This window comes from Pyrus communis, chromosome 5 (assembly GCF_963583255.1).
Source record: "Pyrus communis chromosome 5, drPyrComm1.1, whole genome shotgun sequence".
Lineage (NCBI taxonomy): Eukaryota > Viridiplantae > Streptophyta > Magnoliopsida > Rosales > Rosaceae > Pyrus > Pyrus communis.
Window position 1 is genome coordinate 5,813,576 of NC_084807.1, and position 141,064 is coordinate 5,954,639.

At 36.4% G+C, this 141,064-nt stretch overlaps 15 protein-coding genes and 1 pseudogene across 18 annotated transcripts; 7 read left to right on the plus strand and 9 right to left on the minus strand.

The window, feature by feature from the left end:
- Nucleotides 1-18,554: 18,554 nt before the first annotated feature.
- Nucleotides 18,555-20,341, minus strand: LOC137733296 (glycine-rich protein A3-like). The gene is made up of 3 exons (XM_068472447.1): nt 20,306-20,341; nt 19,658-19,933; nt 18,555-19,025 (listed from the first exon to the last, which is right to left on the minus strand). The coding sequence occupies exons 2-3, from the start codon at nt 19,902-19,904 to the stop codon at nt 18,826-18,828; spliced, it is 447 nt and encodes a 148-aa protein (XP_068328548.1). The 5' UTR covers nt 19,905-19,933; nt 20,306-20,341; the 3' UTR covers nt 18,555-18,825.
- A 6,545-nt stretch (nt 20,342-26,886) lies between these two features.
- Nucleotides 26,887-27,258, plus strand: LOC137734185 (uncharacterized). The gene has a single exon (XM_068473493.1). The coding sequence runs from the start codon at nt 26,887-26,889 to the stop codon at nt 27,256-27,258; it is 372 nt and encodes a 123-aa protein (XP_068329594.1).
- Nucleotides 27,259-29,921: 2,663 nt separating this feature from the next.
- Nucleotides 29,922-31,113, minus strand: LOC137734186 (pentatricopeptide repeat-containing protein At5g16420, mitochondrial-like; annotated as a pseudogene).
- Nucleotides 31,114-32,616: 1,503 nt separating this feature from the next.
- On the plus strand, nt 32,617-35,583 carry LOC137735114 (uncharacterized). 2 transcript variants are annotated; one of them, XM_068474490.1, is made up of 7 exons: nt 32,617-32,790; nt 33,075-33,247; nt 33,391-33,488; nt 33,920-34,034; nt 34,193-34,315; nt 34,546-34,729; nt 34,940-35,583. In XM_068474490.1, the coding sequence occupies exons 1-7, from the start codon at nt 32,662-32,664 to the stop codon at nt 35,123-35,125; spliced, it is 1,008 nt and encodes a 335-aa protein (XP_068330591.1). In that variant the 5' UTR covers nt 32,617-32,661; the 3' UTR covers nt 35,126-35,583. The 2 variants fall into 2 exon arrangements, with proteins under 2 accessions (XP_068330591.1, XP_068330592.1); XM_068474491.1 differs by having other exon boundaries at nt 32,619-32,790; nt 33,391-33,443.
- A 1,951-nt stretch (nt 35,584-37,534) lies between these two features.
- On the minus strand, nt 37,535-40,048 carry LOC137734990 (upstream activation factor subunit spp27-like). The gene is made up of 2 exons (XM_068474336.1): nt 39,617-40,048; nt 37,535-37,880 (listed from the first exon to the last, which is right to left on the minus strand). Exons 1-2 carry the CDS (start codon nt 39,914-39,916, stop codon nt 37,755-37,757), a joined length of 426 nt encoding a protein of 141 aa, XP_068330437.1. The 5' UTR covers nt 39,917-40,048; the 3' UTR covers nt 37,535-37,754.
- A 3,250-nt stretch (nt 40,049-43,298) lies between these two features.
- On the plus strand, nt 43,299-48,706 carry LOC137735471 (chromo domain-containing protein LHP1-like). Its single transcript, XM_068474897.1, has 6 exons — nt 43,299-43,756; nt 43,978-44,003; nt 44,329-44,415; nt 44,703-45,482; nt 48,066-48,126; nt 48,260-48,706. Exons 1-6 carry the CDS (start codon nt 43,397-43,399, stop codon nt 48,305-48,307), a joined length of 1,362 nt encoding a protein of 453 aa, XP_068330998.1. The 5' UTR covers nt 43,299-43,396; the 3' UTR covers nt 48,308-48,706.
- Nucleotides 48,707-56,130: 7,424 nt separating this feature from the next.
- On the minus strand, nt 56,131-59,980 carry LOC137735433 (APO protein 3, mitochondrial). The gene is made up of 3 exons (XM_068474856.1): nt 59,813-59,980; nt 58,164-58,562; nt 56,131-57,562 (listed from the first exon to the last, which is right to left on the minus strand). The coding sequence occupies exons 2-3, from the start codon at nt 58,544-58,546 to the stop codon at nt 56,665-56,667; spliced, it is 1,281 nt and encodes a 426-aa protein (XP_068330957.1). The 5' UTR covers nt 58,547-58,562; nt 59,813-59,980; the 3' UTR covers nt 56,131-56,664.
- A 2,393-nt stretch (nt 59,981-62,373) lies between these two features.
- Nucleotides 62,374-64,046, minus strand: LOC137734187 (uncharacterized). Its single transcript, XM_068473494.1, has 5 exons — nt 63,921-64,046; nt 63,459-63,593; nt 63,246-63,344; nt 63,080-63,160; nt 62,374-62,978 (listed from the first exon to the last, which is right to left on the minus strand). The coding sequence occupies exons 1-5, from the start codon at nt 64,044-64,046 to the stop codon at nt 62,478-62,480; spliced, it is 942 nt and encodes a 313-aa protein (XP_068329595.1). The 3' UTR covers nt 62,374-62,477.
- Nucleotides 64,047-67,923: 3,877 nt separating this feature from the next.
- Nucleotides 67,924-72,733, plus strand: LOC137735328 (MLO-like protein 1). The gene is made up of 12 exons (XM_068474746.1): nt 67,924-68,420; nt 69,172-69,288; nt 69,400-69,460; nt 69,712-69,803; nt 70,138-70,212; nt 70,317-70,405; nt 70,555-70,604; nt 70,738-70,778; nt 71,016-71,225; nt 71,325-71,392; nt 71,509-71,569; nt 72,382-72,733. The coding sequence occupies exons 1-12, from the start codon at nt 67,995-67,997 to the stop codon at nt 72,559-72,561; spliced, it is 1,470 nt and encodes a 489-aa protein (XP_068330847.1). The 5' UTR covers nt 67,924-67,994; the 3' UTR covers nt 72,562-72,733.
- Nucleotides 72,734-75,222: 2,489 nt separating this feature from the next.
- Nucleotides 75,223-81,704, plus strand: LOC137733992 (UTP--glucose-1-phosphate uridylyltransferase-like). Of its 2 annotated transcripts, XM_068473218.1 has the most exons (21): nt 75,223-75,936; nt 76,021-76,109; nt 76,205-76,295; nt 76,466-76,526; nt 76,637-76,714; nt 76,796-76,846; nt 76,972-77,027; nt 77,369-77,441; nt 77,613-77,670; nt 77,795-77,841; nt 77,928-77,990; nt 79,565-79,597; nt 79,785-79,822; nt 79,905-79,980; nt 80,056-80,112; nt 80,205-80,288; nt 80,408-80,506; nt 80,594-80,698; nt 81,099-81,170; nt 81,261-81,324; nt 81,433-81,704. In XM_068473218.1, the coding sequence occupies exons 1-20, from the start codon at nt 75,308-75,310 to the stop codon at nt 81,285-81,287; spliced, it is 1,887 nt and encodes a 628-aa protein (XP_068329319.1). In that variant the 5' UTR covers nt 75,223-75,307; the 3' UTR covers nt 81,288-81,324; nt 81,433-81,704. The 2 variants fall into 2 exon arrangements, with proteins under 2 accessions (XP_068329319.1, XP_068329318.1); XM_068473217.1 differs by having other exon boundaries at nt 81,261-81,704.
- A 1,060-nt stretch (nt 81,705-82,764) lies between these two features.
- LOC137735098 (large ribosomal subunit protein uL3c-like) lies at nt 82,765-83,745 on the plus strand. The gene has a single exon (XM_068474475.1). The coding sequence runs from the start codon at nt 82,833-82,835 to the stop codon at nt 83,646-83,648; it is 816 nt and encodes a 271-aa protein (XP_068330576.1). The 5' UTR covers nt 82,765-82,832; the 3' UTR covers nt 83,649-83,745.
- Nucleotides 83,746-88,143: 4,398 nt separating this feature from the next.
- Nucleotides 88,144-97,744, plus strand: LOC137735090 (protein transport protein SEC23 C-like). The gene is made up of 11 exons (XM_068474463.1): nt 88,144-89,150; nt 90,528-90,689; nt 91,706-91,848; nt 93,089-93,164; nt 93,244-93,419; nt 93,518-93,599; nt 94,153-94,230; nt 95,798-95,959; nt 96,069-96,332; nt 97,176-97,280; nt 97,399-97,744. Exons 1-11 carry the CDS (start codon nt 88,254-88,256, stop codon nt 97,537-97,539), a joined length of 2,286 nt encoding a protein of 761 aa, XP_068330564.1. The 5' UTR covers nt 88,144-88,253; the 3' UTR covers nt 97,540-97,744.
- A 1,689-nt stretch (nt 97,745-99,433) lies between these two features.
- LOC137734188 (replication factor C subunit 2-like) lies at nt 99,434-104,286 on the minus strand. Its single transcript, XM_068473495.1, has 11 exons — nt 103,387-104,286; nt 103,186-103,296; nt 103,061-103,093; nt 101,116-101,287; nt 100,827-101,005; nt 100,642-100,709; nt 100,387-100,482; nt 100,024-100,093; nt 99,862-99,939; nt 99,634-99,760; nt 99,434-99,459 (listed from the first exon to the last, which is right to left on the minus strand). Exons 1-11 carry the CDS (start codon nt 104,284-104,286, stop codon nt 99,434-99,436), a joined length of 1,860 nt encoding a protein of 619 aa, XP_068329596.1.
- A 4,613-nt stretch (nt 104,287-108,899) lies between these two features.
- Nucleotides 108,900-111,133, minus strand: LOC137735622 (uncharacterized). 2 transcript variants are annotated; one of them, XM_068475067.1, is made up of 5 exons: nt 110,994-111,133; nt 109,924-110,286; nt 109,722-109,796; nt 109,570-109,641; nt 108,900-109,448 (listed from the first exon to the last, which is right to left on the minus strand). In XM_068475067.1, the coding sequence occupies exons 1-5, from the start codon at nt 111,018-111,020 to the stop codon at nt 109,200-109,202; spliced, it is 786 nt and encodes a 261-aa protein (XP_068331168.1). In that variant the 5' UTR covers nt 111,021-111,133; the 3' UTR covers nt 108,900-109,199. The 2 variants fall into 2 exon arrangements, with proteins under 2 accessions (XP_068331168.1, XP_068331169.1); XM_068475068.1 differs by having other exon boundaries at nt 109,924-110,317; nt 110,994-111,045.
- Nucleotides 111,134-112,815: 1,682 nt separating this feature from the next.
- Nucleotides 112,816-116,540, minus strand: LOC137734926 (uncharacterized). Its single transcript, XM_068474256.1, has 5 exons — nt 116,030-116,540; nt 115,836-115,952; nt 115,513-115,547; nt 113,897-113,997; nt 112,816-113,176 (listed from the first exon to the last, which is right to left on the minus strand). Exons 1-5 carry the CDS (start codon nt 116,206-116,208, stop codon nt 113,090-113,092), a joined length of 519 nt encoding a protein of 172 aa, XP_068330357.1. The 5' UTR covers nt 116,209-116,540; the 3' UTR covers nt 112,816-113,089.
- A 4,621-nt stretch (nt 116,541-121,161) lies between these two features.
- LOC137733156 (protein NRT1/ PTR FAMILY 7.3-like) lies at nt 121,162-128,066 on the minus strand. Its single transcript, XM_068472318.1, has 5 exons — nt 127,836-128,066; nt 127,043-127,169; nt 123,956-124,173; nt 122,733-123,298; nt 121,162-122,366 (listed from the first exon to the last, which is right to left on the minus strand). Exons 1-5 carry the CDS (start codon nt 127,863-127,865, stop codon nt 121,493-121,495), a joined length of 1,815 nt encoding a protein of 604 aa, XP_068328419.1. The 5' UTR covers nt 127,866-128,066; the 3' UTR covers nt 121,162-121,492.
- Nucleotides 128,067-141,064: the final 12,998 nt, after the last annotated feature.

The following is a 141,064-nucleotide window of genomic DNA, read 5'->3' on the forward strand; positions in this document are numbered from 1 at the left end:
ATCGGACCGTCCTGACAGCAGCCTACTATCTTTTGGAGTGAGGAGGTTCCTAGCTACTATTGTAGCTGTTGTGGCGTCCTGCATCACGGAGTCTTCACCTGTAAGAAGACCGTTAGAAGATAAGAAAGAAGGGCGCCATACGTTACCTTGACGCGGCGCGCCCGTATCACTGCTAAGGCTCAATTCCAAGCTAAGGTTCGATGAGTTTGCCATTTTTCAAAAGTGTTCAAAGAAAAGGGATGGAGTTAAATTTCAAAGGGCCGGAGTCGATCTTCAAGAATGGGAAATCTTCAGAGTGTGTTTGTTGTGGTGATCGATAGCTCAATAAAAAAGCCAAGGCGACGCGTCCACCGATTCAAAAAGCCGGAATTTCCGGCGTAATTTTGGCGACGCTTTCTCGGCTTTTCAGAAGACGCGTTCAACTTTGTCAAAAGATTTCTTCTTTTCAGACAACACGTGGAGGCCATCACCGCAACTACATATCTTTAGCCGACAAGCGCAAAGTTCGGCGACGCTTTCTCTGCTTTTCAGAAGACGCGTGCAGCTTTGTCAAAAGGAGCCGCATCTGCACTACCACGTGTCGTTCAGAAAGCGAAGGGGCGTCGTTCAGAAATCGAAGGGGCGCCTGCTCAGAAATCGAAGAGGCGTATTCAGAGATCGAAGAGGCGCCACTATTTCAAAAAGCCGGAATTGCGGGATCAAAACGTTTGTCAACAAGGGTAAAAAGTACCACCACTTGATATTATCTCTATATATGTCGACCTTCGTCTTTTATGGCAGGGCAAACCTGAAGAAAATGCCCAACTCTCCCTCACCTCTGAGGGCGCACTCCCAGCAAAGCCTTTCGAAATACTCAATTTTTTCTTCTTCCCCAAAGATGATACCAGATGCCTGGAGTAAAGATGACCCAGGAGGAAATACATGTGCTGATTCATGCACCGCTTCTTCAAAAGCAAAGGTATCTCATATCATCAAGGTCAAAAGCAAAAGTATCTCATATCATGCTCTTTCCCTGTCTTTTTCTTTGTCCTTGTTCTTACTCGCATGGCAAAGTAAAAGAAGCAATCAGCCGGCACTTGGAGTCAATCTTCCGATCTGGAGCCAACTGCCTGGAACCTATTCCTGATTGCTTACCTAGCGTTGCTCTCGAGTAGTCATCTTCAACGGTTGATACACTTCCGGAGAAGGGACCACTTCTGCAAAGGGGAGCGAGTAAGGCAAGTGAAAATGATACATTGAAGCATGTGGAGACAAACATAGGCTGAGTTATCCTCCAACCCTTTTCAATACGAATTGGAAAGATTGAACAAAGAAACAGATAAAAGGGATAAGCTCAGACCTTCGGGGGAGACCAAATGAACCATCATGCTGCCTAGTTCAAGAAGTAGCACAAAGGAAAATCAACGATGGGCAGAAACCAGTTCAAGAGTAAGCCTGTGGAATCACAAAGATCAAAAGCCTCAATGCAATTACCAAGGAGAAGATGGAATTTACACTCTATAACCAGATTTGCGTCTCTAAACTCTTCTCTTTGTTAATTACATTCTGCCATGTTTAGTATGTTTAAGTGCTTTTTGTGTATTTACTTATGCTTTGTGTGAATCTATGCTTAAAACATTGAGGACAATGTTTGATTTAAGTGTGGGGGGGGGGGGGGGTAACTAAGTATGTTGATGCAAATTCGTTGAATTTTATCACCCATAACTTCAAGTGTTGTTCCTTGCTGTTTTAAATGTTTTTAAGGTGTTTTTAAACTGTTTTAGCGTGTTTTGTTTTATAACTCCGAAAATCACATAAAAATTTGAAAAACATTTTTTTGAAAAGCCTAAAAAGAGTGTTTTGAGTTGTTTTTGTGTCTTAGGGAACCTTCCAACGTTATGATGAGGATTTGGTTTGTAATTGCATGACTGTTAAAAAGAGTTATAAACATGGATGAAAGTTTGATTTACTCTTGGTATATGTTTAGTTATGGTTATAATGTATGACTTCACATGCAATCATAAAAGAAAAATTCGTTTTTGTAACATGCTTGAAGGAAGGAACTCATAATAACGCTACATCCCTGTGAGACTCGAGCCATTACCTTCTTTGGAGAGTTATATTCTGTGATTCTTTGTTTTCTAAAGTTGTTGCATGATCTCATTATTCCTTGCTTGGTTGCTACTTAGAAGGCGTTTCATCATATAGTTCCAAATGCTAGAACTCATGCCCATTTCATTCAAAGCATGTTATTGATTTGCATAACACATATTCAAGAAGAAGTTGTGTAGTGACCACCACCATAGCCAAATAGCCTTACTTCCCATACTTCGTATATGTTGTAAGTTTTAACCCCGTTGAGCCTTGTTTAGCCTTTATTCTTTGTTTACCCACATTTTCCTCACCTAGCCTAGTTTAGGACAATCCCCACCCTTGTTCTTAAAAGATAGTGAGCATGACTTAATTGAATTCCTTTTGAGTTACATTATGAAAGAAAATAAGTGTGGGGGAGAGAATGTTTAAGTGTTGATGTTTTGAGATTCAAAAGAAAAGAAAAAAAAAAAAAAAAAAAAAAAAAAAAGAGAAAAGAAAAAAATGAAAGAATAAGTGATTGAAGAAAGGTTCCAAAACACCAATTCTGGGTGTAAATTGTCTAAACTCTCCCTTTTTGTTCAAAAGTTGAGTTTTCATTCAAAAGTGAATTCTAAGTTGATTCAAATGCTTTGCTCACTATTTCTTTAAAAACCTTTGTTTTCCATATCCCTTCTTTGTTATCCACATACCCCAAGCCCCGTTACAACCCTTGACTTCTATCTTGAGTGTTGTGTATTTCAATTTGTGGAGTTTGAACTTGGTATGGGCTTATGGTGTCACTGGTTCTCGCGTCTAAGTAGTAGCATTCCATTCATGAGATCATATCTAAACATGCTTATTAACTCCAGAAAATGCTTTCCTTATTATAACATATGTGAGTGTTCGTCTACATGTTTACATCAATCTTCTCACATATACCTAGTGTAGGGTGTGTAGTCAGAAAATCTGTGTGAAAAACGAGAGTACATCTAGTAAGAAATTGAGGGAATTCTCTAAAGCATGTTACTACATTCAAAACATGGTTTTAAATGCTTAATTGTGAACTAGTATGTGGTGACTATGAGTAAGAACGTACTTAAGTGTAAAGATGGCTCAAATCTGTGAGAATAATGATTTTTAATTTGTCATGTGGATTGGAAGTCCCTGATACGATTGTTGGAAGGTGTAGGTTGTGTTTTGTTCTTTTTGTTTTGTTTTTCTGTTTTGCTCGAGGACTAGCAAAAGCTAAGTGTGGGGGTATTTGATAGGAGCATATTTATGCGACTTAAATGGCTTGTTCTCGTACATTTACGTTATGTTTCTTTAGTTATTTTAGTTCTTTATGCTTCTTTTGTGTGTTTTCAGGTTCTAAGGGCAAAGTATGCAAAAGGATGCCTTTTGGAGCCTTTTGGAGCAAATTAGAGATTGGAATGGATATCATATGCTTGGAGCCAAAAGGATGGACGAAATTGAAGACTTGAAGTAGGAAAGTTAAATCCTAAAAAGACCTCATGTTTGAGCATCATTGAAAACTCCTACGCATTTTAGAACACAAAAACAACATTCCTAGCAACCTTAGGACATTGTCGTGTGTTTCCTTGTGTCTCCCTTCCTTGCCATGCAAGGAAGGGCTTTGTTCCCTATTTTAAATACTTAAACACTACCACATATCATTCACCACTTATCATATCATACATTCATTTATCACTTATCATAATCATTCACTTATCACTTAACATATCATACACTTATCACTTATCACTCATAATCATCTACACATTTCAACCATTTAAACACATGTACTTCACCTACAACATCCACCTACTTCACCTACAACCTACACCTACTTCACCTACAACATCCACCTACTTCACCTACAACATCCACCTACACCTACTTCACCTACAACATCCACCTACTTCACCTACAACATCCACCTACTTCACCTACAAATGACATAGCCATATGTTCCCTCCACTACTCCTATAAATACCCTTGCATTCATTCATTCAAAAACATCTCATTTCATACACAACACATTACAAACACATTCTCCCTTCCCTAGCCGTGAGCTTCCCATCCATTCCCTTATAATCCAAACACCACTCCTCATCCATTTCCATAATCCCCCAAACCTCACCTTAGACCTTGTGCTACAACAACGAGGAAGATAAGAGGGCCTAAACGTTCATACAATTCAAGTGTGAGTTGTTGGAATATTTAGGTGTTTCTTTGATTTCAAAGTTTAAATTTAATTCTCTTTGTTTTGTACGTATGAGGAATGGAAGAGAAGAGTGCCTAAACGTTCATACAATTCAAGTTTGAGTTGTTGGAATGTTTAGGTGTTTCTTTGATTTCAAAGTTATGAGGAACTAAACCCCCTTTAGCTAGGGGGTGATTCGAAACTATGTTTATATTTGCAATATGAATTGATTAACTTTCGTTGGAATTTCATAAGTTGTGGATTCAATTTGTTTAACCGTTTGTTTGATAACTTATTTATGAATGTTTATTAAGAATGCGCGCTTAATTTTCATGCATAAATATGACGTTAGAATATAAGTGAATTTCACCTAATCGTTATGAACTTATATTCACAAGTAGTGGAGGTTGCTTATAAACAATCGCGTTAAATGAATTCTTGGCACGAGTTTCATGCTCATCATAGTAACGAATGCCTCGTCAACACTTATAGTTTTCATAATGCTTAATGATCTTTGATTGTATCTTTATTGTGCTGTTCACGTAAAGGACTTTTGGAGAATGTGGTGAATTGCGTTGCGATAACCCATCCAATTCATTAACTTAAGGAAAACTTGACGGTTAATTTAAGCGGACCTAATTAACCCGGGGCGTTGAGTTTCATAATTTATTGAAAGACCAACTGAGAATCAATCTTGTATGCAAGTGTAACATGTGTGGAGAAGAACCCCTTGGCTATTCCATCATCCATATTTTATTCACATTCATATTTACATTCTGTTTTAATTGCAATTTGTTCATTTAGTTTAATTTTGTCAAAACCTAAATCCCCCTTTACTTTAATGTCAAATTAGTTAGAAATCAATTTACTTTGTGTTTTTAAGAGTTTTGAGTCTTTTGAACTTGTTAGAATCTGTTTAGTTTATGTTTTAAAGTATTTTTGAATTCCTTGAGTCTAGTTTAGTGTTTTATATTGTTTTTACGTTTTTAAGTCAGTTTCCAAGAGATTAACAATCCCTCATAATCCCCGGTCCAGAACGATCCCTACTTGCACCTATACTACAATTTGACAAAAAGAGGGTTTAATTTGTGCGCGTATAAAACTCGCATCAATAAGCTAACAATGATGTGGGCTTAGCCTCACAATGGACTAGTAATAATGTGGTTCAAATTCACATTTGGCAAGAAACATAAGACCTCTCACTTATAAGTGAAGAGGAATACCACTAGAGCGTAGTACTAAAACCCGTTTATGTTATTTCATTTATGTATTACTTTGTAATAGCTGCAGTGAAGAACTATTTCTCATACTTTGTTTGCATAAGTGTGTCGTTTTCTTTCTGTATGCTAATCTTTTCTAAGATTATATAAGTTAATTCTTGTCCTTTTGGACTTTGTTTAATGCATGTTCTCTACGATTGAAGAAAAAAAATGTGTATATTCTACCAAGGAATGTCTTTATTTTATGTTTATATATACATAAAGTATAGATTCTCGATTATCCTTTCATCCCCATGAGATACAAATATGTCACCATATAATAAAATACATAAAGATAGGATACCTGATAAGAAGTAAGAGGTATTTATCGATCCCCCTCTTTGAACTTGCAAGGAGTTACTAATTTCTCTCTTAAATTTTAATTTTGTTGATTATCTTTCTGAACTTTTATAATTAGTCAATTCTCCCTTGGCGTTAGATTTGGAAAATTTCCATCCAACTTTTGTGTATGTGGTGATACTTCACCGCCCAACATTCCATGCCATAAAGCAAGGATGGCCTTATTGCCGTCCTATAAAATTTTCTCTTGAGCTTTAATGGCATACGATGGTCGCACAACACACCCGATGCATTCTTCCACTTCATCCATCCAGCTTGTATTCTATGGTTGAGAACTCCATCCAACTCTCCGTTCTTTTGCAAGATAGATCTCCATTGGTTGATTTCGTACACCTTCTATTTGAAATAGCCTTAAAAACTTTATACAAGTTCAAAAAATAAATCAAATATAGGCCAAGAAGTAATATTGCTTTGCTTTACACCAACGCTTGTACTCTATATGTCATCCACAAAAACTTTCTAATGGTGTAAATTAGTAAAATATCTGAACAATTACTGTTTGTATAAAAAAGAAATTTTTCAGAACTAATTGAATCTACAACAACTGTTATAAGTTTGGAGTAGTGCTATATATACCTCATTTTTAACTTCTACACACTCCTTGTTAATTATATCATTTGATGTTCTTTAATTCATTCGATCCGACGATCGAAATTTGAGAGGAGTTGCGTGGGAGCTAAAATGAGTGTGTGGATAATATCACTCTAAATTTATGGTTGGCCTAAATAGAAACTTTGGTTGTCTTATCCTAAAGTGCCCAGTCATACCAATTGTACGCCCCAGTCTGATTTAGGGAACTATAGGAATAAAAAATTCATATGATACCTAATTATACAAGTGACGTTGTACACTAAAACGAAAATGGAGAGCTTAAACTCGAGACATGGTGGGTTAAAAACGAAGGCATTAACCAGCATCAAGATGAAAAGCATTTCCAGTAGAATGGAAGAGACAAAAATGATTTCAGTTTTTGGTTCTCAATTTTCATTTTAAGATTTCAGTTTTTGGTTTTCAATTTTCATTTTCTTTAACTAAAAATAAAGTAGTTATCAATAAAATTTCAGTTTTCAGTTTAAAAATAAAAAGTGAAAACGAAATGTTTAGCAATCAACCCCTAATGTATGGAAACAAAATTTACACTTAACTCCTTGAAATCTTTTAGGACAGTTCTAAGCCTCCAAAGACAATCCAAACAAATTGAGTGAAAGGGCAAATGTTAAATAACTGATCCGCTATTTCAAGGGAAGAATGACACATAGGGAGACCGTGTGTGATCAAATCAACATAATTACTATGTGAAGAAAGTTTCTAGCTCGAGATTTTAGCCCGTCCCTAAAACAAAAAGTCAAGCAAAAGTTCTAACCTCTGACGGGTGGTCAAAGCCGGTAAGCTTGGTTATTGCTGATTTACAGATATCCTTGTCTGAGTGTAATCGACTCTTGAGGGGGAGAAAAATTTGTGTGGGGCTTTGCTTGCCACTGAACATTACTAAGTGGCACTACAATTCAATCAAAACTTGCCACATGGCAAATCTTAAATATAATCTTTTATATTTAAAACTCTTATAATTATTTTTCCTACTAATTAATATATATCATAAAATTTAATTAGTGGTTCATTTTTTTTCCCTCTTCTCTCTCTTCTTTTAATTTCTTCACAAACTTTCTCTACCGTCTTCTTTCCTACTTTGTGTTTTTTCTTTCTTCATTTCTCTATCGTCTTCTTTCCTACTTTGTGTTTTTTCTTTCTTCATAAAAATATGGTCACAAGGGCAACAAAATGGAGGCAGATGTTTATGCTTGAATCATAGCACAACGGATGTGGGATTTCATTTCCTGCTATAAATGTAATAATTCGGTTTACTACGAAAGCATTTATACTTGAATAACAATATTTGAATCAAGTATTATGACAATAGCTAATTTAAGGAACATAACAAAGACGAGCTATCAATTTCCAAATGTCTCGTTGAAATGCACTTTGGTCAAAATGATTGATGCTACAAAAAAAAAAAAAAAAAAAAAAAAAAAAAAGATTACATATCCATATTTTACACAAAATATTGTTTCACAATTATTTTGTTTTTTATCATTGTAAAGCAGACATCTAATTTAACTCCAGAATCGTGGAAACAGTATTTGGCCTCTTCTTGATGTTGTGGGAGACTGCCTAACTATGGTGCTTCTTCATAATTGATTGCTCCAAAAGATACTTGAATTATTACAAAAAACTCAGTTACTTAGTAGAGCGTTAAAAGGGATTCCAATTTAAACACTCAAATGCATATATAAGAGGAAAAAAAAAATTTAACTATTAGATTAATCTTATAGTGTATAATAATTAGTAAAAAAATAATTATGGGAGCTTTAAATATAATATATATACATATACATATATATATATATATACATATACATATACATATATATATATATAAGATTGGTCATATACATATATATATATATACATATACATATATACATATATATATATATATATATAAGATTGGTCATGTGGTGAGTTTTGAGTGGGTTGTAATGCCTAACTATGGTGCTTCTTCATAATTGATTAAGCTTATTCACACATAAGGTGCATAATTGAGTGGGAGACTGCCTAAACCTTATTGCCCATCCCTACTGGAGTAAGCTTATTCACACATAAGGTGCATATATCTTTCGGTTTGATGTAGTACTACCACTGTTCTTATCAATCCCAACGTTATGATGCTTGATGTATTTATTAATATTATAATTAAAATACAAATTTGTTGCTCATTCTTTTTTACACATGGATAAAGAGCATCTCCAATAGCTTCCCCAAATGAGCTCCTAGAATATAGGGAGAGGTGGAAAATTTCATCTCCAATCACATTCATCAGTACGTGGATAATAAATTATGAGTATTGCTGTTAGCACTCCAAACTTTTTATATTTAAATGGAAAAAAAAAAAAATACTTACCAGGAGTGCACAGTTTTTCGAAATGTCAATAGCAAAAAGCTATGCTGCCAACCAATACAAGTAGCATCAAGATGAAGAGCATTTTCAATAGACTGTAACCAATAGAATGGAAGAGACGTGAATCCAAGTACAATCAGAGCTTTGCCGTGTCCAAATTTAGTTTTTAGTTTTTGGTTCTCAGATTTCATTTAAAAATAAAAAATAAAAACTAAAATAGTTATCATATTTCAATTTTCAATTTTAAAAAAAGTAAAAAGTAAAAACAAAATATTTATCAAACATCCCCTAATTAAAACAAAATTAACACTTAAATCTTTGATATTTTTATGACAATTTTTAAGCCTCCACAGACGATCCAAATAAATTGAGTGAAGGGGCATGTGCTAAATGATTGATCCACTATTTCAGGGGAACAATGATACACAGAATACGTGTGGGATAATATTAGGGGTGGACACTTGGAATTGAAAACCAAAATTGAAGCACGAACCAAATCGAACCGAATAGTTTGATTTTACGGTTTTGAAATAGGTTCGGTTTGAAACTTAAACGGAGTGTGGAGAAATAGTTTGATTTTACTTTTGACTTTTGAAAATCGAACCACACCACTAATATTAAGAAAACATTTAATTAAATATCCATATTAAATATTATTTTAATTGGTTATTTGTTAGAATCCATACATTTATTTAGTATGGACTCATTGCATCACTTTCCTGCGTGTGCTCAGTGCTGCTTTCGCCTATTTGATTTGGTTAGGCGTTTTCTAATACTTGCAGACTTTTTCTATTTGATTTGGCTAGGGTGTGTATTCAAGGGCATGAGGAATGCCATTGGTGTCGGTAAATTAGGAATGCCATGGTTGAAAAGAAAATTTTCTTGAAAGTACTAATGTTGTTGAGACACATGCAGACAAAGGGAATTTTTTTTCATTTTGTATGTAAATGGTTTGAAATCAAATTGAAACCATTTAAAACCGCACCAAACCAACCAAACCAAATAATGTGGTTTCATTTCTATTTTGGCTTCAAAACAGCACCGAACCACACTATAAAAAAGTTTCAATTTCGGTGTCACTAAAAACTATACTGAACTGAACTATATCCATCCCTGGTTAATATGTGAAGCGAGTCTAGCTCAAGATTTTAGCCCATCCCTTGAAAAAAAGTCAAGCAAAAGTTTTAACTTTTGAAAGGAGGTTAAACTGGTTACCTTAGTCACTGTTGATTTACAAATATCATTGTTTGAGTTTAATTTGATTCATGTTGTAGTCATATTTAGAATAGAAATATGATTGTGTAAATCCTAGTAGATATGGGAATGTATCTTACATTCCTATTAGGAGTAGATTACCTATTAAGATTTGTAATCCTAGAGGGAAAGGTTTTTACCTATCCTACTACTATAAATAAAGGCACAATGGGTGGAATAGAATACACCCTCAATTACACATCTCTCTCTCTCTCTCTATCTATGCCGCACCCCTCTCTCTTCAGTAAATTATGCCTACAACACGTTATCAACACGCTCTTGACGCTGCGCTAAAGAGAGTTTATTCTTCAATTAAGGGAGTATTACGTTTTAATCATTTTTTTTTATGATTAATTTATTATTTTATTGAATTGATCTACATGCTATTGATTCAATTTCATTTTTCCATGTTAAATGTGATACAACTCATTGGAGATGCAATTCCGGCTTTCCGAGAATGATCTTCTACAAATTCAAAGGCTTTTGTTGTTTTCTGGTAATCAGGTACGCTTAAAATACAGTAAGATATTTGAAACAACTATGAAGCATGAAAACATTCCCCATGATGCATGAACCCCCTACATTTATATTTACCTTCCGATATATATATTGTATATGTTCATATATTTTTCAACATATATATTTGTTTCATGCATCGCACAATTAAATTGTTATGTGGAATTTGTGAGTCAAATTATATAAAATGAATTAGAAGCATATTCAGGGTTTCCTAAACCCTAAGGGATTTGGGGAAAAAAAAAAGAAGCATATTCAGGGTTTCTTAAACCCTAAGGGATTTGGAAAAAAAAAAGGGAAATTGGGCATGGTGCGGCACTCCCACTACACCATCACTATGCACACCACCATCAGGCTTCAGCCTGTGGTCAATCTAATGGGCCTGAAGCCCTAAGCTTGTCTGCAATTTGACTCGTAGCTTGTTGCTCCATCTCGGACTGCACTAAGCTTCGGCTTGGGCTCCACGCAGCCAAGGCCCGCAGTCTTCATCCATCAGCCCAGTCGGTTGTGACCTTCCCCTTTGCACGCATCGGCTATTACACATTGCTAGGCTTGGTCCAAGCGGCCTGCTCATGCAGCAAGCCATTGTTGGGCTCCCCGCGACAAACCCACAACCCATTTGAGGTTGGACCCCCATGCACCCCCTTCGGCCCAGATTTGAAGCCCAGCTGCGGCTGAGGGGTTTTTTTTTTTTTTCCCCACCTGTGGTCTACAACCATCATTCGAGAACCTTTTGGCCTTGCCTTATACTTAAGGCACCCAAAACCGTGCAACCTTAACCCACGACACCAAGCCCAAATTATTTTGGGGCTATATTTTCGATCCAATAATATTATTTTAATAATATTTAGCTTTTATAATCGATCCCGTATGGCCCGATTTATTGAATTTATTAAAAGTGACTTACAATCCATTAATCTGATAATGAATCCAAAATTATTGACCTGAAGATCATTTTTGGACATTAACGATTCAATAATTTATTTTTATACTTTGAACCGTCACATTCTTTAGTAGTAACGAAGCTCTCACACTTGAGTTCCCGAAGAAACTCAAAACCACTATACTTAAATCAGCATATTGCATTCTGTGTTTCTTACAGGAACCTCTCATTATGAACTAATTGTTCATAAAACTAAATTGAACCTATAGTTTCAAATTTAGTGCCTTTGAAACCCGAATTTTTCATAAAACAATACACCCATGAAAACCCGACATTTTTTTCATGAAAACCATGTCTTAGAACTCAAATGTTTTAACTTTGATGCTTATGGATGATTCATTCCCATAGCACCAATCACAATCTTGTTCCCTCCATTCAGTGGATTGTCGTACCATAACAAGTTCGATTTTCCTGATTTTGACGTTTCTAATAGAAACCACTTTATGTGGGGTACAAGACGTGAATCTCCACTTGACTATCAAAAAGCTGAGAAACCATTGAAGCCAACAATGGCATGGAAGAGCTGAATAAGCCTCCGCCATGATCTTTATTCGAAGACTTATGCTTAAAGCATTACAAATGGAAATACCTCCCGATCGAGGATTCCATGGCTCTTTGGCTCGATCCTACAGATTGTCTAATCATGAAAGACATTGCCTAAAGTAAACCATGAATGAGTACAATTCTGAAGTTTATAAATCCGATCGAATTTTGACAAGAGCATAAGTTTCTCGTCCTTCCATGTTTCTACCTTGCCGCTGAAGCAGCACTGTAGAAAGCAAAAGTTTACCAAATTCTTTGATTTGATTACTACCACAAAACATATGGTATAATCAGGGCCTACCAAGGTGTGGCATCATGCCCGAAGCATAATCCTTGGTATCTAAGACCTAAAACTTCAAGAATAAGGGATAATATTCCCGAACCTTAACCCTGCAGAATCTTTTTCCATCTTGATGGAATAGATCATTGGTTATGCACTTTTTCGTGCCCTTACCAATGTTGTTAAGGAGTACCATTCTAGTAGTCAATATGTGAGACTAATTTTTGCTCCACCAAACACTGTTGGAAAAGCCAAATTTTGACATGGATGGCCTTATTGGCCGAATCCCCTTAGTAAACCATTTACTTTGTGAACATTTTTCCATGTTCTTGGATTCAAGTTTGGTGTATGTTTTAATTATCGATAATCTTATTAATATTGTCCTCGAATATGAGTTAATTGAATCATGTTTCTTAATACATGTGACCGATTCAATTAAACACGTGATTAGGTTGGACTGTGGGAAAGTTAGTTGTCTGGATGAATGCGTACTACGCACACTAACTTTACACCTAAATCACATCTCTAACAACGACTTTAGGTCTATCCAACATGATTAAGAGCATTTGGCATGCTCCTCGTTGTATGGTACTAAATTACCATTTAAGGGACCTTAAATTCTCCCTGACATTGAGTTTTTAAGGATATTCGAGATGACAATGATCATAAATGAAATCACTGAAGAAAATAAAGTGAAATATCTTTGCATCACCTCCAAAAATAAGCCTGAGGCTTTGATTTGGGGCCAATGGGTTGTCTCCCAACTGGGAATACACCACATGTGGCCAACCTGAAGCCTGGTGATTGAGCAGTTTACTTGCTTTGGCACGACCTTTTGGGACACTTAGGTCGAACAATGATGCTACAATACATCTCCTTATCTGAAGTAAGGATATTGTGCCTACAAGCACACTTTGCCAAGCATGTCCATTAGGGAAATTGATTTTCTATATCATTCCTCGCAAAGATATGACACGACTCTCTTTTCACAGTGGATTCAAGAGAATATATGTGGACTAATCCAACCAAAATGCGGACCATATAAATACTTATGGTTTTGGTTGATGAATCGACAAACTGGTCATATGTTTGTCCACACACATTGCTGCTAAACCTCATGGCTAATTAAAGGCTCACCACCCTACTTATCCCTTAAGGTCCAGGAGACTGGATAATGCCAAAGAGTTTATATCGACGGTTTTCAATAAAGTATTACATGTGTTTTGGGTTTAAAATTTGAACATCGAATTCCCATGTTCACCCCAAATAGCCTCGCCTAGCAATCATAAAGCGCAATTTAAATGATCACCCGAATTTTGGTAAACGTATCAAGTTTTTTATTTTTGCCTAAGGCTATGCATTCTTGTACGCAACTATGTTGGTCCGCCTTAAGACCCATTGCCACCCAACCTATATGATGTTACAGTTGGTTACTGGGTACGAGCTTGACGATTTTTGTATTTACACATTTGGGTGTGCATTTCATGTGCCAAGTTGCTCCGCCGTAACGTACCACCATGGGTCCTCAAAAAAGGATGTGTATCTTTTGTTGATCATGATTCTCCTTCACACTAGCTCTCTTAAAGCCCTTGCACGCAATCTCTTTACAGCTCATTTGCGGGTTGTCACTTTAATGAGACAGTCTTCTCGCCGTTAGGGGGAGATAAAAACGCCAACGTTCCTAGAGAACAACGCGAATTTGCGTGGACATTGCCCACTATGTCTCATCTCGATCCCCGTACCGGACAAGTGTAATAAGCAAATGCGATGATTTCTAGCTTTCAGAATGTTGCCCCAAATGCATTCCTTTGATCTAGCTAAAGTGACGAGATCATATACCAGCTGCAAACATGCCTGCAAGGATAGACGTACTTAACGGACATCGAGTTAACATCCCTAGAGGGTGTGCCGCCCCTGTTGGACGGTTTGGACGCCCCTATTAAATGGTCTGGTACACCGGTGGATAGCGAATCAATATGTCTTGGCCTGGAGTACAACAGATCATTTGGTTCGTAGGATTCACTTCCCTAGAAGAGGAAGACATGGCACAACAATGAATCTAAATTCGATCGCTGTCTCAAATCATTTCCATCTCATAAGATTAATCTGGATTTCTCCCAATACTTAAAGTTCTTAGTCCAGTATACTAGTTTGGATGAGCAAAATGGAATTGAAATGAGATTATCATCGATGATGTTTTCACTTATATGGTAGCTACCGACATAAATGAAAATCGACTATATTGAATCGTGTTCCATTGATTAAGTGACAACGTACAACTAATTGGACAACTAAAGTTACAATCCAGGTCAAATTCCTTACCAAAGTGTGTATTAGACATGTTGTTCCTACACTGCCCAAGGTAACCCTGTTATGTTACAAGTGGGAAAGGAAGCGTTACGAGATGAATGAAATGGTGTGATATGATGCACGCCTTATGGCGCAAGGTTTATCTCAAAACGTCATGTGATTGATAGCAGCATGATGAAATGTGGTTAGTGTTTTCTCCATAGAGATATAGATACGGAGATTTACATGTAAGTTCCCAAAGAATTACATGGACTGGTTCAAATAGTTCCAAAACCACAGAACACCCTCGTAACTCGTTTTGAGGTGTTCACTTATGGATTGAAAAATCCGATGGATGTGGTATACTTGTCTACGTGATTATTTGATCAGTCAGGGATGAATTATGCCCTTGTTGTTAAACTATGAAGTCTTATTCCAAATTGCTAGAGTTACAATTTATGTTGTTGACACGAATCTCACTAAGACTCCGGAATAGCTTGAGAAAACTGCCTCGCACCTGAAGATGGAATTTGAGATGAAGGATCTTGGGAAAACTCGTCTATGCTTTGACTTGAAGTTCAAGCATTGTTCTGATGGTATGTTAGTCTACAGTCAAACTACACCCCGAATGTGTTACTTTTGAGTATACCTTTGATTGTCCATACGTTATATGCACATAAGACCTTGAAGAGGTTATGGAATCCGAAATTCCATGTCTAAAGTTCAACTTTGCGCTTCGTTGTACTTAGCTCATTGTATTTAGACAGGACATCTCATTCGCTGTTGATCCAGTAAAGATGCAGCAATGCACCTACACGCATCCACTGAATTGGTATTAAAGACGTACCGTGAAGGTACTACTTGGGCAAATCCCAACACATCTAAGCGGATCCAACCCCCTTATCAAGCCGCACAAGGCAAAATCCCCAAATGGTTATGTATTTACCGTTAGGGATATCGTAATATCTTGGAGGTCTACGATATGACCTTAGTTGCAAAATCTTCGAATCGTTCCAAGGCTCACCTCACTTCACTACGCCACAAATGATACATGGTTAGGAGTTCTTGTTGAGAATTTCGAAGTACTTGTTGTGTTTTCATCCATCGTTAAGTCCCGACGACGATCCATAAAGATTATGCCGCATGTATCAACCCGACCAAGCCATGATACATCAACGAAGTCAACACCAAGACATATTGCGCCTACATCTACATCAGCAAAGCATCAGGAGATTGAAGTCATACAATCTGTTCCCAAGTTATTGCCCAAGTCTACATTTCAGAAGCTCGTCCAAGGAATCGGTATGCGTAAATTTTTTGAGTTGAATCGCTTGTAGTTCTCTTATTTAGAAGTTATGTCTAACTTAGGGGGAGTATCTTGAAGCATACTCACATGATCTTAATGTACTTTTTTTTCCTACGATTAGGAGTATTTTTCCCACTAGGTTTTAATGAGGCACCTATCCTGGGATGATCATACTCCGTTGAGTTCACTACCTTCGTCCAGTTTGACGAGCGTTTTAGACATTATGCATATTTTTCTTACTTTTCTCCTTAGTCTATGGGTTTTCCCCATTCCTTGGGTTTTACCATAGCAAGGTTTTTGTGAGTTTTTACAAATGCATACTTCAAAGTAAATTTGAGACTCGCGATCACCCGTTGTGCCGATGACTTCATCAACTATTCTACCTTATATGTTGAAGAATCTGATGCGATGGTTTGTTAAGTATTTACACACTCAAAGGGGAGTGTTGCAGTCATATTTAGAATAGGAATGTGATTGTGTAAATCCTAGTAGATATGGGAGTGTATCTTACATTCCTATTAGGAGTAGATTACCTATTAAGAGTTGTAATCCTAAAGGGAACGGTTTTTACCTATCATACTACTATAAATAAAGGCACAATGGGTGGAATAGAAGACACCCTCAATTACACATCTCTCTCTTTCTCTCTATCTATGTCGCACCCCTCTCTCTCTGGCCTCCATAATTGTTCAGTAAATTATGCTTACAACAATTCAATATTTTTCAACAAAAAATAATGAATTTTTTTTCTTTTTATAAAAAAAACATTTGGATTGGTTTCGTGAGCTAAGATGGCTTTTGCCCCCCCCAAAAAAAAAGAAAAATAAATAAATAAAACTCCTCCAGCCCAATTCAGTCCCTTCAGTTGGTCACCCAAGCAGAAACCGACAAGCCCAATCACTATTAAAAAATTCATAAAAAATTAATAACACAAATAATAATTAAAATACTAAAAATATAAAAAAATATTAAGTTTTTTTAATTTTTTAATTTTAAATAAATACCTAACCATGAACTTTCACCAATATTTTCAAATACTTTCAATCAATCTTTTATTATTATCAGAAATTAAAGGTAAAATTATATTTTATTATTTTATAAAATAAAAAATATTAAGTTTTAATGAAAAGGGATTGGACTAAGTTTATTTTAACAAAAAATTATTTTATAACTTTATTTAATAAAAAAACATAAATTTTAATGAAAATAACTTAAATTTTAACGAAAATAACAAAAGTTTAATATAGTAAAAAATAAAACGTAAAAAGTAATAAAAAACTGACACGAACGCGCATATCCATTACACACACTATTTCTGAAACTAAACGGCACTACACTATTTTTGAAATTGAATAGTACTACACTATTTCTGAAACTGAATCGTATTACACTCTTTCTGAAACTGAACACTATTTTTGAAAAATAAACACTAATTATTCTTGAAACTAAACACAAGTACTACACTATTTTTGCAACTGAACACGGATACTACACTATTTCTAAAACTGACTACATACACTATTTTTTTAAACTGAATACAAGTTGATGTGCACTAACTATTTCTTAAACTGAATATGTTATCTCTCTAGGAAGTTTAACGATCATTCTTCTCCCTCTATTCTTGCAATTTCTCGGTATTTTCTCACATTCCAAACACCTTTTATTCTTTTAATTATCTTCGATTCTCATTAAATTTTCTCTGGATCTCTTCAATTTCTTAGCCTTCTACACCAATTACTTAATTCTCTTCTATTATTCGCACATTGGTGGCTTCCTCTTCTCCTCCACCCACAATCTCACTTTCTTCCTCTGCAAAATTGAAAAATAACTCAAATCAAATCAATAAAATCAAATACAAAAATATTCATCAAACTACAAACTTGTTGAACGTTAAAGCCAAGAAAAGTAAAGATACTGGTGCTTAATTTGGGAAAAGGATTCTCTTCGAATCCACTTTGTAAGATCTCTATATTCTTGTCATTCACAGTACATCGTGCAACCAGTTTTTATCAGATACTATTTGTATTTAATTTTAAATGAAAACAATTAAATAATTTCTGACCACACGATACACGATGAATGATTAAAATGTGGGATCCCTAAGATCCCTACAAAAAGATCCGGATGGGATCCAATTTCCTTAATTTCAAGCTGCTTCTTTGCCTGCAGATCTCACGCCAGACATAGGCATAATCTCACGCCAACCAGCAGACCTACACTTCAGCTACCAACACCTAGGTTTGTGGAAACCTAGAGATTTTGTTGGCTGGATGAATTAATTTCTAGTTTCTACCTAATATATCATCAACCAATGCTCGGTCCTTATTAATAAATAATAATAATAATAATAATAATAATAATAATAAAGCATTGCACGTGCTTTTTATAGATTTATTTTTTATTTTTACTATTTTAACCTTATCATTAAATAAAGTTGTAAGATGACTTTTGATTAAAATTTAAAGTTTTGAAGTCATTTTTATTAGTTTTTCTTAATTTAATACGAATTGCCTTAATTATTCAGTTTAGAAATAAAAATGCACTTTGACAGTTATTATTGGTTAAGGATGTTGAGTTGCTTATAGGCTGGGGGAGGCTGTCAATGATGGAACTGCTCTAATTTTCATAGGAAAAACCAGAATTAAAGTCCCAAACATTAATACATGAGCTCTTGGAAAGAGAAAAAAAACAAAATACAAATACGTCTATTTATGTTTTGTGTATTTATACAGTACAAAATACAAACACGTGTTTATTTATAAAGTAACTATTAGAAGGGCGTAACTCGTAAGTAGATTATTTTAGACTGGATTTGGATCTGAAGCGACCATGATATTTGCCTTAGATCCACCATATTATATGTTTTAATACCGTTTGTTGAACTTGCCCTCAAATGGTTTGCCAAACTTCCCATGCCGAAATTTGCCATGACCATAGCCGGCGGTACCCCCATAGCCATGGGAACCACCATCGCCATGGTAAGCGCCACAGCCATACGCAGGAACACCTGCGACAGCACCTCCAGCTAACATCCCTCCCATTTCAATGCCAGCAGCTCCATACCCTGTAAGTAATAATCTTTCATCAGTCACTAAGACAAAAATAATATTCTACTTTGATGTATCATTCTAATTGGTTCTTCATATATGGTGATCAGTAGTTAAAAGAAAATTAAGAACATCACTTGATAAATGTCAATGTGAATGAGAAAATATGTTTTCAAAAGGGAACTGTTATAGGCCGACACTCTAAAATTCTTATTATGCATTCCAAACTTAATGATATTTAGAAAGAAAAACATACTTTTGAGAAGTGTAAAATGTGACTTTTGGAGTACCAATAACAATTATATAGCTTCTTCTGTTTCATCATTTCGTGTCTAATTGATTGTCATGCTAACTTACAAAAATATGGTCTCCTTAGTATTTTCCTTTATATAGTTCTCTTCTCTATCTCTTCCATTGAAAAGAAGGGTAAAAAAAAATAAATAAAAAAATCAGATTGTCATCGTTCAATAAAATTTTGAATTTAGTATTGATTAATATACCCACGAATATTATTGCCCTATAATTTTGTAGAACCCAAGTATATAAATCAGAATAATTATAAACCAGAAAACTGGTAATGTTATAAAATAGATTAGGGACGATCGGGTTGTGATTCGATCGCACGCAGAATGATAAGATGCTGCTGTACCTGGTCCTGGATAACCAGTTGGTGGATATCCCCAATAAGAAGGATAGGCAGCAGGAGGATACCCGCCAGAAGAAGGGTATGCATGATGTGCTTGCGGGGGATATCCATATACTTGTGGAGGGTATGATCCGTACCCTTGTGGAGGGTATGATCCGTACCCTTGTGGAGGGTATGATCCATACCCACTACCATATGAAAATAGTGCTTTCTCAGTTGTCTCATGTTTCTCGTGCTTTCCACCTCCCATCTTATCAAGTAGGTAAGATTGATACCAAGCTACATATCATTATCCAAATGGGAGGCACCACAGTTCATGGTTCAAAGAACATAACATGTTAGAGACTTTTGTCGTAACGTATCATACATAATTACAAACAATTGTTATGCTGATCAGATTTAAATAATAAAAGATATATATCAACCTTCAGAACCCTAGACAAAGATAATTCTTTCCAATTAAGCAGGACGTAAATCTCAAAACAGTTTATACATGTCACGAGCTTATTTGGCTACAAATAATAAGAAATCCATGTTCATACATAAAGCATGCATACATATTGTTGGACCAAAAAAATTAAAATAAAGCATATCTATTAATGCAGAAACAATAGACAAGAACTAGAGATTAGAGAGATAGAGATGGCTCACAAACAGCTGTGTGGGGACTCTTAAGTTTGCCCTCAACACTGGTCAAACAAACGTGTGTGTGAAACTTAAAGAAATGAAGTACGTAAATATAGGGATCATAAAGTAAACAAGTATATATTCTTGTAAATATGATCCCAATCCAATGAATATGATATAATGATAGCACTGCGTTACTTCAACGTGTGTTTTTTTTATTTATTCCATTCAGTAAAGGACCACTAATATTTGATGACATGTGATTTCTCCAGTATAAGTAGGGGCGATACAGTTCGGTTTGATTCGTTCTGACACTCAAAATATAGTTAAGCTAATTTTTGTGTAACATATTGGATTGATTTTAATTAAAATTACAGGTGAAGCCCACCCAAACAAACCATTGTTATGCTGTTTTGTTAAACCAGTTTAGGCTTTGGAGCCTAAGCAAAGCATTTTATTTTAGGAAAATTTAGTATTTGGTCTCTTGCTACTAATATTTTTTGGCTAAGACATTATTGGTTTTCAGATTTTGCAAGTCCCTAATATTAATGTGTTAATGATTTAGTATATCTCAGTTCGTAATTTTATAAAATGGTGATTTCTTTAAAAACAAGAAAAAGTTATAATGTTGAGCATATGTCAATAATATTTATCTCTACTAATTAATAAAACACTCATTTTTAACCAAAATTCTATGAAAATATCATTTTAAAATAGAACATGAATAAGAAATACGTCACACAACCAAATTTTGCTGTTTTTTTTTAAACCTCACCTACATGTAATCTTAACATATATCTAATTATAAAAAATAAAAAACACATTCTCTATATATCACTCTCTTCCTCTCTCCTTCTATTTCAAAAACAAAAATTTTAAATTTTCTCACATACTCTGTGTGTGCCCATATACTAGTGTTGATTATAAGCATGTCAATAAGACTTTAATGTATATTGTTGCACTTAAATCAAGCAAAATTACCAATTATACCATTACATCACAGCGGGCATTACAGTTGGCAGCCCTCTTCTTATATTTTTTATGTTTAGGAGTAGGTCAACCTGACATTAAACACTTCATTGCAGTTCTTGTTTTACAATTTTGTGAATTCAGACTCTGCGATACAATTTCTATTTTATTGAAGTCCAATTAGTCATATCGAGTATTGGGGCTTTAGTATGAGTGAGTTTGACTGCTTTATATAAGATTTAATTAAATCTAATATTAAATGTGAATAATTTGACTATAAAAAAACAGAAACTACAATGCAGAGTCTGAATTTACAACACTACAACAGAAACTGCAATGTAGTGTCTGATCTGGGGCATAGTTGCAGCATACTCTGATGCCGAGCTTCGCTCAAATCCGAACAAGTGTGACTGCTTCATGAAGAAATCTTCGTTTTCTGATCCAATAATCCTCCAGTAGTTGCAGCTCCTCATCCGCGGACCGCTCGAATCGGGGATGATCTCTCTTTTTGGTATGATGAAGAAACATTGTTATCTTCAATTTTACCATTTTGATTTTTGGCATTTTCTTTTCCCTAATTCTAAAATTAGCAAACATCTTCGTCAGCATTGGAGAACCATGTATCCAAATAGAGCGGAAGCCGAGAAGCGTCTACGCAATGTGACTTCACAATTCTTGCTCATGAGATCCGACAATCTCGATCTCATCAAGAATCTTGTTGATGGCTGGTGTTGCTCCTACTTAAAGAATGGGTAGATCATTGCATAACTTCAGAATTAAACCAAGGTGGAGAAATCCAAGATAGATTCCATGTCTTTGAAATAAAGCTTTAATTTTCAAGTGAAATAAAGTATCTATTTAAAGAATGGATGGATAATTGCCATCATGGAAGACGAGGGATGACATATGATGGAGAAGGAAGAAGATGGTGGGGAGTACTCGGACGGGTTTACTTTTTGTAATTACCCCAAACAATGAACAACGTTATTCCAAAATCCAGATAATTACTCAATACTTTTTATTTTACTTTAAGTTTGGGGAAGGAAATAATTTGTAGAAAAACATGGAGATCCTTGACTCTTAAGGGTTGAGGAGTAAATTGGTGAACTAATTATAAGGGCCTAACTACCATGTGCCTACCTCATTGACCGATACCTAATGAATTAAGTTTGGGGAGGCATATTTTCGTTATGCCTCCAAAGACAGTCTAATTAAATTGACTGCAAGGGTTAAAATAATTGATTCACTATTTCAAAGGAAGAGCGACACACAAAGAGGGCGTGTGGGATCAAATCAACATCGTTAATATGTGAAGCAAGTCTAGCTCGAAATTTTAACTTGTTGGGAGAGGTTAAAGTTAGTTAGCTATGTCACCGTTGATTTTCAAATATCCTTGTCTGAGTTAAATTCATTCAATATTTTTCGACACAACATAAAGATTTTTTTTTTTTTTTTTGGCAAAAGAATGCACTAGTTCGAACTGACCAGACCGGTTAATTTGGCTTCATTAGCTAAAATGGCTAGCCCTAATCATAGGAAAACGAGATTTAAAGTCGCAAATATTAAGATAGGGGCTCTTGGAAGAGAGAAAAATACAATATACAAATACGTCTTCATTTATTTTTATGTATAGAAATACAATATAAAATACAAATGAGTCTGTATTTACTTTTAGAGTAATTATTAGAAAGGGCGTAAGTAGATTATCTTACACTAGTTTTGGATCTTGATGCAGGGACCATGATATTTTCCTTAGATCGGCAGATCCACCATATCATATTTTTTACTTCCATTTGTTGAACTAGCTCCCCAAGGGCTTGCCAATATAGCCGGGGACACCCCCATAGCCACGGCAACCACCATATCCATGGTAAGCGCCATAGTCATGGTTGCCCCCACCTTCATACACAAGATGGTCGGCCCCATACGCAGGAACAGCTGCGACAGCACCCCCAGCTAACATCCCTCCCATTCCCATGCCAGCACTCCATCCACTGTACGTAATAATCATTCATCAGCCATCAAGAAAACAAAAATAATAATCTACTTTAATGTCATTTTAATTGGTTCTTCATATGTGATGATCAGTAGCTGGAATAAAATTAAGAACATCACTTGATAAATGTCAATGCGAAATGAGAAAATATATTTTCAAAAGGAAATTGTTATTGGCTTACACTTCAAAATTTTTATTGTGCACTCCATGTTTAATGATATTTCGAGAAAAAAAATATTTTTGTGAAGTGTACAATGAGATTTTTGGAATGTCAATAACAGTTTCATTTTTAAAATTTTATATATATATATCTATGTATTTTCTTCTGTTTCATCATTTGGTGACTAATTATTATCATGCTAACTTACAAATTTATTCTCCTTAACATTTCTTTTATTGCTCTTCTTTGTCTCTTCCATTGAAAAGAAGGGAAAAAGAATGGGATTGCCATCCTTCAATAAAATTATAATTTAGTCTTTCGATTAATTACCCATGAATATTATTGGCCTATAATTTCGTAGTACCTAAGCATACAATTCAGAATAATTATAAACCAGAAACTGGTAAAGTTACAAAATAGATTAGGGACGATTGTGATGTGATTCGATTGCAAGCAGAATGATAAGACGCTGATTTACCTGGATAACCAGTTGGTGGATAGGAGGTTGGTGGATGTCCCACGTAAGAAGGATAGGCAGGTGGAGGATACCCGCCAGAAGAAGGGTATGCATGATGTGCTTGCGGGGGATATCCATATCCATACACACCACCATATGAAAATAGTGCTTTCTCAGTTGTCTAATGTTTCTCGTCCTTTCCACCTCCCATCTTATCAAGTACGAAAGATTGATACCTAGCTGCATATCATTATTCAAAATGACCATCTACTTAAGTCATGATTTTACTTAATTCATCATACATGATTGCAATATACATGCTCAGCTTTAAATAATAAAAGATATTACCGAGCTGGGGGACCAATCTTCAAAACCCTAGACAAAGAAAATTCTTTCCAATTAAGCAGGACGTAAATCTCTAAACATTTGTGTGCATTTATTACAAGCTTATATATCTCACGAGCTTATGTAACTAACCAGCTATTAAGCTACAAAAAAAATATGAAATCCATGTTCATATATAAAGCATATATATTGTTGGACCAAAAAATAAAATTAAAATAAAGCATATATGTTAATGCAGAAACAGAAGACAATAACTAGAGATTACAGAGATAGAGATGGCTCACAAACAGTAGCGTTGGGACACTTTAGTTTGCCCTCAACAGTACGCAAGCTAACGCCTGTGTGAAACTTGAAGAAATGAAGTACGTATATTATGGATGATAAAGTAAACAAGCATATATTCTTTTGAATTTGATCCCAGTGAATATAATACAATGATAGATTCCTTAAAGTTGACGCACCGCATTACTTCAAGCTTTATTTTATGCCCTATACAGTAAAAATACCACTAATAATGACATGTGATTTCTCTAGTATAAGTAGGGGGACAGAATGTGATTTCTCTTAGTATAAGTAGGGGCGATACAGTCCGGTTGAATCGCTTTGATTTTAACTAGAATACAGGTGAAGACAACCCAAACAAACCATTGTTATGCGGTTTGGTTAAAACCGTTTAGGCTTTCGAGCCCAAGCTTAATGCTTTGTATTTTATTTTAGGAAAAATTATTATTCGGTCTCTAACTACTCTGTTCATTTTTTTACAAGACCTTATTGGTTTTCAGGTTTTGCAAGTTCCTAATATTGAGGTGTTAATGAATTTAGTACTTCTCAATTACATAATTTAAAAAAAAATAAAAATGAAAATTAGTATTTGATTTAGAATTTTAATCCTCACACCTTCATCAATCTGCTAATTAATTTTCAACTTAAAACATTTCCAAAATACAAAAAAACAAACCAAAAAAAAAAAAGTTTGTGTTGCAGTCATATTTAGAATAGGAATGTAATTGTGCAAATCCTAGTAGATATAGGAATGTATCTTATATTCCTATTAGAAGTTGATTACCTATTAAGAGTTGTAATCCTAAAAAGGTAAGGTTTTTGCATATCCTACTACTATAAATAAAGGTACGATTGGGGTGATACACACACACTTCACAATTAAATCACTATCTCTTCTCTCTCAATACTGTTGGCCCATTCTCTCTCTCTCTAATCCCTTAGATTAGTTTAATTAAATAGGTCTACAACACGTTATCAGCACGCTCTTGCCAGAAGCTGAGGAATTAACGGATCGTAGTATGAGTCTATCTTCCACAAAATTCAAAGGTTCTTCTTTGTTTTCTGCCAATTAGGTATGCTTGAAATAAAGGAAGATATTTGAAACGTTGAAGCATGAAAACATTCCCCATGATACATGAACCACTATATGTTTATATTTTCCTTACGATATATAAATTGTATCTGTTTCATATATTTGTCAATATATATATATATATATATATATATATATATATATATTTGTTTCATGCATTACGCAACTAAATTGCTTTGTGGAATTTGTGAGTCAAAGCATATAAATTAATTAAAAGCAATTTAGAGTTTTTCAAACCCTAGGGATTTCAAAAAAAAAAAAAAAAAAAAAAGGGAAAGAAAATTTGGCATGCTGCGACACCACCACCGTCGGCAACATCATGCACTGTCGCTGGCCTGAAGCCCAGCTGCATGGACCACCGCAGCAACCCTTTGGTCTTCTTGCTCTTGCACGCGACAACCAGGCTTCGGCCTAGGATCAGTTTCGACGGGCCTGAAGCCCCAAGCCCACCAGCAGCTTTGCCTGACTTGCTAGCAAGCCTTTGTGCTTGCTGGGCTTTAATCTTGCCTCGACTGGCAACCAAACAGCCAGCCCAATAGACTGGGTTTCTTCCCCCTGACCAAAAGACCAGGCTCCAACTTTGGCTGGGCCTTATGTGTGATAACCCACAAGCCAGCTTCGGCTGGGCTTGTCTCTGTGCGCCCCTTTGGCCCAATACCAGCAGCGTTGGCTACTGGGCTTGCCTAATTCCCTTGGCTCGTGGCCTGCAGCCACCTGTGGACTCTTTTTTGCAACCAACCCGAGCCCAAACCTTTTTTGGGCTATATATTTTTTCGACCCAATGCTATTATTTAGCATTTTAAATAATTTTAACCCAAGTGTTTTTATTATTTTTGTTTCCACAATTGACCTTGTTTGGTCGTGATCTAGCGCAGTCCATTAATCTGATAATGAATCCAAAATTATTGACTTAAAAATCACTTTTGGACATTAACGATTCAATAATTTATTTTTATACTTTAACCGTTGACATACTTTCGTAGTAACAAAACTCTCACACTTGAGTTCCCGAAGAAACTCAAATCCATGACACTTAAATTAGCATATTGCATTATGTGTTTCTTGCAGTAACCTTTCCTTTATGAACTAATCGTTCATAAAACTAAATTGAACTTGTAGTTTCATATTTAGTGCCTGTGAAACCCGAAGTTTTCATTCAAAACATACCACATGAAACCTGTTGTTTTCATGCATAAACTAAACCAATGCATGTCTATAGAACCCCAAATATTCTACGATATATGTCTATAGATTACCATATGACTAATCATGTTTTTTTTTTTGTACCCTCTGTTTTAGGGACATGTCGAACTTGAACAAGCTCGATTTCACCGATTTGGAAGTATTTGGAAGAAACTACCTGAAGTGGGTTCAAGACGTGAAGCTCCATCTTACTACAAAGGGTATTAGAGCCACCATCAAGGCATCTACCTACGACAAACTTGTCGACGAAGCTAAGAAAGCTAATGCAATGATCTTCATTCAAAGATACATCCATGATGCACTACAGACCGATTACCTCGTTGAGGAGGACCCACGCACCCTCTGGCTTGCTCTGGTCGACCGTTTTGATCACCAGAAAGACATCTACTTGCCTGAAGCAAGACACAACTGGCAACATCTTCGCTTTCAAGACTTTAAATCTGTGAATGAATACAATTCTGAAGTTTGTTAAATCTGATCGCTGCTGAAATTCTGCAAAGTTGAACTAACCGAATCAAATCTCATGGAGAATACTTATTCCACCTTCCATGCCACCAATATTGTCCTTCTAGCAGCCATAAACCCACCTAAGGGAGGAAATATAACCCAGCATCGTCCACCCCTTGCCTCTAAGGCCCCATGCTTCAAGAACAAAGGAAAAGCTCCCGTGCAATCAACTTCCACTGAAATGGACACGTGATATCGATGTGGATCAAAGGATCATTGGTCACGCGTATGTCGAGCTACCTCTAAGGCTATTGCCAAGTATCATTCTCATCGTGAGTCTAAGTTACATGTGGAACATCCAGAAGATGCTACTACATCAATGGAGATATCGAATTTTCAAGAGGCATCAGCTCCTATGGATGAATAAATTAGACATGTTTTTAGGGTGTTTACCCCTAGTATGGAGATATCGGATTTTCAAGAGGCATCAGCTCCTATGGATGAATAAATTATACATGTTTTTAGAGTGTTTACCCCTAGTGGCCGAACCCACTAGGAGTGGTCGGCCCCTCTCCCCTATTTTTTTAGGTTTATGGTTTAATTTTGAACAATTTTTCTAAGTCTTTGAAATAATTTGTTTGGTTTTGTTTTGTTTTGAATTATGGATTGTTATTTGATGGATATTATTTCTCGAATTGCTTAATTGAATGAATGGAATTATATTTATGCATGTGACCAATTCAATCAATTTATTTATAGGTAAGTCTAGTAGGGAAGTTAGTGTATAGCTGATAGTGCTACCACGCACACCATCTTGCGTGACCGACACTATTTTACTAACTTAATACCCAAGAAAGCTCATATGACAACTCTCTCAGGCCCATCCAACTTGATTGAAGGATACAGAAAGGCTCGTATCATGTTGTCCAATGGTACAATCTTAACTAATAAGGAAGCACTATGTTCTCCACGTTCCGGAAGAACGTTGCTGAGTTTTAGAGATATTCGAGATAATCAATATCATATTGAAACCATTGAAGACAATGGTTCTAAGTTTCTTTGTATCACTTCTTACGAATATAGCCAGAAGCGTATTCACGAGAAGTTGGAATGTTTCCCAAGTGAGTTGTACGTCACAACCATTCGAGGCATAGAAGCCCATCATGTGGCTAACCCTATGCCTAAGTTCCAGAACACTTTGTTGATTTGGCATGATCGTTTGGGACATCCTCAATGTGACATGATACGCCGTATCCTCAAATCATCACATGGGCGTCAGTTACCTCCCTATGTTGGATTCCCGCCATGCAAAGCGTGTTTTTTAGGGAAGTTCAATACTCAACCGTCGATTACAAAGATCATTTACAACCCCCTTAAGTTTCTTTAGAGGATTCAAGGGGAAATTTGTGGACCTAGCCAACCAACATGCAGACCATTTAGATACTTTATAGTGTTGGTTTATGCATCGACACGATGGTTACATGTTTGCCTGTTGTCCACAAGCAACACTGCATTTGCTAAACTCTTAGCACAAATTATTAAGCTAAGGGTTCATCATCCTAATTATCCGATCAAGTCAATTCAATTGGATAACATTGGAGAGTTTACATCACATACTTTTGACAATTATTGCATGCCAGTAGGGATTGATGTGGAACATCTTGTACCCTATATTCACATCCAAAATGGCCTGCCAGAAGCTTTGATAAAAAGCCTTCAATTGATATCTCGGACTTTGGTTATAAGAACCAAACTGTCAGTATCTGCATGGGGCTATGTAATATTGCACATAGCTATGTTGATCCACCTGAGGCCCACCGTTACCCAACCACATTGACCGTTATAGTTGGTTACTAGATACGGGTGTTTAGGTGCACCGCTTATGTGCCAATAGCACCGCCATTACGTACCAAAATGGTTCCTCAAAGAAAAATGGGAATCTATGTCGATTATGATTCGCCATCAATTGTTCGATATTTAGAACCCTTGACAGGATATCTCTTTACCGCGCGTTTTATGGATTGTCACTTTGATGAGACAGTCTTCCCGTCCTTAGGGGGAGATGAGCATGCTAACGTTCCTGGAGAACGCCGTGAATTACCTTGGTAGGCTCCCACTATGTCTTATTTAGATCCCTGCACTGCCCAGCCTGAAACTGAGGTGCGACGAATTATAGATCTTCAAAGCATTGCTCAGAGCATGCCAGATGCTTTTAATGATTTAGCTAAGGTGACAAGATCACATATACCTGTTGTAAACGCACATGTAAGGATAGATGTACCTCGCATACGTCAACAACCCGCTTGGGAAGGCTGGACCGTCCCCGAAGGTAGGGGCTGCACCTTCCACGCGGCCCGGTACATTGGCAGCTAGCCAATAATCATCGCTAACTTATCCGTTCCAACGCATGAGGTTATTCTAGATTACAACAATGTCTTAGATGAGACAACCTGGTTTCCTGAGAACCGTGAGATTTCGAGCCACTACGCAGTATTGGATAAGGTTAGGAATTGGAATGAGATGATCGTTAACGATGCATTTACGTAAACAGTAGTTACTGACATCATCTTAGCAATGACATTGAACCACATTCTGTTGATGAATGCCAACATAGAACAGATTGGTCAAACTAGAAACAAGCAATCCAGGTCGAACTTAATTCGCTTACGAAATGTAAAGTGTTTGGACCTATTTCCTATGCCACCACCAGAGAGTGCTTGAGATTGCATTATCCTGGCTGCAATTCTTCTTTAAAAGCTCCTTCCACAATTCAGAACCATCCTCCACCTTCCCTTCGCGACACAAACCATCAATCACCGTACAGAAAAGCGTCGAGCTTGGTATATACCCTTTCTCATATCATTAAGCAAATTAACCGCTTCGCCCAAATTTTGCCCTTACAATAAGCTTTAACCATAACCCCATAAGTGACCTCATTTGCTCCAACCTTATTTTCCTCCATATCATCCATGACCTTAACGGCATCAACCAACTTCCCTTGCTTAACAAACCCATCCATCAAAACTGTATAAGTAGTCGCATCCGGATACCATCCTCCATCCAAAATCTGCCCAAAAACCCTCTTGGCGCCAACCATATCACCCCGCAAAACATACCCGCCGATAATCGTGGTATAAGTCACCACATTCCGGACAAACCCCATTGCAGGCATTTCGTCGAGCACCTTGAGTGCAGTCTCCACATCATTCTTTTTACGGAGCGCTTTGATCAGTATATTACAAGTGGACAAATTGAGCCTAACCCCAAATCTCTGCCCACAATTTTTTAACACAAAGTGAACCAAAGCGTACTCATTATTCTGAACCAGAGCGTTCAACAATGCGTTCAGGGCCTTCGTAGAACGCTGAACTCCGAATTTGGCACCTCGAAAAAGGCTTTGAAGGCGAGTTTAAGGAGACCCAAGACGCCGAAATTGCGAATGAGGGTGATGAAAATGTCTTCGGAGCATTGGATTTGGGAGTTTTTGAGGTCGGAGAGGAGGGGGTCGATCATGGGGTGGAAAGCGCGGGAACGGGAGAGGCGGTTGAGGATGGCGTGGTAAGTGTGGTAGTTGTGTGAGAATCCGAGGTGGAATTTGGAGGCGTGGTGGAAGATTTGGAGGGCGAGGTCGAGGTTGGGTTGGTGCACGATAAGGGGGATGAAGCGCTTTGGGTAGAGGCGTCGGGGCCAGGGTTGGATTGGAGGGTTCACGGTGTAGGAGTGGAGGAAATCGACGATGGGGGTTGGGTGGAGATGGAGGCGGAGGAGGAGTAGGAGACGGTGGTAATAGAGTGCAGGAGAGGCGAGGGTTTGGTTGAGATTTTCAGACGCAGCATGTTGAAGAGTTGAAGACAGTGGCATCGGCAAACGGCCTCCACATTTGAACATTATATGACCGTTGCGTCAAATTTTAGGAATGGGGATTCACGTTCATTGATCATACATCATGCAGTTAATTTTCGTCAAAGTATTGTTTATATTTAGTTTTAAATAAAAAAATTATAATATTTCTGATCGTACGATGAATGGACGTGATTGGAGAATCCTCATTCAAATTTTACGACCCAAGTTTTAGGTCATGACCAGGAGAGATGTTTACAAGCCGGTACTTCAAGTAATCAGTGAACGTTCATAGAAATTTTTTTTAAACTGGGGCATATCCATGTCCTCCACTTAAAGCAAGTCTAGTTGAAAGGGCAAGGCTAGGATAAAAGCTTTATTCCTCTCAAAATGTCATTTTTTATGAAATATAGGCCTCTCAAAATTTTGTTTCTTGAGACGCTTAAGGTTAAAAAGTGTTTAATGACTGGTTTTTATCGGTTATCAGTTTCTTTCTAAGTTGACCTTTTACGACTTAGGGCTAAAATGGCCCCTTGAAGAAGCAAGGCTAAACTGGCCCTTTGAAAAGCCATGGCTATTTTAGCCTAGGCTAGATATATTTCGTTAGAAATTAAATTTTGTCATCTCAAGCGAAAAAATAATTTTCCCTAAACTAATTTGCGTGCATTGGATGTACTCTTATTGTAACTCACGGCTCGGCTACTACAAAAACACGGATTAAAAAAGACACGCCACCCTTTTCTTTTAGAAAATTGGCCCTTGAAAGATAAGTTACGAATCCTTTTTGCTGAAATAGAAAAAACAACGTGACCACGCAGAATTTAATATGTGAAATGTCTTAAATGTATTTGTATATATCACATAAAATAACATATCGCATAAAACAATAGGATTGATAATAAGAATTTTTCATCTTAAAAATAAACTTGAAAGGAAAGTTGTTGATCATGTACTTTTGTTACTACCTACGACCGCCTCCCACCACCATCAACCCCGCCACCATGACCACCACCTATTGCAACCATCATCATTATAACTATTACTGTTGTCATCTTAAAATTTAGATTACAAAAACACTATTACGAAACCCGAATGTTTTATTCAATTATAGATATTGATAACATGCACGTTTTCAATGTTCTCTCTTAAAAATCATTCTCGAATTAGATTACTAAACTCATTCTCTGAAATAATATTTATCGTCTCGCTTTGCAAAATAATTCTTCAAAAGTTGGATTGTTAAACGTTACCGTAAGAGCCCTAAATTCCTACAAAGTCTTTAAGAGGAGAAATGGTTTCTCCTTGGGTACACCTCTTTATTATTGTTGAGATTACAATATGAGACATTTAATATTCGACTTTCCTAAATGACAAGTTTAAAAATAAATTATCGTTGATGTCCAACCAGATATCATACTAGCAAAAGAGTAAAAGAAGCCTATTGGAGCTAGAGGATTGCAGTAGGCCACGTGTCCTTGAACCTAACCTCAACCGTCGAACTTGCAAAGAATGCCAGTGGAGTGTGCCTTTGCTACAAACTACAAAATGCCAACCCCAACATCACCTTTCCCTTTGTTCTGGTCTGGGTATGGGAATGGCTATGCTTTTATCCCCTTTAAAGCCACTGGCCTTCTCCACCTCTGCATTCTCTCAGGACACATCATCGTCTTCGTCTTCGTCTTCGTCTTCGTCATACCGACCTGCTGTTCTTCTTCCAGTTAAGTTCATAATTTCTCTCTTTTCCTCATCTGGAGTTTTCACTTACTATAAAAATATGCAATAACATTTCCTTTTTGACAAGGCAGCGATATTTTAAACTATTTTAATTTACGGGGAGCGATATTTTAAACTATAAAAATCCGAACTCCATGGCAGCCGCACTGCCATAACTAACTGATCTAACCAATATCTCCAAATTTGCACCAACATTTTACGCACACACTTTGGATGATGGCATTTTGTACAAAGCTTAATTCGTGTTGTGTGGTTGTCTGGTTTCAGGGTTTGGGGAACAATTCAGCTGACTACCAGAAGTTGGAGCTGACTCTGAGAGGGTATGGAGTGAGCACAGTGGTTGCTAAGGTGTCAAGAATTGATTGGCTGAGGAATGCCGCCGGCTTGGTTGACCCCAATTACTGGCGAGGAACTCTCAGTCCCCGGCCTGTACTCGACTGGTATGTCGACTCACTCTCCAGTAATTGTTAACGTCTGTTTCCTTATGTGTAAACCTTTGGAAGTTGACTCACATTATAAATATATAATAGGTTAGATTACTGGATTGAATTCGAACTAACAACGAATGAGGTTGCGTTGGCAGGTATTTAAAGAGGGTGGACGAGGCGGTACAAGAGGCCAAGGAGCTGTCACAAGGTCTTGCTCAACTCTGTCTTACTGCTATGCAATACATGTTATTATGTACGTCTTCCTGTTTACTTCTTCTGAATCCAGAAGACTTATATTCACCGTGAATCTCGATAAAGCTAAAACTAACGCTTCCTTGAGGGTTGTTGAGATGAATTTGAGATAAAGGTCTGTATCGAATCATTTGTTACATGCTGCCTTGTCCTATCTTAGATGGTACTAAAAGATAAATTGATTTCATCTCTGTCAACCTCTTAGCGTGCTGCTAGATCTTAAATCGCGTTGTTTGATTTTAGAATTCTCATGCTTTAGGAGCTTTTGAATTAAATGGAAATTTATATCAAGCTTTTCTACGCCAGAAGGCATCCAGTACCGCCCCATGAAGCAACCATTAAGCTATGCCAGAAGAACTTTACTTAATTTGACTGGATACTCGAGTTCTCCAGCAAGTACACTAGTATAATTGTTTGTTTCATTTGTTGTAGGTGGGACTTTATCCCTCGTTGGACACTCAGCAGGAGGATGGCTTGCGCGTCTTTACATGGAAGAATTCGGGTTTTCAGAGATTTCGTTATTATTGACCCTTGGAACCCCCCACCAGTATGTTATCAAACTCTTATCTTAATAATTTCTTGCTGATGACTGCATATGTAAAGTTAAGGTTTATTTGGCGATGACATCCTTAGGCGCTTCTGTTATTCCATCTGTATAATCTTACTTCAAATTTCATCATAACCACGACCTATCTGTTGTTTCAGGCCACCACCAAAAGGCGTGTCGGGGGTCATTGATCAAACGAGGGGTCTCCTGGATTATGTTAATAATCATTGCTCGAAAGCTGTTTACACTCCCGAACTGAAATATGTATGTATCGCAGGGAGGTAAAATCATAATTTGATTCTGATTTTGGTCCTAGTTCAGATTGCTTCTCTTATTATCTGAATGAATTTACTTTACGTAACCTTTTTTTGTTGGGGGACAAATTAAAAGGTGTGAAATGACGCGTACCTATTTGTGTCACTGTTATCGATTTTGACCTTCTATGCAATAGTAGTTGCTTGAATGAAAAATCCTCAAAATATATATGAGACATGTATATGTAAAACTGCAGGTATATTCAAGGTGTTCGTTTATTTGGCAACTCAAACGAAACCATTGATTCTGCCCTCCCGATAGAGGGTGTAGAACCCTCATCAGATGTTGCTCTCATAAATGATGCGACTGTGAGCACTCCAACATCAACCACAACCACCACCACCTTGCGTGCGCGCTTTGTCGGGCAAGGGTACAAGCAGGTAAAACTCCCCATTGTCTCAGCAGTTTAAACGGTCACTTCCAATCAAATTAAAATTATGAATATCAACCGAAGTACAGAATACAGTTTGCATTGATATTTTATGATAGTTATGTTTCTTGGTGTTATGTCCTCTGACATTTCTTGTAAGCCGATCGAGCATCAAAGTTGCAGGCTGAATGCCGATAATGAGACTACCGTTTGGTTTCAGGTATGTGGGCAGGCAGATGTTTGGGGAGACGGGGTTGTACCAGAAGCATCAGCCCATCTGGAGGGTGCCCTCAACATTAGCTTCGACGGTGTTTACCACTCACCAGTTGGTTCAGATGATATGTTGAGACCATGGTACGGGTCTCCTGCCATCGTAGAGCAATGGATAACTCATCTCCTTAACTAACGATTTCTGAGGTACATTCATGAAAAAACAATTTATAACTGGAAACTTTTTAAGAATATATTGAGCAGTCTCCTTGCTATCTGTTTACTGTAATTCCTGTTTACTTGCCACTCCTTGGCGTTGCTCTGGTAATGATTCATGTAAAAACGGAGAGAGAGTAGAGGGAGGTTGAGAGAGCGGCGTCGACGGTGGCAAACATCCTTCTTCCTTGTTGTTGGCTTCCTCATCAGTCATCACTCTCCATTCATTTTTGAGAAGGAAACAACACCAACAAGGGAATGAGATATCAGAATTTTCGCTTTAGTAATTTAGTAAATTCGATGGTATGAAATGAAATTTCAAGTGATTACAAATCTGTAATATTTTACGAAATATTTTAGAGGTCGTATGAATTATAATGGATTTTAAAAGAAATAACGATGTCAAACATGTGGAATAAAAGTATTAGTTGGGTAATACATTATTGTTTATTAATTAAAATACTAAGTGGCACAACCTGATTGGACAACAAAAAAAGCGAGTCTGTCACATGGGAAATGGAGAAAGAAAGTCATTTTCTCTTTCTTCTTAGTTGGAACAAGGTCCAAAAAACAGCATAGTTTTGCTCCTATTAGCTAAAATTAGACCTTTCTTCGTTCAAAACTTCTCATAAAGAATACAAGCAAAGCCGTTGTAGTCTTCTCTCCTCCACCACCGCCCGACAATTGGGCGTCCATCACATGAAAAATGGAGAAAGAAAGTCATTTTCTCTTTCTTCTTTGTTGGAACAACCGAACAAGGTTCAAAAAACAGCAGAGCTTTGCTCCTATCAGCTAAAATGAGACTTTTCTTCTTTGTTCAAAACTTCTCTTGAAGAATATATGCACAGTCATTGTGGTCTTTTCTCCTCCACCATCGCTTGACCGTTGGGCGGTCCTCAAAGGTCCATGAATAGATCTTCTCCTGCCTCCATAACCACAGCCTCCACTCACCCCCTAGCCACCTCATATTCTCTCTCTCTCTCTCTCTCTCTCTCTCTCTCTCTCTCTCTCTCTCTCTCTCTCTCTCTCTCGCCATTATTTTTTTATTTATTGATATTTAGTTTGGATCGTCAGTCATTTAGTATTACGGTATAGTGATATCCTTCTTCACTTATAAGTGATAAGTCTTAGATTTGATTAATGCTAAAGAAGAATTTAAATCACATCATTGCTAACTCATTGTAAGGTGAAACTCTTCTTCTTCCCTGTAAATAATATCATATGTTAAAAAAATTTTAAAAAATTGGGCCATCACCAACTGACGAAATCGACGAAGGGTCTTTGCTGGTGAAGTTCGCAAGGCAGTAGGCCAAGAGCGGAGAAACGGATCTGGGGGAGGGAGCACTGAAGGTGGAAGGGATTATCGTAAACAAATTTAGCTTTATTTTGGAAAGAAATATTTGATTCCAAACAGAGCCGTCTTCTCAGAGTCCAAATACCATCTTTATCTAGGCAATTCAATTCCGAATGGTTTAGGAATTCGATTACTAATATTCGGGAGACCCACCCATTTTGAAAGACTTTTTATATTAGCACTTCACATAATGTTGAATGCATTCATATTAAAATTTAATATTAAATAACTTATTTACTCCATTATGCAATGATAATTTTGACCTTATTAGGTTTTAAAAAATATAAAAAATTTCTATCACTTTTAGCGTATTATTTCTCTTCTTCAACTATTAAAACCTCTCTCACCCTCCATTGTTAAACGAAACTCTAACCAATGAAACTACAGACATGTTGATTTAGAAAAATTATTTTTGACAAATAAAACACGAAGTCGATGTTCCGGAAGCTTCACATGAGATAAGACTTCATATTTTTCATTCTCTTAGTGATTTCGACAACATCAATAGCTATTTAATCTTGCTTTTGCTACATTATTTAAACTTCTATGTTTATATTCATCTTTTAGGGATTACAAGGATTACGTGAAAAATTAAACACCTAAATTACCACCAAATATTAAAAACATACGACATGGGTTTTAATGGCGGAATTCAAAACAAACCCATATATGATTTAAATCCCAGGCGGTATTGTTGTCAAATTCCAGTCTGCATTTTTGGAAAAGTTTAAATGAATCTAAACATTTTTCAAATCATTCATATTGAAATCATTTGGCAAAACTAAAAATTCAAATGTTTAGATTCAATCCCTGAAAATTACAAATGAGTGTTATAAGATTTGAGAAATGTGGGATGTATGTAGAAAATATAAGTTGTATATTGAGAAAGTGGGATGTGGAGTGTATTAAGATAATTTTTAAGTGAAAAAGCAAATATGAGATGCATTAAGTATGTAAGATTTATTCAATAATTTATAAGGTGTTAAAATAATAAGCCTTTTCTAATTCCCCAAATGTTAACAAGCGCTGGAATGCTTTGAGAGGCGTGCAATTCCGTTTCTTTCCTCTTATCCCGTTTGGAAAACACGCCATTAAATTTAAAACGGAACATGTTCTCCTACGTGCCTTCTATACATCCAAAAGGCAGACCAGCTAATTTCAATTACGAAAGCCCTTCCCTTCCTACATAATAAGGTCACAAACGAAAGTTGGTGAACATAAAACCACATCAAATCAAAGCAACACGAATGGACATTCATTCAGCCTTCACAAAGTGGCGCGAAAGCAGCTTCCCAATTTCCAGAAAGCCCACTTTTTCTCTCCCTTCAAAAATCCCCTTTAGCTTGTCATCACAGTAAATCTCCCTCTTGTTGGCAGGATTCTGCAGGCACAAAAGCAGACGTATTTGAGTACTATTACTCAACTCAACTTCACATCTCAATTGTACAAAATTCATATGAAAACAAGCATTCCATAAACATATTAGGATCCACACCCCCGTTGCACTTTCCTAAACTACCGTAGAATTAAGTAGCAGTCACAAATTTGGTGTACAAAAGCATAAGGTTTCAATATGTGACAATTTCCCAGACCATCTAGTTTGATACACAAACCCAACCCACAGAGAAATTCCAAGTACTAAGGCCACAAGGCCACACAGTCTTGTGCCATCTGCATCTAGGTGCTCACGTCAAAAGAAACAAGCAACAATGTAAGTCGAAAACATAACACTTAAAAAGTCTTCCAACCCCTTCGGTAATTGCCAAGGCTTACATTGTTGCATGTTTCTTCGTATTGGCTATACTAATTGACATGTAGCATTGTCTCAATACACAGACTAGAGATTAGGTCTTCAATCATTACTTATATAAAAACATTTCAAGACCAATGGAAGCAAGTATGGCATTACTTATGACTGCAAACACTTGTTTAGACAAGACACAGAAGATCTTGGGGGCCAGAAGTTTATATAGCATAACTTTCTTCATCTGCCCAAAGAAATACTTATGTCGATAAAAGAAGACCTTGCATAACATCTCTTAGCTGTAATAGCTACTCACTAGCCATCCTAGTTAGAAACTATAAATCATGATCCATAATTACATTACAAAGCTATATTATAGCATCCCTGCAACTTTTTGGGAAACTACGGAATTACAATCAGCAGAGACATCTCAAAGTATTAAAGTAAGCATGAATCTACATCTCAACACTGAAGCCAAATGCATTCTGAATAAGATTGTGATGCCAGGCCGATGAAAAATGCTAAACACAAAATGGAATCCAAGCAACAAATGAGAACCAAGAATTATCCCAATTGCACATCAAAATTAAGGATCATGGACCAATATTATGTCAACATATGCTTAAAATCGTGTAAATTTGACGCCTGAACATGATGACCATACACATAAGATGCATGCATCAGATGCCAAGGAAGGTGAGACCACACAAGTAGGACAGTTAATACAAAAATCACAAACTGGGGATATTTAGTACTTCATCTGACTCTTGGAACATTGGATACCCAATTCACACCAACCACATCCAAATGCAACCACTAGATATTACCACATGGCCATCAAATAGAAGTAAAAACAGAAATGCAGAGCAGCATCTCTTGGGGTTTAATTGACTTCGGGGGGGGGGGGTTGGGGGGTGAGGGAAAGAAGCTCATATTCGAATCTTCAAAACCTGACTAACGACGCGTTGTTTAAACTCCACATTCGGCCAAGTAAAATCTTAGGATACAACAAATATATTTCGTTCTTAGAAAAAACAACAAACCTAGAGAATGATCATCCAAAAGTGCCTAGATATCTCATTTTCTGCACCCCACTACAGCTAGTTCTTATTTTACTATTCTTTTTTTAATTTTTTTTGGGGATTTAGGGCTTAGGGTTTAGGGTTTTAGAGCTTTGAGACTTTTTTTCCCAGCTAAAATCTTCTAATTTACAAAGTAAATTTAAGCAAAACCCACATAAATAAAACAAAAAACAAAGCATCTTATTAGAACCCATCACAGAAAAATCCCCAAAACAAAAAAAGATCAAACAGTTAGAAGATATTTATAAATATATGGACAAAATACAGTGTGGAGCCGAGAGAGACGAGGACCTGCAGATTGTGGAGCTTGATGTGGGCCCAGATCTGCTTGACAGCTTCGGCGCGGGAGGACTCCTTGACGCCGAGGAAGCTACCCAGAGCTGGAGAGATCGGAGTCGGCTTCATAATCCCGAGGGTGGCTTTGGGCTTGGTCGAATCACCTGCTTCCTTGGGCTTAGCCTTCGCCTTTGGCTTCGGAACAGCACTGGTGGCGGCCTTCGAGGAAAAGAGAGCAGCTCCGCCGGTGGAACTGGAGGATCTGGTCGCCGCCATGATAGCCCTGGAAACCCTAATCAAACTCGAAGACGCCATTGCTCTCTCTCTCTCTCTCTCTCACACAAGTGACAGCGACACCCTTTGATCTCTGTGCCCTAATTACTCAGAAGACCCACTTTTTGCCTATTTTCAAACGCTTCTTCTCTCCCTCGCTTCCTCCATACCATAAAAGCCTTCTGTTTTATTTTATCAGAGTATAAGGGAAGGGATTTTATTTTTAACAAATAATATTATTTACGTTAAAAGAAAATGTAGGTTTAACTTTATAATGAATTAGTAATAATATGGTTCAAATTTGTTTTTGATAAAAATTGAGGCTAAGATTTTTTATTTACAAATGAAAAGGAATATCGATAAACCATAGCGCTAAGTGGCAACAAATATGGGGATAGGTTGTGGGATCTACACACATTAAACTTCTTTATTTCATAAATTATTTTTGCAAAATATTAGTCAAATTAAAAATATTTGAGGCATCTAATTGAGTTTAAAGAAATCGACAAGTACTATCTTCTAAGAAACATTAAAAACGATTTGTATTATTAAAGTTTGATATAGAATGAGTTGCAACCAATTTCTATTTTTTTGAAGAAAAAAAAAAACGAATGTCATGCTAGTTGGTATCTATGTTTAAAATTTATTCGATAAGGTCAATATTTTTATAAAAATATCCAAAAAAACCAAAGAAAAATATGAAAATGGGGAGTGAAGTCTAAACTTCACCACATATCAGAGAAACTAGGTTTGGTCTAAAATTGATAGATATTGTTGATATTTCTGGCACATCTGTTAAATATTAGATAAATTATTATATTTCGTTCAAACCAATATTTGACAATTCCTAAACTTTTATTTTAAATTTCCATCATTTTTATAGAAAGCAACTGATATCGATGTCGATATTTGATATATTTATTAATATTTTCACAAATTTGCATGTCGATATTTAAATTCGTACCAATATTTTAAACATTGATTGGAATCTGGCTTAGGCTCAGACACTTGGGCTTTCATATAAAGTCTTTTTGGTGACACATTTTTTGTCACTCTGCTTCGACTTGAAAACACATTTGGTTGCCGTGGTTCAGTTTTCCGACTTTGGTCTCTATGGACCTGACTGGTTGCTTCTTTTAAGCTTAAAATGTTTAGGTGAGGGATTGAGTCCAAATTAATAAGAAATAGACGAAAAAATAGTTGGAAGAGATTAGCGATGCTTTTCATAAACATTAAACGACATGTGAGAACATTATAACTCCGTGGATGTGGCCATTGTATGTTGAGAACCGTAAGTATCCAAGCGAGGTGCAAATTTTCTTAACAATTAAAAAAAATGTCTAACGCTTGCCTCGATCAGTTTTAGGTTTTTTCTTTCTTTTATCATGGTATATTATAATCAATTTTATACCTATTGAGTTTGGAGCATTAGAGGGAGTTAAGCAGCATAACTGTCGCTTAATACTAGGGTTTAATGATATTTTTCCTCACTTATAAATGAAAGGTCTTAGGTTTGATTCTCGTCAAAGACGAATTTGAATCACATTATTACTAACCCATTGTGAAGCTTAGCTCATTTTTTCACCCTTTATTGTAAATAATATTGTTTGTTAAAAAAAAAAAAAAAAAAAAAAAAAGCGTGGCTAACTGTCTGCTAGTTTGGAGCATTAGAGGGAGTTAGGTAACATTCTGCACATCTTTAGTATGTCATATAGCATTATCAATATGGTCTTTATTTTCAATAAATTAGTAATAAAGAAATCTTAAAGTGACAGAACCTTAAATCATTGGTCTCTGTCAGATAATGGCAAAGGCAACCTTCAATATTTTGAAGATTATCCAACTGACCCAAACACGCGAAACTAATGTCATGTGAATTAACAAACGTTTTATAAACAATATATAAGAATTAAAAAAAATAAAGTAAGTGTCTTTTCAGGTATAAAGATCGGAAAATGGTTTGATCGGGATCAACATGGAGCCCATGTTAAGCAAAACATAGGCCTGCTTATTTAGAAAAATAGCTGTTTTGTTTTTCCCGAGAGAAATGATAAGAGAACTATTTCAAAGTGAAATTTTTTATAGAGTCTTTGTTACTTTACAATTTAACGTCAATTTTCGTATTAATATTTTAAAACATTATGCCAAAAATATAAGATGGTAGAGAATTCACAAAGAGTCCCCTTAACGTTTCTCTTTTCTCAATGTTTAAGACATAGTGTCCCAAAAATTCCATTATAAAATTCTAGGTGTGGTAGTTTGTGACTTTGTGGAGTCGACTTCTTCTCTCACATTTGGGGAGATGAAATCAAACACAAGCCTTTTTCGGTTGTGGCCGGCTTCAAGCCTTTCTCTTTTCATCTATTTGAAGTTGGAAAAAAAAAAAAAAAAACTTAAGAGGTTGCTATAAATTAGAACAGATAAATAATGACAAAAAATCCAATCCTTAAGAATCCTTGTTTTTTTCCTTTGATCAAAATAAGCATAAATGAAAGCTTGAACGAATAAAATTATTTCTATTGGGATTTTTTGGGGATTATGATTGCTGCTAAGCTAACTATAATGCAAAGTCGTACCTCTTTTGTTCATAAGATCCAAAAAGTTGGGGACGGACTGTAAATTCATTGGTAGTATGTCTACGCTAGTTCAAAATCAACTTGGACCAATAATTTGCCTATCTGCCATGAAATGATGTAATATAACCCATTTGTTTATAGTGAAGCTTTCATCAACCAACCGGTCTTCGTGAGCAATTTATTTTCTCAAAACTAGTCCAACCCAATTTTCTCAAAAACTTTAATACAATTCAAACTCAGCTCTTGGAAGTTGTACTAAACAGGCCATAGTCAAACCTTGGCTTTATGGGTAACGGTATAATTGTCAACTACTAGAATTATACACGCCACCACTAAACCGATACTCTAAAATACTGAATGAGAAACACTTAATATTATAACTTTTTTCGCAACTCTTATGGCACATGATGTGCATGCATCAGAATACCAACTATAGTATGAAATCCAATGTGACAATGTAATTTATTCTAGAAAAGAAACTGAGAAGCTAAGATTATCTCTTTTGAGTTAAGCGACATCAAAATTTAAACAAGTTAAAAAATAATATTAAGTCACCAAATTTATTCGAGATATTTTTATCGAATCACATGTAACTCAATAATTCCCATATTGATTACTAATTAAATTGAAAAACAATTCAAATTTGAATATAAAAAATTGACACGTTATAGAATTAAATCGTAGAAGTTGAAATTGATAAGAAAATTAAAGGCGGGATAGAGGGGGGACAATGAAAGAAAAGGAAAACGAAGGGGAGAGAGAGAAACAGAGAAAGACGAGAGGAGAGAGAGAGAAATAAGGGTAGGAAAAACGCTTGAAAAGGAAGTGGCAGTCAGGTTTACATGTTTGGGGGGAATTGGGGCTCAACACTCTAGAGAGAGAAACGAGAGAGAGAGAGAGAGAGAGAATCCTTTGAAATTCCATCACTATATAGTAGCTAGCACAAATGAGAACCAAGGTAGGAAGAAGGGAGATTTGGGACAACAATTGGAAGGAGGCAATGCCTGCTGCCGGTGCGCTTCTTGTCCGAGACGCCGGCAACAACAACCCCGACGGCCCTTTTGCTCTTCTTCACCAACAGCAAGCTTCTGCCGCCGCTCATGAGCAAGAGCATCTGGAGGAACCTCAGGCTACCGAAGAAGCTGACGATGGTGACGGAGACGGCGAAGCTGAAGAGGACGGTGATGATGAGGGTGGTGGCGACGGTGACGGTGCGGCTGGTGGTGATGACGAAAATAGAGAGCGTAACAAGCTTGATGACGGCTTCTACGAAATCGAAGCGATTCGCCGGAAAAGGGTTCGGAAGGTACTCCTCTCTGCTCCCAATTTTTTTGTTTTTACAATTTTTTATTCTAATTTGTTGCCAATTGAACTTTTCCAGTGAGAAATGATTTGGGTACTTTTCATTCGGTTGTTTAATTTGAGTTGTGGTAAGAAATGATGGGTGTTTATGTTTGCTTACTTATTTAATCTGATTACTGAGTGCTTTGTGTTTTCATTTGTGTATGTTGCAAAACCATGATATAGGGTCAGCTCCAGTACCTCATCAAATGGTGCGTAAACCTCCTTCATATCCTCTTTTTTGGTTGTTGTTTAACTTAATTTACGCGCACACTGCTCCGTTTGGGTGAATCAAATCAAAGTTATGTTGATATCGAAGATGGAAAATAGTTTGGGCAAGAGGAGGAGGGGAGAAGATTAAGGCCTATCTGTGTATAGTAGACATTCTTATCCCAATAAACAACCCTATATAGTAATACATAATAAACCATGAAGCACTTGTGTATCTAAAATCTCAAACTTGGGAAACTTAATAAAAGCGTAATCTGCTTTGCCTGTTAATTGATTTGGGGTATTTATTGCTATTGACTTATACAGGCGCGGTTGGCCAGAGACGGCCAATACATGGGAACCGTTGGATAATCTCCAGTCAATTGCTGATGTTGTTGAAGCCTTTGAAGAAAGGTATTATTTTGTTTGGTTTTCTATTTTCCCTGAGCTATTCATGTGGTTTCAGAAAACTTCAGCAAAAGGACCATAACTTTTGACAGTGTTCAAGTTTACAAAGATTGTAGAAACTAAATCATTTAATATTGTGGTTGAGTTTATTGGGGTCTTTTTCTGCGAATAGTTTATTCGCAAAAATACAAAACTTCATACTTTTACGTAGTTATTCTTATTTCTGCTACAAAAGTTTACATTTTCGCAGAAACTAATCATTTAATATAAGTTTTTCTTATGTTGTTCATAAGCTTGCGTACTGGAAAGCATCGGAAGCGCAAGCGTAAGCAAGGGACTCCTCTTTCTCAACCCAAGAAGAGGCAGCAGCGTTCTACTGATCCTATTTACAATATGACAGATGTGGAAATCGGCATCGTCGATAAAGCTCTATCCTCCACTGCACTCAACTGCTCGAAACTTGTTGATCTTCTTCCCCCTCAACAGCCTGTGGGTTTACCTTGTGTCGGAGAGAATGGTGGGAATGTCAACAATATTGAAACAACCACAAAAGTTAATGCTGAGAATGGGTGTTTAAATATTTCCCAACAAAATGGTGAAAGGAGAGAGGAAAATGAGTATGATCCAAAGCTTAGTGAGCTCAAAGCAACAACATTTACAAATGTTGTCAATTTGGATAAACTTTCTGTACCTTTCCAAGAAGCAAGGGCTCCAGAAGTTAATGGCCCTACAGATGGTCTTTCCAAGGTTGATTGTACAGAAACAGTACAGAGCAATCGCGGAGCTAAGAGAAGGAAGTCTGGTTCTGTGAAGAGGTTTAAGCAGGAGACACAAGTGTCTGAACTGGGTGCTACAACAAATGCAACAACCAGAGTCAGTGTTAGATATGGCGGTAGAGTTAATCAATCAGGGGCAGAAAATCTTGATTATGCTGGGGGAAATTCAAGTCGTAGGAATAAGATTGATGAATCTAGAAATGCAGTGCGTATCACCAAGATAATAAAGCCTATAGGGTACTCAACTTCTGTATCAAATGACGTCCAGGATGTTTTAGTCACCTTTAAGGCAATGAGGTTTGTCTTGAAATTCAATTTACATTTCTATTCCATTGCTGAAAATAAATTTAAAATTATATCCTGACCAGATTTATGAATATTATTTTTTTGAATTGGTTAAATAAAATTATATAATAACCATTCGACTGGGTTATTCCTAACAAAGCTACGTTTTAGTTAGTTAGTTAGTTACTATTGGAATTTCAGTAAACTATTTTTTTTCCCTTCAGATATGATTCATCTAAAGATGCCATGCATTCGGCTAAAAGAATGATTCTTGTGTAGTCATACAATTTTGTGGCTATCATCTATAAATAGTTTTTTCTTCTCATATGTTTATATGACTTGTAACTGCATGCCCCTTGAATATAGTCTTCTCACATATTTTTATAGAGGAATGCTGTGCGTAAAATATTATTAAAACTACGAATTTGAAAAGATTTGATTTCTTTCGAAGTGCTTTTATCATTAATACCATCTTTTCCTAGCAAGAGCTGTAAATTTAAAATTGGTAGTTGATGATGTTATACACCTTGATGCTTTTAGATATTTGATAAGAATTGTAGCATGAGAAAATGCCCATGTGAACATCCATTTCCTGTCCTAATAGGAACTGAAAAGGTACTTTATGCCTCCTATGCAAACTACAGGGGTCTTTCCAACTCATATGTGGGGATTAGACATGATTTCAGTCATTTACCAGAATAATCACAATTATAGTCCTAAATAGAACATGTACGGACTTGGAAATTACTATTGAATTAGGTAAGGCTGTAGACTCATAGCTAGTTGTGAGGGTCTAAACTTAGGGCACTAAATTTATGTAAATGCCTAAAGTATGCGTGTAGCATGCTAGAAAATGCTAGCTGTGAGGGTTTAAACTTAGGTCGCGAAATTTATGTTGAAGCATAAAGCATGCGTATGGCATGCCAATTCAGGCTTATCACGAAATTGAAAGCGCCATAGTCCATAGAATATTTTGATTGTTTTTTGGAAACTTCTTATTTCTTTTACACTATGTTTGGATGAGGGAAATAAATTTGGAATTTGGATAAAAATCAGAATTTGTAAATTAACATGTACCAATTCCCTTGTTTGGACTCATAAACATAGGAATTTAGAATTTCCGCGTGGAAAAAAACTTGGAATTTGGGACCTCGAATTCCCAAGTTTAAATTTCATGTAAATAGGTGTTATTTCTCAATTTCTATGATTGAGAGCTTAAAAATAGCAAATTCCGTATTCAATTTTATTGTTCTTTTAGGTTAACCAAACAAGAAAATTCACAAATTGCAGAAAATAAAATCCTGTCAATTCAATTTCTGTCATTTTAAAAGTTCTTAGTAATTTTAAATTTATTCATCCAAACTTAGTGTTAGGGATTCGTCTTGTACATTTGTCCTTTCCTTGGCTATGTTTGGGGTGAGGGATTGAGGTCAAGCTAGTAAGGAATAGGTCACACAATGTTGATAGGAAGGATTAGAAAATCCCCATATGAAACATATGTGAGGGTTTGCAAGTCCCTAGTTCGAATGTGTCATTTGCAAATCCCTCTTACATACATTTGAAACAATCATTGGAGTATCTAATTCCCCCTTCGGACTTCGAATCCCTCGCCCAAACATTTAGGCTATGTTTGGGTAAGGAAGTTTCAAGGGATTGAAGCCAAACTAATGAATGTACCATGAAAAGTTGGATAGAGGGGATTCGGGAATGCTCTTTATGAGTATTAAAAAGGCACGTGAGAGGGATTTGTAAATAACTCCTTTCAAGTAGGGATTTGCAAATCCCTCTCAGGTTCTCACATGCCTTTGTAATGTTGATGAAGGGCATTTTTGATCCCCTCTATCTTACAATTTGTAGTCCTTGGGACTTGGAAATCCCTCACCCAAACCTAGCCTCAAGGATTTTCATAGTTGTAAGCTTGGTCTCAAAAAATTTTCTCATGCTTCAACATCATTCATTCTGGAATCCGGATCACCTGGGAAGCACAAAGCTTTTTAAGCGAATTAAGATTCTTCATTGGATATTAGACAAAGCTACACTGTGCTTGCAAGTATTACTCAATCCTCTTTTCTCTTTCCCGACCCTTCTGTGTGTGACATGTGTGCCAAGCATGATTCATTTGTTTTAGTTGGAATGTCACTGTGCCTAGACCTAGATTGGAACATTCCCGATGGTTGTTCATCAGTTCACTTCTGATTTTGTCAATAAGAGTTCTTTGACTGGCATCACGCTCTTTGTAGTTGAATTTAGAATATTTTTCTAGTTTGCTTGATAAAATTTCTTGAGTAATATATTTGCTTAGGAGCAGTATTACATGGCATCAGTGTAGCTCCATCTCTGATGGCTTCTGAGTCTGAGAAGTTCTATAGTCATTGCATAGGCAAAATATTTTGTGCCAGTTCGACCCAAGACCTGATAATGTTTAATTGTTAATTTTATATAAACGGAATGTGGAAAGTCTAGATTCTTCACGATGAATATAGGAATGTGTAACCAGTTCTGCTCATCAGTTGCTACAAAACCAACCTAAGTCTGGATCACATGGTTCTCTTCACATGCTTTATAACATTTTTATACGTGGTTGCCTTGTTATAGGTCTGACGGATCTGAAGTGATAGTGGACAACAAGTCTCTCAAGGTTAATCATCCGCTTCTGGTAAGTGATTATTGCTCAAAACGATAAACATTCTGTCTTGACAACATTTCAGCGGCTTTAGTAGCTAATGATTACTGACTCGTCTTTGCTATGGTCATTTGTACTACCGCTAATCTATTATCTCCTTTTCCAGTTGATCGATTTTTACGAGCAACATCTCCGATACAACCCTACATTTTAGTTCGAGGCGTAAATGGAGGATGCAACATTGATAGGTAGATCTGCATCATCCTTGTTGTCAGATTACAGTGTCGGAAATTCGGAATTATTGTAGTTTGCATGAGAGTGCAGGTTAACAAACGTAGTTCAAAAGTTTGGTGAACTCGGCCAATATACCAGTAGCTGATGGGCTTGTTTCTCTCTCGTCTATCCTTCATTGACCAGTGTTTACTGTATTAGGAAATATTATGAGATTTGTTGCATCTGGATCTTTTTATTTTAGTGGTCAATAGTATATGGATCTTCTTATACTCTGGAATTTTTAACCATTAAATTTTGAACGTTGTATTTTTGACTAAGATTTAATGGTTAAAATCTGTACTTCAGGGAGTATACTAAAAATCTGAGAAATATTTACGTATTTCTGCAACAAATTATCTATCCGTTTTCAGATTTCATCTTTGTATGAATCATGAACGTCTGGTTGGGGTTGTCATCGTCTATATCACGAAAGCAACCTCTCTTGAAGGCATCGGAGAACATGTCCTTTTTGTCACCATTATTTTACTCAATTAAAAATTGGACTAATCAGGAAAAACATATGTATATTAACAAGCTGTTCCTGATACTATATTCTTCACAGAAGATCAATATTTTATGTTCGTGCATAAAAAGGCTGTGGGTTGGCTGCCTAGAGACCTTGCTATATCCCTTTACACTACACTATAAAACGTTTTTGGGCTTCCCAGTCGCATCGTTGCATTGTGGTATTAATATATGTTTTATAATGTGGTTGATAAATTGGTTGATACTTTATAAACGTAGGGTAGGATATCATCATTCAATGTTACAACTGTTTTAGTCGTCAAATTTATTTTCACAATTGTTTATATCTTCATGGTTTTAATCGTTGAATTTAGTTTACATTGAAAATAGAACAGTTAAAACACATGTAACATTTTCAATCCGAAGCCATTCATTCCTTTATTATCAATACTACGTACTATTGAAAAAAATTTCATGGTATTAATAAGTAGATACATGTGTTATAAGGCGAGAAGATTAGCAAACATCAACTGACGCTACAATAATCAGACCAAAAACTCTCTCGTTGAGAAAATTACAGTAATAAAAGAACAAAGATTCCAGTAGAGACGTTGGCATCGCTCAACAAACCATCAAAAAAGAAAGAATGATTGTGCTTAGAAGTTATCTCCAACTACTAACAAACAAGCCTTTCCCCCTCTTATATATCACTCCCCTCCTTTGCTCTGATCAGTAACCTAGTTTTTGCTTTCTGCACCCACTGGAAAGTGCTTTCTGCACCCACACTAGAAGCTTAGAAACTGCCAACTGTGCTTTGCAATGGGGAGCAGAGGGCCGTCGCCACTTGTACCTTCTCTATTGGTGGGTGCCTTGGGTTTGATCGTCTGCAGACCTACCTTAATATCCCTGTTTGAAATCTCAGTGTCTTTTTTCCAAGTAGGCGCAGAGACAGAGCGAAGAACCAGCTTTGCCTTTGTGATGCTTCTTCTTCTCTTAGTTTTACTGGTTTTGCACTTTCTAGCTTCATTTTTTCCATCGTTTGGGATGTCATCCCCCGTCACGAGTGGCTCAGAACAAGGTGGTGACGGGTTCGGGTTTGAAATGGGATCGTTTCTTCTGCTTGTACTCTTCCTTGTTCTATATCATCTGGTGTGAGACCAGCAACAGCTTTGGAAGACTCTATCCCCCAAGACAATTCACCACTTACTCTCTCTCGAGTTATATTGGAATAGAGTAGATCGAATACTACTTTAATTCTAATCTATTTCCCCACCATTCCCAGCACTTGAGGGAACTTGGAAGTAATGTTTAGTACTTACTAAATTCTTTTGAGCTTTTTTTTTTTTTTTTTTTATCAATTGTTGGATCCAATGATTTAGAATGGAGTAATTATAAGTACCTTATTAAACACCAGTAGACAAGTATTTAACATTCAATTGAATAGATTAAACTCACTATTTTAGTTTTCATCAAAATAAAGGGATTAGGATATATAGGTGACATGATTGATCATTTCCGAAGTAAAACGAGACAAAAGCAACAAAATCTAATACCAAAATGTAATTAACCAATTACAAATACATAAAACTTTAGTTCATGTAAGATGCATATGATCCAAAGGTTAAACTATAAATAATAATTGTTAGATGACATAATTTATGCAATGCATGTAAAAGTTTCAATGAGAGAAAAAAGAGAAATTTGATTGAATGCTACTTCATGGAAGATTAATAGTCTCAATACATCAACTAAATCTATAAGTACTTACATGGTTTGTATTTTGGTTGGATTGGTCTACAACTAAATCTATAAGTATCTTTGCTAGAGATGATACAGATGGATTTTCTCTGTCACACCCTAGACCCGGGGTCAGCGGAAAATATATACCCCGCGTTTGGCGTGCGAGTAAAAATAAAAATAAAAAATAAAGAAAACGAACTTCTCTTATAAAACAACTCCAAAATTCTATACAGGGTGTACAAATTAAATCAAATTCTTAGATCTCTTATGTAACACCACCACATCTCATTTAATACCAATCTTGCCAAGTCACTCGTCTAAAAAATAATAGGGTGAGGGGTGAGTGGCAACTACCGTCCATTTCCATATCACATCCTCCCTTTACGTGTTCATTATATCCTTCATAAATTATAACTCAGCATGTGATCCCTAATGGCCATTCTGCCTAATGTCCCTATGTGCAGTTTACGTTTATTCCTCGGAGTAATGCAACACCAAAGTTCTCATGCTCCATGAACAATCTCAAGTAATTCCACATATATGTATATACACATAAAAACATTTCATTAAATCCAACATGCTTGACTTGAAATAAAGAGATGTTTGAAAATAGATAAATCACAGAATAACTCATGATTTTCAGTTATCAGAAAATAAAAACATTTTGAACACATTACATAAACCACTCACCTCAATTGATAGCTAAAATCTTGACAAGACAACCCATTTACCCATCCCCACATATCAAACCCTAGGTCCCCTTCTATTTCTTTCTCTTTCCTTTTCCCTCTCTAACCATTTGCATGCATTGCATGCGAACTTATCAGTGCAAATCCCGTTTGGAAAAATGATAAGCCACTACTCCTATTTATCGGAGGAAGAGTCGGCTCAACATTTAAGGACTAAGGAACACTTATTGTTTTGTCAAGGTCCTAGTCGCTAGTTATGCAAGGTGTCAATTGCACAACTGCAAAGGATGACACGTCCAAGTCAGCATGGTGCTTACAAGCATCTTAAAAATGATAGGAGATAAAGCCGCATGGTAAGCTTCACACGTCCACCTTACAAACTTATGACTAAGCATAAGTATGGTTATTTAGTATGAATTGGTATGAATACATGCTGGCAACTAAAAGGCCAAGTAAAAACCTAAAAGGGTGGTAGTAGGTTCTAGGGCTTAATGAAGAAAAAAATATTCCAAAACTTAACTTAAAGTTCTAATAAAATAAATAATAATAAGTATATGGGTTTCACATTCTCCAAAGAGCAGGCTTGGCAAAGCGTGCTTGTAGACATAAGATTCTTACGAAAGGTAAGTCGATGCATTGTGTAGTACAGGGCATCATATCTCGCTCTAAGTGTCACAAATGGTCGTGTCAAAGCAAGTAATTGCTCAAATCACCCGGCTTCTGGCGGACCATGCTACCTGATTTGCCCCATACAAATATATTCTACTCTATTTCCTCAGTGGTTTCAGGAATGATCATTATTCTATCAAATATCCTTAAAACTCAACGACTTTCTTTCGGAATGGAGAGAATATAAGGCATCTTTAATGATAGTTCAGTACCATTCATATATCAAGGAGCAATGCCGATACCCTTAATCAAGTTAGATAGACCTGAATTTGTTGTTAGGGGGTGATTTAGGTATGAAGTGTGTAGTAGCACATTCTTCCAGACAACTAACTTCCCCACATTTGTTCCTAAACACATGTTTACTTGAATTCGGTCACATGTATACAAGAAACATGATTCAATTAACTTATATTCGAGGACACCATCTGTAATTCAAAATGAAAAAAAAAAAAAAAAAAAAAAAAAAAAAAAACCAAACTTGAATCCGAGAACATAGGAAATTGTTCACAAAATAACCAAATTTAACTAAGGGGATTCAGTCAACATGGACATTTCATGTCAAAATTGTGCTCTTCCAAATATGTTAGGTGGAGCCAAATAGTCTCACATATCGACTACATGAATGATACTCCTTAACAACATTGATAGAGGCACAGTCAAATACATAACCAATGATCTCTTCCATCAAGACGGAAGTAGATTCTGCAAGTTGAGGTTCGAGAATACTGTCCCTTATTCTTGAAGTTTTTGGTTTTGGGTGCCAAGGAATCACGTTTATGACTGTGATGCCACCCCTTGGTAAGTGCTAATTCTACCACTATTAACGCGCTTGGATTTCATAACCATGTCACAGCCCATTTTGAATTCTAACAAGTTAGATTTTGGGAAACACTTAGCATTTTCTTCGGGCAAAGGGAGTGTCTCTAAGTGAGTATGGGCGCACCTGTTGAGCTATATCATCAGGGGAACTGTTGTGCTTTCCAATGAGCAACACGGTAGTAATCGGATCCAAGAATCTGGTAGTCTTTCGTTCTCTACACTACTACTTCAGGAGCATGTTATAGTCGTGGAAGGAAGAGAAAAATCTTCTCCAGTCAAAATTCGATCAGATTACATAAACTTCATAATTGTACCCATTCATGGACGTAAATTTTTCAATCATTTCTTGCTTCAGGCAATCTTTCATGATTGAAAGGTCCGTATAGCGAGCTAAAAACCATGGAATTCTCTTTAGCAAGGTACTTCTTTTTGTAATGCTTTAGGCATAAGTCTTCACATGAAGATTATGGCAGTTCTTATTCAGCTCTTTCATGCCACTGTTGACTTCAACGGATTCTTAGCTTTTTTTTGTAGTCAAGTGGAGCTCACATCTCGTACGAACGTAAAGTAGTTTCCCTCAGAAACTTCCAAATCAATGAAATCAAACTTGTTACGGTTTGACAATTCGCTGAATGGAGGGACCAACATTGTAGTTGGTTCTATGGGAAATAAAAACTCCATAAGCATCAAAGTTAGAACATTCAGGGTTCTAAGACATGGTTTGGTCTACTGGATCAATCATGGAGAACTTTGGGTCTCTATTGAATGGTGAGTTTTATGAAAATTTAGGTTTCTATGGCACTTTTCCAAAACTTTAGGTTAGGTATTAAAAGAATTAACTCCAGGTTCATAATACCTTCAACAAACACAATATATACAAGACTCTATATATATAAAGTAATTGAAAACAAATAGAGTGAAGGTGGGTAGCCTCGCGACCTTTTTCGTAAAAATATAGGGCACGACCCAAAAAATGTTTGGAGCTTCAAGCCCAAAAGAAAATAAATTATTATTTTAATTTGCTAGGCTACGGGCCAACTAGTAGAAAGAGGTGGATTGACAAAACCCAGGCCCAAATATTGGGCTAAATAAGGAAAAGTGAAAACTAAGTCCTGAGAAATAGTTTCAAGGTTTCATATGGGTCAAAGTAAATAGGTCTGTTTTGGACTGCAAATCCATTATAGAAAAAAAGAATTTGGGCTCAAGGCCTAAAAAGCCCAAAGAGAAACAAAAAACAGAAGCCTAAAAAAAAATTGGACTGGGCTTTCTGGTGTGCAGGCCCAAATGGGTTGCGGGTCTGAGTTAAGATCAAGGCCGAGTGAAAACTGGGTTAGTTTCGCCAGAAAACCATGGCGTGGAATCGCTGTAGGTGGTATGGTGCATGATGGCACATACATGGAAACGATGTCAGGAAAACGATCTCAGACGAGGCAAAGCCGATGGTTTGTCTAAAAACCACGTAATCACGACATAGAGGATTTCTCGACTTCGGAATCACGAAGCATGATGGCTACAGAGACAAGCCATGTTGGCAAATCCCACATCGGTGGGGAAGTCAACAATGAAGACTTTAAATAGGATTACCTTATTCTAACTAATACCAAGATTTTTTGTGGTAAAACCCCATACCTGACCGATTAGGCCGTCGATCAAAAATTCTAACAATGTATTAGAGCCCACAGTTACAGGCTCATGCAAGCCAAAGGCTTGTCATTAAGAAGTGTGGACTTGGAAACATGCTTGGACTCTTAACATAGAGCTGGTTTCTGAGTTCTTAAGATACACTTCCTAGAATGATTGAAAACAAGTCTAGACTCCATTGGAGCCAACCTCTAAGTTTCAATTGCCTGGATCTCCAAATGTGAATCACTAAAAGGGGTTCCATGTAAGGGGGCATGTTGGCAAATCCCACATCGGTGGGGGAAGTCAACAATGAAGACTTTAAATAGGATTACCCTACTCTAACTAAAACCGAGAATGATTGAAAACAAGTCTGGACTCCATTGGAGCCAACCTCTAAGTTTCAATTGCTTGGATCTTCACATGTGAACCACTAAAAGGGGTTCCATGTAAGGAGCGTGTTGGCAAATCCCACATCGGTGGGGGAAGTCAACAATGAAGACTTTAAATAGGATTACTAGTACCGAGATTTTTTTTGTGATAAAACCTCTCGCATGATAGGTAAGACGGGTGATAATTATCAAGTTAGAAACAATTTCGATGTCATTAGAGTGGGAGTCAACAATAAAGACTTTAAATAGGATTACTAGTACCGAGATTTTTTTTTGTGATTAAACCTCTCGCCTGATAGATAATACGGGTGATAATTATCAAGTTAGAAACAATTTCAATGTCATTAAAGTGGGATTCCTCGGGCTCAGTGATCATAAATTCCAACATGCCCGAGCATGGGTGTATGAATTGGAGGGGGAAATACAATGAAATCTGCATCGATTTTATCAAATTTGTCCAGTCGAACAACGCTGACCTAAAAAACGATGACGTTCAGGTCATCGGAAGTCCACACTATCGGCGTAGGTGTCTCGACTTCGGTCTCGGGTTTTACGTCAAAATCCCAGCAATTCTTCTAGAATCTGGTGTTTCTATGTATGGAAACAACTTTCGAAGTCCAAGATGACTTCCGGTCATCGGTGAAGTCACGAACATCACCGCAAAAAACAGTGAGGTCGCTACAAATCGAAGAGGAAGACGACACTTGGGAAACGGTGTCGTTTTGATTGAAGGGCTATAGGTTTGGCTCGGCTCAACAGCTCGCCGGCTCGGATCATACGCCTTCAGGCCCTGGCTAGGCGGCTCGACATGATATTAGGGTTTGAAAAAAAGATCGTTTTCTTCTTCCTTTTGCTTTGCTTGTTCACACATATGCAATTCATCACAATTATAACAAGAGTAATATAATATAATTGCAAACAATAATTTGAGTAGAATATATAATTCGGTAATCGAAGATTAAGCTCATGCTCAATGGTGAATGTTTCATGCAATTATGCTGAAAAAAAAAATCAATATTAAATTCTTGTGTTTAGAAGAATGTGGATTGCGATTACAAATTTTGTGTACGGATTTAGAGCAGAATATCCTTCAGTTCCTTAGCTCAGCATTAGTAACAATAGAGAGGGATGGAGAAAGGCTTGAGTAATTATGTTTTCTTCCTCATGCCTAGTGTCTTTATTTATTGTAAACTAGATTAGGTTCCTTTCCTTGCATGTAATACAATCATAAAAGGATCTTCTAGTATTCCGAATACAATCTATTAGTGGTTTACACAATCATGCACGTGTTATAATTAAATATTTTAACAATATGCATATTTACATGCGTATATATGTTTATTAGAGAAAGGATCCATGACACCTAATACTTTGCAACTGCAAGTTCATCTTTCTCGGTAATAACCATTGAATGCATTGCCGGATGAACTATAACACAATGACAAAATCAGAAGAACAGTAGAAAATTACTGTCAAGTCATCTATCGAACGCTAGAATAAAATAAAAATAAATAAATAAAAACTTAATAATTTCTATCTACATTCATCCAGTGCTAGTATAATGTCAAACCAAGGCAGGAAATCTGAATTTCTACTTCTATATGACGAATGTTCGACTGCGCTAAGTTGCAGGTCGACATTAAGAAAATTTGAATTTCTACTTCATCCTATAGCTCTCTTTCACTTGACAAATTCGAGCCACAGAATCCAGAGAAGTAAGACACTAACCCTGCAGACAAAACACTCGCATTCATAAGCCACAATAGGGAAGTAGATACTTCTTCGATCTAATACACCAGGAGTTCTAGCGAGAGACCTTCTCCCCTTGCTAGCAGTTGTGTCACAATATGGAGGTTTACATCTCTTTTACTACGTCCGATTCATCTACATAGAGGAACATTATCTCAAGCAACCAGATCAACCTCGTCGCGCTCTGGAGAAGCTACATCTAATCTCATCATACTCCTATATTCATTTGGCACAGGTGCGCCTGCCTGCACGCATAGCTCCACCACAGCTGGAGCCTTCCCGTAATACCTCTTCAGGTTGTTATCCAGAGCAGGACCATCTATGTCGCGGACATGCCAAACATAATTCAGACCCACAAGATCGTCTATTGTTGCTTCTTGCCAAGCATGCAAACCATTACGAGATTGATGCTTTGAAGCCTTGCACATCCTCACTTTGTGCCCCTTGGGACCTACCTGAACCTCTAAACAATATCCACAAGTCTTCACACTGTATTTCTCCATGATCTTCTTTGCTCCAGATATCATCTCAAACCATGAGTCCATTGTAATAATACTTAACTCGCTCAAAGACTTCCCCACTTTATCACTCGGTAATGTTTTATCCACAAGGTTAGTATCACTCTGCGAATCTGAATTCCTCAACTCCTCAACATCAGTTTTAATATCAGAATGTACTACGAGATCAACAATCCCAGAATATGAGTTCCTATTCACATCATCCATTTTGTTAACTGACTCAAAATCTACAATTCTTCCTTCGATACTATATACAGGTCTCGTTCTTCTCTTTGTTGGGTACTTGTCAATCTCTAAACCAGCCTGTATACAGAGCTCCAAAATGGCCGGGATTCGTGGGATTTCAAACCTCTCATCATGCCCAACTCTTGGTTTTCCAACACGGTCATAAAGATGGAAGCATTTAGGAAAGGAAACCACATGTTGAACTCCTCCCTTCCTCCAAACATGTGTCGCACTCCTAAAACCACTGTTTGGGCCCGTACAAGTTCGTATTTCATGACCGACATGTCCAATGTGAAGTTCAGAGCAAAACCTGAGAATAATTATTTAAATTAGACGATGAACTAACAAGCATAAGGATATTATATTTCTGATCAGCATGGCATTCGGTAAATCAACCAACTACAGGAAATAGATTACGAGCCTGCATATTTATGTTAGCCATTGACTTAATAGTTTTCAGTACAATGTTTCCATGTGTTTCCATAGACTCTAAATATCTTCCCCAAACTAGCTGCACACCAGCCCTGCCATCCATACAGGAAATTGCTTTGACAAGTTGAAAGCACCAAGCAATACACATACAACATTGAGATTACAAGCCAGAAAGAGAATCTAAATGTTAGGCAAAGATATCCCTCCTACATTATCAATACAAGTCAACCTCAATAACTAACTGTTCAACCCCTTAAAAGATATAAATCCAACTAATAGATAAAAGGAGATTCCAGTGTATATGAGTCTAAATTCACGATCCTAAGCAATTTGGACAAAAGAGGAACCTCAATGTATAGGGATGCACAACTTTGGTTCACTAAGGTGAAATTGGCAAATAAGAGTTGACACATAAACTTGTAAACAAACTCAAGGAATGAAAACAAGGAAACAAAAAACAAAAGGCAACCTCTGGATACCTGCACCGTTGGACAGGAACAACTTGGACAAGTTTTGACAGGCCAAACAGGAGGGACTTTCGAGCTTGGTAAACTTGATGAGCTACCTCAACCAATTCAGGGACCAACAATCCATTATCAGGTGGTTCTTCAAGCATCCTGCAAGGCTCAGCCTTCCGGGCTTCTTTCTCCTCCTTGGCCCTTCGAATCAAAACCTTCATGGGTATAGGGTAAGGCTTCCTTTCTGACATTTTTTTAGGAGGTCTTGGTACATCAGCATACAAAGGATCATCTGTTTCTCCTCCTACAGTAAGGGTTCTCTTGGATGTAAAACACGCCTTTTGATCAACAAGGCAACAAATTCTTGCAAAATGACAAGTCTTCCATATTATTCTTCTCTGCATACTGTGTGTAGAGTGTCTGCACCATTACACCCACCATTACACCCACCATTACACAATTTGAAATAGAAAGGAGAATTAAAGTCAATCTAATAACAGTGCATTGGGTTATCAGGACTCAACTAATTTCATCTTTCAAGAATGCAAGCATAGTTCAATCGATTGCAATACTTCCAATGTAACACATAATATTTTCAGATGCATGTTTTAAAATCAAAGGATTAAAATCTGATCATTAGGCTACATTGTTGAAAAAAAAACGATAAACTCAGACAGCATGTACTTGGAATAACTTAGGTACAATACATTTGATATCCTTATGTTTTTTTATCTATTTCTTCTTTCGTTCAAATATAGATATAGGGGATTAGCTATAAATATCCGCTAAATCTTGAAATTTGAAGTTGCTCCTCCAACAACAACAACAACAACAAAGTCTTATCTCACTAAGTGGGGTCGGCTGTAAGAATCCTAGAACGCCACAGCGCTCAATTTTGTACCAAGTGTTTTGTTAGATCCAAATACTCCAAGTCTTATCTTACAGTATCTTTCCAAGTATTCCTAGATCTTCCTTTACCTCTTTGGCCCTGAGCCTTTGTCTTGTATTGGACTTTTTCAGGAACTAAGCTAGCTGGCTTGATTTAAGCTGGACTAAGTATTATCCTGCCTGCGTTGGGCGCAAGGCCGGACTAAAACTACAAAAAAATTTATTTTCAAAACAGGATTATTTTGATTTTCAAATATCTATTTGGGCACACGATTATCAATTATTCTTTACCAGTGTTTTGAAATACATTCATGGCGTAAAATAGCAACCCCTCGTTGTCATTACTAATAAGAAAACGGTCACCTGATAAAAGTTTGAAACAAATCCACATAACTCACAATTAATTAAAGAAGAAAATAACACATCTCCAAGTATTTCCCTTTCCGAATTCCGCTGCCTCAAAGTTCAATTTGGTGGTGTTGGAGCTCAATCAACTAGTAAAAAATGTTGGCCTACTTGCTCCACATTGACTTCACTCCTCCTAGTTTTACAGTATCTAGTCATTCAGTTTAACTCAAAGTAGAGTATACAGTCACAACAATTCCTAAGCTTTGTTTTCATTGAGGCATTTCATCAAACACTTTAGGCGCATCCCAATGACAAAATCTCGTCAAAATCGAAACATAATTTATATGAACAAAAATTATACACATTCAACTTATAACCTACTGATAAGAACTAATGACAGATAAATTGAATCGAAAACACGATTATGGACTTACCTCTTCAAATGAACAATTACTGCTGATATTTGAACCTTTCAACGTCCGGAAAAGAAGAGGGAGGGCTGCGCAACCACTCTTCAGGTTCTTCTGGTGCGAGGAAATGGTGGTGGCTGGGTGCGTCGGGGACGAAGAGGCTGCCCTGCCCTGCCCTGCCCTGCAGGTTTATTTTTCGTTTTTTGCTTTCTTTGACATACTTATTCCAATTCTTTGACTTATTTATCCCCATTCCTTTGGTTTATCGTTGTAATTGGGAGTTTTTAGAGGGCTATAGTTGCCTTTTCAGCCTAGTTTTATTTTTCTTTTCAAAATTAGCTGAAATGAGAATTTTAATTATCAGAGTTCTAAGTAAGGTTATTCTAAATTGTTGGCAAATACGGTCGGAAAGAAATAATTTATTTTTTTTTTTTTTTGGTTTGGAGTACGTAGATATTTTATATTAAAATAAAAAAAAGTTTAGTTAAGCCACACAATAAACAATGTAAGGAAGGTTAATACAGGTACTGTTCCCCCGGATCAAATCGTTGAATGGCATCCCCTGGAAGAGAAGGACATGATCAAGCTGAATTTTGACGGATCAATTTCCAAGGATCGGGCAACGGCGGCTTTTGTTCTCAGAAATTGTGACGGTCAGGTTATGGGAGCGGGTGCCTTCAATCTGGATGGGGTCACCATTACATTCGCTAAAGCAATGAGATTGAAAGAAGGCCTTTAAGTTGGCTTGGTCCAAGGGCTTCCAAAAGGTAGTGATTGAGGGCGATTCGAACCTTGTTATTGAGGCGGTGCAAGGTAACTGGGAGGTCCCTGGAGGATTAAAACTATCGTTGAGGATACCCATAGTCTTGCTTGCTCTTTCAACCGGGTTGTGTGGAAGCACATGTAACAAGAGGCAAACTTTGTTGCGGATGCCTTTGCTCACCTTGGGCTGTTGATTGTGAATCCTCATATTTGAGATCATTGCTTGCCTTCTGCTGCGCTTAATGTCTTTAATTTCGATTGAATCAGTAACGGTTGTAATAGAAGTTTTTGTCTTTAATAAATTTCTTTCTTGATCAAAAGAAAAATTATCCATGATGTATTGACCACTTTATCCATCAAGCATTAACGATATATCGACAAAGTTCAAAGATTGTATCATTCATTGATTTGTATTTTCATCGTGTTAGCTGCTTTCGACTAATTTATCTTCTTTTTTTATTTATTGGTTGATCAAATACAATGCTTGGTTTCATGCGTAAGGAGTAATTTTGACATGACGGTTTTAGCGTACAAAGGTCATGATTTGTATTGTTTATTTTCTTTATTATCATTCAAATGTCATCTCTAAAAAAATTTCATTCAATATGAAAACTGCTAAGTTGACGGTTAATCATAAGATATTACTTATTATTATAAACATCGATTTGTTCAAAACATACAAATGACAAAAAATTAACGGATTGGGTTATAAAGTTTGTATGATGAAACAATGTCACATTATCATACCAAGACGAATGACTTCCTGTAAAGTATTAACCAAATTTGACATATTAGCTCACGCTTTCATAATTTATTTCAACTTGTTTTCACTTTCGAATTTTTGTTTCCATTCTTTTTTCTTATTTTTCCCCTTTCTCTCATCACCCTTCTTTTTTCACCAAGTCTTTCGTATATGTACATTCCTATTTCAAGCACAAAAAATTAAAAATTAAATTCTAAAAATGAAATGATTATAAATAAATTAAAAAAAATCTGGTCCTCTTACTCTTAGCCAAGAATATATAGAAATATTGAACTAACTAATGCATATTTAAATGGTTTTGGTTAACTCAAAGAAAATGATAGGGAGACTGTATTTTGATAGACCATATTATTCCATTTCTCTAACAATGTGAGACTTACTTGTATTGGTTGATCATACTTATAATAAACCAGTAATATAAGTGATCTACCAAAATATGATTTTCCTAGAATTATTCTAACCAAAAACCCTAGTTCATACAAAGTGAAAATGTCTTTTTTTTATTTCTCTAATAGTTTCTCTCCTTTTTGGTACCAAATTTGGCCTCTAGGACGTTCTACAGTCCATACTTTGGACTTATATTATTAGTGGGAAATTAAAGAAACAATTGCATCGGCTAGATTAGTCTACTCTATTTTTTTATTTTTTTTGTTGTCAACCTACACTAGTACAAAAAATACTTTGGGTGACGTAGGTCCTTCGTCGTGCAAAGTCAAAAAAACGTCGCGCAAAAATTTGCGTGACGAACCTTCGTCGCGCGACAAGCGTCGCGCCACGCCTGTGAAAGAAGGTTTTGCGCGACGAAGAAGTTACATGCGTCACGCAAAGTGGGTTGGCGTGACATAGGATGCGTCACGCAAAGTGGGTTGGCGTCACTCAAAGACACTTTGCGTGACACATACCTACGTCACGCAAACCCACTTTGCGTGACCTATGGAACTTTTTCGTCGCGCAAACTTTTTATGTTTTAATTTTTTTTTAATTTTTTTGACAAAAATATTTTGGATTTATTAATATTTTTGATTTAATTTTTAATAAATATTGTAATTATTCTAAACAATAAACCAAGAAAAAGTTTAATTATAAACCATATGAAAATGTGCATACAAGATGTCTAAACAAAAAAAGAAAAAACTACAACAAGTAGTCTTCTAGGTTTGAAAACTACTGGGTATCGGGTAGGTGAGGTGGCTGGTAGGTCGAAGGTGGAGTAAGATCAGGTGCTGGCAGCTGGATTTGGAGACCGGACACCGCTAAGGCCTGTACAATCATACTCATCTGGGCCCTCATCTGCTCGTTCTCAGCTCTCATCTGCTCGTTCTCAGCCTTTATATGCTCGCTCTGGGCCCTCATCTGCTCGCCCTGGGCCTTTATCTGCTCGTCCTGGGCTACAAGCTGACCTTTTAGGGTTGTCACTTCCTCCTTCAGGGTGTTGACCTCTCCTGTGGTCGATTTGGAAGAAGAGGCACCCGTCTCACGAACCCGCGCCTTCCCCATACCCCGAACAACCTTGTCATGACGACGACCGTACTTTTGATCCAGGACCTCAATCATGATCTGAAAACCTACATCCTCGGGTAAAGTGACGTCCTCCATCGGGGTTTCCGGGAGAAGTTGCGATGTTGCTTCTTGGAGAACAGCATCGCCCTTTTCCACCATAGTAGCCTGTAATAATAAAGAAAAAACATATAATGGTTAATAACAAAATATATATAATATTTGAACGATTCATAAATATAAGAATAATAACAATTACATCTACTTACATGAAGCTGCTCAACGATCTCATTGCCAGGTCGAACGTAAACGTCCTTGAACACGTCGATCTCAGGGAACTTAGAACCCTCCTAAAAAAAAAAAACATTAGGAAAATTTTATTAATCAATAATAAAAAATAAATTGTATAAAATTTCAAAATTAATATACTTTTACCTGACATCGTGTCTCAAGCCTATACGAAAAGGGCTTCGAACCGGAATGGTGGAGAAGTGTCTTAGAGTCCCGAGCTATCTTTCCAGCAACAGATTTCTTCTGTTAAACACACAATATACATGTTAGTGCGACTATTTGAAAGAAATTATTTTAAAAAGCTTAAAAAAATAACTAAAACTTTAATGAATTATTATTAAAATATTAAGTACATACCACAAATTTTGGGTCTGTAAAATGGTTGCAGAGCCATTCCCAATCCTCTGGCCGGTCCTCCAACTCGGATGGGCAACCCTCTAGGCGAGCAACCTCCCCTAATAGTATATCACTAGCAATGGTGCCCGCGCGATGCTGCGGGTTTTAAAACCATATTAAACATGCAGAGAGTTCTAAATACCTATGATATACAACACTATTTGCATTCATGTGGAAATCTATTTACAACGATATGTTCAACAACTAACATATATGTGCCTATATCGTAGTCATTGGTTTCTGGTGCGAAGTTCACGGATTTGCAGAACCATAAGGGAAGAATTGTTGTACAAAGTTGTATATACTACTACAACTATTAAAATTAAAACAAAATTCAAGTTTTTGTATTGAAATTTAATTGGGTTTATGCGATAATTAATCGCTCAAACAAAAAAAATTGATAAAATGAATTGATGATGTTACCTCAAATTGTCCAGAATTGCTAACGGAGGGGATGAGCTTTGCAATGTGAAGGGATACATCATTGTCATTGTTAATCAAGTATTTAGTAACTTCTGTAGAAACTTCAATTACATCTTCATGTTCCATGTTGAATGACTCCTTTTTGTGTTTAATCAGAAGCGTACAAACACATTGTTCTGAAATTACAAAACAACAATAAAATGAAGATATTACAGCTTTTGATAATATAATATAAAAAATTGTCTTAAAGAAGATATTAGATGCTAATCTCAAAAGAAATTATAGCTGCTTGAGAAATCTTCTTCAACCTGAGAGAAGCAGAAGAAGAGTGCCACCCGTCCCCTTCCTTTCTACGACGGCGGACACTCAGGCGACGAATCTAACGATATAAACAGAACACCCTAAATTAGATAAACAAAATTCATACGCAAATTCCATCTGAATATCGAAAGTTGTCAGCAAGATTCTATCACCTATGCAAATATCTCCATCATCATCACATTCAAATCAACTTTAGTTAATTGAATTAACTTTAATAATTGTAATAGGAAGTAATGATTATGTCCAACCTTCGGGACAACATTTGTAGGCTATATCTGCAAAAAAGTACTAAAAAAGTAGAAAAACTCACCAACGAACGCCAGGCATTAAAAAAAGGGACCTTGATAAAATCAAAAAACCAACAAAATTCGTATCAACAGGAGATAAGATAAGGTGTAATAATGAGGCTACATACCTATTTTTCGCTTGGAAAAATTGAAAAAAAGCGCCTATTTTTCGCTATGGACCGCCAAAATTATCAATTCGCGTGACGTATGTATACAATTCGACGTCACGCAAAGTGGTTTTGCGCGACGATTAAAGCGTCGCGCAAGGTTTTTTTATTTTTTTTTAAAGTATTAAAAAAATTACCAAAAATGTGACTTTACTCCTTTCAAGTTCAATTTTTATTTCACATAAACCCCACAATAATATATTATTCTAAAAAAAACCCATAATAATTTTTTTTACATATATATCATTCAATTTCTTAAGTGTTATAAGCACAAAATAAATAAATTAAAATCTACTTAGTAAATACATATACCATTGCACTTGATGGGAAACACATTGTACGAAACTAGTTTCAACGATCCAACCGTCAAACTTGTTTGTATATGCTTCGAGATCGCATACGCCAAAAATAGGAAAAATAACGATTTAACGGTAGTTTTAACGCCAATTTTGATGATTTTTTACAGCTACACTCCTTGACCCTATATGGAGTGTAAATTTCATCTTCTCCTTGGTGATTGCATTGAGGCTTGATCTTGGTGATTCCACAGGCTTACTCGTGAACTGGGCTGGAAGATTCTTTTGGTTTCCTCCAATCGTTGATTTTCCACAGGCTACTCTTGAACTGGGCTGGAAGATTCTTTTGGTCTCCCCCGAAGGTCTGAGCTTACTCTTTTTATCTGTTTCTTTGTTCAATCTCTCCAATTCGTATTGAAGAGGATTAGAGGATAACTCAGCATATGCAGTTGTTGCTTGTCTCCACATGCTTCAATGTATCATTTTCACTTGCTTTACTTGCTCCCATTTGCAGAAGTGGTCCCTTCTCTGGAAGTGTATCAACCGTTGAAGATGACTACTCGAGAGCAAAGCTAGGTAACCAACCAGGGAATAGATTACAAGCAGTCGGTTCCAGATCGGAAGACTGACTCCAAGTGCCGGCTGATTGCTTCTTTCACTTTGCCATGCGAGTAAGAACAAGGACAAAGAAAAAGACAGGGAAAGAGCATGATATGAGATACTTTTGCTTTTGACCTTGATGATATGAGATACTTATGAGTTGGTATACAAATGTCATGCAAATTAAGTACCTGGCATATACATGTCCATCCTCTTTTTTCTTTTTTGGACTATCATATACGTATATAAATGTACATATACGAATCGATACATACATACATACATATATATATTTATATTTTCTTGTCGAAAGAAAAGTACAAGATAAATTTTCTAAAAATAAAAAGAACAATACTACAATATGAGAAAAAAAGGGAATGTTATTGGTTTCTGGAGTATAAATAGAAGGAAAGCATTCATACCGGATCAAAATTATGTAAAGTAGGGTATTGTTTCTAAAGTCGTAGGCGGCCATTGTTCAATTCAGATAGAAGACGTCTGCGACTTTAGAACAACAACTATCAGGCCGTGCCTCGCTCGTGAACAACTTCGGTGCCTCTCTTGGTTTCACGAGGACCAGGTTTATCTAATCCCTTCCCTTGTTAATAACATTTTTCCATTTAATCATTCTATGTTTTATGCATGTCATATGTGTTTTACAGCTCAAATGGCTATAATTATGATGTATGGGAGGAAATTGAGTAAAATGATTAATAAAATCTAAAGATTCAATTGCTTTGCGTGCGTATTGTGTCTACGTATGAACATGTTGGATAATAATACCAAATGTTCAAGCTTTTTGGTATTATGGAGAATGAGGAAATAGGGTTTAAGATCATGGATTGGAATCCATCCAATATAACAAAATAGATAATAACAAAGTGCAGCTTAGTGGCTAAGGAAATATTATGTGACACCAAATTAATAGTTTTTTTGTGTCAAAATATATGTGCTCGTTTGAAACTACTTTTAAAATGATTGAAAACACTTTGTATGAAAATGTTTTCGAAACCAATCTTTAGTAAAAAAAAATACAAGTGAATCATGAAAAAATACTTGAAATGTTTCCTATAAGAAGCACTTTAAGTGCTTTTAGAGTCAAGAAATTTATTTTCTAAATGCTTTGAGTCATTTTAAAAATATTTTCAAACGAGTCATCATTTGCGCAAATAAGAGTTCCTTTTTCTTTGACCAGAAAAAAAAAAAAGATAGAGGGAGAGTTCTTTCTCCTATACTTCAATTCAGATCGAAGCTAAGAAAATATTAGGTGACGCCAAATTAACAGTTTTTTGTGCCAAGAATATACGTCACTTGTGCAAATAAGTGTTCCTGAAAAACTCTTTTTTCTGTACTTTAATTCAGATCGAGACTGGTGGTGTATTTGTTTTCTTTTCAACAACACGTACGTGTGATGACATGACAGTTTAGGTAGCTTAGGAATTTTATAACTAAGCAAGCTTTAGACTTTAATCAGATAATGTTAAGCCATGAAAAGCATTCACTTAGAGAGTTGATGTATTTTTGCTTTCCTATTTCAATTAAACAATACATGAAATCGTGACTTTCCTCCACTCGTTTTCAGTTTCAATTAAGCAATACACCAACATAAGCACTGCCTGGCTAGTGCCTACATCCAAATACAATTTTGACTTAAGTTCAAGACAACATGGGTATACATTACCCTTGTCTTGAATTTTTTTTTATTTAGTGGTTGGGTTAAGTAAGCAATAATGTTCCGCACACACCGTGTTAGTCAATCATTTATTCGATTTAAGCTTAGGCGGACCTCATTTAATGAACAAACTAGATGAAAAATGGTTGGTCTTCATGCCTTTCGCTACCAAAGTCGTAATTAGGACCCAATTTTTTGGGGAATAAGGATATATTAGCACTAAACGGTGAGAGGAATAAATTAGTTTTGATCTTGGCATTCATGAGGTTTGAAGTTAAGACTTCTTACTTACAGGTAAAGAGATTTACTGTCGTTTAAATGAGACATGTAAATTACTGGCATTTAATCTGATTAAATCCATGAGATTCGATATTGTATTCAATAAAAACTTTTTTCCTTTCTTTGCTATCAAGCAAAAAAGAAAACATCACAAATCAGATCCCGTTTGAATGCAACGCGGTTAGTTCAATTTGAGCACTGTAATTTTACTAATTTGTGCGTACATTTTGGAGGGTGACAAGGAAAAATCACATTTTTGGTGCAATATTACAGTGCCGATTTATTATCATAAAAATGTTTGTCTTTACACGTAAACTCACAGCAAGCACTGATTGTAAAAACGCAGGAGAGGATACTCTCAGAAAACCCAGAAAAAGAAGAAGAAGAAGAAGAAGAAGAAGAAGAAGAGAAAAGGTCCCAAAAAATAAATAAAAAATAAAAAAGGTAAAAAAATGGCTGGTGGTGGAGAAGGTCCAACGCTAGAGTTCACGCCAACATGGGTGGTGGCGGTGGTGTGCACGGTGATCGTGGCTATATCTCTCGCAGTAGAGCGTGCCCTACACTCCGGCGGCAAGTACTTGAAAAAGAAGAAGCAGAAGCCGCTGTACGAGGCGTTGCTCAAGGTGAAGGAGGAGCTGATGCTGCTGGGGTTTATCTCTCTCCTCCTCACTGTCTTTCAGAACAGGATCACCAAAATCTGCGTGAGCCCTAAGATTATGGACAAGTGGCTGCCATGCAAACTCCACCATGACGGTCATTTGGACGGCAAAGAAACTGCCCATTACTCCGCCACCTCCGTGTTTGGCGGCATTTTTGGACCTACCAGGAGGCTGCTGGCTGCCGGGGCGAAGGCTCAAGAGGGTTACTGTGGCAAAAAGGTATCTTCAACATAACCCAACTGCATATTTATTTATTCATTTTTTTAGTTTGTGCTCCTATATATGATGATCCTCTCAATGTTTTAGTGTCGGATGAATGGCTATACCGGGTATCAATCAGTTGACATACGTTGTTATTCATCAACATTTGAGCAAATATCAACACGATATTGATTAGAATATTGGTATCTGGTGTCCAAGGAAGTGTGTTCTTATTTCAATTCTTTCGCCGCAGTGCTTGGGATATTTTTCTACGTCTGCTTTAATTTTTGAAATTTTCTGTGTAACTTGTCTGATTTATTTTTGTGTTTTGATATTTCTCAAATGGAGACTAATTAATGAACTTGTAGTCTGGTTCAATAGCGTACCAAATTGGAACCCTTTGATTGAGTTCGAAGGGGTTTTGGGTGCGAAATCGAAGCCTCTTCAATTGAGATGAAAGTGGTTCGATAGTTCGCACCCAAAACTCATTTGTGAAATGGGATTAAGTGAACCATTTCCTATTTATCATGATTTAATGAACTGAGGAGTTGAGAACAAATTAACAAATAAATGGTCTACTTTTCTTGAAGCCATGCTGTCTATGCTAATTTTCCAGGGAGATAAGACCATATATAGGTAGATAGATAGACATACCATAAGGAGAAACAGCTAAAATGCAAACTGAACATAATTTTCGAAATTCATTTTCCGGGATAAGGTACCATAAAAATTATGTGCTCTGACTATTTTCATTTTGTTTCTCCCACAGAATAAGGTACCATTGCTATCTGTTGAGGCATTCCATCACCTGCACATCTTTATCTTTGTCCTAGCCATTGTCCATGTGACCTTCTGTGCTCTCACAATTGTCTTCGGAGGTTTAAAGGTGAGCTTAAGAACACCGATTATTTTGATAAACCTTTTACTTGACGTTTATTGTTGGTGTTTTAAATGCAGTACGTTCATAGCATCCTTGGTTTTTTTGGCCATGATTCAGATACGTCAATGGAAACAATGGGAGGAGGCAAATGCAAAAGAGATTAGTGAAGTAGATGAAGGTATGAATTCTTGCTGCGTTTTCTTTTGATATGTGTTATTGAATATGAGATTCATGTGATGTCCCAATTGCATGTTTATGCGTTCAACAACACAACTAGCAGGGTTTAATTCCATTAGAGAACGCACTGCGAGTCTTCAGATGAGCTGTTGACTGGCTTGCTGAACTACATTCTCATTTGGATAACACCATTGATCTTGTTGTTGCTTGTTGCTTGTATATTTCCCCAATTCGAGATTTGTGTTGGTGCAGCTCAAACAAAGATCACCCATGTTCAGGAGCATGACTTTGTCAAGGATCACTTTTGGGGTATCGGTAAAAATTATCGTGTGAAGGGATGGCTGGTAAGATACTTTTCCATTTATAATGCAATCTATCCACATATATAATTTTAAGTTTTTAACTAAGGCTAGAACTCACAGATGATAAAACAATAGTTGAGTTTAGTGCATTTCCGTTACTTTTAAGAAAAGGAAAGAATTGATGCTTATTATTGTTTTTCGAAGAGGCCATGAACGATTTTGGTGAGTCTTTCACAATCTTGGGATAGGAACTGTTAAGGAATCTAAGAAGTTAGACCTCAGATTCACTTGAAATCAGTACAGTTTTATTGTTTTTCCAAGTGGAAATACTATAATGCTAACGCCGTTTTTGGTTTGTTATTCTGCACGCGTCCAGCATTCTTTCCTCAACCAGTTTTATGGATCAGTGTGCAGATCAGACTACTTGACTTTGCGACTTGGTTTCATCTCGGTAAGGTACCTTTACAAAAGGTTGATGAGTTCTCAGTGTGTTTATTGCCTTACTTGGCTCCTAACCTGAGTTATATTTTTTGTGTTCATTATTTCTCGCTGCAGACCCATTGCAGGGGAAACCCCAAGTTTGATTTCTACACGTACATGGTACGCACCCTTGAAGATGATTTTAAAAGAGTCGTCGGTATCAGGCAAGTTTTATCTGATATAATTTTGCCATATTGTTGTTCCTTGTGAATTCATTGGGTAATTTTTGAGACGTTTAATGTCTCTGACCAATCTGCCCTGTAAAATGGTTTTGATTTGTTTTGATTCACCATATGGTTTTCGTTGGCTGCAGTTGGTATCTTTGGATATTTGTGGTCATCTTCATGCTTATGAATGTCGATGGTATGATTCATGTTTCAAACGAAACCACCTCCCTTTGATATTTTCATGCACTTGTGGCATAGATTGCATTGCCCGCCTTCAAGAAGAACACTATCGCCGTAAATAGTGACATTCTTTTCTTTTTCGCGTGCAGGATGGCATGCATACTTCTGGATTGCATTTATTCCTTTCTTTGTAAGTGGTCTTCGCATAACCTTGCTCGGGTTTTGTCACTCATTTCTCATGTGCATTATTTTCATTTAATCTGCTGTGCTTGCAAATTCAAGCATTTTATCCAACTCCCTCCATTACATTTCAGTCACTGCGTTGTTTGAGTTGTGCATAATATAGAACAGTAATTGTTCTCTTTCATCATTCATTTGATTTCAGTTCCTTGCAATGTAATCAATCGTCTGTATCCTCTTTCTCCAGCTTTTGCTTGCTGTCGGAACTAAGCTGCAGCACGTAATCACCCAGTTGGCTCATGAGGTTGCTGAGAAGCATATCGCCGTAGAAGGAGAACTAATAGTTCAACCATCAGACAAGCACTTTTGGTTTGGCAAGCCCAAATTTGTTCTCTTCTTGATTCATCTCATCCTCTTCCAAAATGCTTTCGAAATGGCATTCTTTTTCTGGATATGGGTAAATGCAGATTCTTCGATCCACTTCATACCGTGCGATTACAGTTAAATTGTCAAGTGAGACTGACTTGATCTTTGATCTGCTTATATTCTTTTGCAGGTTCAATATGGTTTTACATCTTGCATAATGGGAAAAGTAAGATACATTGTCCCCAGGCTTGTTATTGGGTAAAACTTCAAAGACCTTTCCCTTTTTCGTTCTTCGTTCGAAAACCACTCGAAGAACATTCAATTTAACATTTCTTGCTGCTAATCCCTCTCCTTTTAATTTTCTGTTTCATTAGGGTGTTCATTCAGGTGCTCTGCAGTTACAGTACTCTACCACTTTATGCCATTGTCACGCAGGTGCGTCGAGTTTAAAACTACAACTTACCTTCCCTTTTCCAGTGAGTGAGGGGTTTGGCAAATTTAGTAAAAGTTTGATGCTGATGGACAAAAAAATTCCCCTTACTCAAAGCTTACATGTAAGCCCCTTCGAGGAAGACTCGAAGACAGTTTGAGTACGATTAGAAGAGTCGATACTAGAAGGGGCTTCAAGTTAAAAAGGAGTGTTATTTGTCCACAATCATCAAATTTGGCAAATTTAGGGCTGGTTTGGTATTGTCGTGCTTTGAAAAAAAAGTTGCTTCTGCTGTGCTGTGAGAATAAGCAGCTGTGAAATAAAGCAACAGAGTGTTTGGTAAACTTTTTTGTAAAAGTGCTTTTGAAAAAAAAAACAGTATTATAGTGTTTGGTAAACTTTTATGTAAAACAGATGTGAAAAAAAACCAGTTTTTCAAAGCTGGGTTTTGCAGCTTCTTGTTTTTGGCTTTTTTTCACCCGAAACTGTGAAAAAAAGCTGAAGCTGAATGTTTACCAAACACAAAAACAGCTCCAAGCTTTTTTTGATACCAGTTTTTTTCATAATCACCTCAGTACCAAACCAGGCCTTAGTCAGCTTAAGAGAAAGAGTCATTAACAGATAACAAAATAGTGAGTTTAGTCAAGTTTTGATGCTATTTTCCGTAGTCATTAACTTTGGCCAACGTAAAGCTTTCTAAAAATGGCTAGTTTTCGTTACGATGACTAAATTTTGTCTAATTTTTTTCGGGGTGGTTGTCAAAGTTCCACATTCTTTAAAGTTCTCCATTCTTTTCTGTTTCTGCAATGCAATGTAGATGGGAACCAAATTCAAGAAAGCAATATTCGACGAGGGTATACGCTCGGGACTTATAGGTTGGGCTCAGAAGGCAAAGAAAAGGAAGGCGAGCAGCGTCGACGGATCTGGATCTACCTCTGGTTCCTCCGTGGGAGTTCAGCTAGGCAAAGTTAACCAAAAGACGACGACCAAGGGCTGAACATCTCTTCTTCACATGATATATATCTTTTTGTAGAGTCAAATATAGCCGTAGTTCTCACCACCCTCAAGATTATTATTCTGCATAGGGGGGCCTGAATTACTCAAATGTCAAATCATATCATTTACTATGAGTTTTTATGAAATAATTCCGATTCGGAATGTAGAAATTATATTCAGGAATCAAGGTATTATGAATTATGTATCCAGTTTTTCCTAATTTTCCATACATAATTCCTTTTGGCCCTGATATAGTCAGTGTATGTGCATTTTCTAGCACACCAATGGTGTTTTTGTTAAGAGTGGTTGTTGTCTACACTAATAGTAATTCTACGGAGACTACATTTATAGGCTAAATTTGCATATTAAATGATGTGTCAGTAAAAAAAATAAACACGTTAATCAACGCTTAAGTAATAATCTAATATCTCTAGCATTGATTTTGACCTAATAAGATGATTTACAAGGAAACAAAATTTGGACTTTTAATTTACTCTAATGAACAATGTAGGCCTATATTGTTTTTGACTAGTCAAAGATACCAAAATCTCAGCCTTCCCTCTCGATTGCAATGAACATTAAATGCAACGCACATTAGTGTTTCTGGAGGGAAGATGATCACGGGTTTAGACAAAATACCACTTACAACCAAGACCTTAGAACTTTAGGAACCTTCCTTTAAACTCTAAGATCAATTAGAATTTGCTCTGTTACCATCTCTTTCGCGTAGTATCGATTTACCAATCTTAAGACAGTTATTCTCTTTGATTGTAACTCTTTACAAGGAAGCATCTTTAACCAAATCTGATGGTCTAATATCCAATCCGATAAAAGTTGTATCAATTGTTCTTAGCTCAAATCTGAGAGTGGCAGCCCATATGAGACCAATTCATATGGCTGCTCATCTAGGAGGAGTGCCATTTGGAAGAGTATGGTTGAGGGAGAGGCATCTGTGAACGTTTTGCCTCTCAAAGTGTTAAGAAAATTGAGCCTATTACATGCTGATTTAATCTCTATATAGTTAACAACATCAAATTTTTCTGGGGGCATCACCAAAACCTATGGTGTTATGCCTTTAGGGGTTGACTTGGGATCAAAGAAACTTATGGTGGCTTTCTTTATTGGGGAAAACACATCCACTTGTAATGCATTGTTGGGCATAGATTGGATCCAACAACCGTTATGTTTACACTAGTTGGATCCAATGAAGATGCGTGTTCCATGCTTAGAGGATTTTACGAATTAGTACATGCCAACTCATGGCCAATTTTCCCCTCTGCCAACATTTCAAAGGCAAACTTCTACAATTCAGATGTGCAGTGACGGAGTCAGAATTTTATCCTAACGGAGGCATAATAATAATATTATCAATCAAGGTACCCATAGAGATGTATCATATCAAATTCAACTTCTTATGTAAACCGAGGCCAATGCATATTCTGAGAAAATGTTGTTAATGCTCATTCCACCATTCTCTAAGAAAAATACGCACCTCCTATGCATATTGGACTCTTGATACAAATCTATAATATGTAGTGCATTACCCTTAAGTATCTACAAAAGCATACTAAAAGAACGTGGCCTTCAATATCCTTCTCTTTTCTAGATTTCTTTAGGGTCAAGCATGATAACTAAAGGGAGACAATTGGTGTTAATGGAGTTCTTGTGATCCCAATGACCCCACATTTTCTCCGCTACTGCATATGTGGGAGTATTCCGATACACGTGAGCTGATAAGAACGGCCGCTCTACTTAGGTGATGATCCCAAAGCTTTTGAAGCATGGCGAGTCCGTGACTCAGGAGGGGCGGGACAGACCCTTCCTCATTCCAAGTCTCAAATCTCCATATTAGGTACATCTAACAAGAGAAAGATCATGTGGTAGCAATCTAATCACCGATCAAAAGACTGTTGGAACATGAGAATGGGAGAAGAGTATTGAAAGACATCTCAGCCAAAGAAATGGCAGAAGATGGTGCTACCACTTCAAGCACAAAATGATACTCAATTTAGCTCAATCGGTTTACAGTTACCACCGCTACAACCTTGATCGTCATTGCCACCAACTTCCCAAAAATCTCTTGGAGTAACCTAAGCTGGATTATAAAAATAGTAATGATAATTGTTGACTTCATTTATGCTATGTTTGGACGTGGGAAATAAACTTGGAATTTGAATAAAAGTTATAGGTTGACATGCACCAATTCCCTTGTTTGGATTCATAAACATAGAAATTTAGAATTTCCGCATGAAAAAAAAAACTTGGAATTTGGGACCTCCAATTTCTAAGTTTAAATTTCATGTAAATAGATGTCATTTCCCAATTTCTATGATTGAAAGTTTAAAAATAAAAAATTCCGTATTCAATTTTATTGTTCTTTTAAGTTAACCAAATAAGAAAATTCACAAATTCTAAAAAATAAAATCTAGTCATTTTGAAATTCTTAGTAATTTTAAATTTCTTTATCCAAAAATAAAGTTAAGGAATTGACAACAATACTTACACATATTTAATAGGATAACCATCCGACATTGGATATAAAAATACAGACTAACTAGATACTGACAAGGACTAAAGTGGAAAATTAACAAAGAATTTGGAGGCAAATATCGAAAAATAAACCCCACGGTCCATGGATCACGAGTCACCCGATCAACCCGATCCAATTTTCCCCCCCTCCAAATTTTCAATGCTTTTGTTTCACCATTTTTCCGACGGAAAAACCCAGGTAAACCCTAACAAACGCCATGACTCTCCACTCCATTGTCATACAGAAGCTTCTCAGCACCAACGCCCATTTGGGCCGCCGTGTCGCCGCCCACCACTTCAAGCAGTTCACCTACGGAACCCGCAATGGCATGGCCATCATCGACTCGGACCGCACCCTCATCTGCCTCCGCAGCGCCGCCGCGTTCATCGCTGCCCTCGCCCAGCAGAAGGCCCGCTTCATGTTCGTCAACACCAACTCCCTCTGGGACGAAATCATCGAGCAGATGACCAAGAAGATTGGGTGCTACAGCCCCTCCATGAACATGCTCTGGCGCACCGGCGGCTTCCTCACCAACAGCCACAGTCCCAAGAAGTTCCGGTCCCGCCATAAGAAGATATGCTTCGGCCCCACCCAGCCGCCCGATTGCCTTGTGGTTTTTGACACGGATCGTAAATCTTCGGTGATTCTGGAGGCCGATAGGTTGCAGATTCCAATTGTTTCGCTTGTTGATTCGGCAATGCCATTGGAGTACTATAAGAAGATCACGTATCCAATTCCGGCCAACGAGTCGGTTCAGTTCGTGTACTTGGTGTGCAATTTGATTACCAAGACTTTTCTGCTTCAGCAGAAGAGGAATGGTGCTGTTGCAGTAGAGGAGGAAACGAGGTGCGTCTCGCGTTGTTTGTGTTTATTGAGTTGCTCTCTACTGAAACTTTGTGGTGAAATTTGATTGTGTGTTTTATGTTGAAGGGAGCAAGTGGAGAGTACAGAGGAGAGTAAGAGTACCAACAAGGCTGAGTTGCTTGTGCTTCCTTACAACTTGTTACCTATTTCTCCTGGTAACATGGATATACATTTCGTTTTCTTTAATCAATTTCACCAAAAGTAATCAATTGTTAGAGGAATTTCTTTTCGTGCGCGTATGAGAGCGCAGGTGTTGAAGAAACTGAGGAGCTCTTAGACAAGCTTGTAGTGCTCAAGTTCAATGGAGCTTCGGGCGCAAGCTTGGGATTCCATGGCCCCAAGTATGCGCTCATACTCAATTACTTGGACTTTTTTCTTTTCTCACTTATTGGATTCTTGGGCTAACTTAGTGTACTTGGTTTGTGCCAGTATTTTTCTAATTTTTGTTCTTGGTTGGTTTTGTAGCAAATTTACTGTAATTATATTTATTTTTAATTTATTTTTAATGCAGGTCCGCTATTGAAATCCGTGATGGGTTGACATCTTTAGGCTTAATTGTTAAGCAAATTGAGGTCGGTTTGAACCACTTTCTATCTGTATTTGTGTTGCTTTCAAAATTGCATAATATATTCTGTGATCTGCACTTCAGATACCATAACATCACCGCTCCAATTTCTTTCAGTCTCTCCGTTCTAAGTACAGATGCAGTGTTCCCTTTCTCCTGATGAACACACCAACGACACACGAAGATACTGTCAAGGTGAATTTCCTTTGCATTTCCCTGTATGTTCATACTTTTGGATCCTATGGTTTTTTGCTCATATCAGCTTGTGTAATGTAGGTCGTGGAGAAATATTCCAATTCAAACATTGATATTCATTCTCTGAAGCAGGTTTTTAGCTCCAACTTGTATTATTTTTTAATAGTAGTTTATGTTCTTTTTTTCTTTCCCTTTTTGGGTTATTGGAAGCTTAGATTGGGAATTACTTGTGAATGTATATCTTCGAATTTATACAGACCCAACAACCACAGCTCAAGTCACATGGAGTAGAGCAGGGTGGTGAAGATGAACTGTATGTCATCTTTCTTAGGCCTTTTCGACATTATTAATTTTTTTAACTAATATATAGATTTACATTTTCAGAATAGATTTACATTTTCAGAATAGATTAAGTGTTATTGGCTCCTAGTAATTTGCTATGTCTTGTCCTGTGCGAGGATGGGAATTTTTTTGTTCGTCTACTTCTCTTTTCGTCTTCATTATGTGCACTGTCTAGGGATCTATCCTTATAGACAACTGTAATATCTAAGTATACCATCCAATGCATATCTCATGCCCATATAATCACCAATTGATTTCTTTTGACAGTTAATATATTTATATCAGTTATACTACTTTTGTGTATATGTGAAGATATCCTTCTGGTCATGGAGCATTGTTCCTTTCCCTTGTGAAAAGTGGAACTCTTGATGTCCTACTATCACAGGTTTGTATAGTAATGCAGCAGTGGTGATACTCTCCATTTTTTATTTATTTATTTACATTTTCATCTGAACTTCTGAGAAACATCAATTTGAATCAATCCATAAAGAAGTACCCGGCGAGAGGTGGTATCTGAAGGTAAACTTGACTAAACTTCTTCAGCTTTCCTTTTCAGGGTAAGGAGTATATCCTTCTGGTTAACTCAGGCAACGTGGCTGCTACAATTGACCCAAGTATCCTTGTCGTCGTTTTTTTCTTTTATTAGTGTAGTCCTCTTTGATACTTTCATTTATTTTGTGCTTTTGTTCTTTTTTGGGCCCAATCCTAGATCCTTGTGTCCCTTAAGTGGATGTGTAGAAATTTTAAACCATTTGATTGAAAACAAAATTGAATATTGTATGGAGGTAACAATTAACCCTTCCTTTTTCTTTGGTTTATTTTTCCATTTTCTGTGGTAAATATTGTAATTCCGATTTTACCCTTCCAACAGGTCACACCTACCTTTTATGATTCAGATTTTAACAACATTGGTTCACGCCTACAGAAGTTTGAGGTAAGTTGTTTAAATGGTTCTATATGACTTTCCTCTTATCTTCAATCCAGTAAAATTGTGATTGGACTGCTCAATGGTAGTATTTTCTAGGGTGGTTAGTTTTTCACTTCTTATAATCTTGTGATGCAATTTATAAATATTTGAACTTTTGAGTGATAGTTTAAACTTGAAATTCTTTAATGACTCCACATCTTGTATAGGTCCTATTTTCATTTTAAGTTGGTTGTAGGAGTCAGATTCAAGTTTAGGGGAAGCCTTGAAAAGGAAGAAACTGCTTAGATAGATTTGGAAACCTGTTCATAAAGCTGCACGTTGTGCCGTAATTGACCATAACCTGGGGTTCTAGATTAAACTACTGAAAAGTTATTTTCATGACGAAAACCTTCCATCCATTTGTGCTATGATCCATCCAGTGTGTAGGGAGTTAGGTTGGAGGATATACCTTTTTCTTCCTTTGCTCTGGATAGGAAATGATTTTGAAGTGTTATTTTTGACCAAAAGAACCGAGCTATACATTTGGATATGCTTATGGTGTAAATTCGCATACAACTGGCTGCTGATGGTTTTAACAACAACATATTGGTGATGAACATAATTATCTAACCCAAACTAACTTCAGGTAAGATGAGTTGTCATTTGTCAATGACTCAAAATCCAAATATGTTCATAATCCTAAAATACTATACGCTCTTTTGCGAGACAATAAATTTGGATAGCATTAACCTTGCTAATTGGAGCTGCAACATGGATTTGGGCTATTGTTATTTTGAGAACCCTCCTGAGTCCTAATTGGGTTGATCTGCTGTGTTATGGAGGATCTGTTAGGCTCATTTTATTGCTGAGAGAAATTGATTGTTGTTTTCTGGGGTGTTTTTATACCCGTGTTCACCGAGAGAATAATTTACTATATAATTTCTAGAAGTGAACTTTTAAATCTAGTTTTGTTCCTAATCCAAAATGCTCTGTTTTGCTGAAGTAAACTTGTTTTTGTTAACTTGGCTTTGTTTTTGTTAACTATTGATGGATAGATTTTATTTGGGGGAAGGATCCATGACACCACATTTCAGACACAAGTTTTCAGCCTTCAATTTCGTCATCATCAGTATATGGATTAGTTTTTGAACAGTCTATGATTGAACTCAGTCAATTGTATAAGTAACTCATATGGTCAATGTCAACAACAATCAGACACACTTCCATTACAATTTAGAATGGTAGCCCAAATCTGGGAGAAGGAGACCAACAGAAACCAATAGCTTAGGGTTTCTGCGTGAAGAGGAGGAGGAGGGTTAAATTTGATCTCTTCGATTTTCAAGGAACGAGAGAAAAATAAAATAAAATAAAATAAAATGTTTCAGATTTATTATTTCAAAGTTTATTTATTTAAAAAATATCAATTAAACTTGGCATGTCAAATTCAATCTCATCCGTTCATTATGGGCTAATCCAATGGCATAATAGTTTTGTCTAAACTTGTGTCTAAAATGTGGTGTCATGGATCTCTCCCCATTTTATTTTTTTCTTAATATGTTAAATAATAGGTAATTAATATTTCTTCCCATAATATAATGCAGCTTGCGGAAATAGCTCAGAATTTTGTCAAACATGTAAGTTGTGACTTATTCCTTTTCTTTTTGGTCTTCTCTTTTGGTTATGTTTTGTTTTATATCTCACTTTCTCGGTTTGAAATTCTATTTTGTGCTGATTATACTTGTGTTTTAATGATTAACTTGATTTTAGTATCATTTCTATTAAATGACTCTTTTGTGTTATGTGCTTGTTGATGCATCCAAGTCAATGGACAAATTCAAACTTGTTGATACTGGCAGCTTGTAAGTTGAAATAGTAAGTCTTTTACATTGCTTCTGCAACTGAATAATATGTTTAATTTCACATTTGTGCTATTTTGTACAGGTGGGTCAATTTGAAAGCCATTAAAAGGCTTTTGGATACAGATGCACTAAAGATAGAAGATATCCCTGTTTCGAAGGTACCGTACCCCATAATCTGTAGAACTTCCCTATATTAACTAGTAATTACTAAAAATACTGTTCCCTTTTAACAGGGAACGGATAGTGATGAAATTCCTTTGCAAGAAACAGCTGCTGGTTCAGCAATACGGGTATTTTTCGTCCGATGATCATTACTTGTCATTTCTTTCAATGGTTATTGTTTCAATGTTTTTATGTAATGTAACTTTTATGTCTCTACCAGTTCTTTGATCGTGCTATTGGTATCAATGTCCCCCATTCTCGATCTCTTTCAATCAATAAAACATCAGACCTACTTCTTTTAAAGGTGATGTTAGCACTTCTCTAACCCATACGTTCAATATTAACAAGTGAAATATTACTCTGTGTAGTACTAGAGCTTTAAATTTTTAGTTTTTGTTATATCTCATTTATGTACTTCTACAGTCAGATATCTACATCTGCGATGAAGGAGTTCTAGTTCGGAATATAGCTAGAACTAATCCCAAAGATCCTCTTATTGAATTAGGACCAGAATTTGAAAAGGTGGAGATCTGTTTCATCATGGCAATTTCCGTTCCTTTGTCTGTTGCTATTTGTCTTTAATAGCCTTATTTATTTTATCTCCTTCAGGTCAGTGACCTCCTAAGTCGATTTAAGTCCATACCCGATATTATTGACCTGGATAGCTTGAAGGTGACTGGTGATGTGTGGTTTGGAGCCGGTATAACTCTCAAGGTATTGTTAATGTTCTCCCGGAATTTGTTTCAAATTTGTATGAACTTTATGCCCAAGCATATTCTGAATTGTAACCTTTTAGCTTTATGGAGTTTATTTTATTTACTTTGTGATATCAGTGGTAAAAGACCTCAGAATCTTACTGGAAAACAAATTGCTAGTTCTGGCAGTATCTATGATTATACATGTGACTCAGGCATTGATATCAGAGCAGAACATATGTACCACGCAATGGACTCATATTCATTCAAGTTCATACTTCCATTTATCCGTTCATATAAAATTAATTTTCTTGAAGAGCATATTGCCATCAATCTTTCCACTGTTTCTCGCTGTTTATTTGTCGATTCAACACCAGCAATATCTCATTTCTTTTCTTATGGTTGATTTACTTCTCAAGGGGAAAGTAACTATTATTGCAAGACCCGGGGTGAAATTGGAAATTCCTGACCGACTGGTAATAGAGAACAAGGTAAGTCACTTTTATTTATCTATTCTTTGTTTATCGGTCCTCTAAGATTTTCCACTTTCATCTGCTAAAGTATTCTGTTACACTGCCCAGGACATCAATGACCCTTCAGACATTTGACAAGGAGATGCGTTGCTCAGAAAATGTTAGTGAAAATGTGAGTTAACCTGCCGAACATTTACCTCTGGAGTCCTTGTAGCTAGCAGCATGCTTTGACACTGCTACGGATTCCGTTAGATATTCCATTATTTGTTTTGAGAAACAGAGATACGGAGGAGCTCTTCACCGGTGCAGTATTTATTTTGGCCGAGAATTAGAGAGGTCTGCATGACCAAATAAGCTTCGTGTTAAATTGTTTATTGGAAGAGGTATTATCACAGCAAAAGGTTGTAGAATGGTTCCATTTGGTTAGTTTACTGATTGATTTTTTCAGCTGTAATCTGATTTTAGCTCTGAAGTGCGTCGTGAGGAGCTTAAATCTCTGTAACGGAATTGGTGCTCAGTCGAAGTTTCTTCTATGAAGGTAAATGCTAGTTACCTTCCAGTTTTAGGATAATTTTTTAGTATAATCGTCACACCATTATTTGTTCCTGACCATATGATATGACATGCGTGACGCAGTTTTCCTTTATTACCTTTTTCACTGTGTAGAATCCACCAACATTTTGCATGGTGACCCAAATTAACAAAAGAATCTTTTCTCTGTACCCTATCTGATTAGACCCAATGAATGCATCAAGAAAATAGTTAGGCTTAATTGGATTATTAGGTAATAGGGTAGTTGGAGGATTTAAATCCAAAATTGAATTTTTTTTGCCAATTCTCTGTTAATTTTTAGCACATAAAAGCTCATATACGAGATTAAAAAAATTAAGTTTGCCTTATGTAGCCTCATGTGTTAACAATTAATGGAGAGGTTCGTTTTAGCCTAATATGTGGTTCACGTGCTAATAATTAATGGAGAGTTCTGAAAATTTTCAACTTTGGGCTTAAATCCTAACAGATTTCATCATATGGGCTTAAATCCTAGTTTTTCGCCTGTATCTTTCATTACAATTGGATGTTTAAATGGTTTTGAATTTGTTTAATTTTTTGTAATGGCTATTCATTTTAAATTAAATTATAAACGGTTTGGATAGTTGGCAAAAGTTATAGAGCGAGCTACGCAAGTGACAACATTCAGGAAATGATTCATGGTCATCGTTACATCCAGGTCAAGTTATAATGTCATACATGAGTTTTTCTCTATGTAACATTGTATCGAACTCATCACATGACAATGAATCCGTTTTATGTTATTTTCCCCTCCATATTAACAAAATATGATTCAAGGTAAAAGTAAAAGTGATTTAAACCCATCCCCTTCTTTTCTTTTAATCCATCAAATCAAGGGATTCGTACTGTTAAAATTTCACCTAACGATTAAAATTATTATAACTTTTAAAATAATTCTCTATTTGTAGTTCTTTAATCAAATTTTAATTATACGAATTCTTTGATCTAGGAATCCGGAGAGGATTCCTTTCATTCCCTTCTACTCAATTTTTATTTTTCAGCCCCACTGTAGCTTGGGTGGTCCCACATATCAGTACAGTATAGTAGATAAGAAACAAGGCCACCCGCCTTGCAGTCCTCTTCCTCTCTCAACCCAAAAACCAGACAGCCATGTCAATCCTTTCCATTTCTTCACCTTCTTCTTCCTCCGCTCTCCTCTCCAATGTCTCCTTCTCCTCCAAATCCTCCCCATTCATCACCCCGCCACTCCAAATCGCCGTCGCAAAATCCCACAAAAAGCGACAGACGGGAGTCACCATGAGCATGGAGGCCGGCATTGGTGTCATGGCCACGAAGCTCGGCATGATGAGCTTCTTCGAGCCCACCGGCAAAGTCGTCCCGGTTACCGTCGTGGGTTTCAAGGAGGGCAACATCGTCACCCAGGTAAAAACCCAGGCCACCGACGGCTACGACGCCGTCCAAATCGGCTACCGGCGGGTCCGTGACCGGAAGCTGACGAAGCCCGAAATGGGCCACCTCCAGAAAGCCGGCTCGATCCCCCTCCGCCACCTCCAGGAGTTCCGGCTGCAAGACGTCGAAGGATTCGAGCCGAACCAGAAGCTCTCCTTCGACGAGCTTTTCAAAGAGGGTGACATCGTCGACGTCTCTGGAACCACAATCGGAAAGGGGTTTCAGGGAGGAATCAAGCGGCACAATTTCAAGCGGGGGCTGATGACCCACGGATCCAAGAGCCACAGAGCTCTGGGTTCAATCGGTGCCGGAACGACGCCTGGAAGGGTGTACAAGGGGAAGAAGATGCCGGGGAGAATGGGAGGGACCAAGACCAAGATCAGGAAGCTGAAGATTGTGAAGATCGATAAGGAGCTCAATGTTGTGATGATCAAAGGCGCCCTGCCCGGTAAGCCCGGAAACCTTCTCCGCATTGCTCCTGCTAAAATTGTAGGCAAGAACATTCCCAAGAGCTAGTTTGGTTCCTTTTTTTTTTTTTTTTTTTATGTTGTTTTTATTCTGTGAATTTTTGTATCGACATTGACTCGCATGAATGAATGTTAAGTGATGTTTTGTGAATTTGTGGGAATACGGAAAGAAATATATATCGATAATTAATTGTTTTGACGGAAATAATAGAAATTTTAAAATGAAATTTTAGGAATTTTTAAACATTAGTTTGAATGAAATATAAGAGTTTATATGATATTTAATAGATGTGTTAGAAATATTGATAAAATTTGTCGATTTTATCCTAACCTTAACAGTTTCTTCGATATAAGGTGAAGCTTAGACTTCATCCCCCGTTTTTATATCTTTCTTTAATTTTTTGGATATTTTCTTGGAAATATCGATCTTATCGAAACTTTTTTAACCACACATTCACTTGAATGTTAGATAGTCGAAATGTTACGATAATCTTTTGTGAAACTATCTTCGATTTCAATGGAAAAAATGTTTGCGGAATTTGTGATAGAAAGCAACAATTGTATGTCTCAGTGATTTGGCTGCGTAGGATCATGCATTTTGGCATGGTTGTTCAGAGCTTATAGCAAACTCAGAATGTTATATTACTCGACAAAATGATATAACAAAACGACAATGTTATAGCTATTTGAAAATCAATTAATGTCATTCCTTAAATTTGGTGTTGCACATGAATTTGGTCATTACGTTTAGACTCTGTGAAGTATTCTGTTTGTGTAATCTATCGAAAACCCAATTGATACAAATCTGTGATTTGGAAAATTCGCAAACCCTAACCCCCGAAAGTTCAAATCCCGCAAGTCGTATCTGAATTGCCATTTTTGCAGAAAGTCATCGAAGCGATCAGGGCTCCGAACAACAATGGGATGAAATAGAAAACACTACGAAATTGAAAGAGAGAAATGAAACCTCATCCGCTGCAGCTGCAGCTGCAGCTGCAGCATTGCCCCATTATTTTCTTCATAGGTCCAACGCACAGACCTGAGCAATAGCCAAATCATTATTTTTTAGGAAAACTAATGAAAATAACTTGAAAACTTTGAGTTTTAATGATAAGGACAAAATAAAAGGTAAAGTGAATAGTACCAGAATTGATTTTTTTAGTGTAAAATGTGGTTTTTCGTTAAAATGAACAGTACCGTAGACTTTCGTTAAAACTCCCTTGTTTTTTGTGTTTTCTTTATTTTTAAAATTATTTTGTTTGGTTTCTAATTGCATTTTAATTTTTTTTTATATTGATACGTGGTGTTTAATCATTGATTGTGTGGGCCTTTTACGTGTTATGTTAATAAATTACTAGAAAATTTGACGAATTTGGGACGACAAGGACCAAATTAATGTGCGGTAGTTAATTTTAGGGTCAACATTGATCAAATTTTAAATTAAGAGACCAAATAATGATTTGTGATAAAAACTTATCAAAATATTTGTCTCTTGATTATAAGTATTTAGGGTAAATTACACTTTCATACCTCAGGTTTAGAGTCTATTTCAATTCCTTACAACATCTTCAAAACATTTCACTTTCATACCTTAAGTACTATTTTATTTCAAAATAATACCTTCGTTACATTTTCCATCCATTGATCTGTTAAATGCTGACGTGGCTACCACATATATGTCACGTGGCTGCCAAATGTCGGTCACGTGGCAAATAAAATAATTTTTTAATTTTTATAAAAAACCTGAATTTTCTCAAAAAAAAAAAAAAAAAAATTGAAAAAAAAGAAAAGAAAGGGTAAATTACACTTTCATACCTCAGGTTTAGGGTCTATTTCAATTCCTTACAACATCTTCAAAACATTTCACTTTCATACCTTAAGTACTATTTTATTTCAAAATAATACCTCCATTACATTTTCCATCTATTAATCTGTAAAATGCTTACGTGCCTGCCACATATATGTCACGTGACTGTCAAATATCTACCACGTGGCAAATAAAATATTTTTTTAATTTTTTTTTTAAAAACCTGAATTTTCTCAAAAAAAAAAAAAAAATTGAAACCAGTGCTTTCCCCACCCCACCCCCCCCCCCCCCCCAAACGACCTTAACCTAGAATCCAAAAACCTGCAAGAAGAAGAAGAGGAGGGAGAAAATAAATAAATAAATAAATAAAGCCCCAGCTCGTCCCACCTGAGGCACCTCTTTCTCCCATCCCCCATAACCCCTTCCAAAAATCCCCCATCACCCACAAAAAGTCCACTCGAGATTAGGTGGATCTACCACAAAACCAGTTCAAAAATCATCTCAAACTCAAAGTATTTTCAAAACTCACCCATACTGAAAATCACGAGATCCTGACCTAGGGGGCGGGGAAGGGGGAAGGTCGCGCGGCGCTGGGTGGCGGAGGGAGGTTTTTATTTTTCTTCGTCTTCTTCCTCCCTCTTCTTCTTCTTCTTTTTGTTGCTGCTGCAGCAGGTTTTTGGGTTTTGGATTAGGGATGTGGGTCGCTTGGGGGGGGGGGGGGGAAGGGATAGTGGGTTTCATTTTTGTTTTTTTGAGAAAATTTAGGTTTTTTTTAAAAAAAATTATTTTATTTGCCACGTGGCAGACATTTGGCAACCACATGACATATATGTGGCAGCCAAGTTAGCATTTAACAGATCAATGGATGAAAAATGTAACAGAGATATTATTTTGAAATAAAACAGTACTTAAGGTATGAAAGTGAAATGTTTTGAAGATGTTGTATGGAACTGAAATAGACCCCAAACCTGAGTATGAAAGCGTAATTTACCCTCTCTTTTTTTTCAATTTTTTTGAGCAAATTCAGGTTTTTTTAAAAAAAATTAAAAAAATATTTTATTTGCCACGCGGCAGACATTTGGCAGCCACGTGGCAGACATTTGGCAGCCACGTGACATATATGTGGCAACCACGTCAACATTTAACAGAGCAATGGATGGAAAATGTAACGGATGTATTATTTTGAAATAAAATAGTACTTAAGGTATAAAAGTGAAATGTTTTGAAGATGTTGTAAGGAATTGAAATAGACCACAAATCTGAGGTATGAAAGTGTAATTTACCCAAGTATTTATTAAGGGGGTTTTAACTAAAAGCCCATAGTACTGTTTACTTTAATGAAAAACCATATTTTTACACTAAAAAGTCAATCCTGGTACTATTCACTTTACTCTTTATTTTGTTCTTATCATTAAAACTCAAAGTTTTCAAGTTATTTTCATTAGTTTTTCTATTTATTAATAATTTCATAGAAAATGGCGAAAGTACCCCTTTATGTTACCAAACATAACATAACTTAACTTGAATGAAGTTGGCCGACTCGTAGAAAAGTGAGACACAAATTTAAGCTTTGAAAAAAATGAGTAAATCGTACTAAAAAGGCTAAATAGCCAAAATGGTCTTTAAGATTTACATAACTCATCATCTTGGTTCATGAAATTGAAAATCAATAGAAATGGTGTATGAGATTGTCCACCAATCCATCATTTTAGTCATTCGGTTAAAAACTTTTTGGGTAATTTTCAAAACTTCGCAACTCAATCATTTCTTAACCAAATTTGACCCATAATATATCAAAATGAAGATAGGAAAGTGTTGGAACCCAATAGTTGCTGGAGATGGCCGGAAAATAAGCTCAAAGGTGATTGGTCTGCGAGAAAACGGGGAACTGGGTAAACTTTAAACATTCATAACTTCTTCAGTATTCAAGGAAATCGAGTGATTCAAAAACGAAAATCATACTTCTTGACGAGACGAAGATAATGGTACATTTTCATCGTGGTTTGATCGAAAAAGGGCTCGAAAGTGGCTAACCATTTTCGCGTTAGCCAATTTCGAGCCGTTTTCCAGCCAAACCATGGCGATTTAGCTGTCGAGAAAGATACCATTGTCTTTTTCTCGTTGAGATGTATGATTTTAGTTTTTGAATCACTCGATTTTGTTGAGTATTGAAGAAGTTATGAACGTTTAAAGTTTATCCAGTTTCTAGTTTTCTCCTAGACCAATCACCTTTGAGGTTATTTTCCGGCCATCTCCAGCAACTATTGGGTTCCAACACATTCCTATCTTCATTTTGATATATTATGGGTCGAATTTGGTTAAGAAACGATTGAGTTACAAATTTTTGAAAATTGCCCGAAGAGTTTTTAACCGAATGATCCAAATGATGAATGGTGGACATTCTCATAGACCATTTCTATTGAAAAAACATTCTCATGAACTATTTCTATTGATTTTCAATCCCAAGAACCAAAATGATGAGTTATGCAAATAGCTCATTTGGAAGTGAGGGATCATGTCATCATGACCAGACTACAATTTACTCTTGAAAAATTAATGGCTCATTCACAAGTATTTTTAAAAAATTGAAAGAATTTTTGAAATCAGTTCGTACAAAAAATGCAAATGAATTATTAAAAAAATACTTAAAAAGTATATTTAGAATCCAAAATATATTTCACCAACAACATTTTCAATCATTTTAATATTGAGTTATTATTTTTTGGGGAGAAAGTGAGAAAGTGAGACTCGAGTACTTCTTCTTCTTCTCTCTCCCTCTCCGTCAACACAGAGAAAAAGGAACCCAGAATTCCACTCTCCCCTGAAAATCCCGAAGTCCAGAAAACAATGAGTGAATTTATGGACCTGGAATCCCAAGACGGGGTTCGAATGCCATGGAACGTAATCCCAGGCACGAAGCAAGAGTCCACCAACAGCGTAGTCCCAGTCTCCGCCATCTACACTCCGATCAAGCCATTCCCCTCCATGCCCGTCCTCCCCTACGCCCCCCTTCGCTGCCGCACCTGCCGCTCCGTCCTCAACCCATTCTCCACCGTCGATTACGCCGCCAAGATCTGGATCTGCCCTTTCTGCTTCACCCGCAACCACTTCCCTCCCCACTACGCCTCCATCTCCGACGAGAACCTCCCCGCCGAGCTCTTCCCCCAGTACACCACCATCGAGTACGACTCGTCCATCGAAAAACCCACCTCGCCTCCGGTCTTTATTTTCGTCGTCGACACCTGCATGATCGAGGAGGAGCTCTCATTTCTCAAGTCCGCTCTCTCTCAGGCTCTCGGTCTCCTCCCGGACCACTCTCTCGTGGGGCTCATCACTTTCGGGACCTTCGTCCATGTCCACGAATTGGGTTTCCCCAGTGTCCCCAAAACTTACATTTTCAAAGGATCCAAGGACGTCAACAAGGAGCAATTGCTTGAACAGATGAGTTTCTTTCTCAAGAAGCCGAAGCCGGCTACTGGGGTTATTGCGGGCCCCCGTGACGGGTTGAGCACCGAGAGCATTGCCAGGTTTTTGTTGCCCGCATCAGATTGTGAGTTTGCGCTTAATTCAGTGTTGGAGGAGTTGCAGAAGGACCCTTGGCCGGTGCCCGCGGATCAGAGGGCCACCCGGTGCACCAGCACCGCGCTTAGCGTTGCTGCCAGCTTGTTGGGAGCTTGCGTGCCAGGTTCTGGAGCTCGGATCATGGCATTTATTGGTGGGCCGTCTACAGAAGGCCAGGGTGCTGTAAGGATTCTTAGCCATTTTTCTGTTGGCACTGAAACCTAAATATAGTCTCATTGATTGATAGTAATATGTTTTTGCTGCAAAGATCACTGTTAGCCAGAATTGATAGGTCTGCCGAAACACATAAGGTAGAGATTTATCCCCGGTTGGTAGTTGGAAGGTTGTGGTCTATTTTCTATGGTTGCCTCCTAAGGAACTTCGTAGGCAGCTTTCCTGCTACTTGGCATCACTAGAATTTATTAGAAGGGATTATTTTACACACGTTGTTTTCTTTTTCTTCTTTTCCCACTTTTGGGTGCTTTAGGGCTGGTTTGGTATTGCTGTGCTTTGAAAAAAAGCTGCTTCTGCTGTGCTGTGAGAATAAGCAGCTGTGAAATAAAGCAGCAGAGTGTTTGGTAAACTTTTTTGTAAAAGTGCTTTTGAAAAAAAAAAACAGTATTAGAGTGTTTGGTAAACTTTTATGTAAAACAGATATGAAAAAAAGCCAGTTTTTCAAAGCTAGGTTTTGCAGCTTCTTGTTTTTGGCTTTTTTTCATCCAAAACTGTGAAAAAAAGCTGAAGCTGAGTGTTTACCAAACACAAAAACAGCTCCCAGCTTTTTTTTATAGCAGCTTTTTTCAGAATCACCTCAGTACCAAACCAGGTCTTAGTGTTGTTACTTTTGTTACTGCATTCCTTAAAGGGGTCTTTGATGCAAAGTCATTAGAGAATGAAAGATAAACTAAAAGGGAAATGGCAAATGCTTAGTAGTTGAACATTGGCGGTTTGTAATGCCTTTTTGGCAATACGTGTGTTCTGACATTTTGGCTTTTGCAAATGGTTGTTTGGCTCAACGTACATTCAAATGCTTAGGATCGAATGGAAATTTGTAAAGCTTTATTTTTATTTTTTCAGTAATATGTGTGTTCTACGGCATTTTGACTTGTGTAATTGGCTGTTTTGCTCAACATACAAGACCAATGAAAGTGGTGCTAAAGGTGTCCTGATCGTTTTCGCAGTTAGCCCTGTGAATGTTCTGTGCTTGACTATAAGTGGAACTGCCTTGACCTCCGTTTCCCAACTGCTCACCTCTCTCCCTCACCTTTCTTTCGTGGATATGGTCTAATAGTACCATGTGATAGTTAGACTGTTGACAATATATTTATATTTGGGATGCCTCTTCTATATGCCTTGTTTTCGAAGTTTATTGATTTTTAATTATTTTCCTCCAAATTTGAATTTAACTGGTTGAGATTGTAATTATTATGTGGTTTAACCATGTAGTGCTTGGTGTTTCTTTTACGATAGCATGGTGGCAATTCTACTTTACCTTTTTAATTACTAATTTGTTATAGTAAATCACACTGTACTGACTTTTCTGCTTGCGATCTTTTGTAGATTGTGTCGAAAAACTTATCTGAGCCTATTCGTTCTCACAAGGACCTGGATAAGGATTCTGCTCCACACTTCCATAAAGCTGTGAAGTTCTATGAAGGACTATCAAAGCAGCTTGTTAACCAAGGACATGTTCTTGATCTTTTTGCTTGTGCCCTTGACCAGGTGATTTTTAAGTTGTCTCTACTGTTTTGTGGCAATGATTATCTAAGTACTTTGTTTCTTTCCCTTCATCTTGAATCTGTCCATACATTTCTGTATATATGTATTCATACCAATTCTAAAAGAAGAATTGCACAAAAAACCCCAATGGTTCAATTTCCAACATATTGGAAATGGTTTACCAACTTGTAATGAACTAATTTAATAGAAGAAGAGTAAAGATTAAAGCTCGCTAACCTCAAAGTTTTTCAAATTTCTACGAAAAGGAAATTTCCAACTTATTGGAAAAGAGAAGAAACATACATATTGCATTGACATGTTATGAGAGTTAGATAGGCCGTAAAGATGCGGATAGGATGCATACAAAGGAGGCTCCCCTACCAACAGTCTCACTAATCTTCTACACTCCCCATCATGGCACAGAGATAATGGAGAAGGGAAAGGTACCCTGTGAAATATGTTTCCAATGTCCTTGACTCAGCCCTTTAACCATAATATTAGAGTCCCACGAAGTCGTTATTTTCTTTTAAGAACACTATGCCAAAGAGAATCCTTTCCAATAGGGATCTCCATTACCACTTACGAATGATGGCGACATTCATTTGTCCAAGTTGTCTATCTGCTAACTACCCTTTCTCTGGAACAAGATAGAACCACCAGTGTTACTAGATGTTTTTTCTTTTTAGTCCTTGCTAACCATAGTCATCTTTGGGTTTCGGACATTTAATGTGCCTGTTACAAATCTATTTATGTTACTTTTTCTTTCCTTTTCTTTTCGGAGGGTGTAGGTATTATGTTATTGTTAATTGATATGAAGGGGAAGGATTCTATATGTTGGAGACTAGTCCTGATCCCAAAAGAATTGAAGTTAAATAATATATTAAGCTTCTTGAGCTTGTACACTGGGGTTCCACAGATTATGGGTTTCACAGATTAAATTCAAGGTGTCCTATTTGTTGGCAGTTTTTGTTCATTTAAAATTATTTCATGTTTCTTTTGCATGCTATTTTCCCTTTCAGGTGGGGATCGCAGAACTTAAAATTGCTGTTGAGAGAACTGGAGGACTAGTTGTGCTTGCTGAAAGTTTTGGCCATTCGGTGTTTAAGGACTCACTCAGACGCGTTTTTCAGTCGGGTGATTATGAGCTTGGTTTATCATCAAAGTACGGTTTCTTTGGTCAATCTCAGAGTGGGAAATTGCACCTGTTTATTTTCATATTTCATCATGAACCTTTCCCAGTAGATTTAGAAACTTTCGCTTGCTTGTAACTTTTGGAATGTCAATATTTTTGTTTATATTATACTTTGGCTTTCTTGACATGTATAGGAAGTAAGTAAATTTCATTTGTGGAAAAGAAAGAGTTTTAGTCGAAAGAACAAAAGGTTTAGTTTAAAGCAGTGTTTTAAAAAAGCATGCCTTAAAGATGCGTCTAGGTGGTTTTGGAGGCAGGGTGATGATGAAAACGCCTCAGCCCAGTGGGAATAGGCTTAAAAGTCGCCTAGATGTGGTTGAGGCGCACTTGAGGTGTTCGACTGGGCCTTTTATTTATTTTTTTAAATTTTAAATGTAGACTTGTCAGTGAAGAAGATGATATTACCTTTGATTTAGATGAAGCGGATTTGGATGAATGATTTCTTTTTTGTATGTTTGTGAGTTAAACTTGTTTGTGACTTGTGCACTTGCGAATAACAATGGAGATAATTATAATATTATACCTTAATAATTTTAGGTCCTGCCTCACACCTCAAGGCTTTCGTCTAGGTGGGGCTATCCATGAAACGCCGTGGCTTCGCCTTTGCCTTTTAAAACATTTGTTTAAAGGTCAGAATATGAGCAACACTATATCTGAGCTATGTGGAAAGAAGAGCTCATGGTGATACAAATGGACAGGGGCTGCATATTAGGACTGTTTACAACCTCAATTGGGGCCTTCATATTCCCAAAACATTTTTTGCAGTTGCCTTAAACTGGCAGTTTGTTTTACTATTAATAATTTGCACTGCTTATATATCAGTAGAGTGGTACAGATACTATTTTGTCTGGTACTTTCTGGTCTAGTGTGGTTGCTTTGTTGTTGAGCATAGTTTCAGATCAACAACCTAGGAATATAAGATTTACTTTTGCATTTTAGTTTTTTCTTTTATTTGTGGCAAGGTTTAATGTTTTAATTGCTCTGAAAAGCAAATGGATTAGTTTGAGTTAAAACAAAATGCTTGATAATGTTGCATTAACTCCAATAAGCTTTTATATATTGCTTCTTAAAATAGTGGCCTTATATTGTACACCAAACTACAGTGGACATAACACTGCATAATTTTCGTCATATCTGCGTCTGTTAAGCTGATGTTTAAACTTGTGACAAATCTTTACTGGCTTTCTGATTTATTTTTATTTTGATGCAGTGGTATATTTGAGATAAACTTCTCAAAAGATGTCAAAGTTCAGGGAATTATTGGTCCTTGTGCATCGCTTGAGAAGGTATAACTAACAGTATTTGAATGATCTCTCTTTTTCGCTGGTCATGTTCCTAAATCTTTATACTGGTGACCCTGTGCAGAAAGGTCCTCTGTGCTCGGACACGGTTGTTGGTCAGGGGAGCACTAGTGCATGGAAGATGTGTGGCCTTGACAAAGCGACATCTTTATGTCTAATATTTGAAATTGTTAAGAAGGAAATCCCAGATGCTACTGTTCAACCCACTAGCAATCAATTTTACTTCCAGTTTCTCACTTAGTATGAACTCCTTGCTCACAAACTCTTGAGTTGTTATATTAGTTTTTTGCCTAATATAGAAGGAAATATGTTTACTGATTATAGATATTTTGCTACAGTTATCAGCATAGTAGTGGTCAAATGAGACTTCGTGTTACGACCCTATCAAGAAGATGGGTTGCTGGACCTGGTAGCGTTCAGGCAAGTTTTTCTGCGCAGCATGTCCTCAATATATGGTGCATCATTTATTTTGGTTGCAAAGAAACTATTAATTTAATACATCTATCTCTAATAAATTAATAAGTATATGATATATGAAGGTATTTTTTTATAGTGACTATTGCAAGATATTGATTTCTTGCTATATATTTATACATGTAGAATTCCTTCCTGTATCTCATAGGTGATACCTGCTTTTGATTACATAGCATAAACTTTGCTTTCACTGAACCTCCACAACCACTTGCAATTTTTTTGTTTGAGCATATTCTATTTGGAAGAGACTATGGGGTTGAACTGATGGCCATTTTGCCCTCTCTCTCTCTCTCTCTCTCTCTCTCTCTCTCCATTTGCACATTTTAGCTTCTTAGTTTCATTGCATCAGTTGTTGACTTTTTAATGATTATGAGTGGAAGTATTATTTTGTATAGATTACATACTAGTTATTTCAGCTTCATGAATTTGGTTTTACTTCCCTCAAGTATCTTTTGTTTTCTTTTAAATTGCAATCTGAAGCTACTGTTGTATACTATAGGAGTTGATTGCTGGGTTTGACCAAGAAGCAGCTGCTGTAGTCATGGCACGCCTAGTTTCCTTCAAAATGGAAAGTGAGGTAATTGTTATTATTACATGGTTTTATACACTTCAGGCTCATTTATTGTCTAGGATTGGCTTGGATAATCTACTAGATTCAATGAATGTTGAATAAAAATATGGACGCCGACTTGCATATTTTGTCCAAGTGAAGGTAGAAGATGGAGAAGTTATGAAGAAACATTGTCCCTCTCAGTCCTACCATTTTTTTGCGAATTAGGAGGGATAAGTTTTCTTGATGATATCTCCATCTTTTACCTTCACTTGGACAAATATACAAGATGGTATCATATTTTTGTTCAACATTCATTGAATCTAGTGAATTGTCTAAGCCAGGCCAATCCTAGATGACAAATGAGGTTTTACAATCTCAGGTCTTGAATCCCAAATTTGTTTATTCCAATTCTTATTAGATTTTTATCTTTCGTAAATGGTGATTCTTCCTTTATCTGTTTCTCTCATATATGCTACTCACACACACGCCAGACAAACAAAACAAGGGTTAAACCGAATATCACAAGTACTAATATTAGAAAAAGAAGAAAATTTGAAAACATGGGACGTGGGTAAAGGAGCTTATTTGAATGTTGAAGAACACATTTCTTGTCGGGTTTCTCTCTGGACCTGAAAACCCAGCGAGACATATGTTCTTAGAACTCCTACAGGGCTGAAGAATTTTGATGAATGTTTTTGTAAGAACGTATTTCCTTTTTTAATAAAGTTCGTGTAGGTTGTTTTTCAAGTCTGCCATCAAATCCTGGGGAGGTTGAAACTACAGATGGAGTTCCAAGTCCTATAAAGAATACATCAATTTGTCACTCTATTCTTCTTTGAATGAGTTTCTTTAATTTTAAGATAATCCACAGGGCATTCAAAATGAAAATCTTTCATTTGTCTATTATTTATTAATTAATAGATGTTTAAGTTTCACAAAGCGTAATTTAATAGTTAAAGCTTATAGTATATTGTGCTGCATGTACGTGTGCATAAACATGTGAATGAAAAAAAGCAATGATCTCTCTAACAAGGTCTAGATTTGGAGAATTGGGGTGCTGATTCTGAGAAAAGACAGGAATGAACCATAGACATTTTCACTGTTAATTTCAGGATCATTTTTATTTTAAATTCAAGGGTCGTAGCTGAATGGTAAAGTGTTGTTTCAATATAAAGTCCAAAAACTTGCACTGGAAGATGTAAAAATTATGAAATTTTTAGTTAATCACTTTGTATTCCTAATTGTGGTGGATTATTGTGCTGATGGGTTATGGTGATGTCAATTTTCTGTGTGAAGTTTATATAACCAATTGCTCTATATGGATTATCTACACATCTCTCTATGAAGAATCATTCTCATATAAAGTATACTGTTAAGAAAATATAAAGAACGCATACATCAGATGATAATTTTCCTTATGTAATCTTTTCCATTGAGCTTTTGAATAGTTGTGCTCCAAACACTAGTGCGACAAGGTGACTGGCAAAAGGAATTAACAGAGACATGCATCAGTGCCCAAATACAACCTTGCTTTTTGTGAAGATATGACTGAACTCTTCACTAATCTTGTGTCATTTCATGAAATATCCAGGCAGAGTTTGACCCTATAAGATGGTTGGATAAATCACTGATACACATGTGTTCTCGGTTTGGAGATTACCAAAAGGACAGTCCCTCTTCTTTCAGCTTATCTCCACGGTTTTCAATCTTTCCTCAATTTATGTTTCATTTACGACGTTCTCAATTTGTCCAGGTATAAACTTCTGTCTTTCACATTACTTCTAGTTTCAGCACTGTTCTTATCATTGTTATGCTATTGTATATAGATCTTGTGATTAACGTCAGTTGAACTTGTGTTGCAGGTTTTTAACAACAGCCCAGATGAAACAGCGTACTTCAGAATGATCCTAAACCGAGAAAATGTTACCAATTCAGTTGTGATGATTCAGCCTTCGTTGATTTCATATTCATTTCATTCAGGCCCAGAACCAGCACTTCTTGACGTCGCTGCCATCGCAGCAGACAGGATTCTGCTTTTAGACGCCTACTTTACTGTTGTTATTTTTCATGGTTCAACTATTTCACAATGGCGGAAAGCAGGGTATCAGGACCTGCCAGAACATCAGGTAATCTTTTGCAGTCCTCAAGTTAAGGTGAAGTTGATCTGAACAGCTTGTCTTTGCCTTGGATCTATGTTTCAAGTCTGAAACAAGTGCCTTCACGACTAAATTCAGATATGAAATATAATGAGGGCTGCATCTAGACATCCAGCAGATCAAACATTAGATGCATTGGTTTCTTTGCATGATTCCTGATTAATTTAATATAATATATTATACTTGATGAAAAGAAAGTAAAACATTGCAACTTGTTACTAAAGCTACTCCCTTGTGTTAGAGTTGGTCCTGCCTTCAGATAGTAGACTGATCTGTATATGCGATAAGTATTAGCACTGATCTGTACTCAGGCTTATTTTGGTATATGCAGTTGTGGAATTTACCATATCTTTTGCTTTGGAACAATTTTTTTGAACTGCCTTTGATATATGACTACTTCATGTGTAAGTAAATACTATATTTTGTTGCGTCTTTTCTGCGTTAAAAGAAGTGAAAAATCCATGACCATCAAATTTTTGGGCTATCTTGGAAAACTGGACCTACTAATCTGCCTCACTGAGTCTCATAAGTAACTTATATTTGCATAGGCGCCAATCCTATATTGGCTTCAAAATTTTGTTTGTGGTTCAGTGGCTTCTCTTAATGCCCTTGCATCCATATATAGTTAATCTTAGTTTCAGTTTTAGCTGGGTGACTGTTTTTCGTTTATAATCGATGAAATGATGGTTTGCGAGTTATCCGGATTCAGTTTTATTGTGTTCTGTTGCTTTTAATTCTGATAAAAGTGGAAGGTTCAATGCTAAAAAACTTCAAAAGCATTACAAGTCCTCTAAAGCAGATCTATGCTTCCAGGCATTTGCTCAATTGTTACAAGCTCCTCGTGACGATGGAGATCAAATTATCAAGGAAAGATTTCCAGTACCCCGCCTGGTGATTTGCGATCAGCATGGTTCTCAGGTAATCTGGTGCTGTCTTGTAGTATAGATGTTAAACAAAAAAATCCTGTGTTTCTGTGGTACAAATGCTGTGGCATTACAATTGTCTCTGATCCCCCTTCCTTTATGTAATTACGCAGGCCCGTTTTCTTTTGGCAAAGTTGAATCCTTCTGCTACCTACAACAACGAAGCTCCACTTCCGGGAGGGGATGTGATCTTTACCGACGATGTCAGTTTTGAGGTCTTCTTGGATCATCTCCAGAGATTAGCAGTTCAATAATACACAAGAAGGTATCCTGCAGTTTTGTATCATTTGATTCTCAATTCCTTGTACAGTAAGGCATACGAATCAATTCAAATTTTGATTTGGTTTGGGTTCTATAGTATACAGAATCTTAAAATTTACGTCGCCATTTGAATACAATACCTTGTAAAACCAATTATGAATACGTTCTCCAAACGCGTTGAAAATTCGACTTCCCTTATGACTACTCTTCTTATTCTCGTATCCATGTCTGTTGCTACGATGTTGTACGTCGGTATTTGTTCTGGAACTGCCAAATAACAGTGAGCTGGAATTTCTCCGTCACGATGGTTTGGCCAAGTATTGTGTTTGACATCAAGTAATACACGCACTTCCTCTCATCATGTGTAACCCTATAGTTATGGGAAAGCTTTCGGTTTGCCCTTCTTGAATTCTTACAACAATCCTTGCTCCATCATACATGTCATTTATAGTTTGGATATATATTACTCGTACTACTTTCTTCTCTAAAATCCTCCAAAGAGTATCTCTTAGGACCCTATCATACGCTTTTTTCCAGATCAATAAAGATCATGTGCAAATCCTTTTTAATATCACTATATATTTTCATTGATCTTTGTAAGAGATAGATTGCCTCTATGGTTGAGTGCCCTGACATGAATCCGAATGGATTGTCTGAGACCCATGTCTCTTGCCTGAGTCTATGCTCAATTACTCTCTCACAGAGCTTCATTGTATGACCAATTAACTTAATACCCTTATAGTTCATGCAATTTTGTACGTCACCCTTTTTCTTGTAGATAGGCACCAAAGTGCTTTTTCGCCACTCATTTGGCATCTTCTTCGTTTTCAAAATCTTATTGAAAAGGTTTGTGAGTCATGCTATACCTGTCTCTCCCAAGACATTCCACACTTCGATTGGTATATCATCTGGGCCCATTGCTTTTATGCTTCATCTTTTTCAAAGTTACAACCACTTCTTCCTTCCTAATTTGGCGGTAGAACAAGTAATTTCTACACTCTTTTGAGTTACTCAACTCTCCCAAAGAAGTACATCTTTTGTGTCCTTTATTGAGAAGATTACGAAAAATACCCTCTCCGTCTATCTTTAACCGCGTTCTCTGTAGCTAGAACATTTGCATTCTCATTCTTGATGCACCTTACTTGGTTCAGTCTCTTGAATATCTTCCTTTCTCTAGCTCTAGCTAGTTTATATATAGATATCCAACTCTCCTTCTTTGGTATCCAACCGCTTATACATATCGTCAAAAAACCTACTGGCTTCGCTTCTCTCACGGCTTTCTTCGCCACGTTCTTCACTATTTTATACCTTTCATAGTTTTGTATATATAAGGCTTTACAACATTCCTTCTTAGCCTTAACTTTTACCTTGTAATAATATGCACTGCTTAATAAAATATTTTTACCATCAAAATGTTATTGACAAACAGGTTTGTCATATCACACCTTATTATTTTCCACACTACTCCATAAGTGAGTAGTTTAAGCCAAGATCTTAAGTTTACAAGAAAACCGATCAGCAAAATAGTTTACAAGGAAGCCAATGGTTTCCAGCTACTGCTGCACCAGCAGTACTAAGATCATATATAACAAGAAAAAAGATCCCCCAAAGGAAATTCTAGGGTGTGTAATTCCTTCAGGAGTAGTTTGGCTGACCGATAAGAAGCCTTCTTATGTTGGATCGCCAACAGGCAAAGACCTGGTATACGTGCAACCCTTGTAGCAGCTCATGAACTTAGCTATAAACTCTGGGAGAGAATGAAAATAAACTTATGTTATCAATAAGAAGTGGAAAATCTTTAGATTGCAAATAGTGATGGAAATTGCAATGCTTGTGTTTTTTTTATATGCATAATGCGCTTATAGGGGCAACGTTCTCTTGCCAGACTTATGTTGTCAGACTGTGAATCTGAACTGCACATTCATATAAGAATCAGCTCAATCAATCATCCAGATTCACAGTCTAGTAATATAAGCATCTTATGCTGCCACACAGTACGACAAGACAAACATTTCTGTGCATTTACATATACAACACAAATCAAGCCAGTTCATTAGAATACATTAATTTTCCAACAGTTGTTTTACCTTCAATTCTCAAGAACTGCTGAATATGCTTTCTGGACTGATCAGTGAGCCTTTTACCGGTTTCCTCATGATCGTGCCGACTGAGTGCCAGTGCTTTGCCACTCTCAAACATATTTTCGTCGTTCCTCTACATGATTCAAGAGAATTAACATATTTTGGTGACATTAGTAGTTCATTATTTAACACCTATTAAAACAATTTGGCCTGTAAGTTTCTTAAGTTTCATACGTTGTATTCTTCGTACATCCTCTCAACTCGATCCTGCAGGCTGTCGTCCACATACTTCTTCAGCTGTGCTACTAGGGACTGCATAAAGATTAGAACAAATATGCTTTATAGTATCGTTACTTCAATTAGAGACATCTAATATAAGGGCAACAGTGTGCTTACTTTGAAAATGAATTCCGGACAAACGGAATGAACTATAAGATTTTGAAGCTTTCCACGGACTATATATAGCCTGCCAAAAGATACAGAACATTTACAAATTTCAAGTTGGTGAAGTTGCAAATTTTATCTTAATTCTAATGTATTCTAAATTACAGTTGAATTGGGCTAACACAAATTTTGTACCTCCATCTCACAACACAGATGTGAGATTCACTACGTACTGTGAGGGGCAGGTTATATAAAACCGGCTCATACAATAATATATACCTTGGAAATTTGAGAACAAGGTGAACATGGTTTTCCGTGGTACATATATTGTATAGTGTACTCTTACTACATATTAATTTGTTCAAAGGAGCATACTGTTTTGGGCTTTGCTCTTCAATCATATTCTTGGCAATATCTGCAATGTTATCTTCCCAACCTGTCAGAATTACTTGATCTTCTTTAAAAGGATAGCTGCATATACACCATTCACCAAAAACACATAAATTAATACGAGTGACAAAAACATTTAGCAACGGAAACTATTTTTTCCCTTGTTAATACCTTTTCTTCCAAGTAGCCTCGAATGAACGAATCGCTTGACGGAGAATATTACTCGAATTTTGGGCAAACCTTTCAGCCAGTTCATCTGGCAAATCTATGCCTTCTTTTTTAGATATGAATTTTAAAACTTCAACAATCTGAAAATGCAGAAAGTAAACTGCATGATCAAACGCTTTCAAAAACAACAAAATGAAACTTATTAAATTCATCCAACACTGATATGTACCCCTTGTTACGATCTACTAGTTCCCCACCTCATTCTTGGAAGGAGGTAAAAGCTCAACGATGGTGCAAAGCGATTTGATTGCCTGAAGCTTTGAGATATCAGAGCAGCAGAAGAAGACCTTATTACACCCTTTATACCTTTCTAAAAGCCACTTTATATACAGTAGGGCATCGGTCGACAGCTTGTCCGCCTCGTATAAGATTATTGCTGCAGAAAAATATATATAAATAGGCAACAGCGTTATTCATGCACTTATTTATTCAGCTTAGTTTAAGAAGTAAATAAATTTGTACTGTTTTTAATCCACATATATATACCTCGGCAGTTGTCAAGGCTGCATGGCACAGACTTGTTCAGCATATTGTCCTGTGTCTCTCTCATGAGTTCCACAATGACATGCTTCTCGTAGCCCTTCAGTTCAGAGAGATTCACTTCTACATGTTGAGGGGATTGCTTTACATGTACTTCTATGCTACCTACCATTTCCCCCTTTGAGAAGAAAGATAAAAACAAGAAAATCGAGTAAATTAAAGGTCGATGTTTGTTATATCATTCAGCATGGATATTTCATATATAGGAAGATCACAACTGTGGAGTAATTGATGAGTCGATTTCATACTATATATTTTCTCTTATTCTTAGTACATTTTGGTAATTATTTTGGTGATATGTGGATATTTTGTGCTATATTTTCAATGTAGGACATTAGACTTCTCTTGAGCAAAAATTGAGCAAACAGTGATCAAACGGACGAATTTTGGAATGATTTCAGTTGGAGATATTCGTGAATCTCTCAACTTTTTTGTGTCAAAATTTCAGATTTTTTTTACCAAGCAGTTTATTCATCGTGAATAAATAAAAGACCAGCGTGCAGTGCTGGTAGACTGCTACAAGGCTTATTTGCGAATTTTGGGCTGGAAGATTATGGATTTTGGACTTGGATCTTCTTGGATTTTGAAAAGGACGTCCTAAGCTTTAATTCAAGTCGTTTTGGGCCTGATTTAGAGCCCTGAAAGTCCATAAATGTGGAGATTTCTCAACTGGGCAGATTTCCTACCTTGATTTAGATTGTGATTCTAACTTATCTTTTTATTATTTTGTTCTTAGTTTTTAGAAGACCTTTTCTAGAAAGAATTTTAATTTGTAGAAGTATAAATAAGGCTATTTTACCGTTAGATTTTCTACGTGACATTGAGAGACCTTGGCAAAGTCCTAGCGAATTTCAGATTTTTATTTACAAGGTGTTTTCAATTATTTTTCTAGTTAATGATCTTTTTTTTGGTTTTTATTATGAGTATAGCTAACTAATTCCTTTTGCTAGGGCGATGTCATGAGTCTTAGCATGAAATTGTGATTTTATTAATTTGCTTCTAAATGGATGCATGCTTGCTTTGAATTATTAATCACTGAGTTTAATCTATTTAATTATCTTAGTGCTTAGCTACCATTATGGTAATTAGACAAGTAATTTAATGCAATTTATGTTAGAATATCACCCTGAAATTGAGGTGTGCTTATTGTACCCTGAAATTGAGGAGGGTTTCTTGTGATTGATAATTGTACCTGAAATTGAGGAGGGCTTTTTGTGATTGATAATTGTACTCTTAAAGGTTGCATGGTTTTTCAAAGAGTTTTAACAAAGCTTAATGAGTTTTGCATCTTTATGTTTGATTTGAACATCATAGACAGATTGCATGTTAGATATACGTTTTCACTTGAACATCACGAGGAAAATATGTATTAGGAAAACCTAACCTTCAAAGCGTGTATGTGGAAATTCATAGGTAATTGGTAAAATTGCATAGGGTGGTTAATGGTTACGGCTAAACCATAGTCTTTCCCATAATTGTTTTATTCTAAAATACGTTTTCCTTCTTTGCTATTGTTTTTCCCAAATTTCCATATTCATTTTACTGTTATTTTAAACTTTTAAATTTCAAAATCTCTAACCTTTGCCAAAATAGGTTTTAAATAATTAATCAAGAGTTAGTTTAATTACAAATTATTCATTCAATTCTTGTGGAGAACGAACTTGCATGAGCGATTATACCACAATTACTTTGTACTCTTGCAAGTATTTTAAGTAATTTTAATCCTATTTGTGTAGGTACTAAAAATCGTATCAAAATAAGAGTGATTAACTACAGACTAATGGTCGTTTGTGATTATGGACCCCTAAATCCACACAAGAATGCTGTATGTACTAATATAAATGTTGGTGAAATTAATTGATTAAGTAAATATTGAGGATAAGTAAATTACCTTGAGGTTGAATGCCTTGGACTCTTCCGTGGCCTGATAATATATTTCAAAGAAGCATTAAAAGATTGAGAAGAATAAAAGCTACAAATAAGCAAAGAGAAATATAGTGAATCATGTCTACATACATTTATTGTGTCGCGTCCAAAAGCCTCTCGAAGCATGGCCCAGATCATCGTTCTCTTCCCCACTCCCGGCGGTCCTTCAAATATGAAATGTCCACATCCTCCTTGTTTGGCCTGTATTTTTTATTTCAATGCACAAATTCATCACAAACAGCAAAGAAATATAATAAGTAAGAGCGATTGGCGTGTGTTGTTTATGCATACCAAAGCCTGCAGTTGAATTGCTTTGTCTCTATTGCATATGAAATCTTCTAAGCACAGAGGCTGGTACTTGTCTGCCCACGCATACTCCTTTTCAGCGACACTCGTCACCTTAATTTGATCATTTCTCGGCGTAGCCGAAGCAGCAGCTGTTGCTGCTCCTGTTCTCACTCTCTCTCTCAAGGGCTTCTTTTTGTTAGATTCATTGCTACTCCTCCCAACCTCCTTCCTCTCTTTGCTCTCCACCAAAGAAATCTCTGTAACTGTCGATGATGAGGAGTTAATTACAGGTGGTTTGGGGAGTTTTATCGCAGTGTACATTTCCGGCCTAAGTTTGTTGTAATCCTCTCTTTTCGAACCAATGCAAGAGCTCCACTCTCGCATTTTGAATCCCGAAAAGAAGGTGGAGAATGAGTTCCAAGAACGATGAGAAGTCTGGCTTTCGCGCCCGGGAGTATTACTTGGATGCTTAGGGACAACGAAGGCTGGGTACGTGAGTCCCCTAATGTAATAGGGACTATACTTTGAGCTTCTCTCCTGCTCAGCTTTATAATAGTCTTGAAGACTAACTTGCTCTACTCTCTTGTGAAGCTTGATCACATCTCCCTCAACGTGCGCGTTATTGTGAACCTGGAGGCTTTGCTCTGTCAAGTTCGAATTCCCCCTCCGCCTGATGATTTTTCTGAACTTCGTGCCCAAGGAGAGCTTGGCAGAAGTGAACTTCGATGGTGGAGCTGAGCATGCAGAGTTGTTGGCCGGAGGGAGGTTTTCGGGGAGAGTGTACAGTGAAGACCATGTCTTTGTGAACTGCGGGTAGGACGAAGAGCGGGAGATTATTGAAGGGCTTGGCATTGTGCTGCAGAGTTGCGTCTGCAACTTCATTTGTTTTGTGTCGGATGACATTATGAGGATTGCCAGAATTGGAGTTTGCGTTTGGGATTTTTTGATGGAACTTCCTAAGAGTTTTCCATGAATTTAACGAAGGAAAACGATATTTTCATGGCGTGATGAACAATATTTTGAGGGTCAAATAAAACATGCCTCAGCCGGATATAGAATATACTATGAATCTAGGACTCAGATAGCAAATAAAATAGTAGCGGTCGGTTGTACTGAAGCGTATCGCATCGGAAATCTCATGAAGTTAAATTTCCTCTGGTATTGAATAGTTCTACAATTAATTTCATCAAGGCCCTTGTATGAAACCTCAACCTATTGCAGTGATTTGTAGCTCAGTTTATTAAAAGCATTTACCTTTGCACCAGATGTTCTATATTCGAACCCTCTTTCCTAATTGCATTGGTGGTAAAATGCAAATTATGAGACAATGTCAGTATCGGTGTGATTAGCAATTAACGGTTGACCAATCTCTCTAAAATATTATCTATTATATATAAAGAGAATGGAAAAGGTGAATAGTGTGTTGGTGTCACCATGCTTCAACAAAAATATTTGAACAAAAATGCCCCCAAGACAAAAAAAACTCTAAGGGCATAAAATAATGCATCAAATAAGACAAGGGTATTTTCGTCATTTTAATAGTATTTTTTTAATAATTAATTTTTTTGTGGGTTTTTTTTTTGTTTTTTTTTAATTAGTACCTCGCAATAGGCTAGCAATAATGTAATTCAATTTCTTTATTTTTAAACATGTTCAAAACATCTTAAGAGGCGTGTAATGCAAGTTATAAAAAATGTCATTTACACACGGATAATAATGTGATTAAATTAGTTGTCAAATGATTGGTTTTTTTTTTTTAACAAACAATATTATCTACACTAAGACCATCTCTAATTGTGACATCCCACATCGCCTAGGGGAGTGATCCTTATATGTATATTCTCATCTCTACCTAGCACGAGGCCTTTTGGGAGCTCATTGGCTTCGGGTTCCATGAGAACTCCGAAGTTAAGCGAGTAGCACTCCTATGATGGGTGACCCACTAGGAAGTTCTCGTGTGAGTTCCCAGCTTCCCGGGCCCGACTCCACCGTAGAACGATATTGTACGATTTGGGCCCCCAGCACACCCTTACGGTTTTGTTTCTGGGAACTCACACGAGAACTTCCCAGTGGGTCACCCATCATAGGAGTGCTCTCGCGCGCTACTCGCTTAACTTCGGAGTTCCGATGGAACCCGAAGCCAATGAGCTCCCAAAAGGCCTCGTGCTAGGTAGAGATGGGAATATACATATAAGGATCATTCCCCTAGGCGATGTAGGATGTCACACCAATGGTTAGGCTAAAAGCCAAATTTGTTAGCTCGGAAAATTTAGCTTTTAGCCCATAAATAGCTTTTCTACTCCAACCGTTCTGACCTAAAATTTTAGCCCAGAATTATGAAAGAATGAACTTAGACTATTTTTTTTCCTTAAATTAATTTTTTTTTAAATAAATATGTAGACTATCGTAAATTAATTTTATGAACATTTTAATCTAAAAATATTTAAATTCCGATAAATATTGAAAAATCACTAATTTTCCACAAAGCAAGCCTTCAACTTTCAATTCACCAACTGTTCCGCCGCCAATGCAATTTTCTTGAAACTTTGCAATGATTTTATCCCACAAAACTTTCTTATTTTGATTTGTGCCAACTACACCATCTTCGCTAACAAAAACTCATGCCCAGCATAAAGCAACGTCTTCCTCACAGGTCCAATTACGACCTCTAATATGCTCTCTTGCCATGTTGAACAATTTGGAAATGGAAAGAAATGGTAGAAAGATAAATTAGAAGAATTATACGAGAAAATTGAGTTTTGTATGGATGTTTGAACAAATACATAGGTATTTATAGAGTTTTTGGGTGAATTTTGAGTTAAATAATTTTTTTTTTAATTATTTTAGCCGTTGAATTTAAATTTGAGCCGTTAGATCTTTTTTTTTTTTACCATTAGATTTGATTGTATTCGATCTCAGTTGTTGGATTCAATGTATTTTAAAATAGGATAAATTACACTTTCATACCTCAGGTTTGAGGTCTATTTCAATTTTTTACAACATCTTCAAAACATTTCACTTTCATACCTTAAGTACTATTTTATTTCAAAATAATACCTCCGTTATATTTTCCATCTATTGATTCGTTAAATGCTGACGTGGCTGCCAAATGTCTACCACATGGCAAAAAAAATATTTTTTTTATTTTTTTTAAAACCTAAATCTTCTAAAAAAAAAAAAAAAAAAAAAACTGAAATAAACATCCCCATCAACCCCCCAAACCAAAACCTAGAAACCCAATAACCCCCCCAACACCTGCGTGAGTCAAAAAGTGGGCGGTTTTGAACAGCATCTCGTGCACATCCACGGTAATTAGAGGGGAAGAAGGGGGGGGGGGGAAGACGAACTTTAGGGATTTTTTTTTTATCTTCCTGGGTTGCAGGGAAGAAGATGAAGATGGGGAGATGGGTTTGGGGGTTGCGGGGAGAAGAGAGGAGGATGAGGGGGATAAGGTTTCAGTTTTATTATTTATTTATTTATTTCTCTAGGTTGTAGGTAAGGGGTTGGGGGAAGAAGATGAAGATGGAGGAGAAGAGAGGGGAAGATTTTTTTGGGGGTGGGGGGGGGGGGGGGGGGGGGAGGGGGGAAGATGTACTGAAGGGTTTTTTTTTTTTTTTTTTTTTAATTTTTTTAATTTTTTTAATTTATAATATTTAGAAGATTTAGGTTTATTAAAAAAAATTATTTTTTTTTGCCATGTGGCAAAGATTTGGCAGCCACGTCAGTATTTAACGGATCAATGGATGGAAAATGTAACAGAGGTATTATTTTAAAATAAAATAGTACTTAAGATATAAAGTGAAATGTTTTGAAGATGTAAGGAATTGAAATAGACCCCAAACCTGATGTATGAAGGTGTAATTTACCCTTTAAAATAACATATTCTAAAAAAAATTAATTTGAATCTGGACCGTTTGATCAACCAACGATCCTTAGATCTCAGTCCTTGGTTTAAAAATAGAGCCGTTGGGGTTTTTTTGGATGGCCGACAACCTATGACAGAGGGGCCCACCCCTGTCGGGCAATGTCTGTAAGCCCATCGCATGGGCACGTTGGAGAGTGACCGGGCCGAGACTGGCCCAACTGCCCGCGAGTCCACTCGCATGGGAGGGGATTTGGCCCAGTTTTGGCATTTGGCTTGGGTTGGAGTGGGTTTCTTTTTTTTTTTTTGGGGGGGGGGTGGGAGAGAGAGAGAGTATAGGGGGAATTTGGCATTTAGCCCATTGTTGGAGATGGTCTAAGGGGGAGGAGGTGGGCTTAGGCTCACAATGAGTTAGCAATAATGTGATTCAATCAATTGTTTATTAAATATTATTTTATCTGTTCTTAATGTAAATTCTATAGAGACCGATTTTATTATGTGAATTCAACTATTTTAATTGGTTTATGAGGGGTTTCTTCAAGCATAATCTAAGATTATTCATTTACTTTAAATATTTGACTCTCCTTTTATCAATTTATACATATAAATACATTTAAAACATGTAAGTCACATGTCGCATGCTGTAATTCAGAAAATATCTTCGGCTCGCGCGTGAACACGTACACGAAGGCTAGTATGACCAATGTGAGAAATGCTTCAGCATGTTGCTCCAAATTTGTATTTCTGGCTTTGTCTTCTTCTTGCTGGGGGCTTCAATGCTTTGAACATGCCAGACAATTACTTATATTTTTAATTTCTGCAAACAAAAAAGAGAAACTCGACCGTCTTGTAATTATCAACACGCAATTTTTTTTTCTCTTTTAAATTAAAAAATCCGGCATATTTTATTGGTTAAATTTGATGTGAACTCTTGAAATGAAGAACAAAAAATTCTGCTGCAAAATCCAAAATTTTACAGGTAAATATCAGATGATGGAAAAGTTATTAATTCAAAAAAATGTTTATAGAGAGCAGAAGTTTTATCCTACGTAGATTCTGGATTTTGGTGTTACATTAGCAATCAAATTAAACGTTACTTTTACTTTGTTTTATAATTTGTGTCACTATTTGAATTTCACCCCCATTTTCCACAGGCGCCTAAAGAAATCCATCATTCAGGTCTACCAACCCACAGTTTGAACCCTAAATTCAGGAACTCATGAAAGCAAATTTACAATACCGAATGCTGGTTTCGCAAAGAGTTTCATTTCGGATTGGATTAACTTGTAACAGCTTTTGTTTATCACATAATATATTCAGTTTGATAAGTGACAACGTAGTAGAAGAAATCTAGCTACTAACGACGTATGGAATTACTAAACATAGGTGATCTCAGGAACATCTAAACGTTACACAAAACCACGGTCTGCTTCAAACCAACATGATGAACGCCGAGTAACTGGCAAACTTCAGTAGGACTCTCAGCGTGTAGAAGAAAACACAGGATACTCAACATCTAGCAATACTTGACAGAATATAGTAAGAATGCCAGCATACAATGAAGGTCTAAATTAAATCAACAAAGTCCAGCTTGCAGAAAAGGTTGAAGAAAAAGGAGATAAATTATTAGAAAGGAGACGAAAATTGCCTCATGTGTTGCCTACTTCTACCAAAACACAGATAAATTGCTTCTTTTGTTGCATACTTAGCATCGAGAATCGTACAATAGCGATCGCTGGAGAAACTACGAAACAATAGGTTCACATGAGGAATATCTAAACATTTTACATGGTCAGGCTTCGAATGAAGAGAACACACATTGACATTGAAATCTGTTATGCAGAAGCTAAATATACACATATAAGTCTAACATAATAAGGCGAAGTTCCAATTTCCAATATGTTCCCCTTTTTACAAAAGACTGGCAAAACTAGGTCAGATTAACTGGTGAACTTCAACTGTAGCTTCGATTTGCTTTCTTCTCTTGTTTCTTTCTCTTTGCTGCAGCTTTGGGTGACTGAGCAATCGGCCTTTTCCGGTTAAGGAAATGCGAAAGAAACTCCTCCTGTGGCACAAGAGCTCCATGTGTAGTCTGAGATGACAGATTAACTGCAGTTTCTGTAACTTTTGACAAATTTGAAACTACAATCACATCCTTCAAATTCTCCGCCATTTCAGAAAATGCATGAGTCCTGCTCTCGTACTACAACCAACCAAAGCATGCAATATATCAGATCACTCCACTTCTCAAGCAAAAAATGCAAAGAACATAGCAAAAGTATTCTCATTGATACAAGTCAACGTAGCAAAAATAATTGACGTACTGCCTCAAGTTTGGCAAGAGCAATTTCCAACTTCATCGATAGCTTATGGTTTTCGTTTGCTAAAGCCTCAATCTGAAAATAAAAGGAAAGGATATAATCATTGCAGATTCCACAAACAAAAGGAAGATAGTAAATATATTTATGAGAATAACCTTTTGGGAATCTGCATATGATCTTTTGTACATCAACTCTGGGTTTTCACAGAAGGATGAGTGTTTACCCCCTGCCTGATTTTGCAACACCGATAAGAGAACAAAAAGGGCTACAATGAAGTAATACAGCTAAATAGATATAACTAAACACAAAAATGCTAATTATCTCCATGGAGGGGTGAACTGTGAATAGATTGAGTACCTTTGAGTTCCTTGCTTCCAAAAGTTGCATAATATAGTCAACTTTTTCTTCCAAGCTTTTCTCGCCTGAGGTTGACCCGTGCATTTTATGGGTAGGTTGTTCTTCTGCACTTCCACTTTCGCCAGCGGTTGTATCTTCAAGCACAGGTTCTGTATTCTCGTTTCCAGCAGGCAGAATACCATTTTGGAAACGCAAGGATCGCCTAACAACAGCACAATTGTACTTTGTTTTCTTCCTTAAACAAGTTTTGGTTGTTTTCTCCATCAGAGGGTCTGGATTTTCGTGGTTCTGGTTCATTATCTTCAACTGCAAACCTTCAGGGTGCCCCTCCGCATTCTCAGATAAAGGATCTGTGCCTTCACGCTTTGATTTGAACACCGTGATCAGTAAATAGCTGAACAAACTACAATTATCACACTATATTCGGGATGTTCAACGTGATGAAAGTGAGGTTCCACCATAAAACCAATCATATAAACACAGTAAACCTTGTCCCTCACCAATGTGGTGACGGATTTTCAAGCCTACACGTGGACAACTGGGTGACGTAGAGCGCGTGTGGCTGTTGGGCATCACACGTGGACAACCTTGCTCTGATACCATGATGAAAGTGAGGTTCCACCATAAACCCAATTTGGCAATATAAAAAGTAGCCTAACATCATATAAACACATAGCAAACCTTGTCCCCCACCAATGTAGGACAACTCTCAACACAACATAACAAAAGCCATTCCATTCATAGGAGAATACCAAGCATTGCTAATCAAAGCACAGAAACTGAAGGGATATTATTTAGTCAAACTGCAACTACACATGCACTCAATCTTTAGAGGGTGCTAGGATCAGTCATGCACGGGATCGTCCATGCTTTGTGGATCTTGCAAGCATGAACGGACACGACCGATCCAAGCATTTCCCCCACAAAACCTTTATAATTAATCACGTATCACACCACAAAACAATGATCTGACAAATTAAAAAAATAATAAACAATAAAAATGTAGCATGTAAAAAGAAAAATATACAAATGGATAGAAAAAAAATATGTTTGATGAAGAGAAAGCTTACCATGCGAGACACTTCTTCTTCGTTCATTGAAGCAAATACAGGGCAAGTGATGAGCAGCAAGTCTGTTTAAGAAGAGGAGGAGCAGGAGCACCGGTGGGAGTGTAGTAAACATCACCTTTTACGTGGCGGCATATGATTTGTTCTCAATATTCGAACCTTTCCCGTCAAATTATGTCTTCATTTCTGCTTTGTGTCTTGGGAAAGGTATAAAGACATGTGGTTTCTAATTTTTGTTCTTTTTTATCTCCAATGTAAATTATTAAATCATCTCTAATGGAGTAGGCAAATACAATAAAAAAAATATTTTTAAAAGGATTGATCTGGTAAATTATCTACTCAATTGAGAAATATTAGGGAAAACAATGTTACTCTTACAATATATTTGTATTATTTTTCTAATAAAAATGAGCTCATATGTATTAGTAGGCCCTATCTCCATTAAATAGATGATGTAAATATGTGATAAGTGTATATTACTCATGTTGAGGAGACTCTTTTAAAATGGAACTTTTTATGAACTCTCTGTCATTTCACAGTTTAATGTCAATTCTCGTGTCAATATTATAAAACACTGCGCCAAAAACATGAGGAGGCAAAGAGTCTTACTTTTAATAAAATCTCCTTTAACATTTCTCCTACTGAATTACCAAATGAAAAAAAAAATGTGACACTCTAATCAAATAAGCAAACCAAGTAAGCAAAAATTTATTTTATTATTTTCATTTTTATCTTTTTTATCCCTGTTATCTTTCTCCACATTTTTCACCTATATGATAACTCACATAATTCTTTTCTCCAAATTTTGCCAACTACCGTGCCACTTTGTTGATGCCTCAATATATTATATTTTCATTCAGTTTAAATTGATAACTATTGATTTTTTTTTTTTTTTTTTTTTTTTTTTTGTATAGGTCTTTGGTTTGCAAAATCTGAAAACATAGAAGAAACACATGATCATATTCAAAGCAGTTTTCTTCCAAAAGTTACAAGGATGCTAACAAAAATAAATATTATTAGAAACATGATATGATGCTAGGGTTGCTAGCAAAGCTTTTAACCCCAGCTTATGCGTGAGGTTCCCAATGATCCAGTTTAAATAAACCAAGACTCCCCAGAACAAACTAGTTGCAACGAACGATGCCCAAAAGGGCCAGAACAAATTCTTACCTTGAGGAGAAACAAGAGAGATTTTTCAGTCTATTGGGAACGCGGTCGAATACACCAAATATCATAATATAATTAATTGGAAAAAATTTCGACATATTATATAATAACATATGCCGTATGTACTTATGTTCTAGGCATACTGAAAGATCTCTCGAGAAAAAGAGATGTGGAAGGAAGAGAAGATGGATCAATAGAAATAGATAAGTAGCGTCCAATTTATCTACACACGTTGAAGTAGGCAATGTTGTATATTTAAGGGAAGCATGCAAAGTTTGGCTACTCATCTGCTTACCAAATTGGAGCTTGATTTTGCTTACATGGCTCATCAAATTCATTTCATTACTCATTTGCCTACTTCATTGGAGATGCTCTTCTCTAATGGTTTGATCCAATACAAATACATTTATCTTACTAGTTTGTATGCTTTCATCGTGTGTAAAATTCGAGTCATGTGGAGTGTTGTATTTGAAATCGGCTTATTTACTCTAACACTCCCTGAAACTCAATTTCATTCTTAATTTGCCTCCTGAAACTCAAAATGTCTCACTTAACATCGTGAACGTCAACATTGTGTCTGATGTGTAAAAAATATATATAGATTACAATGTGTTGTTATTGGCACTTGTGGTCCTCATTTTTTTTCTCAATGTATACATTTCTATGAAGGGAATCGTTCTTAACACTCCAAAAATCTTATTTTACACTCCAAACTTTCTATAATTAGAAAGAAAAATACATTGTAGAGTGTAGAATGAGATTTTTTGAGTGCTAATAACAGTTTCCGTATGGTAAAAGTGCAGCAACCACAATCCCGCAGTTATTGTAGTCGACATTATACTAATAAGCTGATGACCAGGAAGCTAGTTATTGTAGTCGAGACTGCTAGAAAAAATATGCAGAAAGCCAGCATCCTGCAGTCGGTCTATAGATCATGAGGAAATCCCGTATGGCAAAAGTGCAGCTGCCACAATCCTCCCTTCCTCATTGAGTATGTTGTAGGTCGATACAGCATTTTTCTGAAACAAAACAAGACCATATTATTAGCTCTGTAGCAGAATCAACAATTGTTATCAAGTCCATTCAACTTGTGCACGATTTACCGCATCAGTTTTGCGGGTTTTCCAGTACTAGAAACAAAATGCATTCGTATACAGGCACCAATCCGAAGAGGAAGTGCCAAAATTAGAAGAAATGCGGCAAAAATACCATTTTTGTTCATTCTCGTTCTGGAAATGTTGCAAGTTTGGTTGATTTAATTGCTCTCTTCTATACACAAGGTTAAGGATCCACTGCTACTCTTGCTAATAACAGTACCAGTACGGCTGTTGGACATGGCAGAATCAATCACACAACTTCTCTTCAGTTCTCAATGTTCATTTTGTTCATTAGTAACTCTTCTTAATTTCAAAATCGAATCCTTGGTATTTTAGGAAGGGAAATGATAAACACATGCCTTTTTTATCCTCTCACATATACCCCTGTTTAATTTTGTCCGTTGTTCTTGATTTATTCAATCCGATGATCAGAAATAAAGAGGGGTGTGTGAGAAGCTAAAAAAGGTGTATGAAAATCACTTCCTTTTAGGAATTCTGTCTTGACATCGGCTTTGCTTACAAAACTATGATACACAGATATTTGTCAGATAAATCCAAACACTATGTCACCATTGCAAACATAACATGCACGAAAGAAATCAAGTCAAAAGGAAAAGAAGTAGAAGCTACAATGAACTATACCGTGTCAATGGCTTCTAGTTTCATTCCAGTAGACCGGATGAAGCATTGTAGTTCAGGACTTACAGGTTCAATGTACCTTCCACAGCCAATTATCAAAATCTCTGAAATTTCAAAAGAAGAGGTCAAAATAAAAATCAAAGGCTGTTAGAACCAGAACTGTTACAACAGAACTCAACTGTAGAGATCAGAAGAATTACAATAGAAGCATAAACTTCAGAATAAAGAGAAAAACCAGTGATATTATTTCCTGTGATTTTGGTCGGATAAACCTACGCAGACTTTACATTATTTACTTTGGGGCCACAAATTTTCAGGAAACCCAGATCAGTCACCGATTTCTGATTTTGTGAAGTGAATGGGAAAGAGGAAGGGAGGAAGAAGCTAGCATCTCTACTTTCACCAGATTATTACCATTATCGCCAGATATGGCAGGCCCGAAAACTACACCCTTTGTTTTCAAGTTTCTAAATATTCTATTCCATTTGTTCAAATATTCTATTCCATTAACATTGTTTTCCCATCATCTTCTCAATTTGTTTCCGAAGATGGCAGGATCCCATTATCTTCATCTTCCCATTTACAACACCAAATATACTCAAAATGGAGATGGAAACAGTGAGGCATACAACCTTCCTCTCTCCAAATAAAATTTGAATCTCCTTTTTAGGCACGATTGAATCTCCTCTCACCAAAATAATCCCATCGCAGGATTAGAATTCCAATCTCTAAACAACAAAGCTTTTCTATTCACAAACTCTTCATTGTTTGTTAATCTGAATTACAAGGGCATATCTATAAAGCCTTAAACCTAATGAACACAGGAAAGTAATCGTATTATAGGAAAGAAATCCTAATCCAAAATAGAATAGGAAACTAGTTCTAATCCTAATCAAACTGGAAAGAATCTTAATCCTTATAAAAGTAGGAAATCCAAAGACTAAAGCCCTAAATATTAAAATACGAACCTTAGAGGTAAAAGACTAAAACACCATTTGATTTAGGGCAGAAAAGCATATAGTCCAATTAAAAGGAAACTTTCAGAGAGTGGGTCATACACCAGCCCGTCACACACAAGATGGCATTTATTTCTTCGATTGTTGATAAAACCAAAATTTATGAGGACTCTGCCATGAACCTTTCATAAGCTTTCTTGAAGCTTGCATATCTTGTGCAATACAATAATATGAAGAAGGGTGTGAAAAATGAGACCATGTATTTGTTTTGTTTTGGCAGATGACAGGGGTTCTGTTTAGAAGCATGCATCCAAACCAACGAACAAAGGAAAAGGAACGAACAGATATATCCTATTTCACATTTGCTCAAATGAATGAGAGGGCTAGTTTCTGCATATGCCATCATATGCGCATGTCCATGTGTGTTTGTGAGTCATGCACGTCAGTAATTACTTATTCAGAATGTACTTGATGACTCTGTACTGAATAAATACTTTTTGATACGCAGATTATTATTAGCTGGGTTCAGTTGAAGTTCGGTTAAGGAAATTGGCCTTGTAAAGTTTTGTCTACACGTGCCTATACAAAAATAATCTCTGGAGGACAAGCTATAACAAGGTGCACGTGAAACATAACAGGATTAAAATGCGACTTGAATTTTACCTGGTACAGGTCGCACGGTTCGAAAGATGGATAGGCTGCACAACACCATAAAATCCATTAACAGCCAGTTACTTGAGCCTCACAATCACCATACCACCATTCTAATGTACTATAAAAACTAAAATTTGCATGCATTCATACATGTTTGTAATGAAAGCTAGGCAAAGACTTCAACCGAAAGAAGCAAAAATATCAAAATCCTCATAACAACCTTAAACAAACAAAGTATTAATCTTTATCTTCCCTTGGTTTTAGGAATAATTAACAGGATGATTAAGTAAGTAAACACACACACACACACACACACACACACACACACACACCTATCAGTAGTGATTTGAGAGAACTTGTTGGGAGCCCAAGACATCAACATGTTTCCAACACACAGTAGGCTTCCTTCATAGTCCACCCCATTCACTGTGAACCCTGTGTCCGTGTACCTTCACAGACAGTGGCAAAATGGTAATTTCCTTGAGAAAATTTCAGAGAGAGAGATGAGAGATAATTGCAATAATACCGTTGAAACCGAAGCTGGTCGCTGGGGACCTTGTCGATGAGATTGATCTGATCGTAGAGAGAGAAGGCGCGTCTCAGCGACGGCAGCGATTGCGGGTTTGCGGGTTTCCGGTGGGCTTCCTTCTGGAGGCTCCGAATGAGGCTCGGCAGTGCCCCCATGGCTCTCACTCTCATCCCCATCTCTCCCTCTCTGATATCTGAAATTCGTCGGAGAAATCTATGTTTAGCTGAAAATTTCAAGTGGGGATCGAAGAAAATGGAAAATCAAACGTGGGTTCGATTCCAAATCTGAAAAACGTTGAAGAAAGTTGAGAATTGATGATTGGAATTGGTGGGGTGACAGGAAGCAAAGCATAGCAGAGGTTTTTCCTGCCATTGCCAAAGAGCGAAACGGTGGCATATACAACAGCAGCGCCGGCTTGGCGCGGACTAGACATGGGTTTGGGTCATGAGTCGGGTCATTTTGCCCAGGCCTCCCACTTGAATGGGCTTGAGCCGCTGGCGTTGGCCTTCTCGTTGTGTGAAGGCCATCTCCAACCAAATCAGTTCTGTTTAATCCTTTTTGTTCGTATTATATTTCTACAAGAAATTATTTTTTAATAAACAGTGATTAGCCTTATTTATATACAATCTTCAAGCGAATGGGCTAATTTTTAGTTTTCTTAATAATTTATTATTTTAAGTTCGTTCTTTAATTTTATTAGTTTATTGAATTAAACTACTATATTAAAATAAAGTTTTCGAGCATATTTTAAGTGCACTTGTCACTAAATATTTTTTTAAGTTTCATATTATTCAATATTTTAGTTTTACTTGCATGTTAACAACTTAGACATTAAAATGAGATAAGATACTATGGAAAGGTGAAAAGGATGTGAGAAATGATGTGGAAATGGCATAGGTATTTATAGGGAAAATAAATTAGAATTTTTCATTTTTTTTAAATTTCGTTTAAAAATAAATAAATAAATAAGACTACATGACGTCAGCTAGCAGCACAGCTAGCCCCAATTGAATAGGTTGGCTATGCTTGCCCAACCCGCTGCCCATATGGCTGAATTTTGGCCCAATGGGTCCCAAGGGTTTTTAGATCAAACCTTAATTTGAGATGAGTTTTGTGTCAAAACGGGCTATCATTTGGCCTATAGCCCTAAGCCGCCCCGATTGGAAATGGCCTAAATGATGATATCCTAATTATGGGGAAGTTGGTCAACTACCAAGCTTCAATTTGCCACATACTCCAAAGATTACTTTTGAAAAAACAAAAGAAAGATAACTTCTAGAAGGCGCTTCGGGTTTGTTTGGTACTGCTATGTTGTTTTAAAAAATTGCTTCTGTTGTGTTATGAAAATAAACAGTTGTAGAATAAAGTTGTTAAGTGTTTGATAAACTTTTTTTTTGGTAAAAGTGATTTTAACAAAAAAAAAAAAAAAAAAAAAACAAATAGTGTTTGAGTGTTTGGTAAACTTTTATATAAATTGTTTTGAATATGTTAAATGCCTAAAATGGATATGACATTTAATGTAATATAATAAAGCTTCATTTGGCACATCGGACTGTACTGACTATTTCAGTCAAATAGAATAAATAGTCGTCGAATAATACTAGCTAAACTAGTCGAACGTTAGGTGTTGTATCAAATTAATTTGTGTATCGAACAATATGTTGGACTACAATGATTTAAAAAAAATATTCACAAAATAATTGTTGTAAAAATGAAAAAAAAAGGAGAAAAAATAACATAAAGAAAAAAAAGAATTAAACACCATTACAGACAAAATTTTTTTTTAAAAAAAAGTAAGGAAAAAAACCCAGGTTTCTTCCCAGTCGTGTCTTCCTTTCTTCACCATATTCTCCATGCATCAAATCCCACCATCGGCTACCGATGGCAGATGAGTGGCGGTTGGGGTCGAGAATTTGGAGCCTAGATCCAAATTCATGTCCCCCGCCTCGTCGAAGCTCGGATCCGAATTGCTATCCCCTTCCTCGTCAGAGGCTAGCTCATTTCCTCGTCGTCCATCTCGTTGTCGAAGCCCAGATTGGAAGAATTTGAATCATTGTCTTCCTCCTTCAACCCATGGAAGTTTTGTTGTTAGAGAGAGGTGTGTGTGTGTGTGTGTGTGTGTGTAAAGGAGGAGAGAGGAACAGAGAGAGAAAAAGAAGAAGGCAAAGAAGACGAACTTGGGATCCAAACGAGAGATAGCAGCGGGCAATGTGAGATAGTGGAAGAAGAATGTTGTGAGAAAGGATGGAGTGAGCCGGTGTGAGCAAGAGAGATCCACCCAACTAAAAATATAAAGGTTTTGGACAAGATAAATAATCGGGTGTGAAAGGTACAAAATAAGTGAGGCCAGATTAAATAAGAGTAAATTGTAGCAATGGTCCCTCAACTAAAAATCCATTACCATTAGTCTCTCAACTTATCAAAATGTGTAGTTATAGTCATTTTCATTAATTTCGTCAAAATTTTGTCAAAAAAAGTTATATTGGGATAACCATTTATATAATAAGGGTCCCTCAACTCATCAAAGTGTGTAATTATGATCATTTTCGTCAACTACGTTAAAAATTTTGTCAAAACAAGTTATGTTGGAAGGACCATTGCTATAATTGGGTTAAAGTTAAAGGACCATTTCTCCAGTTGAATTAAAGTTGAGGGACCAATGGTAATGTATTTTTAGTTGAGGGACCATAGATGCACGTTTTAATGAGTTGATAGACCAATGATAATGAATTTTTAGTTGAAAGACCATTGCTTCAATTGAGTTAAAGTTAAGGGATCATAGTTACAATTTACTCATTAAATAATCCGATGCTTATTTAATAAGGCTTCGTTGGGCAGATCAAACTGTACTAACTATTTCAGTTAGAAAGGATAAATAGTCACTGGATAGTACTGATTAAATTAGTCTGACGTTTGATGCAGTATCAAACTAAAAGCCGACTATTTAAAATTGTGCTTGGTATTGTACAGGATAAATCGTATTATTATTACTTTTTATGAAAAAATCAATTTACATTTTAGTTTAAAAACAAAAAAACTATTAATAAAATGAAAAAAAGGAAAAAAAATTTGATAGAATAATCGACATGGAAAGTCGTTTTGGTCTTCTTCGATTTGGGTTTCGAAACGGCAGTTGTTTTGGCGGCAGATTTCTCCTTATTGCTCGCTTCGGGGAGCTTGTACGAGGCCTGATCTTGATCACCTTCCCTATCGCCGCCGACTTTTTTAGCTGTAGCGTCGAGTCTTCCTCCAGATGCAAAAATTGAAGAACGTGACCATAAATCTTGAATTCGAGCACCATAATTGAAAATCCATAAGCAAAAAAAATGAAGAAGATGAAAAACCAGAAGAAAAAAAAATTGAAAACCAGAAGCACCATAATTGAAAACCTGGGTTTCGTTTGCCTGGCTGCCTTTTCTTCCTTCTTGGGCTCCTCCGTCGCCGGAGCCTTTGCTGGCGGTTGGGAAGGAGGGAGAGACAGAGCAGCAATACCTTGGTGGAGTTCGCGTTGCGCAGGAGCAGAGAGGGTCGGAGAAGAGCCAACGAGAGCGTGAACCCGACTAATTATACCAACCTATTGGAGAGGATAACTAAGCGGGTGTGGAGTGTCTTAAAATGGTGGGACAGGATTATTTTATCCGGTGGCTACACAAGGCACCAAACAACTGGGACGATACTATTATGAGAGTATTAAGGAAAAGTATGTGATACTGTTTACTTTAACAAAAAATTATATTTTTACACTAAAAAGTCAAACCTGATACTATTCATTTTATCATTTATTTTGTCTTTATAGTTAAAACTCAAAATTTTCAAGTTTTTTTCATTAGTTTTCCTTACTATTAATACTATCTGATCCCTTATATGAGCTGTCAAACAAGACCTAAGAAGCTCACCAAACATCTATTTTGTATTATTAGTACTATAGTCTTACGACATGCCAAATGATACCTAATTGTCAAAGAGAATAATGTAAGGGTAATATTGTAATTTTCTGAAATATGTGGGGTTATACTTATGATTTAAATTTTTTTATTAAATCAGCATTAGTTGCTATGCTTTGAAAAAAAAAAAATACTTTCTTTTTTCAGAAACATGATAGATCTTGTTTTTGCTTTTCTAAGCTTTTCAACCGTCATTGACAATAGTTTTTTTTTTTTTTTTTTTTTTTTATCAAACATGTTTGATATTCCAGATTTTTTTTATAAGTTGCTTTTTTCAAAAGCAACATAATCTCAAATTAGCCCATCATTTTGCAACGCATACATATAATCTCTAAGTGCTTTCTTAAAGTTAGAAGAAAGATTTTGCAGAAAGAGAAGTGCTTTACAAGAGTCGTATTTCATACACATACAGTGAATCTATTGTGTCTTTGGATATGAATGTTGTTAATATATGAAATAATTCTTTGTTCTTATCATAATCTCACATGGTTTTTTTTTAGGACGAGATTCTCTCCTTTTTTTTTCTTCCCCACCCCACCCCACCCTCCGAATCCTTTTTGTTTTCTTCTTACTTTTTCTTCTATTTCTGCAAGGTAAAATCATAAGCGTTGAAACAAAAGGAGAGAAGGAAGGAAAAGAAAAAAAAGGGGTGGAGAACCCTTGTCCTTTTTTTCTTATACTAAATCATTGGTACACCTAATTATCATATTTATTGTGATGGAAATAAAAACTTGATAAAATAGAAAAGGATGGGACAGGGACAGTGACAGTGATAGGAAATAGTTCTTTTTGTTAACAAGAATCCAAATTGGTTGGTTAGACTTTGCATCCAAAATCCCTTTTCCAAAGAAATTGAGCTTCAAAAGACACCGCTCATATTCATATTCATATTCAATTCATGCACGGCTTATATTATCAATCTTAAGAAAATAAATTAAAGTTATCTTTTGCATCTGCCATTTAAACTGAGTTAGCTAGAAAAAGCTTGATATAAAATCTTAAATAAAGTTCACTTAGGCTTAGCTAAGCTGATCAAAGCACTATATGTTCAGCGTTCTCTTTTAGCACACAAGTTCAAACTACTCTTATCGTAATTTAGATAAATTTAGTGCGAAATATCGCTTGTATAAAAACAAAATAAAATTTAAATAAGGAAGACAAAGAATAGCTTAGGTACAATTATAATAAGGAAATGCATTTTATTCCACATTGTAGTGTAGGCTACATCAAAGATTGCATTGAGTTTTACATCCGTACAACACCTTGTGCTCAACTTGGAAAAATGGAAAAGGCATTTCTCTAGTATCATTGCAAGCATTGGCTCTATGTACCCCCATGACGGTCCTCTCCCTTCAAACAAACTCTTCTAAAGTCATAGCTTCCTTCTCTCAATGTTAAGACTCAACACATAATGGTAACACCAGTAGGAGTGCTACAAATATGAAATTACATATAACCGACACACACAATAACTTTTACATTTTTTCTTACCCTCCTTTTTTTACTCTAGATTTGATTAAACTCTAAGTTCAGCTAGCCCAATATTGCCACTGTCATTTCCACCTTTTCCTTCGAACTTGATATACTTGTACCATTTTGCACATAATACGTAGACCAAAAGATCAGCTGTTGTCAAAGCTGCTAAGAGAAAGTAGAACCTTTCCAAATGGCCCTTGTTTAGGTTTCCAGGGATCCATCCAGGCATGCCATCCCTCGTAGAAATCTTCATCACAACTGTAACAAGTAAGCTACTCACATAGTTTCCAAGTGATATTGAAGTCATGCAAAGTGCACTCCCAAAGCTCTTTAATCCATCAGGTGCTTGTCCGTTGAAGAACTCCAGTTGACCAACATACATGAACACTTCTGATGCTCCTACAAGCACATACTGAGGAACTTGCCAAAATATGCTCAATGAACTTGGAGTTTCGCAATCGGTGTTGCAGTCTTTTGCCTCATACTTTAACCTGAACAACTCTACGACTCCTGCTGAAATCATTGCCAGGATTGCAATAACAAGACCAATTCCCATCCTTTGAAGCTCAGTGAGTCCCTTTTTCATCAGCCTAGCAACAAGCGGGTCAAGAACTCGCCTGTAAATGAAAATAAAAGCTGCTACGCTGAGAATGTCAAAGCTTGACATGCTGGCTGGGGGAATGTGAAAGCTTGAAATGGTGGTCTTCATTGCAGCACCTTGTTCTACAAAGAGTGATGCCATCTGAGTAAAAACTACAGAGTAGAGAATTGTGCACAGCCAGATTGGGAGTAGTCTAAGTATGCATTTCACTTCTTCTACTTGTGTCACTGTGCAAAGGCGCCATGGATTTTGAGCCCCCTTGCCCATTTGGTTCATCTCCTTTGGTGTGATGATTGCAGCTTTATCCAAGAATCTGTCAAAAGATTAACATGGATCGGTTTAGGATTTACCATTGGTCAACTACTAATCTATTTGGAGTACTTTCGGTAGTGCACTAAGCATGTTTAGCAGTATTTGGTTGAAATAAAAAACCATGGTTTTTTTTTTTTCTCCGCCTAGAAAAGCAGTTTTAGTACTTTCTAGTGAAACACCTGATACCTGTTTCTCCGAAGCTCCGAAGGAGTGACAGTTGCTCGTGATATATAAATCAGCAAGCATTCCGTTGGAGCTTTTAAAATCTCTAATACTGAAAGAATCTCATTAAGACAATGCTCCCAAAGAGACTCTTGTGACTATTGATATTATCTATTAAGATCTTAAAAACATATATATAACTTACTTGAATCCGTGGGTGTGAACTATTTTCCTACTCTCGTTTTGAGAGCATTTATTCTCATCCTCTCCCTCGTACAAATCTTCCCCACTTGGTGTCATCTCATCCTTCCATTTTCTTGTTGCAGCTACGACCACCCGACAAAACCTAGAGAGAGGGTTTCCCTGAGGCTTGAAATGCCTGTACATTGGAGTGCCACATAGAAACAAGACCAAAGCCATGGCAGCAGAGCCAGTAGATACCCAAAACCCTAGAGTCCATATTCCCTTATCTTCAAAATATCCCAAGATTGTGTTTGAAAAGAGAGAGCCAAGATTCAAAGCCAAGTAGAAGAAGCTAAAGAAGGATATCTTTGAGTGCCCTTCGTTCGGGTCCTCCTCGTCAAACTGGTCTGCACCAAATGTAGCTATAGTAGGTTGGTAACCACCATTTCCAAGTGCGATAAGGTATATAGAGATGTAGAACAATCCGATTTCAAAGGTCGAGTGGTCTCCACAGGGAGACTTTTCATCACCACAGCCTTTAGGCTTGAGTAAGAACATGTACGTCGATAGCGATAACAATGACAAACCCTGCTCGAAAAAATAAATTTACTTGAGTGTATATTTACTTGCAAGAAATTAAAATAATGCTGATCGTCACAATATAGTACACCTAAATAAGGGAAAAGAGAAGACAGCCAAGGGCTTTTCTTTTCCCTTAACGGTCTAAAACTGTGGTGAACAAATAAAAAAGACAATCATCAGATTTATCTATGAAGTGAGTCCATCTTAATTAGTCTAGAGAGGAAGAGAGTTAAAACGGTGGTACTTAATTTATTTTAGATTAATTCTAGCTAGTTATGTCACTTATCCTTTTAATTTGCCTCAAACTTGAGTTTAACATGTCTCACCTTTTTATTTTTTATTTTTTTCTTTTGAGTCATAATCTGTACCAAATTAATCTCAACTATGAAGGACATTCAAACATATAAATTTCGTGTATATATAAGTTCTGTCATTTTTTTTTTTTAGATTTTTCAAGAATAAACAAATTAGTAGTTTAGATAATAAAAAAAACGAATGAGCTGCTTTAATTTTCAAACATCAACTTGGAGTTTTAGGATGAGTAAGTCACACCAATTGAATTCTTATTGGTACAATATTTTTTTCAATAAACCATGGATTCCAATTATTGACGAAAAAATTAATGTAATTATTGAATGTTAAAGTAATTAGTAAATAACTTACAATGACAAAAATAACTTGAAAGATAGCACAAGTCTTGTACCTCCCCCAGTAAGAGTCACTGAGGAGAGCACCAAGAAGAGAGAATATGTAAACTGTTCCAGTCCATTTGCTGACGTTATTTGCAGCCTCTGCGTTGTCTTGACCCAATACCCTTGTCAAAAACAATACCAGGTTCACTCCTACTCCAAAGAATGCCAATGTTGCCAACCCTTGATTTACTGATCAGACAGAGAACAGTTTGCCAATTAAAAAACAGATTAAATATTGTTGGGTAAAGTACAAAAAACTGCCTCAACTATTGGGGTCACGACAGTTTCATACCTCATCTTTTAAAATTGACAATGTCATACCGTATCTTACGAATTTATGACAATGTCATACTCTGTCAATTTTTCTGTTAGTTTTTCTGTTAAATGCTGACGTGACAAGAGACGGGGACCACTTTCTATTAAAAAATTAATAAAATATTATTAAAAACTAAAAAAAATATTTAATATTTTTTAAATATTAAAATAATAAATAAAAGTAAAATTTAAAAAAAAAAAGGGTAAAGTACAAAAAACTACCTCAACTATTGGGGTCACGACAATTTCATACCTCATCTTTTAAAATTGACAATGTCATACCGCATCTTACGAATTTGTGACAATGTCATACATCCGTCAATTTTTCTGTTAGTTTTTCTGTTAAGTGCTGACGTGGCTTGATTCGGGACATAGTTTCTATTAAAAAATTATTAAAAACTAAAAAACAATTATTTAATATTTTTTAAATATTAAAATAATAATAAAAAGCAGAGAGAAAAAAAAAAAAACCATCAGTTTGTCCCTCTCCTCCCCCTCTCCCCTTCTCTCTCTTCTCCCCACCTTCATTTTCTTCCCCCCAACTGCAAACCCAAAAAAATAAAAAAATAAAAAAAAATTTGAAAACCCAACAACCCCCTTGCGGAAGAACAAGAAGGAGAAGGAGGAGGAGGAGAAGGAGGAGGAGGAAGAAGAAGAAGAGTAAAAAAAGGAGGAAGGAAAAAATAAAAAAAAATTCCCCCTGTCGGCGCGGAAGAAGAAGAAGGGAGAAGGAGAAGGAGGAAGAAGAAGAGGAAGAAAAAATAAAAAAAGATTTGAAAACCCATCAACACCCCCCCTCCGGAAGAAGAAGAAGGAGAAGGAGAAGAAGGAGGAAGAAGAAGAGGAAGAAAAGGAGGAGGAAGAAGAAGAAGAGGAAGAAAAAATAAAAAAAAATTTGAAAACCCATCAACACCCCCCCCCTTCGGAAGAAGAAGAAGGAGAAGGAGAAGGAGAAGAAGAAGAAGAGGGAAAAAAAGGAGGAAGGAAATTTTTTTTTTTCTTTTTAAACCATCAACTCCCCTGCGAAAGAAGAAGAAGAAGAAGAAGAGGAAAAAAAGAAGGGAAAAAAAAAAATTTTGAAAACCCATCAAACCCCAAATCCACCACTTTGATCTATTCTCCACATTATCTTCCGCACCCATCCTCCACCTTCTCTGTGTACCCATCTTCCCGCCGACAGGATCTGGGTTTTTTTTTTTTTTTTTTTGGGTTGCAGGAGGGAGAAGAGTGTGGGTGTGGGGAAATTGAGTGTGGGTGTGAGGGGAAGACAAATTGGATTTTTTTTTTTTTGTTGGGATTTGCAGGTGGGGGAAGAAGATGAAGATAGGGAGAGGAGAGAGGAGGGGGGAGGGGAGGGACGAAATGTGGGTTTTTTATTTTTTATTTTTTTATTTTTAATATTTAAAAAAATATTAAATAATTATTTTTTAGTTTTTAATAATTTTTTAATAGAAAGTAAGTCCCGAATCAAGCCACGTTAGCACTTAACAGAAAATCTAACAGAAAAATTAACGGAGGTATGACATTGTCACAAATTCATAAGATGCGGTATGACATTGTCAATTTTAAAAGATGAGGTATGAAACTGTCGTGACCCCAATAGTTGAGGTAGTTTTTTGTACTTTACCCAATATTGTTATACGCACGGATGCGATCATTAATAATTGCTCAGGGATGAACATGTAATATTTTCTTCAATGTGATTACGAGATAGAATCATGGAAGCTTAGGGTCAAAAGGGTAGATGAAAAATTAGGAAGATATAGGAAAGTGATTCTAAGAAAAATTTTAGATTACTTGAATATAACAGAAGATATGACATAAAAACGAGCGTAATGACATTTTAGAATTCATATAACTGATCCCACTTAGTAAGATAAATTTTTGTTGTTGTTGTTATTGTTGTGTTTTCAGAAAGAGACATCATAGTCCGAAGGTATGAAGTAGATCATTAGAGTTACAGGAGATTAAGTCTTCCCTTCTTGGACCATTTGGGCAAACCATATACTGTTTGTAAAGACATTTATGATCTTATATATCACATCATGAGCCCCAAAAACAAAGTAACTCAGAAGTGTCACATGATTTTGATGATCCAACTAATCAGACAATAAAACTAATTAAGAATTACATTAAGTTTTAATTTCTAGAATATATACACACATGACTTTGATGATCCAACTAATCAGACAATAAAACTAATTAAGAATTACATTAAGGTTTAATTTCTAGAATACACACACACACACACACACACAACAACAAATACTGACAAAATATGACATATGAAATCTATTTTCCTTTTTTATTAAGGAGGCAGATTGTCTGCCCTCCTGTTTGGATGTCATTTTCATCATCTCCTATTTTGTGCGGTCATGGTTAAACCATGTCAACATTTTATATTAATTTTTTAATAGAGATAATAAGACAAAAAACAATATGAATATAAAATATTAACGTGGCTTAATTATGACCGCACAAATAGAAATGAATAGGAAAGACACCCAAACAGGGCAGACAATTTGCCTCCTTTTATTAAATCCAAATGTGACTGCTTTTGGAAAAGTTGTTGGAGCAGTGAGAAATTATAAGGAAACAGCAGACAAATTGTTTCCACAATCAACAAATTGATATTTATTTTCTTCTTATCAAAAAATACTAAACTGTTCAAACATCAGTCAATGCAAATAGATAGTGAAACTAATCTTGTTGCTAAACAGTATAATCATAGATAATTAATTACCTAATATGAGAATTCCAGCAACCCATGTTCCAGTTCTTCCTCGGACAGCAGGGCGACCATACCAATCAATGGTTCCGTCGAGTGTACAAACTTCTTTTATCTTCTGGTTCTTTTCTTCTGCATATCCCTGAAATGTTTGAATTGATAACAAATTTAGCTAGCAATACATATATCCTCCTAGCTAGATGCAATATTTGAGACAGTGCACAATAATAGATAAAATAACACCTTTAATTTTCTTTTGGTGTACATAAATTAAGATCATTGCTCTTTATGTACACGTCACTAACCTACATATGCACTACACATAAATATAAAGGTAAAATACATCGATATAACTATTTGGACACATGAAACTAGCAAACTGACAAACTTACTAACACTGTCTAATGAAAGCAGGCCCTATTATTATATGTGAGCCTCTAAATAACATCACCAAAAATAATTTGATGAATATACATCTTCTTTTTTTTTCTTTCCTGTTTGAGGGGTTAATTGAAGATGCAGATAATATACGAATGAATATGTGGATAAAAGGAATATCAAATGCCCCTGTAAAAACCCAATTTGAATGCATGGGAGAAACATCTGCCGTAGCTAACAGTTGTGTGAGACATTATTCCCCACACCCATAAATATGTTCGGGTGGGTGATCACACATCTGGAGGCATTCAAAACTTCAAAGTGAGTCATCAAATACATGGATGATATGTACAACGGTACATCACTAATAGATGATACATGTAGCATTGCTTGCACGTCAAAAGAGAGAAATACAAAATTCATCACAAACCTGGTCCTTGCAAACATTTAAGCAAGCCATTGCTACGTATTAAGCTGAACTCTCACAAGAACTAGGTTAGCTAGAGCACCACCCCCAAAAGAGTATGAGAGATTGGAACAAGTGGGAGAAGAAAGATGAGTAGGGGAAACCAAGAAAGTGAACCAATCTTAGTGGAACAAAAAGACGAAGCACGAGTGTTTGTTTGGAGGTAGAGGGGAAGTAGGAGTGAGGGGTTGAATATATAGAGGACGGCAAGCTTTATTGAACGGCTAGGATTACATGTCGAAAGGTACGTGAGAAATTGAGGTTAAAAAGGCACAGCTGGTTCACAGGAAAATTAGTCGATCAAGCAAGTGACAAGGAAATGCGAAGGAAACATGGAAACGGGTTGGACTAATTAGGTAGGGAAGGGGCTTTCATCTATGGGAAAAAGAAGCGTGGCATTGTTGGATACAGCAGTCATCAAAGATAGGTGACTGAGTTGATGTCTTTTTCACGTGAATACAACAAACACTGTGGGCAGTGAATTGAAAACAGGGTAAAAGTTTAGAAGAAGAGTAATGTTATAGGTAGATTAAATTTATAAATGTGTGTCACTAATAATAAATAAAAGCGCTAATAAATACTTAAGTAGTAATTTAATTATCAACAACCATACCATATAACTTACAAAATTTGATTTAAAAAGTTGATCTACCTAATATTATCCTTAAAATAATATTCAACCTTTTAGAGTACCATTGATCCGAACATCAAATATGTATGTTACAGCCTCATATGATATTGGAGGCACATGAAAAAAGAAGATTAGTCTACTGTTAATGTGTGCTAAGATACCTCTTATATTAAAAAAAAGTAGTTGTGACTATGGGCTGTCTTTGATACCGACATGTTTGAAACATACATGTAGTTGTTAATTTTCCGCACGACTGTTTTTAATCAAATATTTGTTTTTTGTTTTGCTTTAATGCTTACGCATGGTTTCTTTCTGCGAATTGAAGTCCACTTATTTTTGGCTGCTTTTGTGGACTTAATATGACTCTGAAACTTCAGCAGTCTCATATATTGGACCCGACTTTGGATACTGAAGAAAATGAACCGGGCTTTTCTGTCATTCCATTTTTCATATACTTTTATTTTTTTTTATTTATACGATCACGATAAGTCACATTAATATTAAACCGGATCCAATGAAAATAACCAGATAAATCAGAAAAGCTGAAAACAATGTACGAAAATTCAATTTTAAATTTGAAGCGGACAGAATATTTTAAAACTTTGTTGTTGGGATAAACCTTTCCAAGTTGCACCCGGTTGCGTACGTAGTAGAAGCAGCCGGGCCAGTGAAGCTCAAAGGTTGTGGGTGCATGCATGCATCAACTAAAATCATTATCGCATTATGCATGTAAATAATATGAAGAGGAGACGAGACAGCCACCTGCCGCTACGTGATTGGATTGAGCGATCTTAGTTCAAGTCACATAGACATTATGGTTTTAGAGTCACCAATCGTCCTTCCTCTTTTATTTTATTTTATTTTATTTTTTTATTTTTTTATTTTTTTTTATTAAGTGAGGCATTCTAGCATTCTGTACATGCCCGATCCATACCCATTGTGTGCTTGGCGTATGTCCACATGTGTTTTATTTAAATTATTTGTTAGAGTCAATATTGTTACAGTGAACAAATAGATAAATTATACATGCATAGAGCTTGGAGGTCATATTTATTAGACATATGGGAGGAGGGAATTCTTCTTCGTGAACTGCCAAAATCAAGTCTACAACTTAATTTTGTGTTATATCCGCCTCCTGCGAGTTTTGAATGAGGAGCAACTGATAAAGTTGGATGTGATGGCGAGTTGATCATTATTCGCCATAGTTTGATTCGATGTTGTATGGAGCAAGAAAGACGGCTACGATTTAAGTGGGGTCTTGATTCTTGCTTAGACCACCATTTTTCCACAGCCAAAAATTTAAGAGAGCCACACGTGCCCCTTTAGCCCTTAATAATGAGACTCACCCCTTAAAGTACATACTATTTACTGTATGACCTCTCAATAAGTTTTATTTTCCTCTTCTTTACCATATACATCGGATTCCCCTGAAGATCAAGGACGGCCCTAAGGGTAGCCGAAGTAGGCACCCAAGGCCTCCATTTCGGAGGATCCCCCAATTTAAAATATATATATATATATATATATATATTATATTATATTATATATATATATATTCTCTTACATTTCAAATTCAATAAAAATATCAAAAAGTAAAATCATAGGCAATTGAAAAAGAATTGGTTGAAAAATTAGATTATGGAAACTTCATTAGTACATTTGATCTAAAAATGTGAGACGTCTAATATTGAAATAATTTTTATATATCTTTCTTTATTTGATATTAATTTTTAATGATATTTGATGTAAAAATAGGCTTTTTCATATATTTAACGATGTCTTTTTATATATATCAATGCACAAAAAATTAGGTAGTCAAAAAACTCTAAGACTCCACTTTGAAAACTCGCCTATAACGTCCAAATCTTACGGAAGGCCATGCTGAAGATTAGAGTTATTAATAAATAGATTTTCTTTCTTAAAAAATTAATAGACTTGTACCAGCAAGCTTCTAGAATGATCAATGAAACATTTTATGGAAAAAAAAAAAAAATCAGAAACAAAGAAGTTTTATAGGAAAAACTGTGCAGCTACTTCATCATTTTCGATCGTTTGTTTATATTATAGGCCATCTTTATCAACTTTTTGTTTTCTCTTTCTTGTTGATTTGAACACCTCCTGTCGACTCTCAACTGAAGTCGTCTTCAGCCTACACAAGCTGAAAACAGAGCTCCTTATATATTAGTAAATGATCAATTACATATATAAATGTGTGTGTGTGTTTATATGTATGTATATATAATGCATGCCATATATTAATTATTGCAGTTTGAAACACTAATAATAAAACTATTAATAGATAATGTTAAGGAGATCAAATTTTTTAAACTAAATTTGTAAAAAAATGTGTCACTAATAAGAAACAAGCATGTTAATTGACAATTAATTAATAATTCAATTGTCAACAATACCCTTTTCCATGATTTATAACTGATACGTCAAGCAGTTTCCATCTCAAAGCATTTCTATGTTAATTAACATCACATGCGTTTGAAGCGACGCATGCAGATTGACTAATTCATGCATGTCCAGCATTTCAATGATACAAACGAATATATGTTGAGAATATAGTTAAGCAATTTCAAAGTATTTACTGTTTTAAAGTTTGCAACAACTACAATTCCTTTGAATGAGTTTTGGGTAGAGCTAAGCTAGCTACCATGCACAATCTCATGCTTAAATTCTCAGTTGTTTCAAATAAAATAAAAAATTCTCAGGTTTCGTAAGAACTTACATCAGCAGAAGCAACATCTGCAGAAATAAAAGACGAGATCCAGTTTGGCTCATCCTCATCCAAGTTAAAAAAACGAAAAAGGTACATGAGCAAAGACATTTGAGTTTATTTAATAACTGTGATGTACATGTATTTGGCCTTTTATAAAATAAAAAACTCTTATCTTTAGAGAGAGAGGATCGATACTAACTCACATGATTCTTGCTTGTGTATATGTATTTTGCTACTAATGTCTTTTTTCGTAATAGTATATAATATTTCTCTCTTTCCAGTTCATAAAATTGACAAACCTTGAACCAACCACATACTATACGTAGCAAGTAGCAACGATCAGATTTAAAATATTCACCATGTTACAGATAATAAAAGCTCAAGGGGATCCATGAAAATGGTGTTTGGCTTCCATCCAAGGAGACAGCAACTTATGGTCAATGTCATGTTTAACGCAAAAGTTATTTTAAATTTTTCTTTAATCGTGTTTAATCAGTCATTTTCACACTTTTCGCATAGCCAGCTATGCTAATTTAACTTGTATCTAGCTGCATACGATTCAAATGGACGATCAGAAGCCACTGAGACGCACCGTCGGTCTAGATTCCTTTTCATATAATACGTGCATGTGAAAACCAACTGCTCCTATTCCATTCGCACACGGCTCTTTCCAACTTCACCATCTTGCTTATCACCTTTTTAACGTGATAAAGGGATTGATCAACTACTACTTATGAATATAAGCAGACACGAATATAAATTTTTCTTTTATCTGGAGATATTTTCTCTTTTGATCCATGTTGGGACCATGTGTTGCGTCACCATGTTGAATTGATTTGCAGTTTTGCAGGTTTTCAAACCTGCTTGATGGCTTTCCATTTTCTTGGATGGGCATTTTTTTTGACATTTTGACATGATATGTATGTAGCATTAAAGCAACATTTATAGTGATCATAATAGCATTAGCAGCAGGAAAACTGTGATGAAGGTAGAAGAAAAAGATTGAGAAATAATGTTTAATTTTGATATTTATCTTAAAATTGAGTAAAAGATAAACTTATAAATAATGGATTACTTTTATTACAATTTAATAAAAAAATTATAGAAAAAAAAAATTGTTAATCTCACTCCAAACTTTATATATTTAAAAAGAAAAAATACGAGTAATGTTATTCATACTATGTTTTTGTATCACATTTTCATACCACTTTAGGTGGTATTTGATGTGGATAGCCACATCATTTGAATTAATCAGATTTTTAAATTTAGTTCATTATTTAATAAACTAGTAATTAAGAAAAAACTGGTTAATTAAATGATGATTGTGGAATACGAGAAGTCTTTCTCCTTACTTTCCTTGAGTTTTGCAAAATTTTCAAATGATGTGGTTGTCCACATTAAATGTCACCTAAGATGGTATGAAAATATGATACAAAAACATGGTATGAATAGCATTATTAAAAAAAATACATTTGTTAGGAGTATAAAATGAAAATTTTGAAGTATCACTAACAGTTCCCTAAAAAAAAAAGCTGGTGTCCCATAATTAGTGAATAGACCTACTCAATAAAGTGAATTAAATCCATGAATGATTCACAAAACAAAAATGATATTCTTAGCATCTATTTGTACTATCTCTCTAAGAGCAACTTCACCCCCATCCAATTGCCCTACCTATTGGTGATTTAATTCTCCAAACTCGAGAAATTTTTTATTGTGATCGGAATATGAGTGGTACACCACATATTTTTATATAAGTGGTGGAAAATTTTAGTTTTTAAGCTATTAACTTTTTAAGACACATATCTTACTATTTGCATAATGACATATGATATACCACTCTGTGTTCTGGTCACATTGAAAAACCTCTCCCCAAACTCAACAAACACAGCTCCAATCCATAAAAAAATCAGTGGGGCAATCAGTGGGCCCAACACTCTCTCCCGCTTATCTGCTTGAGGCGACATCACGTCAGCTTGGCATGATCTAGGTTATATATTTTTTCCAACGCCTGATGCCTCACCCTTCGACGACCCATCAATTAGGTCGTTGTTCCTTCCAACTGAAGATGAATCAAGCTCTGGAAACTCAAATACGATGCCTGATTCCTCCATCTATCGGACAAGTCGTTGTTCATTCCAACTGAAGATGACGAGGTGCTGCAAGATTCCTCTTGCTCAAGACGACAATCTTGAGCAAACCTTTTATTCTTCGATGAGTCGTAGATAGGGATGCAAGGCGTCCTATGGATGAATTGGGTGATTAAACTTTTGGTGTTGGTGTGGAGTGGGAAAAAAGCTTGGGAAAAAAACAAAGGTGAGGGAGAAAAGGATGGGCAGAGAAGATGAGGAGATAGAAAAGGGGAAGAATGTGGAGAAGAGATCCTCTCTGGATCTCTTCCACCAAGGCCACTTAATCAAGTGATCCGGGCCTTCGAAATTTCATCCAACGGACAAAAATTATTATAGTTTTTAAGGGGTCAAAACAGGTGGGTCGTTGGATGAAATTTCAAAGGTTTGGATCACTTGTTCCAGTGGCTTTTGTGGAAGAGATCCGGAGAGGATCTCTTCTCAAGAGAACCGGAGAGGATCTCTTCTCAAGAGAACGAGACACTGGAGGTCTCTAGAGATGATGACTTTTAGTTAGAAGATATATTTTAATGATAAAACAATAAAAACATTATTTAAAAAAAATTAATACTAATTATCTGGGCAATTTATTTTTCGGAGTGGAAATTCATTGGGACGATTATTATTCACTAAGATAATAGTTGTCTTTGCCCAATCGACGAGGCAACCATTGCCTTAGTGGGGTGAACTTGCTCGAATAGAGGTGAGATCTACATATATTAGTGGACCCTACTTCTATTAAAGAGATAATACAAATGATGATAAGTGAGTGTAGCACTACTCTTCACAAAATTGAACTTATATGAAGTTTACTCTATTATTAATGTTTTTTATTTACGATCTTACTAACTTCATCTCAATCCAAATGGTTTTTTAGACCAACCTCTCTTTTCTTTCATTTAGCCCAACATCCTTATGTGTCGTTGGTCCACTTGGGCTTGCTATTTCTTTTTCTTTTCACTAGTGTATAAAACAAATTTCCATATAGAGTGTAAGAGAATGTGAATACTAATTGGTCATATTTGAGATTGTGACGCCACTGAGTACTACGGTCTAGTGTTATTTATTTTCATTTGTAAGGGAGATATCTTAAACTTGATTCTCACCAAAAAAGAATTTGAACCACATTATTGCTAGCTCATTGTGAGGCTAAATCCATCTCCTCCCTTTAATGTAGATAATCATGTGTTGAATTTTTTTTTTTTGAGATTGTGACACTTGTAGTCCATAAATGAAAGAAATATTTTGAAGATAAGCTTTGATGACTTAGGGAAGAATATTATTGTTGTTGTGGGTTTCATCATTAGGGAAGGATTTGCAAATCTTATTTTTATCAGTGCTATAAAATGTCACCAGCGCAAGACATCTGTTAGAGATAAATTTTGATGGCTTAGTGTTACTGCTAAGGGCATCATCATTAGTTGTTGAAATTTGAGGGAGGCTTCTGTACCAATTGTTGAAGTTATGGCCTTAAGAGATGCTCTCAAATTGATGAATAGATCAGCATACAAAATTATGTGTGAAGAGGGGGCTCCAAATTAATCTTAGACTGCTTTGTGGTAGGTGCTCTACATTTTGGAGACTAAAGATGATTGCTAACATTAGTTCTCTTGCGAGGATTTTCAACTCAATTTCTTAAAAACCTGTGTCTGTTGAGGCAAACTTCTTAGCTATGTCACTACGGATTTAGGTCATCTCCAACCAAAGGGTCCAGAGGGCCAGATGGTCGAAAATAGCCCAAAAACCGTCTCCAACCGAGGGCTAAGCCAAAGGGTTGTGGAATCTGAGAGGACCCCACGGAATCGGAGAGGGCTAGAGGGCTGGCCAGAAAATATAGCTTTCCTGTCCGTTATAACCGACATGATTGCTTAAAAAAAAAAATTGAATACAACGGCTAGTCAACTAGCCGTTGTATTCAAATTTTTCTTTCTTTTTTTTTTTGGTTTTTTGGGCCAATTTTTTTAATTAAATTCTTAAAAATTCTATTTTTTTTTCCTTGTAAATACCTAAACCATTCATTAAATTTAAATTCTATTTTTTTTGATTTTTTGGGCCAGTTATCATTGTAGTTTTTAAATTTAAGTTGTTAGATTTGAATTTAAGTTGTTGTAATTTTTAAATTTAAATAATAAATTATGTTGGCCCTCGGTTGGAGACGATTTTTTGTGGCAGGGCTAAAATGAGCCCTCTGGCCCTCTGGCCCTCAGTTGGAGACGGAGGCAAATATGACCATGTACTGTTCATTAAAATATTAATATCTTAGAGAATCTTAGAGGGCTAGAGGGCTAAAACGAGCCTTCTGGCCAGCCCTCGATTAGAGATGGCCTTAGGGCACACTTCAGATGCCACTATCTTTAGGGAGACTGCACTATTCCTACCTTAGCTAAAAATGCTCTTTTGTTTGATCTTATAGGATATATACAAATATTTTAGAAATTTCTAAAATGAATAAGATGTTGTATGACCAATTCCAAGAGACCAAATATTACCACATTCAATAATAGCTTCGCCCTTTCCTTTTGAAATTATCCCAACATGAGAAAGTTAGTAGTGAATCGATCCAGGTTATATATTCATACATGGGATAATTTTTTCATGTATCGTCGTCTCCATGTCGTAGAATAAATTTCTTAATTTATGAATGACCTTAATTGCTTCACGAAATAAACTAATGTCTTTTCAATTAGAGATTTGTTATTAATACTACAAAAATCTTATTTTGCTATTCAGTATTATGGTCTGGTGGTATCATTTTTCACTTGTAAGTGAGAGGTCTTAGGTTCCAATCTCGCAGATGACGAATTTGATACCAAACTAGGTTGTACATTGTGTGACTTAGCCAAACTCCACATCCCCTTAGTGTAAAATATATCGTTGTACTAAAAAAAACTTTCTATACTTAGAAAGAAAAATACATTTATAAAGAGCGTAAAATAAAATTTTTAGAGTGCTAATAGTAGTCCCCTTCAATTATTGTCCATAATTACGAGTCCATTAGCTGTCAATTCATCAATTTGAAGTTCATTGTAGCAAGAAATTGCAACCACGTAACTTCATTGTTCTTTTTAAATGACTAATAGCAAGAGGAGTATGAAATCTAGTTCCTTCAATAACCGGCCAACAAAGTGCATGCATGTGACAACCCGTTCCGAATTTTACGTTTTTATTTTATTTTAAAAGCGTGAATTTACTAAATTGCCCTAGAGGCAAGGACTTTGACTTCCGTTGACCATCGACTTGAGAGATGTGGGACTTATTCTTTAAGCATATCCTCGTAGTACTCTTTGGTACGAACGTATAGGCGAAAGCCGTTTGCGCGTCCGGATTATAACGGTATAGTTACGGACGTTCGAAATTGGTTATTCAAGGTTTAGTGTGTATTTAAATTAAACCCCCACTTTGTGGGGGAAGCCCAAAATCAGTAACGGAGGGAGGAAAGAAAGAAGAAAAGAAAAAAAAAAAAAAAAAAAAAAAAAAAAGGGAAGAGAGCTTCCCGTGCACCCATACCCGCGCCACCACGAGACCATCTTCCAAGGCCGATTCCGGCCAACTCCGGTGGAGTTTTTCGATGCCACCACCACCATCTTGAAGCTCTCATTCCCCTCTACAAAACCCACCCAAGAACCACCTTGATTGACCATGGTATGAGGCGGTTTGAGGCCACGAAAGTTGACGAAAATCAATGGTGCTCCGGCCACCCTTTTCGATTTTCCGGCAAATCGGCAAAGCAATGGCCGATGCCACCACTTGGGCTTTGTAGCCCATCATCCCAGGAGCAAAACCCAACCAATCTTGACCCCGTTGGACCACCGTAGACGACGAATCGACGTCGGGAAGTTTTAGGCATCCGCCGGCTTCGTGGGCAAAATTGACCATCTTCCGTCCACTTTTGGACTTCGTGGCAGGGACCAATCATTCAGGACGCCTCGATGTGTGCGCTAGAGAATCATAGCGTGGACTCCAAGTAAGTGGATCTTTTCCTTTTTATCGTACATATTATTGAGAGTTCTATCGACACTTTTAAATTGATTAGGTATATTACTTTCATATATAATTATTGTGAATGCTTGAAGTACGATATGAACTACGAATGGCTTGATCCCTATTTAGGGTACGTAGGCAGTCTAACGAGACGTTAGATGCAGCCATAAAATATTTGAGACCAAAGCCTTGCTTGGGAAATTGAGTAAGGCGAAGGAAATTGGTAAAGGCAAGTTTTAGTTTTATGAATTAGTTAGCTAAATTAGTGTTAATTGGGTCGTCATGGATAATTATCCCTGAAAATAAGTAGTTTGGGAGTAATGCGTTATTGATTGTACACTTCTCACTGTATTGTTTATAATTGAACATGCTACGACATGGTTGAGTATTAAATTGCATCATAGTATATCAATATGTATATTACTTGCATATAATTATTGGGAATGCTTTCAAGTGCAAAGGTGAACTCAGGACACCCAGGTAAGTTCAGGTGAGTTTATGGTACTAGTTGAATCGATTGCGTTATAGCATGACTACAGTTATGTGTTAGGCAACTTCGATATTGTTGTACTGGTTGCCATGTGTTGCACATGTTATATTGAGATGCATTGAGAGCTCATAAACCTGCACCCTGGTGTTAGTGCTCCCGCCCGTGGCCAGGGCACAGTCCTTCACGTGATGTTCACCTCCCGCACCTTATGCTCACCTTGGATTCAAGGTAGGTGCACAGTCCTGTCGTACATACCACTTTAGGTGGTTCCGACTCGTAGGTGACCCGCGATTATTCGCCCAGTCTTCACGTGATCGTAGCACTTGAGCTTATTTATTTACACCCAGTCCTGTCGTACAGACCACTTTAGGTGGTTCCGACTCGTGTGCAGGTATACTTATTGAGCTATATGCTAGCCAGGATTGATGAGATATGGATAAGTCGTACAGGTCACTATAGGTGACTCCGACTTATATGCTAGCCAGAATTGATGAGATATGGATAAGTCGTACAGGTCACTAGAGGTGACTCCGACTTATATGCTAGCCAGGATTGATGAGATATGGATAAGTCGTACAGGTCACTATAGGTGACTCCGACTTATATGCTAGCCAGGATTGATGAGATATGGATAAGTCGTACAGGTCACTAGAGGTGACTCCGACTTATATGCTAGCCAGGATTGATGAGATATGGATAAGTCGTACAGGTCACTAGAGGTGACTCCGACTTATATGCTAGCCATGATTGATGAGATACGAATAAGTTGTACATGTCATTTTAGATGACTCTGACTGATATATCACTTTGTATTGATTTAGTTCATTGGGCCTACTTATTAATGTATGGTGGAGTTAATGGCAAACCGTGGTTTTGGTCATTTCTGAGTATGGTTTGGATATATGTATATATGTTGTATTGTCTTATGGAAAACGATACGGGTTTTACATTAGGGCATTACTTTTAGAGAGGTAATAACTTTGGGAAGCTTGGTTTTATTGCTTACTCACACCTTCTGTTTGGTGCCCTCCAGGTTTTAGCTGCTGAGTTTGTATCGACAACAATCTGTGGTGAATCTTAGTATTAATGGATATTTTTGAGGGTATGATTCTTACCCATACTACTGTACCTTACTTATGCTCTGACATCGCGTGTGAGATGGGTTCGCTCCCACTCGTAGCGCACTCTGGTACTTAGACACTTTTAGATTCAAATTTATTCACTTTTTTTACACTATCACATTTTATGGCTTCGTCACCTTCCAGGTGTCGGCCAGTACAGCTCGATTCAGGGTCCAAGTGGACTTTCTGGGTCGGGGTGTGTCAATGCAAATTATATTATTTTTGAATCAAAGTAGCGAAAGCGTTGCATGCACCCCAAAACCCGATAACAATGGATTTTTGAAGCACTATCTCGATTTTTATCAAGGTTGATTACCAAGTGGAGGACCTTCTTTCTATACATGTATACTCCATCTCCATAACTTAGATTTGAAGCTTGTAAAAACCAATGTTGCGTTTACCAAACGGGAATAGAGTGGAAAGAAGGGTAATCACACTCCTTGCAAAGGATTCCAATGTTTACTATCATTTTCCGGATGAAAATGAATAGGGTCCACCAAAAATCAGTAATCAAATTTTCAAATTTCTCATAATTAGATTACGTAATGAGGGTTGATGTTTAGATTCCGGAGAAAAGATAAACAGAAATCAATATTTTCTACCTACAATACCCTCACACTTATTATAATCTTAAAACATTCTCACAATTTGCCACTTAATATTATGGTTTAGTGGTATTCTTCATCATTTGTAAGTGAAAGGTCTTAGGTTCAATTCTCAGCAAAGACGAATTTGAACCACATTATTATGGCTAGCCCAATGTGAAACTTAACTCACTCCCCCATCCCTTAATATAGGTAATATCTCTTGTTCCCCCCAAAAAATAAAAAAACACTCACAATTTAACACTATCCCCTCCATGTATGTTTTTTTCTCTCCACTGAGATGCTTTAAATAGAGAGTTTTATTTCCAAAGAACAAGCTTATTAAGTACATACTTACAAGGCATACAAAATTAAAAAAAAAAAAATATATATATATATATATATATAATTTTTTTTTTTTTTACCTATAGGCAATAAACTCGGACGATGTTGGCTGTCTCTACACGTGACGGAGAAAAGGAAGGATGGAGAAATTGAGAGTGAAAAGGAGGGAGAGAGGGATAGTTCCAAGAAAAAAAGAAGAAGATATTTTTGTTACAAAATAATACTAATTTTTATTTTAAATTACTTTTTTAAAATAATTTTTATGTGAATTACACGGATGGACAATTTATTTAAGGGGTGAAGTTACCCTCGGGTGATTATTATTCATTAAGACAATAATTGCCAATTGCATAGTAGCCCGGACAATTAGCTTCCTAAGAGGTAGAGTTGCTCCAAGGAAAGTGGAGAAGAATATAGGTTGGGAGAGGAGCAAACTCATAAAAAGGGGATGACATGTACTGGGTTTTGTTCTCTTAAATAAAAAAAGGACAAAATAAAAAGATTAACCTTTTTTAGGGTAATTAAAGTTTTATTAAAACAAATATTGTAGTTTGTTTAACTAATACTAGTAATCACACTAGTTTTTTTTTTTTTTTTCTATTCATGTGAATTATTATGCAATGAGTATCACTCTATAAATTTTGTAAGCAGTTTCATAAGAATATAATTCTGACTCCAACTCATTTTAACTTCTCCTCAATTCAATTACCTTCTCATTCCGATTACGTATTAATAAACAAGCCATAAGAGTCTTCCTAGCGCCTAAAGTTTGGTGCCTCTAAGAATAGACATCTTCTAGAGTGGGATGAGTGATGGAGGATGGTGGTGGCCATTTTTGGGCGGTGGTGGTGCTATATTCCTCTCAACAATCTTGCTCGTAGAGATGGTGCCCCTTTTTGGGCGGCAGTGGTGGTATATTTTTCTCTCATGAATACTTTTTTTATTTCTTTTATATATATATATATAGAATATATGCAATATTCTTACTCTAAATTATACATTGAAGATAATTGACCTATAAAAAATTGAAAGATAAATCCGGAAATATTTTCAAATATAAGAAATTAATAAATAACCTTCCAACTAAATCACCATGTATTGGAAACGAAGAAAGTTCCTAATGAATTTCAGTGGAGAGGAAAGATGCAAAAAAGAGAAAATGCGGATTCTTTGAGAAATTGTTTTTC

Bases quoted from the DNA above. Each gene is read 5' to 3' on its own strand.
- LOC137733296 (XM_068472447.1), bottom strand. From the start codon at position 19,904: ATGGGAGGTGGAAAGCACGAGAAACATGAGACAACTGAGAAAGCACTA. The intron at 19,026-19,657 runs GTACAGCAGCAT...TATTACTTACAG, and splicing joins AACTGGTTATCCAGGACCAG to GGTATGGAGCTGCTGGCATT.
- LOC137734185 (XM_068473493.1), top strand. From the start codon at position 26,887: ATGTCGAACTTGAACAAGCTCGATTTCACCGATTTGGAAGTATTTGGA.
- LOC137735114 (XM_068474490.1), top strand. From the start codon at position 32,662: ATGGGAATGGCTATGCTTTTATCCCCTTTAAAGCCACTGGCCTTCTCC. The intron at 33,248-33,390 runs GTATGTCGACTC...TTGCGTTGGCAG, and splicing joins CCCCGGCCTGTACTCGACTG to GTATTTAAAGAGGGTGGACG. The intron at 34,035-34,192 runs GTATGTTATCAA...CTGTTGTTTCAG, and splicing joins ACCCTTGGAACCCCCCACCA to GCCACCACCAAAAGGCGTGT.
- LOC137734990 (XM_068474336.1), bottom strand. From the start codon at position 39,916: ATGGCGTCTTCGAGTTTGATTAGGGTTTCCAGGGCTATCATGGCGGCG. The intron at 37,881-39,616 runs GTCCTCGTCTCT...TTGTGCCTGCAG, and splicing joins TCAAGCTCCACAATCTGCAG to AATCCTGCCAACAAGAGGGA.
- LOC137735471 (XM_068474897.1), top strand. From the start codon at position 43,397: ATGAGAACCAAGGTAGGAAGAAGGGAGATTTGGGACAACAATTGGAAG. The intron at 45,483-48,065 runs GTTTGTCTTGAA...GCCTTGTTATAG, and splicing joins GTCACCTTTAAGGCAATGAG to GTCTGACGGATCTGAAGTGA. The intron at 48,127-48,259 runs GTAAGTGATTAT...CTCCTTTTCCAG, and splicing joins AGGTTAATCATCCGCTTCTG to TTGATCGATTTTTACGAGCA.
- LOC137735433 (XM_068474856.1), bottom strand. From the start codon at position 58,546: ATGCAGAGAAGAATAATATGGAAGACTTGTCATTTTGCAAGAATTTGT. The intron at 57,563-58,163 runs GTATCCAGAGGT...AATTATTCTCAG, and splicing joins GTTCCTGTCCAACGGTGCAG to GTTTTGCTCTGAACTTCACA.
- LOC137734187 (XM_068473494.1), bottom strand. From the start codon at position 64,046: ATGGAACATGAAGATGTAATTGAAGTTTCTACAGAAGTTACTAAATAC. The intron at 63,345-63,458 runs GTATGTACTTAA...TGTGTTTAACAG, and splicing joins TTACAGACCCAAAATTTGTG to AAGAAATCTGTTGCTGGAAA. The intron at 62,979-63,079 runs GTAAGTAGATGT...TTATTATTACAG, and splicing joins AGATCGTTGAGCAGCTTCAT to GCTACTATGGTGGAAAAGGG.
- LOC137735328 (XM_068474746.1), top strand. From the start codon at position 67,995: ATGGCTGGTGGTGGAGAAGGTCCAACGCTAGAGTTCACGCCAACATGG. The intron at 70,406-70,554 runs GCAAGTTTTATC...CGTTGGCTGCAG, and splicing joins AAAAGAGTCGTCGGTATCAG to TTGGTATCTTTGGATATTTG. The intron at 71,570-72,381 runs GTGCGTCGAGTT...AATGCAATGTAG, and splicing joins TTTATGCCATTGTCACGCAG to ATGGGAACCAAATTCAAGAA.
- LOC137733992 (XM_068473217.1), top strand. From the start codon at position 75,308: ATGACTCTCCACTCCATTGTCATACAGAAGCTTCTCAGCACCAACGCC. The intron at 77,671-77,794 runs GTATCCTTGTCG...GTGGATGTGTAG, and splicing joins GGCTGCTACAATTGACCCAA to AAATTTTAAACCATTTGATT. The intron at 81,171-81,260 runs GTAAGTCACTTT...TACACTGCCCAG, and splicing joins GACTGGTAATAGAGAACAAG to GACATCAATGACCCTTCAGA.
- LOC137735098 (XM_068474475.1), top strand. From the start codon at position 82,833: ATGTCAATCCTTTCCATTTCTTCACCTTCTTCTTCCTCCGCTCTCCTC.
- LOC137735090 (XM_068474463.1), top strand. From the start codon at position 88,254: ATGAGTGAATTTATGGACCTGGAATCCCAAGACGGGGTTCGAATGCCA. The intron at 89,151-90,527 runs GTAAGGATTCTT...GATCTTTTGTAG, and splicing joins CTACAGAAGGCCAGGGTGCT to ATTGTGTCGAAAAACTTATC. The intron at 90,690-91,705 runs GTGATTTTTAAG...TTTCCCTTTCAG, and splicing joins TTGCTTGTGCCCTTGACCAG to GTGGGGATCGCAGAACTTAA.
- LOC137734188 (XM_068473495.1), bottom strand. From the start codon at position 104,286: ATGTCATCCGACACAAAACAAATGAAGTTGCAGACGCAACTCTGCAGC. The intron at 103,297-103,386 runs GTATGCATAAAC...TAAAAAATACAG, and splicing joins CAATTCAACTGCAGGCTTTG to GCCAAACAAGGAGGATGTGG. The intron at 99,761-99,861 runs GTATGAAACTTA...TGAATCATGTAG, and splicing joins GGATGTACGAAGAATACAAC to AGGAACGACGAAAATATGTT.
- LOC137735622 (XM_068475067.1), bottom strand. From the start codon at position 111,020: ATGAACGAAGAAGAAGTGTCTCGCATG. The intron at 109,797-109,923 runs GTACTCAATCTA...TTGCAAAATCAG, and splicing joins TGGAAGCAAGGAACTCAAAG to GCAGGGGGTAAACACTCATC. The intron at 109,449-109,569 runs GTACGTCAATTA...GGTTGGTTGTAG, and splicing joins CTCTTGCCAAACTTGAGGCA to TACGAGAGCAGGACTCATGC.
- LOC137734926 (XM_068474256.1), bottom strand. From the start codon at position 116,208: ATGGGGATGAGAGTGAGAGCCATGGGGGCACTGCCGAGCCTCATTCGG. The intron at 115,548-115,835 runs GTGTGTGTGTGT...GGTGTTGTGCAG, and splicing joins TCTCAAATCACTACTGATAG to CCTATCCATCTTTCGAACCG. The intron at 113,177-113,896 runs GTATAGTTCATT...GTTTTGTTTCAG, and splicing joins AACTAGAAGCCATTGACACG to AAAAATGCTGTATCGACCTA.
- LOC137733156 (XM_068472318.1), bottom strand. From the start codon at position 127,865: ATGGCTTGCTTAAATGTTTGCAAGGACCAG. The intron at 127,170-127,835 runs GTTTGTGATGAA...CAAACATTTCAG, and splicing joins TAAATGTTTGCAAGGACCAG to GGATATGCAGAAGAAAAGAA. The intron at 124,174-127,042 runs GTAATTAATTAT...CTGTCTGATCAG, and splicing joins TGCTGGAATTCTCATATTAG to TAAATCAAGGGTTGGCAACA.